General features: G+C 42.0%; 1 protein-coding gene across 2 annotated transcripts; it reads right to left on the bottom strand.

The window, feature by feature from the left end:
• Positions 1–19,223: 19,223 nt before the first annotated feature.
• On the bottom strand, positions 19,224–132,878 carry CPXM2 (carboxypeptidase X, M14 family member 2). Of its 2 annotated transcripts, none has more exons than XM_007053058.4 (14): positions 132,328–132,878; positions 123,023–123,124; positions 101,086–101,195; positions 91,983–92,122; positions 69,061–69,145; positions 68,250–68,400; positions 50,941–51,029; positions 43,328–43,451; positions 41,327–41,523; positions 39,431–39,610; positions 37,547–37,844; positions 32,676–32,815; positions 31,295–31,394; positions 19,224–22,343 (listed from the first exon to the last, which is right to left on the bottom strand). In XM_007053058.4, exons 1-14 carry the CDS (start codon positions 132,653–132,655, stop codon positions 22,090–22,092), a joined length of 2,298 nt encoding a protein of 765 aa, XP_007053120.2. In that variant the 5' UTR covers positions 132,656–132,878; the 3' UTR covers positions 19,224–22,089. The 2 variants fall into 2 exon arrangements, with proteins under 2 accessions (XP_007053120.2, XP_043407663.1); XM_043551728.1 differs by lacking the exon at positions 132,328–132,878 and adding an exon at positions 131,977–132,040.
• Between the last annotated feature and the right edge of the window lie 5,887 nt (positions 132,879–138,765).

Genomic DNA, 138,765 nt, shown 5'->3' with positions numbered 1-138,765 from the left:
CTCACAATCTTTAGATATAGAACATGATCACACTCGCAGATCAGGAATAAGGAACTATTAACCACTGGTAAGTCTGCCACCTCTGTCTTTGTGAGTAAGAGGAGTTGAGATGGGGAATTGTCTTTGGCTAATTTGTGCTAAAAGAAGTGGGTTTCATGTGGTTCTAGTACATGGACAGTTCTCATTTCCTCCCCAAAGCCTCCTCTCTTTCTGAATAGCCCTCCAATAGAAACAAGGCCAATACAAAAATATATTTCAAGACAGCAGGTTGGACGCACAAAACAAGAGCTTTCCACATGTTGGATTTTTCCAGTAGTTTTGGGTTGTTTTAAAACCATTGTTTCACATTCCCAGCCATGTGTTAGGAAGCAGCCTAGTCTCAATGGAATAAATTAAAAGACAAATAGCCAGGAATACTACAGACTCCTACACTGTGCTCTGATTGTCACTCTAACAAGTCTACATTTGTAGAGTTTTGGGTTTCTTTAATGTCAAACAATTGGCAGCGATACAATGTTGATGCTCCTTGAGGGCTACGTGTCCACAATTGCTTCCGTCTCTCAAAAGAAAACACATGAAGTGTATACAACATGCCCAAACAGCCACACTACTGTCTTACTCCATATCTTGACATGCTGGGTTCTATAGTGCTCTTCCTTCTTTATTCTTGATCTTTTTTTCAGGATCTCTTTTCTTAAACCACTAACGTGGCATAAGAGATTTTTTTTTTTAAGAGATGAATTCTGGCATGGGGCCCAAGTAAGCATAAACTGCTTTGCACCAGTATCTGTATGGAGGGCTTGTCACTCATTGACACAACACCTTCCAGTCCAGCCATCCCCTGGGGAGTGGTAATTTACTGCTGGAATTATATGCAGTATTGGTTTAACTACTCTGGCCAGCAAGTGGGAGAACAGATCCACTGCTTTGCTCATGTCACTCCCCTTTCTATTCACCCCCATCCTCTTGCTCTGGAAAAGGAATAAGCAGGCAGGTAGCCCTGCTAACTTCTATACACCTGAACATGAGGTATGAGATCCAGAACTCCCATTGACTTGAATAGGGTCAGCATTTCATTCACTGGGTAGCCTTAGTAGAGGTGTAAAAGAGGTTCTTAATTGCTCTCTCTTACCAGTATGTAATCCAAGTCACAATCTAGTCCCATGTTGGCTCAGAGAAAGCAAAGAGATTAATCAAAAACTTTCACACCTAACACTGAAGAAAAGCAAATGTATGCTCATGCACTGGAGATGATGTCAAAGAAGAGTTCACATTCTGAAGCCATGTGAAGAGGTGCTGTTATTTTAGAAAAGGAAAGGGGAGACTGGATTATCTATGCTATGACTAGAGAAACCTGCTTTTCAAACGGGTTTAAAGTTTACACGTAAAACAATCTAATTTAAGTTTTGCTGTTGTAAAGTCTTACTGAACATGTCTGGGCTAGATGCTCTGCTTTCCTAGACTTTTTTGCCTTTTTTGTATGTATGTATCTTAAATTCTGTGATCCTGGATCTTGAATCAGAGACAAAGGAGGATAGTACAGATGTGCCCAGAGCCTGAGATGAAAAATTCATATTAGCATCCAGGTTGTGAGTGCTCACCAAAATTCACAGATGCACCAACATGGTGTTCAGCATGTGTAAGAGCAAAACGGCTAATAATGAAACTCAGACGAAGATCTGAAACCTAACCTTACCAAAGAGTGTTCAGTGGTTTTAGTTTAAGCTAGTTTCTTACAAACGTATATAAATGTAGGTGGGATGGCAGTGAACCGTCCTTTTTCAAATCTAATTTGCAGTAAAATTGAGCTTAAATGGGGCCACAGTTGGTCAGAACATGTGGGTTGTTTTGTGAGTCAACAGATATCCTGTGCACAACGATGTCCAGCAGTTTTAACAAGTTGGTAATAGGTGCAGCCTACCTGCAGTTAAAGCTGTAGAATAAAACTTACCTTCTCTCTCTCTCTCTGTCGTTTGGAGACTTTTGTCATTTGAAAATATCTTCCGCTGCTATGGCAAGGAATAGACAGCAAATAGTCGTCATGCACAGGGCACAAGAGACCTCACTTCACTCTAATGAAGAAAAGTGAGTCTGTCTGCTCCAATGCCCTACATTAAAGAACCCACCACATCTTTTAAAGGACTAGAACAGATTTATTAATATTTTAGAATGTGTGTTTCTGTTACAGAGACCTCAGGTGTAGCAAGTGTGTTATCTTAAACCCACTCAATAAACTGAGACACTGAGCTGTCCTTTTCTAAAGAAACAAACATTGACTTCTTAAAAAAAATACATCTCACACTAGTCTTGTCTGAATTCAATTTTTCAGAAAACATGACCATCCAAAGAACAATCTTAGTTAATGGATGTAACTGAGGGATCTTGGCCTTGTAGCATCCACTGGCAGCCTTCCACAGAACTGTGCTGGTCCTCACCTCAGTTTCCCTTAGCTCATTCAGGGATGGAACCTATATCCAGTCTTCATCTGTAATTCCAGCCCTGTGGCTGGATTACTTGTGTCTCTTCCCTTTTGGGACTGAAAGGGCTCTGGCCCCAACAAAAGTTCTACTAGGCCCTTTAGTGAAACTTCGATCAATAGTCCCAGGATTTAGGGCATTCATCTCTGTCCCTTTCCTAACCTCTTTTCCTGTTCTTTCCCCTTAACAGGTTCTTCCCTTCTTTTTTTAAGAGGGCAGAAATGGATTCAAATGCCAGAGGGCACCCTCTGTAATAAAGTAGGTTAAAGCACGAACACAAAGGTGAAGTCCAATATTCCTGTTATTGTTGCCACCCCTACTTAGTGGTCTTGGCAGTCTCCATCCCCATCCATGCAAGAGTGGGAAGGGGACCCAAACCCACCCTCTTATCTGGTCCTAGCCCAGGGAGACTTGTTTGTTTCAAACTTCTACTGTTTCCATGGATGGCTTCCTACCCTCAGGGCCTTACAGGAACCTCCTTCCTGGAATTTTATCTGATGCCTACTGGCAGAGAACTGGTTTCTCTGGGCACCTTCCTCTGGCCTGACCACATGGAGCCCCTGCACTGTAGCTCTAGGTCTCACCAGCAGCCATACTATTCTGGCTGGATTTATTCTGCAGCCTTTTATCTATGCTGTTGTGGCCTGCCGATAAATTACAGCTGAGGAGGTGATTGCTCCTTCTTTTAACCCTTTAGTATCCATTCCTTATATAGTCTATACACCCCAACACAACCGGCCTTTTAGATTCATCTACTACCAAAGGAATCTCATGATCTTATTGCTATTACCATGTCTTTCTGCCCAGTGTTTGCAGTCATCACTTGATAAGTAATATCTTAATGTAAGGCTAGATTATGCATGTAGCAGAAAATCCATAGTAAGGGCACGGCTCCGGGGAAGCACTGGAAGCCATTGGTCCAAGATGGAGTAATGAACTATAGCATTTTAAGGGGGTGAAGTATACTCCTTTCCATGTGACCAGACTTCACACCTTCTCTACTATCATGCCTGCAGTGTGTATGAAAGGTATGCCAGAAGATGAAAACGTGGAACAACTGTATAATTCACAGTGTACTTGTCAGATTTCAGTGGTTTTAAGGATAAGATCTTTATTCAAGAGATTTTCACATTGCACAAATGTGAAAGGGTTGACTCACCACTAGGCTGCTCCTTATGGCTGGGTCCGGTGTAGCAATTCTCCCCCCAGCAGTACTTCCTGTCAATGGTCATTCCCGGCTTGTGGTGATCTGCCTCTTCCTGTGACTTAGCCCTCCAATCAGGTCACTTTGAAGTGAATTTAAAGAAAAGGAAAAAAAAATCATATAAAGCTGTAAAGACCCTTCAGAGGTCCTTGAACCCTTGCCTTTCCCTGCCAGGGCACTAATCCTCATCACTGGAGCTAATGGAATAAAGCTGTGCTTTAACCATATAACGCTATAAAAATGCTGATGACACTAAATAATCAGATCCCAGGTGTCTCTCAAGTTGACCATCCAAAATTAGTTGACACTTGAAAATTCTGGCCTTAATCTCTCTTTGCCTCGGTTCCCAGCTGTAGAATGGGGACAATAATACCACCTAATCTTCAAGGCATATTTTAAAGATAAATTCAGCAGTATTTATCAAATACTCACATACTATGGTGAAAGAGCCATAGAAACAGTCATGAAGAGATACAAAGAGATATTGAGTAAGCACTGATTTGATGAATGAAGCAGGGGTCCTGTTAAAAATAGTATGTGATCATATAACTAAAGATTGTGTCATCATGTATACGCACAAGAGGACTAAAATAAGGTTGCACATAATTCTGGCATTGGTTACATTTTGAGTGCTTTAACTTTCAACCTCAATATTCTAGAAATATAGGTGGGGTTTTTTGTATGTAATAAAGAATACTGTTACAGAGAGCCCCCATGTTTGAAAGGAGTGGTGCCCAAATCTTTCAAAGTGCACCTGCAATTTATCTAAAATGTATTGCATTCGGAAGGCCAGAATTATTTTTTTTTAAAAGATCATAATTAAAATTATAAAAATCCATCTAAATGTAATCAGAAAGTTGTTTTGAGGCTTTCTGAGATGTTCGTATTTTGGCCAGTTCCTAGACTAATTATTGTTATGGTACCATGCTCACTTACCAACACTATCTATCTGGCAATCCCACGTCTAGAAATTCTGTTAACTACCTAATTCCATCAAGAAAATGATCATTATCATCATTCTCCAGACATTTCAAGAGCTTTCAGCACCAACCAAATGATTGCTTTAATGGTTGGGTCTGCTTACTCTGAGAAAAAAATACAGTGGCTTAATTCCAAGATAATTCTACAAAGATATGTATATCTAAACCTTGTTTGAGGCTTTTCAAGTATGCTTGGGTTTCAGCGTGTGTGTGTGTGAGAGAAAGAGCGAGAACGAGCGTGTGCATATGGGCGTATGCATGTATGAGCATCTCTACTACTTGTTTTTGGTCAGCTCTCAAAATACCAAAATAAGACCATGGGTTTTATGACTTGGCTGAAAGCAACTACAGAATGCTACTTGTCAATATGATATTGCTTCCATCACATCTGATGTAGAATAGTTTTTAGAGTAACAGCCGTGTTAGTCTGTATTCGTAAAAAGAAAAGGAGTACTTGTGGCACCTTAGAGACTAACCAGTTTATTTGAGCATGAGCTTTCGTGAGCTACAGCTCACTTCATCGGATGCATAGCATATCGTGGAAACTGCAGAAGACATTATATACACACAGAGACCATGAAACAAAACTTCCTCCCACCCCACTCCCCCGCTGGCAACAGCTTATCTAAAGTGATCATCAAGTAGAGCCATTTCCAGCACAAATCCAGGTTTTCTCACCCTTTCTCCCCCCCCCCCACACACATACAAACTCACTCTCCTGCTGGCAACAGCCCATAAACCCCTCTTTATAATGCGCATGATAATCAAGGTGGGTCACCTCCAGCACTAATCCAGGTTTTCTCACCCCCCCCACACACACAGCCCCCCCTCCAAAAACCACACACACAAACTCATTCTCCTGCTGGCAACAGCTCATCTTACAATGTGCACAGCAATAATCCAAGTTTAACCAGAACGTCTTGGGGGGGGGTTTTGCAGGAAAAAAACAAGGGGAGACAGGCTACCTTGCATAATGACTTAGCCACTCCCAGTCTCTATTCAAGCCCAAATTAATAGTATCCAATTTGCAAATGAATTCCAATTCAGCAGTTTCTCGCTGGACTCTGGATTTGAAGTTTTTTTGCTTTAAGATAGCGACCCTCATGTCTGTGATTGCGTGACCAGAGAGATTGAAGTGTTCTCCGACTGGTTTATGAATGTTATAATTCTTGACATCTGATTTGTGTCCATTTATTCTTTTACGTAGAGACTGTCCAGTTTGACCAATGTACATGGCAGAGGGGCATTGCTGGCACATGATGGCATATATCACATTGGTGGATGTGCAGGTGAACGAGCCTCTGATAGTGTGGCTGATGTTGTTAGGCCCTGTGATGGTGTCCCCTGAATAGATATGTGGGCACAGTTGGCAACGGGCTTTGTTGCAAGGATAGGTTCCTGGGCTAGTGGTTCTGTTGTGTGGTATGTGGTTGTTGGTGAGTATTCACTTCAGGTTGGGGGGCTGTCTGTAGGCAAGGACTGGCCTTTCTCCCAAGATTTGTGAGAGTGTTGGGTCATCCTTCAGGATATGGGGGGGGGTGAGAAAACCTGGATTAGTGCTGGAGGTGACCCACCTTGATTATCATGCGCATTATAAAGAGGGGTTTATGGGCTGTTGCCAGCAGGAGAGTGAGTTTGTATGTGTGTGTGTGGGGGGGGGGAAAGGGTGAGAAAGCCTGGATTTGTGCTGGAAATGGCTCTACTTGATGATCACTTTAGATAAGCTGTTGCCAGCGGGGGAGTGGGGTGGGAGGAAGTTTTGTTTCATGGTCTCTGTGTGTATATAATGTCTTCTGCAGTTTCCACGATATGCTATGCATCCGATGAAGTGAGCTGTAGCTCACGAAAGCTCATGCTCAAATAAACTGGTTAGTCTCTAAGGTGCCACAAGTACTCCTTTTCTTTTTAAGAATAGTTTTTGGTACCCTTTTCCAAATTTTGTAGACGTTTTCCTATCCATTGGGGCTTTTGTGAACATTGATTTCTTATACACTTCAGCAACCCAAGGAGATAACATAACTTGACAGGAGCATGTAGGATGTCTGCATCTCATCCAGATATAGAAGAAATATTCTCGTTTGGGTTGTTTGGTTTTTTGCTACAATCGGCTAAATACCCTAGTGAGCAATTACCCAGGAAGCACATTTCATGGACTTAATTCTGATTTCACTAGCACTAGTGTAAATTAGGAGTAACTCAATGGAGCTATACAAGTGAGACTCTTTGCTGAGTGAGATCAGAATCATACCCTACGCATTTCTTACATATTCTTCTCTATTAGGCTACAGGAAAGTGCAGAATGTTTCTACCACTCACCGTTTCAAAGGGAATGAGTCAAGTTCCTCTTTTTTTCAGCTGCAGCTCATTTAAACCTTTTCTGGAGAATGCTACCTACTGCACCTATTTTAAGCTTTGTAAACTGACTGGACAGTGCTCGCTTAGTGAGCAACAATTCAATACTTTGTTTTCTCCTCCAATATTTTGTTCATTGTGTGACCTCAAGCCTTATTAACTGCACACTATTCAAACCCTGTTCGTGACTACAGTATCCGAGTGCTTCACAAACATTAGTACATTTATTTTCACAACATCCATGGGAGTTGAGGAGGTGCTATTATCCCCATTTTACAGATGGAAGTGAGGCACAGAGAGATTAAGGTAAAAAATATCCACTAACTTTTGTTGCCTAATTTGAGATGCCTAGGACCTGGTTTTTTTAAAGAGTGCTTAGCATTATGTGGCACTTAATATATTCAAAGCCCAGCTCCCGCTGACTTCAGTTGTAGCTGCGGGTGCTCAGCACTTCTGCAAAGCAGATCCCAGGGTTTCAAGATGGGCACCCAGAAAACAAGGAACACGCAGTTAGTGATGCTCTGTGACAAGTTTAGTTTAAGTGACTTGCCTGGCAGCACACAAGAACACTGTGGCAGGGACAGAAACCAGTTCTCCAGAACAGCATTCGGCTGTCTTAACAATCAGACCCTGCTTTGAGACTCAGTTGAGGATAGTGAAATTACTTCTGATTTACACCTTTGTTAGTGCTTTTACAGATTGCCTCTCTATACTGCATGTAGGAAGAAACACTCATAAAGAATGAGTTCTCTTTAACCGAGCTGTTGCTTCAGAGGAGTCATTTGCTGTGATTGTTTGCATTCATTGATTCACTGTACACAATGTCTAGGTAACCCCATTATTAGCTTTTTACATGTGAAATTATGGCAATGACATGCACAAATGCAGGTGCCCAACTGACTGTGCATTTTTGCACATGAAAATAGGCTTCCACTTTTTTAAATTAGTCCCAGAATATCAAGAAACATTTGACCTGGCCTGGAGGTTGGTCATTTTACTGATGCCAAGTGACAGGAAATACTTTAAATCCCAATGTGAAGTCTAGGATTGTGTTTTGTTTGCCTGATACTCAAATCCAACAGCGACAGAATCCCTTGGTATACATTGCTAAAATATCACTTTGTAGGCGTCTCTCCTTTAGGGGAAGGCTTTATTTCCACCAAGGAAAGAAAATGACACAAATCAACAGCTGATCCAAGATGTAACTTGAGTTGCCAGGATTATCCCTGCCCACACCCCCCCAAAAAATTTGACTGTGCTACTTTACAACCCCAAAATGTAATAACTATTGGTCAATTTTTATTAGGAATTCATTCTAGCTCTGAAGAAATGTAACTTGTAAATGCATTTTTAAGTCTTTTGAGATATGAATCCATGAGGTGTATTCAAATGTGTTCTCTTTGGTCAATCATCTTTGATAAGTTTCATCTAAGAAATATAGTCTGGTAGAGCAACTTTCCCTATAAATGAAGGAAGAATATTGCATCCTGCTTAAAAATCCTGGTTGAATCCTCACATCCCACTCCAGTTCCTTTATATTGGCTAAAAGAGCTGAAGCGGTGTAAAGTAGTTCTAAAAGCTTTGGATCCTTCCAGGAGAGGGTTCCTCAAGCACAGGACCTACAGAAGACAGCAGTAAGGCTGCCTTCCAAAGTCCCTCTTGCAAGCTGCAATGTGGGAGGTGTGCCAGGGGCTGAGGGCAGCAATGCATAGTGCTGCAGAGATTCTGGCAGCACTGTGGCCCACAGGGTTAGGCTGCCATAAAGCAGACAGCAGCCCAGGACCAGGAAAGGTGTGTTAAAGACAGCATAGCTCCTCCTCCCCCTGGGCAGCAAGCTCTGTGCTGTGCCTCTGAGAGACAGAATCTTACCCATTAGGAAGCTTACAGTACTTCCAGTGCCAACAGAGTCAACAACTCTTTGTAGCAAAACTAATGCTTGTCTGAACAGCATTAAAAGAACATTAATTATTTATCCCAGAGGAAAGCTCAATTAATCAAGACCCAACAAGCTACAGTTATGACAGTAGGTTAAACTCTCCATCAATCAATCATGCACATCGGCAGCAAAATTAGTGATGTCTGGTATAATGAAATACACAAGAAACAGTTTAAAAGGGTAAAGCCATTCAGTCCTTGTTTTTTGGCCAGTCAAGCTAGCATCTAAATGTTTCATGAATCTCCCCATGCTCTTGGCTCTATAGGCTAGGGCACACCTTTGATACCATTCCCCTTTCTGAATGGAAAAGTGATTCCTAGTCACTCTGTTCAGTTAGCTTTTGTTTATGTCACACTTCTGTCCTCTACCTTGCTCGTATCTATATTGTGGTGAGTGAATATAGAATTGGGAGCTCCTTGGGGTAGGGACCGTCTTGTTATTCCATGTTTGTACAGCACGTAGCCCAATGGGGTCCTGGCCCACAACTGGAGCTCCTAAGTGCTACAATAATAAATGAGATATCTTTTGTCCATCGACTTCCAGCATCTTCTCAGAGGGACCTATTGTACTATGCTCAGTGCAGGATGGCTATTCATGAAGGTGGAATATGGGAATTTATTATATCTCCTGGATATAATACAGCCAGTGCAGAAAAAGCCTCTTTGTTCCATAAAGTGTACTAAATGTTATTAATATTTTGCATTCATATAATGCTTAAAATTTTGCAATTAGTTAGTTGCAAAACTAACTAATCCTCAAAATACCCCTGTGAGTGAGATAGATAAATAACACCCCCATTTATGGTTATTGACTAACTTCCCGAAGACTCCACATCAAATCACTGGTAGAGTTGGATTTAGAATTCAGGTGGTCCAGGTCCTGTGCTCACTACCCTACACCATCATTTTCACTCCATGTATCTGAAAAAGTGGGGTTCTTACCACGGAAGCTTATGCTCAAATAAATCTGTTAGTCTTTAAGGTGCCACCGGACTCCTCGTTGTTTTTGTGGATACAGACTAACACGGCTACCCCCTGCTACTTGACACCACACAGTCTCTCACGTATTTCTTGATCTGACCCGTGGCCCCACTTGTAAAGTGATTATAGCCATTATGTAGATGCTTAATTTACCTCATTTTCTGAATCCAGGCTCTGTTTGTACTATACAAATAAAAAAAAAATCTGCTTTCCTTTGCCCTAGAGTATTTTCACCGATCCTTCTGCTTTCCTGCCCTCTTTCTCCATTCTGTATATTTGTCCTGTGATTTCCACCCACAAAGATTGAGTGAATTTCCTGTACCTACTCTTGTGTTCCTGGTCTTTAAGGGACAAACTGGAAATCAGCTCCAGAATAAAGACAGCAATGAGGATCAAGCACAAGAGCGATCACAATGTATACTTTATATATAATACATGTACACATGCATATGTCAATAAAAACAAATACCTCCTAGCTTTCCTGTCATCCATTGTTTGTAAAGCACTTCACAAAGGAGGTCAGAATCATTATTCCTCTTCTACAGATGTGGAATCTAAAGCACTGAGAGGTAAATGACTTACCCAGCAGGCCAGAGTCAGGAATAGAGCCCTAGGTGCCATATTTGACCCACCAATTTTGATCATAAGAGACTCTTTATATTTTTCCTTTCTTTCTTAATACTTTAAATTGTTTCTCATAATTTCCCCCCCATCACCACAATGGTCTGAGATGGTCCCAAGTGACAGCAAATCAATATAGATTTCCAACACCCCACAATTGGTGTTGTCCAAATGTAGGTGTTTGGTTCAGCCAACTGAAAAGATATTGTTTGCAAAATTCTGATCCATAGGTGTGTTTGGATTTCCAACAAACTTCCACACCCTTTCCTACCTGACCAGAAACACAAAAGTTCAAGATTGTTTGGATAGCACACGGATCTTGCACCCAGCTCTAACCATAGACTGTGCAATCCTTACTCATGGTGGCAAGCACTGAAGCATGCAAATAGTCCCACTTGTGTCAACACTGGTGGGATAGCTAAGTGACTGAGGATGTCATAACTTTTCTCCAAAATTAAACAGAACTTTTTGGGGGGGGGGGGTAATTGTAATGTTTTCGTTAACATTTGGGAAGAGGTGCCACATTGTGTGTGCTTCTTCACTTCCTGGTTTGGTTCAGAATCTACAAACCTGAAATGCCCCTAGAAATACTGCTCTTGTGATACTTGTTAACTGGATGAAAGGGTCAAAAGCAGAGAGTCTTTGAAAACTCATGAGCAAGTGTGTTCTGGAGACACTGCAGCACAAAATGGTGTGTATAAGCTTTTGATTAGAATCCACATTACCATGCTTCAGTTTTTCTCTCTTTCAAAGCATTTCTTGTCTTCCTGCACTCATCTGCCTCACAGCACAAGCACTGAACCTGAGAAAACTGACAGTTTCCTTTCAGAAAATGGGAGGTCCAGCTTTTAACCTGGTCACACCGATTTATATCACCGATATATATTTATATCAGAGGATTTGGCCCATAATATTTTTCTCAAACAGCAGCTAGTGGAGTGCATCAAGTAAATGAAGTAATAATCCCAGCACCTGCTGCTTCGATATGTGATAGCCTGCTTTTAACTAGGTATCCCAGGCTGTAGAGCTAATAGCCACCAAGCAATTGGGCCAGCTGAAAGTCAGTACATTTCCAAGTGCCTATTAAGTTTGATTTGCAATATGTTAATAGAGAATCATCCCATAGCCAAATGATTCATAATACGCCTGAGACATAGACGTGTGAAATGTACTCTCTGGAGTGTCTCATTGCTTTAAGGAATGGTAGATTGCTCTTGAAGCCAAAATAGGAATTCATCATTTAATTTGTAAGAATGCTTTTCATTACTCAGAAACTGACTTTATTATGCTGGATTTGCTCTAAACTGTGTGTGTTCTGCACTTCACTTAAAGCTGATAGTGCTGGGGTTATTGAGGTTGAAATGGAGAGTGATTTGCACTCATTAAACTACTTGTGGACACGTTTAGCAGGGTACAAGATATTAACCAGTATTGTGTAATGAAATCCTACTGCAAAATTTCAAAGTCAAGCCTGGAGCCTAAATAACTTCTCAAGGCAATTTTTCACTAAGCAAAGTAGTTCAGCATTTCACAACAACAAAGCAAAAAAGATTTGCTATTAGACTAAGAGCTAGGTGGGTTTTACAACTACAGTCAAATTATCAAAAGTGGCCACCGACTTCAGATGCCTCCATTTTTGGATGTCAGACTTGAGATGATGAAATTTCTCTTGGCATTAGTGTGGCTACTTTATGAGATGTGGCTGTGGATTTGAATTAGCTGTATAGATGGGAAAATTAAGTTGAGAATTTTGGGACTTTTATTAGTCACGTATATGTCTGAAGTCTATCTACAGCAGAGAATGAGATTTACAGTGAAACCATTAAGTGTTATCTTAACATAATTCTTTTTACACAATGGGATTTTTTTATATCAAGAGCCAATAGTACATGGTTAATGCATGGTTCATGATAGATCTCACTTGAAATTTTGTGTGACATGGGAACAGTTAATGCAGATGTCCATGGTACAATCCACAAAATGCCCATTGAAATGGTGGTCTTTCCATTAGAAAGACAGATTTGATAAAGTTCATGGCATTTGCCAGTTCATTGAGCTAATTTTCTGGATTCTTACCAAAATTGTTCTAAAAATCACTACTACCAAATTATTTGGAGAAATGGAGCCCTTTACCTGTAGGTTAGCTGCTCACAGCCGGCCAAAGTTGATAGTGACTGGAAGACATTGCCATCTGAAGGTTGTTTGGTCCCCTATTTAAACAGAGTCCATAGTCTCAATCTTAATGTACAAATTTTACATCAGAACAAACAATAGAGCCAGGGACTAAATCGTCATAGAGCCCCAACCTTCCCTCCAGAATGTGACTTAGGCAAATTGGTGGGGCAGCATGGTGAAGCTTACACTGACAATGCACATACCGTTCCTGCTCTGTAGGGAGACCGGGTTTTTCACTTTCCAAGTCTCCCACTCTGGCATGACTATACATTCACTTGCACTTCTGTTTTTTATAGATGTGTAAGATGCATGTGGTACCCACATGCCTGCATTGCAGCATATAGTGCTGTAAATAAGGGAAGAGACAGTGAGGAGGGCTCATAGTTCCTTGTTTTGGTACTGGGGGACTCTGTGTCTGCAGACTTGCCAGAGCCAGGCAGGATGGGTTTGAATCAGCCAGAAAATAGGTGTGCTGGTCAGTAGGCTTGCTCACTGCTTGTTTAAAGCTATGTAGGTGACTTCCACTGTAGCCACGCTGCCTGGTAGAACACACCCAGAGTTGCTCTCGGACAGTGGAAACAATGGGAACTCAAGGGTTTATAAATAGGAAGGGTGGGAGCCAGACTGCAGGATTCAGCGCTGGCACAACATGAGGACCAGAAGGGTCTGCTGTAGAGACCGTGTTCCAGGGACTTGCCTGGTTTTGTTGGATTTAGAGTGTAGGATCCTTCACCTCATCGGAGAAGAGGACTAGAATTTGCTGTAGGCTATGAAAAATGAACAGTTGTTGCACAATCTCAAGAGGAGTTTGAAGAAGATTGTGGGATTATCACTTGTCTCCCAATTTTAAGGTGTCCTAAAGAGGGTCTACACACCATTCCACTGACAGTGACGGTAATCCAGCCAAGGAAGAGCCCTAGGAGGATGTACGTATGTGAGCACACATAATATATTTTGCATTTGAATTTGTGATTTTAAAAAGTACTGAAACCTGAAGACCCCTCCCTTCCCCAAAAGTCTAGTTGGTAAGCAAGAATTTTGATTGACAATATTCACAATTGTTTCAAAGGTTATAAGTAACCTGTTATGTATACAAGTGGATACATTTAGTAAATGTTTATTTGGTAGAAGAGTGACACAATCTCTGAGAGGTTTAACTCTGATTAATATGCACAGACAATATATACATCACAATCCTGAAAAATCTAAATGGTGGTCTGTGCCACAGTAGAGAGGTAAGATGAGATATGGAAAAGGGGAAAGAAAAGGTATACCTAATATTAGCATAGTGTTTTCCTCAAGCCTATTAAACATAGATTCTTATTTTTAAGGGATCATTCTGATCATCTAGTCTGACCCTGCACCTTTAACTGCAACTTCATCTCCTGCTGAACATTAGTGGTGGGTTCAAAGTCCATCGGTTATCTTTTGTATGTCCTCTCTCCCTTTCCCTTTCTTCTCCCCCCGCACTGCTGGAACATAGCAATTCGACTGCTGTTTGGCTTATGCCCATCTGCACAGAGAAGCTGTGGGGAGAGGAAGGATCTCTTATAGTAAAATACCAGGGATGGACAAAGTAATTTTAATAAAATAAGAAGCAAACTGGTCATAGAAACACAAACAAAAAACCTTTCTCAGGTTCCCCAAAAAACTTGACTAACTTCTCTCGCTTTCTGACCTTGTATTTATTTATTTCATTTTTGAGTATATCTGCACATCCTGGTTCTAGCTTGAAAGGAAAGAGGAAAGGAAGAAACGCTTTCAGAAAGTCTTGTGAAACTTTCAGCTCAATTTTGGAACAACCAAGAGCGTCAAATAGTCAATAGAAATGGCAGAATTTAGCATTGCTGATGATCCTTTCTAAATGATAAGCAGCTTCAGATAAAAATAGATGGGTTCTTAAAATTAGTGTCCACAAGAATAATATTCAAGTTTTCCCATCCAATTGATCATACTGGAAGTATCTTCAATTTACAAGTTTTGCTTGCACTGCACAAAATGTTTTTGGGGCCTGATCCAACTTTCATTGTAGTCAGTAGAACAACTTTCATTGACGTCACTGAGAGGTGGATCAGGTCCCTGAAGGATGAACAAAATGTTATTTTCATTCTCCAGTGAGTTAAAGGTCTCCCCATCCTGCTAAACAAGAATGTAATTATTTAAACACATGATATGTAATAAAAACTAAATCTATGTGATCTGATCCAGATCTCCTGAGGTAAGGAACAGATCTTGAATTTAAAACTCTATGGTCTATTCAAGTGAGATTATGACTGTCATTGATCCTCATTAGCTGAGCTATTGAAATTCTCTCACATCTAGGGTATGAAAATTTAATTCCATTTTTCATATTCATACTCACTAACAATAAGGTTGACTCACTTTTGTAAGATCCTTAAATGATGGTTTGCACTGAATACTAAAATACTGTATTCTGTTGATACTAGGATAATATTGAGTTGATAAGAATGAATTTGATGTTGACATAATTGGCACATTGAGTTTTACAAAACAGCTGCTGTAAAGCCAGTGAGATTAAAAAATAATAACTTCTTAAAATACCCAGTGCCTGACATTACAGCATATTAAAAAAGAGGCAAATGTCATCCAACTGCTTTCTCTGAACAACAGCATTACTACTTGGGAAAATAAAATATACATTTGAAAAAGAAAAGGAATTTTAAGAGGAAGGGGCAGTTTTTAAGAACAAGAGCTCTGTTAATGATCAATTTATATTCCACATAAGGTCATTTTGCATGGGCTCTCAGTGGGAGTTAGCTGCCTAGGCATTTTTGAAAAGCTCACTAGGTGCCTATCTGCATTTTTTGGTGCCTAAACATCTTGAAAAATCTGGCCCTTAGGTTCCTAAGTCTGATTGAAAGGCAATAGGACTTAGGCTCCTAAGTGCCTGAGTCCCTTTTGAAAACGAGATTCAGGCTCCTGAATCAGATACTTTGATAATTTTACCGCAAAACATTTATAGTAGCTTAAAAAAACACTGATTTTTTCCCCCTGTTTAATTTTCATCATCATTCTCCATTAGGCTTTATGCATTGCTTCAGTGCTTATGAAGTATAAATTAGAAGGATAAAAGTTATAAGTATAAATACTATACATTAAAAGACTTAGGAGTGAAAAATATGGCCATTTGCAATTGCATTGGGTTGAAATGTGATGCCAAACAATACTCAAGCCAATACTGAGTCTCTCTAGACTTTATGGAAGAAGGAGAAAAGCTCCTATCAGTGCCTAGTGGATAGAAACTATATGAACAGCCAGGACAAACTGGCTTACCGTTTCTGAGTCTCATCTGCACAGGCAAAAGATTTCATTAAATGTGATGGCTTCACTGCCTTCAGGCACAATTTCACCGCTCAGAAACCGTGTTACAATGTCAAAGTGAAATAAAACAATGTCATTTCCAGTTAAATGGCCTTTTAAAAGGAAATTAAATAGAGAAAGTACATTAGAATACGGATATGGCTGTGACTTAAACACACAAAACTGGGAAGATCCTAGGATAAAGATTCCACAGCATCTTTAACTTAATTTTCTGAGAACTAAGAACTATAAAACACCACATTTTATTAGGGTCTGAGGCAGCTCCCATTTAAGCCAATAGGAGTCTTTGAACTGACTTTATTTAGAGATGGAGAAATCCATTAGTATAAGTGAGCACATAATTTATATTCCTTGGCTTCATTTTAAAATTGATTTTACACACCCACTGCCCAACCTTCTAATAGATTAGATATTAAAATACTGATATCTCACCCTTCTGCTGCCAACTGATTGATACCAGACTAAGGATGAACAACTCTGCTTCTGTAAAGATTGATATAGAAGAACCAGTTCCTCAACTGGTGTAAACAGACACAGCTCTGTTGGCTTCAGATGAGCCAGGCGGCTCCACACAAGCTGAGATCTGTCTGTACAATTTCATATAACAAAGACCATTACAGTAATGCACTTAGAAATGTGAATTGTTACTAACTTGGATTGAATTAGGTAAAGTGAAACAAATATGCACATACACTTAGGGTGACAATGATTCTGATATGTAAGGAGGCTAAGAATGCAAGAATGGATGTGAGTGCTTTTGTAACTGACATTAGTACATGGAAATCCAAGGGAAAGATGGCGCATTCCTATTTTATTTTATACCTGCCAGGATTTGGAGAAAGAGGAGATGGCTGAAGGCTGGTGTTCCTTGTTTTAACCTTTTGCTTCGGTTAGGCAGCTGAATTTGCTATTATTTGGAATGGACTGGTTTTTTTAAAAAAATGTCAAATAGAGCTTGAGCAAAGTCCTTCTTATTTGTGTAAATGTTGAAAAGGATACGTAATAATAAAAAGGAATCATACATACTATGGAGTTTTATTTCTACCAACAGAAAAAACTGTAGGGTTGTGTCCACCCTAATGCAGTGCAGATAGCATTCGTTGGGTTGATAGAAAGAGTAGAATGCAATGTTCAAGGAGAGAGAATATCTATTATAAGGATATAGATTAAATGGAAAACATGATGGTGATGTCTGGTTTTATCAGCACAAGCTTGTGGTTTGGGCCTATCTCTAGTTCTGATAGTAACACCTGCTACTTCAAAATGTGTCTCTGAACTTGAACAATAATTATATCTCCTAGTCACTACAGAAACAAAGAGTTGATATCATAGTTCAGTATTATTGTATAGCATGCATAAGTTGTTACAGTCCTGGGCTGAAATCCTAGAGTCATTGAATTCAATGGCAAAACTCCCTTGGCCTTTAATAGGGCCAGGACTTTACCCCTGGAGCTTTAAACTTCCACCTGCACTGTAGGGGATTTTCTGCCCTACAGGGTGCCTTACTCTGCAAATAGTCCCATGGGCACAAATGGAATACTTGCAGAGTATGAGAAGGGATATTGTTATCTAGCCTTTGGGAGATGGAAAGATCCACCAGATGGGGCCCCAGATGTGGATCAGGAGATCTGGTTTCTTTACCCAGCTCTACCACTGGCACATTGCATGAACTATGAGCAAGTCACTTTCTGTGTCTAGGATTCTACATCTGTCAAATGGAAATAATAGTGTTTACCCACCTTTGGAAAGCATTCTGAATTTCACAGATAACTGAGAAAGGGGTGCACATTCTGCTCCTAAGTATCTGTATTAATAACTACTATTAGTTAGCAGATTTTGCCACCTTCCATACACTTACTAAGTACAAATTTTTCAATGAAGGAGACATGACTTCTCATGGAGTAAAATACTACTTAATTTGAACAAATGGAGGCAAAGTCTGGCTTCCAATAAATAGGGATGTGATGCATATTTGTTCTCAGACATGAATGTCTGTGATAAGTTTTGCACCTTTTTGGTAATGTAGATTCTCAAATTGACAGTGGTTCACCAATTCCAGAGGAAATACTTTGGTGGCATTGATGGCACTTCATGTGCAACTGCCTCACTTTAGTCAAAAACCTCATCTCAAAGAACACCAGTGTGTGAAGGTAAGATAATAGAAATTCGTGACATTGAACCTATCAAACACAAATACACAAGCCTGTTTGTGTCAGAAATTAAAATTTGCCAATGTGTTGTGGGGCTTTTTTTTTTTTTTTTTTTTTTTGTGGTCAGCGCATCTATAATTAATTTATCTTTTAAAATTTGAAAATGTGTTTGGTACTTAGAATAGCATGGGGTGATATAATTGAATTTTTAAATAATAATAATAACAACAATAATAAATTTAGTTCTTATTCAGCACTTCTCAATCACAGGTCTCCAAGCACTTGTAAAGGAAGGAAATATCACTATCACCATTTAGAGACAGGGAAATTGCGGCAGTGAGATGAAGTGACTGGCAGAACTGGAAATGGAACATGGATCTCCTGAGTCCCAGTGCACTGAGTAAGGTACAACTTAATTTGAATAAGGGAGTGTGGCAGGGTGCTGCTGGGGAAGCCTCAATCAGCTCCTACCATTCCAACCCCAATCAGGGAGAATGGATTGGGGCCGGGTAAAGAGCCTAGGTTTGCCTAATCACTGACTGTACTTGCCAGCCTCATTGGGCAGGAGCTATTAGGCTGTGAGGAAGTGAGTGAAAAGGAGGGTGGAGACCAGGAGGGAAGGGAGGCTCAGGGAGAGGTAGGAGCCTGCTACTCTGTTCCTGACCAGGCCTGTGTTAGGCCAAGCCATGGTAAATAGCCTGTATATCATAGGAAACTGGTGGTGGGAAACGGACACAAATAAAGAGCACAGGAGTTGCACCAGCTTGGAGTGTCCCTGAGTCTGTGAGGAGCGGGGCCAAGAGGCTGGATATGCAAGAGCAGATACAGGCACTATTAGTTATCTCCATAACTATTTTGTCCATATTGGCATCAGAGTAACAAGTCCTGCCTTATGCTTTCCAACTTCAGTTTTTGGTGACTCGCGCTCCCGTACTTGTGCATGTACCCATCTGCAGATGTATATTTGTTCTGGGCAGCACAGGAAGACAAGACAAGACACCAGGAATATAGTTTAAATAGGCTGCAGCTTTATTAAGAAACACATCTGCAAATTATCCAGAAATAACCCATCCAGTGCAAGTTATCCCTCCTTCCATAATTTCTATCTCCTGGGGGAGGACTGCTAACAGCCCCCCCACCTCTTAAACCATTCCCAGCACTGTTGCTGGAACCCCATCAGCCTCCCCTCACCTGAGGGTTAAGGGAGCAGGGACAGGGGTTGTCTTCTCATTGTACCAGACATTAGAAGTTCCAACTCCATTCTCCACCTTTTTTAGAAGATGTCTTCTCCTAATCCACCTCCGGTTCTGGTTTACCAGGGAACCAGACCCCATATTTCAGAGTAGCAGCCATGTTAGTCTGTATTCGCAAAAAGAAAAGGAGTACTTGTGGCACCTTAGAGACTAACAAATTTATTTGAGCATAAGCTTTCGTGAGCTACAGCTCACTTCATCGGACCCCATATTGAACAAGTATGTACACTAGGCACCTACCAAATTGTGACAAAATGAATTTTACAACCTAACCTACCCATTGGGTCTCAGGGCTGCTGAGTGGAAGTTGAGAAACCCGCACACTGGCCCCAGGCCAATCTGGCAGTGAAGGAAAAATTCCTACCCAGCACCTAAAAGTAACTAGCATGATGCTCACAGCAAGGCCCCACAACCCAGTCCTATTCTAATCCCAAGGGGAAGGGAGAGGGAGTTTTCTTCCCAGTGCAGAACGGCACCCTTTTGTAGCCAATAAGGTTGTGCTGCAACCTTCTGTCCAACCAATCAGCCACCTAGCTTCTCTCCTCTAGCCCATGGGGAAGAGAGCGGTGAGAGGGGGCAATCCTTAAAAGGGCCAAGGATTTTCTTTCCCCTGCTGGCCCAGACAAAACCTCCTCACCTCTGAGGCTGGTCGGAGGGTATTTTGAGAAAAGTAAGTGCACCTTCATCTCCTGTACTACTCCCTTCCATTCGCCTGATCTTGTAACATAGAAAGCCTCCTGTAAGAAATAAATGTTTTGGTTGAAGATCCAGTATCAAAAGTCAATACCAGGATTAAATACTGGAGAAGAAAAAGTGGAAACAATAGATGCCACGGTCCTCAAGCCACATACATTCTGACATTCCACGGTTTCAGAATTTGACATGGAATCCACCCCTTGCAGCAGAATTGTGCTCCAGAACTAGGCTTTTACTTTTAAAGATGTACCTTTCTAATCTGTATGGTTTTGAAGATAACCTTCTAAAGGTGAACCCAATATAAACTCATTCAGTGTTGCTTTGAGTCTGCCAACAACCTGAAACATTAAATAGGTGTGGAGTGAACTGCCCCATTTATTTTAACTAGGGGTGCTGGCTCTGAAACCTAAACATGTCAGTTTAAATGTCAACATTACTAATTATTGCACTGCTGACCAAATTCCTCCCTATGTCTCTCCAGGCACACAAATCTCCTACTCAGCTGCAAAAATCTCCAGGTCTTCCTTGGCAACTTTGCTGATGCAATTAGGTGTTGGCACTACAAAAATTTGTGGCATATTGAACACTAAAAGGATGAGGACAGGGTGAAATAAATAAAATTTAACATCAAAATAAATAACATGGGGGCTAAATTATTCATTTTACATATTCATAGATTGTAAGGCCAGAAGGGACCATTGTGATCATCTAGTCTAACCTCATATTCAATTCATTGAAAGCCTTTGCTTTTTTAAATTTAAATGAAAGTGCACCAAGATTTGCACCAGAAGACTGAAATATCCAGGGACTTTACCACCCAATTTAAATGCACCCTGGAGTGGAATTTAAGAAGGCTTGACCCTGGATACTTCAGTAATATTAAAGAGAGAGACTCGTGCTCTTAATAAATAATGCAGCCATCTCAATAATACAGAATTTAATGAGAGTCCTGCTATTTCCTTGGGTCCCAGCTGTGGCAGCATTGTTGCTTAATGGTATTTACAGAACAAGTATGTGCTGGAATAGCTTCCATAGGATGGACTAAAACTAGTTATTATGCAAGGGTTGATGATTGCTTTTAGTGTATATTATTGATTCTGCAACCATTTATCTCTCTTTTCTTCATGTACAAGATTAGTTGTTGACAAGAAGAAATAAATTAAATATAGCAGACATGTATTTTCACCAAAGATTTTCTATTTGAAGTTTATTTTCTTCAATTCCGAATGATACTTTGGTGATCATCTTTTTCCAGGAATCATAAGAACGTATTGAGTAAGGCAAAGCTCTAACAGCAATAATGATGGTTTTAGCAGAATTGTACTTGAAAGTGCCCATTGCATTCTTGCTACCAAGCATACAAGGGATATTATGTTTATTCTTAGAATTTTGACAGGAAACTAAAAATGTAGGGCCAGGCCCTCCTCTAGTGTAAATCAATGTAGCAACTTTGGAGCTGATTTACACCAACTGAGGGGCTGGCCTGTATTTCTCTAGTCTGTTCTCCCCCAAATTGATGTGGATTATTCTTGAAAATCCATCCTACCTTCCTGTGCAGTTTTGTTACTTAAAAGTCAATAAGGCGCAAATCCGGTGCCCACAGCATAGCAACACCTGAAAAACAGTGACACTGTGATGTTGGCACAGCAGAGAGAGGAGGAATCCATTCCACTACCCTGCAGAGGTCCCCCACCCAATGTGCATTTAGCTAGACTGTATACAGGGAACAAAAACTGTATCCCTAAAACCTCAGAGGAGAAAAGGTTTTGGAAGCTCAAGAGATTCTTCAATACAAATATACTAATTAGAACTCCTCGAATAGACAAAAACGTATTAATGTTGGCTATGTATCTTTTACTACTATAATTGGTTTTGATTGAAGCAGAGCTTGTAAACGCCATGTGTTACAACAGAGAAAGTAGTCTATCTTTGCTGGCGTCTCTGCCTAGCCCTTTGCCTGAGCCGTCGGATTGACAGACTAATGGGCTGCTTTCCAAATTTCTCCATGATTTCTTTGATTCGTGCGAGGTTGGTTTTGCTGATTGTGAAGTCACACTGAGTGGCTCCCATGTCATAACCTACTGCACAGTTCTTGGTGGAAGAGGTATAGCCCTCCGCTTTTGCAGTGACCACATATTCTCCTGGGTTCAGGAGACGCCAGTAATCCCCATCACTTGCTGTTAAAGAAATCAGAAAAGAAGATTTTCAGACTATTGCTCTTTTGACAGATATGTCAACACTTATTCACTATAAAGGTCTATGTTAGGTCTGTGGCCTGAAGTTATACATGTAGGACTTGAGCCTCAGTCCAGTTAACCTCCCCTTGGCTGTGGTTGGTACCAGACCCAGAAAGAAGTGAGGCATCAAAGGTGGCTGTGTTCCTTCTTTACAACCTTCTTTTCCACCAATTTTGGGATCACCTGAGTGGCAATTTGGCTCCTGGCACAAGCTGAAACAGCTTTGGGGGCTCATCCACACTCAAGAATTGCTGGAGTGTAGTGGAGCTCTGGCCATGTCCCGTGCCCAGCCACATCCCAACATGGGAGGCCATAAGAGGAGCTGTATAGGGCTAGCTACACTGGCTCTATTTCACCCAAAGATTCCCCTACACCAAGCAGGTGGCCCAGTCTGCTAGCTGTCTTGGGCCACCATAGCAACACAAAGCAACAGGACAGGCCCCAGGTATCTGACCCATGGCATATGTAGCATTTGCTTGACAATGCCCTGCTTCTCAATAACAGAATGTTTTAAGCAAAACACTGCTCTTTCGTTGGAGCCTTTTTAATGACCTTTAAATGGGGGGGGGGGGGGGGAGAAGACGTGCTTGATTCCAAGTGAAGTCACAATTTGGAAAAGTAGCCTAGGCCTGGCTGCTCCCATGTGTGACTATGTAGCCCTCACCATGGAAACATAAAGGAAGCTGGCAATGAAAACAAAATGCCACCATGAAAATCCGTTACAGTTTTCATTTCCCATCCTAATTTTCTGTAACTGTACATAAAAAATAGTACTGATTTCCCAAACAGAATTCTCTGGTCAGGTGAGATATACACAGGGCTGAGAGAAGGGTTAAAAATAACCTGTTTCCCAGCACCATCAGCCAAATTAAGTTTGATCTTAGCAGTTTGATATTTTGTTGAATTAAAATACACCCACAATAATTCCTTGATATGCCACCTTTGCCACTTGGGGGCCCTTTCACTGCTGCCCTTAGCATATAGCAATCATGTTTTTGCTTTATAATATCAATTCGTCGACAGAAAGCAATTTCATATGTAACTTAGGCCATGATTTTCAGCATAGTACTTAACCACATTCCTAACTTTAAAGACATGAGTAGTCCCATTGTAATCCATTGAACTACTTGCGTGGATAAAGCAAAGCACATGTTTCCGTACCTCATTGAATCAGGGCCTTAATGATTTTCCTTACAGAAGATATCCATGGCTTAACGTTTTCCCAATAATTTGGACATTCTTTGGTCTTCTAGTGATGTTATTTTAAGCAGCAAATATGTTTCATAATGGATTGAAAGAGGGAATGAAACTTAGCTTCTTACTGTAAAATTGTATTTGTTTTACAATTTTCCCTAGTAAAGCCTCCTGAGTTGTAGCCGTGCATTTTCAAGGTTTCCTAGGATGTAATACTATATATAAAGAAATGTGACATCTCCCACAGGAAGAGTTATTGTAATATTCATGTGAAATGACATTACTATTATTGGCCCTGCCCCTGGGTGACTTACAATACAATGTTGCTAAAATGAAAGACAATCAAGATGAAAAGATTGTATGCTGGGAAGAAGAAGACAGACTGTGCTAGAGCTGGGCTATATATTTTATATCTTGCATCTGTGTAAAGATCTAAAATTGTATATTGGGGCTGGATAAGCTAGGCATCATGGTTTGACATAGCAGGAATCAGCAAAAGAACAAAACCAAAAAACAGTGCTAATCATCTCCTGGCATTATTGTGAAAGAGGACGTAACTGACACACCTGGTCAAGTTACTTCTCGTAGAGTAAAGTGGGCTCATATTTTTCTACCAACCAGTTTGAGAGTGTTTTAAAAGAGGAGATAGGCCATATTCTCTGCTGATATCTGGCTACTGTGCATTTCTTGGGAGTAGGGGGCAAGTCAGGTGGGGAGGGATTATGATGGAGCTCTGCTTCGCTGTGCCTGTCCTGTACTGGTGTAGTGTCCACCACAGGAACTTAGAGCTGGTTTGGGGTTGGCCCTGAGAATCCACTTTGGTTCCAAGTGCACATGAGTAAATGGGCGTATTTTCTCCCAGACCAAGTGGGTGGGCAACAGTGTAGCCTGACTCTGCCCCATTATGCTGGCCAGCACCGCTATGCTGGTGCAGAAGGGTGTCGTACTTTGCAGTGGCGGATTAGACGCTGGGTCAATGGAGCCCGTGCCAGGGGCCCTGGCCAATTGGGGGGCCCTGGAAAAATGGGACGGGGTGGGGAGCCGCCCCCATGTGCTCTGGCCCAAGGCCCCACATAACTGTAATCCGCCTCTGGTACTTTGGTGCTATATAGGCTAGCAGCAAATTACTTACTTCTCTGGAGCAAGAGGAAACAAAGGAAATTTTGTCTCAGAGAGATGTCTCTTAACCACAGTGCCTTGTAGGATATTGCATTGGTGGTGCAGTTTATGCATCACACTTTGGACAAGGTTGTGCCTAACGACACAATTAGCCTTTGGTGCATCCACACATATCTGACAAGCATTTGTCATGTATTTTAGCATAGCTTGAGAAATACTATAAAAGAAGCTACACATTCAACCACCACCAGGAAATAATTATAGAGCTAAATACAAACTACTGGCAGGATTTACTTATTTAGCTCTTTTCTGTTTTAAAACAAGTAGAGTTCATTCCAAGAGTTTGCTCCTGTTACCCATCATTTAATCTCAGGGTATGAAGAGATTTCATTCTCTGGGCTAAATGAACTACATCAAAAATTCCTGTACAGATGGTAGAGACATGTGATCAAAAATATGGGGGGTTTAGAGAATATTAAGAGGTACTTTGGTAAACATAAAGAGACAGTGTACTCAGTTAAAATGACAACACATACTACGAAAGATATCAAATGAATATATGTAAATAGACTCCAGAAGGCACCTTGATCTTGTTAACAATGTGACAGATAATAAAATAAAAATTAGGAGGAATAAATTATAATGGGCCAGATCTTCAGCTGGTGTAGCTCCATTAAGTCAGTGGAATTATTCCAATTTACATCAACTGAGGATCTATCTGAATGCTTTATTACCAACAAAGGGCCCTACTATGAAGTTAATTTGCCTGCCCAAGGAATGATGGTGTACACCCATAAATAGTTGAGTACTAGGCAGCAGCCAGCAGTGCTTCAAGATAATGTATTGTTATTAGTCAACCCACTAAAATAATAAAATCTGCTGAACAATTAGAGAGAAATGTTAGATGCAAAATCTTTGTTTTGGATGTTGTAACAAACCCTGAAATTCTTATCAGATTCTCTGAAATAAAGCTTTCTACAAGAGTTTCAGGCAAACTTGAGTTAATTTATGGTTTGCTTTGAAAACCATGCAAAAGCTAGGCACTGTGGTAATAGGTGCTCGAGAAATGCTGAGAGAGAGAACGAAATACTGCAATTTTGACCAAGTTTCACTTTGACATTTGGTGTTCAAAAGATGGGTGTGAAACTATATGAAACAAAACCAGAAAATGTGGCTCACCATAAACCAAAAGCTTTGAGATTAGTAAAACACTAATTGTTTGCTTCATGTGTGGCAGGTTGCCACAGGCAAAATGGTCTTTTTACTTGGGAAATATTCCACTTCCATTTTAATTTCAAAGAAATCACCAACCCTTCCAGAACTGATAGCAGTGTAGGTTATGTTCTTGACATTGAGTCCCTGTAATGGGCTAGGATCCTATATACACCAGAGGCTCTAAAAACAGCAATCTCTGGACACAGCTCGCCCATGGAGCTTTTAGGGGGTCTGCTGAAAGGTAGCTGGACATCCAGTGCTGACTTTTCTTCCTTATTTCCTGCTGCTAAATATTTTTAATAGACAGCTAAAAATCCATCAGATGCTTTCCTAAAGTTACTTTTCATGACAGCAATGGGTGGAGTTGCCACAGGGATGTTCTTTGATTGTTTAAGGAGAGAGGGTGTGGGGTCGTGAATGAGAAGAGAGGTGTCCACAATCCTTTAAAATATACCCCTGCCATCCTTACACCTCTATATGAGCTACGCAGACCTTGTATCTAGGTATACAGAGGTAAGTGGGCATAGTGCACTCACCTACTCCCTCCCCTGCGCTAGAGCAGGGAATGGACAGGGTCTCAGCTCCTCCCACCCCCGCAATAGACTAGTCAACACAGCTGAGCTGGCACAAGTGGTGTTGCATTTTGCTGCTGGTAAAGGCCGGGAACACAGGAGATGCAGAGAGGGAACAGTACCTCAGAAAGGTGTCTCTGACACGTTATGCCTCCCAAGGCTATTTTTGGGCTGGTTCAGCTTTTCCGCAGGACTGTGCCCCTAATGCTAGGGGCTAGAATGCACAGCCCTGGGTAATGGAGATGTGTGAACCCCATCACCTCAAGGAGCCAATGGAATAACAAGAGGAGCAAGGTGCTACTTGACATTAATAAGGTCATTGGAATCAGGCCCTAAATATAAATAAAATATATTTAGAATAACTGTTTAATTTTATATCTCAATAAGAGATATCCAATGACCTCTGCTAGCTGGTCTTTGAAAAATGCGGAGGTAAAAAGTGTCCAAACAGGTTTGTTGATCCAACTAATGAACTTATTTCCCAGGGTCATCTGACAGAGCACAGTTCACATGTAACCATAAAACCATATCATCACCTCTGCCCAATCAATAGCTGTATGTACAGCAAGAAAAAAAGGGAACAATGTGTTCAAGCTCCTGGTCTCACAAAATCAATAATTTCAATTAACCTATTAATATTATCAGCACAGTGTCACCCCTTCCTACTCCCATCAGATACATTGTACCGCTAAGTGAAAGTAACAGAAGGTTCTTTCTGCACTAGAGAAGGAAGAGGAGAAATGTCCTGGAACAAATGTATGTTAATAGAAAGCTTATTGTAGACACAATTCTCACCTGCTTAATAAGGTAGTTGACTCCATTTACATGTCAGAAAATAGCAGGTATTTTAAAAACTTAATACCTGTAATCCATTTTAAAGCAAAACTTAGAAAGGTAAAGAAAGTTGCCCAGATTCTCCTCTTGTTTAAACCAATTTTGACCCAGTGCAACTCCGTTGCTTCAATGGGAATAGTCCCAATTTAAACAGGTATAAAAGAGAGAAGAATGAGATCCCACAGAGATAATTTATTTTTTTCGCTGCAGGTCTATATATCATTTTAGCTTAGTGGCTATCCCATAAAATTTCTAGTTTCAAAGACTAATGACAGCCCGTCCCCTTTATTTATTTAATGTAAGGCAAGATAGAAGTTCCATGTTTCCATCTATAAATACGAGTATCAATTTTTTACACTTCCCAGATTATGGAAAAGAACAACAATTATACTTTCTCTTTTTTATTATTAATAGTTAGCAGTGAACCTTAACCAGACAATTCTGATTCAGACCTGCACCTAAACTTCCTCAAAGTCCATGAGTGTTTACAGAGCAGATTGTGGGGTCTTCCATAATTCTGTTGTTATACATTCATGTGGGATTCTTCTCCATATGCACTCAGATTTGCATTTTCTCTAAATCATCCACTATTCTCCAGTGTGGTATCTAATGTAACCCAGTATATTGAGGGATTGGAATAATCATCCATTGCATTTATTCAGTTCCCAGTAAACATTTACCAGAGTAATATAACCTACAGTTTATGACAGCCTTCTAAGTTAGTGGAAAAACAACTGATTATTTTCATTCCCTTTTGTTTTCCGGTTGCCCCATTTTGAAATATATAAAGAAGATGTAATTGCCTTACTAAATATCTGCAATTCAATGTTTTCTCTCACAGCAGAGACATAGTAAAGTTGAAATAAAACTTATCATAACTGAGCTAAATTTGCTGATATTATTGAGTCAGCTAACCTAAAATAGTAGATATCTGAGACTCAGAACTTGCTTACCTAAAACTGCTGGAGTTCCTGGTATTCCATAGCCCCCCATTGGTTAATTATGTCATACAACTGTATAAGCAGATCTTAAATTCAGTGATGGATAGATAATGAAATACCCAGTATATCACATTGCTAATTGCTTTCCCTCATTCTAATACCAAACCAACCCTTGAGTATATGGCCATCATATCCTTACATTTGTTTACAAAATTACCACCTCTGCATATGGTATTTCTGAGATTGATAGAACTGGTATTGGTTTAGGGGTGCTCTTTGCAAGAATTATATTTTTCAGCATCAGAGCTAATGCTATTCCCTGTCATCTCAATGCAAACAACTCACAGATCTACCTCTCCACTCTGGTCCTGTCTCTTTCTGTCCAAATTAAAATCTCAGCCTGTTTTATGTCTCTTTGTGGATGTCCAGCCATCAGACTAAGCTCAACGTGTCCAAAACAGAGCTCTTAACTTTCACACCAGACTCCCTTCCCTTTTTCAGTAATTGAGGACCATCTTCCTTCCTATCTCTCTGGGGTGTAACCTGAATATTATCTTCTTTTCAGCACTCTGTCTAGATACTTATATCAAAGACATCAAAATTTTTCTATATCTTCCTGCATAACATCTCTGAGATCTGGCCTTTCCTCTACAGCCACACAGCTAAAACTCTTATCTAGTCACCATCATCTGACTTCTCGACTACTGCAACATCCTCTTCCCTGGCCTTGATAAATGCAATCTTGCCCTCACTTCAATCCATTCAAAATGCTGCTGCACAGATCCTTTTCCTGGCTTGTTTCTTTGATCGTATCACCTCTCCTTTTCCATCCCATCACTGACTCTCCACTCCCTACCAGATCAAACTACTCACCTTCACTTACAAGGTTCTTCAGAGACTAGCCCCACCCTACCTACCACCTCTCATATGCTATCAAAAATCAGCTCTCACCTTTGCTCTGCCAATAATGCCAGTCTTCCTCACCCACTTGTTAAATTTTCAAACACACACTTCTATGCCATCTCTCATGCTGTACCTCACTCTTGGGCAAAGCTCCCCCATAAACATCTGCAAAGCCACCTCATTGTCCTCTTTCAAATTCCTCAGTAAAACGGTCTTCTGTTGTGATGCCTACAAAAATCCTGGCAACTATTAAGCAGTTACTGTGCTGGGACAGTCTATTATGCTAATCATTACTGTGGTATCATTTCCTGGTGTTCCTTCATCTGTTGTCGCTCATCATAGACTGTGAGCTCCTCAAGGGAGAGACCACCTGTTGCATCTGTATTAGCACAGCACCTAGCCCAAAAGGACACTTGTCTATGACTGGGTGCCCTAGGCATGACTGCAGTACAAATAAATAATAATAATAATAATAAACTAGTTCAAAAGTACTTTGGAAAAGTCCAGATGTTTGATCTAACTCCCTCTGAATAGCCCTGGGTGCATTCTGAATTTGCTGGCTCACATTTGCTTAATTAATACTGTGAAAATACTGAATGCACACATTTATTAACTTTCTTTTTTTAATAGAAATCTGGATCAGCAATGCTCTATGAGTGCAATTCACCCTGCGTGAAGGAACCCTTCCACCGGGCCCCACTGAACGCTGTGGAGATTCCACCAAGCGTGCACAGTGGAACTGCAAACTTCTGAAGAGCATGAGGTTCCTCCCTTCCTACAGCAGCTGCTTCACCTTTTCATGCTCATCCAAACTAGACCTCTAAATCTTTCATGTTCCCTTAATGATTAATAACCACAGAAGCACCCTTTGCTATTGTTAATGGTGCTCTAATTAATTTTGGCTAGACAGTCACCGCCCTCACTTGGCCACACATGGGAGTAAGGCCTCCCTTGTTCAGACTGTGATTTCAACTGTGTTGGAGAGAGCAGGGGCTACTTACCCAATACCCACCACTACAAGCAAGTAGGCAGGGAGGGGGAGGAGAAGAACAAGAAGTGGGAGGAGCCCTGGCTCCCCTCCCTACCTTCTGGTCAGAGTAGCCGCTCCATGAAAAGGAGCGAAGTTACTTATGCCTCCTCCAGACCAGGGGAATTGAGTGACAATTCATTCTCTGGTGTGCTTCTAGGGCACTGGAGCTATGTGCAGTCCCTTCCTCGGGGAAGACTGTAAAGTTACAATGCAGCCCTATATTTGTTTGCAATAAATCTACTGATTTGTGTACATGGATGTGATGCTGATGGAAAAGAAGGAAGCACTTGGAGGAAATAGCAGGAAATATGACCTCACCTTCTACTGAGGTGTATGTCATAGATTCATAGATATTAAGGTCAGAAGGGACCATTAGGATCATCTGGTCTGACCTCCTGCACAAGGCAGGCCACAGAATCTCACCCATCCACCTGCGAAAAACCTCTCACCTATGTCTGAGCTACTGAAGTCCTCAAATCATGGTTTAAAGACTTCAAGGAGCAGAGAATCCTCCAGCAAGTGACCCGTGCCCCATGCTACAGAGGAAGGTGAAAAACCTCCAGGGCCTCTTCTAATCTGCCCTGGAGGAAGATTCCTTCCCGACCCCAAATATGGCAATCAGCTAAACCCTGAGCATATGGGCAAGATTCACCAGCCAGATACTCAGGAAAGAATTAGAGGGATGGTCGTTTGATATAAGTAGTAACTCAGATCCCACCCCATCAAGCATCCCATCACAGGCCATTGGGCCTATTTACCATGAATAGTTAAAGATCAATTAATTGCCAAAATCATGTTATCCCATCATACCATCTCCTCCATAAACGTATCGAGTCTAATCTTCAGTTGTCCAGGAGATGCTAAACTTTTATGGGCTCTTAAAAGCTAATAGACTCTTAAACTAAGCCTAGCTGCCCATATAGTAGCAATTCCCAGAAACGTCAACTTTCACTATGTTCTTCCCTTCTGATGTCCCAAACAGAGCATTCCAAGCCTTTGTCTCCTCACTGCAACACACCATATCCTAGCTTAACCGAGAAGGTCAGATGGTTCAGATGGTTCAGAATGCAGCATTTTTTTTACCTGTGCGAATGTCGTGGTTAACACCCTCTACTGAAATAATGGCATTTGGAATTCCCTTTCCAGATAAATCCCTTACCATGCCTTTGATGCCCCGGTGGACCTAGTAGTGGAACAAATAAATGGATACCTATTACACAACAGTGAAAACCAAATATGATAGAATCATCAAACAGTCACATCTGCATGAGAAAGCAAATCATTAACTTGATAATGACTATGTTCTCTTCCGCCAGAAATCCTGGATGAAAGATATAATTAATCTAGCCCCAAATTTAAAAAGAACATTTTTTTCTCAAATGTAAAATCTGAGCCTTCTCCCCATGTCTGCATATTGCAGTAGGTAAAATGGTATGCATTCTCAACGCATATAAAATATATGTATGTCAACAGGATCGGTTAGTTTTTTTATCTTCTTTGCAAATAATATAGTTTTGAAATATCACTATCAACATAAAATTCACTTTCTAGGCATCAGCCACTTTTGACTTCACTTTTTTTTTAGAGCTTCTGCAGTTATGAACATAAGAGAGAGCCAGATAAAACAACTAAAAGTAGCAAGTCAAAGGGATTTTCATGCGATTGTTTTTAATCAAGCACTGCATTCTGGTAAAATTTTAACATGCTTCATTATTTTGTCCACTTAAACTAAAATAGTCTGATGTTTGAAAAATTCTGCCAGTAATTTTGAAGGGTAAGGTTTCTATGATAAATGCCAAAAATGTTCATAATTCAAAACACAGATCATAAGTGAAACCTTTAGTGAAAGAATTAGCTACCACATAGGGTTTTACTAAACTGAAATAAAACGTATTAGCCCTGTGAGATCACCAGGGGTATATGGAGGACTGGAAAACTTTGGATAAGAAAGTATATTAAGATTTTTCTAGTGTTTTAAATGATGGCTAGTTGTATAGGTATTTGTACAAAGTTTCTCAGTTTCTTTTTAGCAGGAGCACTCTGGATTTTAAAGGTCAAATCTGGACTCTACCCGTAATGCAATGTAAACGCTGTGGCTGAGATTTCCAAAGCAGCATGAGAACCAATGGAAGATAAATAATTAAGCTAATGGAAGATATGTGTCTGAATCCCATTGGCTGATTTGAAAAGCTGTGGAGGGCAACCCACTGAGAGCTCCTATAGGAATCAGCACAGTTCTGAACTCTTTAGCATCTGTCTCTGCAGGATCAGGTAGAAGGTAATTTGTGAACAACCTGGGGGAATAGCAAGGTTATAGTAAGTACCTCTGAAAACTGTATGGGTCCATTGGACTGGAAACTTACCTACCAGAAAACACAGCAGGCTACAGTAACTTCAAATTAAGACTTTCACTTAGGCCCCTTCCAAAGTGAATTCTAATTGGGAAAGGTATTCTCTTTCATACCTGTTCCATAAAAACAATCAGGGATTCACGGTTGTTTTCCCATTCTTCAGGTAACTCGCTCTCATGAGGATATTTGTCACAGCCCACATAGATGGATAGCTCAAAGCAGTTTGTGTGCAGGTAACTAAAGTCATTTATACCTGTTGACGTAATAAAATAAGAAAAGCTTTAGAACCATAAAATGCTGCTCTTGTTTATTTTGGGCACTAGACCTGATTATTTTAATCAAAGAGCAGAATATCTGAATAGCACAAAGTAGACGGCAGTTCTGGCAGGAAAATGCTGTTTTAAAAATGCCATGAATATATTAAATTGATTCTCGTAACATTGTGCCAATAGAAACAAAATCTAAATTGCAATTCTAAAGAAGTAAAGCCATAATAGCTCCATGAAACTTGATGCAAACTTTTTAAATTTTCCTATAGACACGAAGGTCCATTTTCATTTTATCCCATTTAAAACAAGGAACTGAGTAGCACAGAGCATGATAAACCAAGATGAAAAGAGAGAGAGAGCGAGATAGAGGTAGAGGTAGCTACTGTACTCATCCTCAGTATAAGCCTTGTTGAAAGCCCCTTGAAGACTATGGGAGTCTTGGTCGCAGTGTTCTGCAGGGTTCAGTCTTATCACTTCTCTTATTCAGCATATATGTGAGACTGCCGAGTGAGAGCGTGTGAAAGTATGGACTATTTTGTCATCAATGCACTAATGACACACAGCATGAATCTCAGTCCCCTTTAGTGCTGAAAGTGGGGTCACCTTCTTGCTGTCCCAGGGTCTAACAAAATTTGGGATCTAAATGAAAAATAGTTGGGTTAAGCTTATTCCAGATAAGATGGATGTGATGCTGATGAAAAAGAAGGAAGCACTTGGAGGAAATAGCAGGAAATATGACCTCTCCTTTTACTGAGGTGTATGTTCTTCAGTTGTCCAGGAGGTGCTAAACTTTATGGGCTCTTAAATGGATTCTTAAACTAAGCCTAGATGCCCTATAGTAGCAATTCCCAGAAATGTCAGATTTCACTATGTTCTTCCCTTCTGATGCCCCAATTACAGTATTCCAAGCTTTTGTCTCCTCCAGGGAGGATCATTGCAACACAACATATCTTGGCCTAACCCACAAGATGGGATCACAAACTATAGATGGTACAGCATGCAGCATCCTGTCTGCTAAGTGGAAGGTACTGCCAAGAGCAAAAAATACCAATTCTTCACACTTTACATAGGCTGCCAATCCAATCCCAAGTACAGTTCAAGGTCCAATTCTACTTTCATTGAAACTGGAAGTCTGAGTAACTCCACTGACTTAGTCTACATCAGTAAAACTGAGAGCTGAATTCTTCTCATGGTCCTCACCATCAAAGCGCTAAATGGGGGAAGGACTTAGCTATCTCAAAGGCCACCTTTTTCCTGTAATTTTCCACAGAAACACAATTGCTGATAATAGTGCAGGTTTTAACGCAGAGGGGTCAGCAGCAGAGTATTTTCCCTGGAGCTATGAAAACTCTTGTAGACCATTCAGTAGCTACACTGTGCTGAAGAGGGATGGTCGTTTGATACCAGTGAGCACTGGCATGGGGGCAATAAGCTCACTTATACCATTCTTAAATGCCCATATGCAGAGTGAGCGTGGTTTTGGTTTTCAGTTATTAACAATAAACAGGATTGTGGATAGTACAAATATTTTCCTACAGAAGTAGTACGTATGAGTTCGTCATATATAACTGATAAGGGAATAGAGAAGAGTAAAGGTCGTACAGGATATGTTTGGTGTCCTTTCACCTGTAAGTACTGGGTGACCTATTCCATGTATAGAGCCTGGCTCTGTCAGAGAACTATGGACTGCATTCTTGTTTCCTCTACAGGGTCCTGCAAAAGATCAGAATTAGTATCGTTGTCTCCTAATAAAGATGTTCATTCGCGATGTGTCCTAACCAACCATCCCTGAACTTTGATGAAGCTCCAATCTGTGTCCACACTTCACAACTACCTCCAATCTCTATAATGGGCCAAACGCTAAACCCCCAGATGCCCCTGAGCACTGGGGAAGTCTGTATGTAGATGCAGACCTCCAATCCACTTCCATTTTTCCCATTTCTCTGCTGATTCCCAGAAGAATCTCCCTTTGGGGAATTTCATTTATTAACATTCTCCAAACTAACACAGATAACACAATTCAATGACCAGGCTGAGTGCAGGGGGAAGGAAGGAATGAAGATTAATTTCTCATTATCCAAACAAACTGATAATAAAAAAAAAAATTAAGGCTAAGAAGAAAATTGCTCATTAATGATCATAAACTGATTTCTTTCCTAATGGCAAAGATTAGCAGGAAATACATTCACCAAGTATATCTGATTGAAGAGAATTAAAAAAAGAAGAAGATCCAATCAATCCAATTATTATGCAGCAGCAGTCAAGTATTTAATGAGCCCTCAGTGCCTTCTGGATGCAGAGTAGGAGGATTATATAACACAGATGTTAAATTTTTATATGTTTGTTGATGGGGAAAGACTAAAATTTCAGACGCTGGCATATGCTGCTCTGCAGAAGCCTGTTTCCTTTCCATTTGAGAAATGCTCACAAACGTTTTCTCTTCACATATCGTATTTCATCCTGGATAATCTATGGTGAAATGTTTTGTGTTACACAGTAATTGCTCTGTTTTCACACGTCTCCTTCAAATAATGGCTCAGTGTTGCCAAGAGGAACTCTCCATATATTGTTTGAATGCCCAAATCCAGCATTGGAAATCAAAGATAAGATTTATATGTTGCGTAGTGTACTAGGGGCTTATCCAGTGCTTAGATGTTATTTTTAGACTGATTGACGAGATCATTTACATGGAAGCCCATGATATGCAACAGGGAATAATGTAGTTAAATACCCAAGAAATGCTGAGGCATTTGATATCTGCAGAAGCTGTTTGCAGCCAGCTTACTACACCTCCAGGGTCATTTGGTGGTATAAAGGGGCTAGAGAGCTTCTGGGCAACTCTCTCAGTGCAGGGTTTATGTACACCAGCTCCTTCACAATACCCAGTGTAGGGGCATATCAAGGGCATGGCTGGGGGCTGGGAGGGTGCTGAACAGCTTTGAATTCAGCTATTTTGGGCTGAGGAGAAGCCCACTGAACGACATGAGAGTAAGTTAGAGCAGACCCTGGGCTATTTTCAGGAATGTCACTTTGGGAACAGAGTTTACATGAACAGCTGTTTAAGAAAGAATAAGTATTGCAACTGTGTGGCTTAAAAGAGGAATAATTGAGAAAACAGTCCATGTGGAAATCTGTGACTAGGTAGAAAAATGTCGACATAGCAGACAGGCAACTCCTCACCCTCAAATCTAAGGCACTTTTGTTCTGGGTTTGGAGCTGAATGTAGCAACTCAGGTCATGTCTCTGGTTAATGAGGCTTTTGGTATTAATTGTTAAAAATAATTCAGATTTTTTGGTTTATGATTCACTTAAACCATTTTCACTAGTCTCCTAAGTAATTATTGTCAGCTTATTCCTAAATACCTAACTCCACTTTGCAAAGGAGGCATCCTTATTCCCATTTTACAGATGGGGAAACTGAGGCAATGACTTGCCCAAAGTCACGAAGCAGGAAAGTGACACCGCTTTGAATAGAACCTAGGTTTCCTGAATCCCAGTCCAGTGCTCTGGGTATAATAAGAAACAAGAAAAATAGAAAAAAATATTCTAGTAATCTCCCCACAAAACAAACCCAGAGACTTCATTATAACACCAGAAAACAGAATATTAAAAATAATGTGAAGCATCATATAGGAACAAAACAAATTCAATGAACCAAATTCAACATAAAATTGTTACTAAGAAATCATATATTACTCAGCGTCTATGCTGTAGCCAGTTACTTACTGCTATAGCTGTTAGTGATACTGCCAGCCTTATCTTTGTTGTATCGATTCATAATCAGGTTTATACAGCATTTAAGAAAATTAAAGTCAAGTTCAATAATTAGGCAGTCAACTTTCCAAGTTTTCAGAATTTGCATAATGCATGGACTCTTATCTGCAGGAACTGTTTTTGTAATGTGGACAGTTCACCATCTCTTCCCCTGAATTTGTTCAGTTGTTTTTAACATAGTGAAACATATTTTAAAGCGCAATAAGCTTGGCTTCAGGGCCAGCCAAAATTAACTTTGCCTGATCCAATAAAAGGAGCACTGTTTATACAGTGAGGATGGTGCTAAATAACAAGCAAGGCCAAAAGCTCTAATAAAGAAAATGGCATGTAAAACCACAAACTTGTATCTATTTACATTAAATATGACAATAACAACTGTAAATAGATACAAGTACGTGGTTCTATATGCCATTTTCTTTATTAGAGCTCTTGGTCTTGCTTGTTATTTATCATTTTGGGGGTACTCCTTTGATTATGGCATTTGCTACTCCTCTTTTCCTCCATCCTTTGTAAGGCAATGGTACATTTTGTTGGTGGAGTGACATGCTTAAGGTTGGCATGTTGCTTCCTCTCAGTGGTCTTGGGCTGGTTGATTCTTTTGGATCAATTTTAATTTTGGAATGGACCGTATGGCACTTGATGTGGCTGACTGGTGACAAGCAACTTTTAAATGTGTTTAATAAATACGGTATGACATGCACACCTTTGGAAAACATCAGCAGTAAATGAGGTATTTGCAAGGAAATTTTGACAGCTCTCTGTCAATCCATGGACATCTTATGAAACGCAAAAGGGCAGATTTCATTAAAGTCTATTATTCTCTCAGTGGAGGTGTTTACCTGCCATGAATTGTGTGACAAGTACCATAAAATTACAGTGTTATAGCTTTTACAAGGCTTGTTCTACAATGAATCCTAGGCAAAGTTTCTTCAGACACTTACTTCCAGCAACTGTATGCCATGAGGCCCCATTAACAGTCCCATCTTCCTTCTGAAAATCCTCTGTATGGCATACTCTCCTTCTGGCATCTGTCATTAGTCGGTGAGTGGAGGCATATGAATATGCCAACCACCGAAATACATGGTCATCAGGGGTAGGTGTGTGCTCCTGAGTTTTCCATGTAGATCGAACCATATCATACGGGTATGCAACAACCAGTTCTCCTCCTTGTAAATTGCCACCCAGTACAAATGGAATTTTTTCCATCCATGCTATCACTGCTCGAGTCTCAACTGCCACCTGGATGGAAAAGAAACAACAGCTTCGATGGGAGGTGTGAAATTCAGTAGTCCTCACTTTTTTGGACAGTGACCAAAGAGATGGTATTCAATTATGCATTAGGTTTAACATATGGTCTGAAGCCAAATCAGAACTAGGGTTTGGGTTCACATTTGAATTCAATAGATCTGAAATCCCATGAGTAGTATTCATACAATTTTGGAGCAAAATGCTGAAAATCTTGAAAAGTTCCACTTCTCTTGTGAAATTTACCATCTCAGGCTAAATGCTTGGAAGAATCACTTATTTTTCATGAAAAGTTGTCTGCTTCTGCACCAGAATTTGGAAAACAGGGCCATTTGAACTATAGAAGGTAGAATGAGAGCCAGGGATTTGAACCCAAACTCTCAGGAATTCAAAGTTCAGAGTCAAGTTTTTGATTTTGTTCCTTCTTTAATTCTGTTCATATTCTATTGTGAGATATTAAAACAAAAGCAATATATGAAGATTTAGCTGCAAAGCTCCTATCACTTAGAAACTATGACCTCAATCTTCAGAGGCACATTGGTCACTTAATGCTAAGCCACTGGTGCAAAGGGACCCTAAAGCCAGCATACCTGAATACAAGGGGATCCTCTGTTAGCACAGAGCCTTGCAATTCCTGTGTCACCCTCTTCCCTGTAGCCAGCAGAAAGTGAATGAGAAAGGGAAAGGGGGATGTATTCAGCACTTCCCTGCATCCTTGTGGCCACTGGCTGTATATCTTGAGGCAGCTAGCAACCAGTATAAAATACAGCCTTCATATTGCTCAACCTTATGCTGGGGTGCCAAACTGGTAAACAGCCAGTTCAGAAGTGAGAGTGCATGCACTCTGTAGCAGCAGCCAAGGCCCTGCCTTTGCTCCCATTCGTGTCAATGGAAATGAAAGAATTTGCAAACTGAAGAGGCTTAAGTATGAAAATATTTCTAAATCACACAGAGTTCACAAGGGTTAAGTGCCTTCCCCTCATTTCATCTCAAGATGGCTATATTCAGCCATTCGAAATATTGGCCACTGTTAAAGTAAGACATGCAGAAATGACTTAATGTCTTTGCATTATTATCCAATATGTGCAATTAACACAGGTCACTGAGATGGTTTTGCATATAAGATGGAGTCTGATCTGTTAAGAGATATTATTTATTTATTTTAAAGAAAATTCAGTAGGAAACCTAGGGGAAATTTGCCTGATGTCTAGTCTTGTCCTTTCTAAAGAGCTCTCCGATCTCGCAAACCGATGGAGATGTCTCATTAAAATGATGGAAAACTCAGTCTCTCCAAAATAATTTTAAAAAAGAGGCCCAGAGTTATAAACAAATACCTTACAAAATTAATATAATTACAATAATTCTCACTATTTAAAACAAATGAAGTTAATGAAATTCAGAGGGGAGAATTTAAGTTTCAATATGCACTGCTATGTGTACTAACTCTCTTCCTGATTTAAGTTTCTGAATAACAAATAGGCTCTTAAAAGCTTTTATACAAATATCTCATAAGGTTTCATCCCTAGTTCACCCCACCTTCTTTTCTCTCTCCCTTTCTCTCGTGAGCTACTTGTACTTACTGTAGTATTTTCAGAACGGTACCATTCTGGAATTGGAATATGATGATTTGGGACCTTTCTCTGAAACTTCTTCCTATCTTCAGCTTCCCAAAGCATGGTATTTAAATCAGGGAAATTATTGTTGATGTCAATGCCATCCTGAGTCCATCTTCCTAAAGACCAGCCTCCTAATTCCGAACCCTGTGACAAAATTTTCAAATCGTTCACTGTGTTGTCGCCAATCAAGCTTGTGTTACACTGAACAGCTGCATGCATCTTTCCGTAGAAACATAAATTCAAGGTCTTAAATGTTTGTAGCTATGTAGGATCCTAATGAACTCTTTTCTAGGAGTATGGGTGCCTGCTATCTTGGTCTAATTCTAGCATTGGGAATTACATTCTGTCGGCCTAATCTTTCTGCTGAAGTTCCAACTGGATAAACTACTCTATTCTTCAGTCTCTGGCTGGTAGTGCTATGGAGTGTTACTGTCTGTGTTGAATTTTATCCCGAGCGACTGTACTTCTCTAGCAGGCGAATGCATTCTAATTGTAGTGAACTATGGACCGCTCTAAATTACAGCACCTGGAAGCTGCACAGGGATGACTTGATTGGATGAGGCTGTGTGCTCCATCCTAGTCCCATCCTGTCCCTGACATGTTCCCTCCATGCTAGAGAAAGAGGTATAAAGTTGACTATTTTGGGGAAATCTTCAGTAGCCCTTTTATGGCCAGTTTAAGATTTCTTTGTGTCACTTCAAGAGCACAAAGCAACCTTAGCAGAGGTCAAGGATCTGACCCAATGTGTTAAAGTTACACACACACACAATTATCCACAAGTCTATATAGAGGCAGTAAAGGGTATAAAGCATTTTGGGATCCTTTGAAATGAAAGATGCTATATTAAAATAGATCATTGTCATTTATTAACTATTAGCTATACACTCCTCCCCAAGGTGAATGAAATTAAATTCTTGAGATAGATGGTGCCAGTTAAATATTACAGAATTTCATTTTACTAGTTTCACTCATATCATTTCATCTTAATTACTCAAAATTTCATAAACATATTTTTGGCTTTCATGAATTGTCATGGGTTTCGACCGTGATGTTTGTCATATAAGTTCAGAACCGGAAGAAGAAAAGTTGTAATCATCTAGTATCCATTCAAATTAAAAATATAAAAAGAACAGTTATTTAGAACAAGACAAAGAGTGTGCGTGGAGAAAAATTTCCAGATGATATGGTAGAGGTGACAGATACTCCCTTTATGGAGGGCGAACATTTATATGTCGAGACTGAGATTTACAAACTCTGGGTCCTTTTGGATTCTTGGCATCTACGGAGTAACCCTGATAGCTTTTTCCATCTGTACCTGATCAGGGGGCATGCAATTTTTCCACTTGGATGTGGATCCACAATTCTCCAAGCCTTTGTTCCTTCCACACTGAAGGATTGCAATGCAGTCTCCACTGGGCCGCGCTTACAGAGCAGTCTGAAATTTCAGCTGGTGTAGATTGCAACTGCTTGTTTGCTTAGCTGTGCTTCTCAGGTGGTACACATCACACATGCGAACTATAGACAGCACTGACTACCATTAGGTTTCCAAATTCAATTGAAGATGCTCATATTGAACTATGCTACCCTATATGGTGTGTGTCCTGGCAATCCTACAGGCAGCCTCTTTCCCTAGGTGCCCTCACAGCAACTGAGATCATCTGGAACACCGTTCACTCCAGTTTTTACGAATAAGGTATCTCAGTGGGTTCTGCTTTTCCTTTTGGAGTGTTGCTTTATTGGCTTTGTTTATTTGGATTACATCCAAATTTCATCATTTTTTTTAAATCATGATAATGGGAGCATATTTTACCAATCTACTATGAATAAGATAATTGCTAGTAATGCTGACAGTCACATTACCACTTCATATGCCATCTCGTATCCATCTGGGTTGATTGAAGGAAGGAGATGAATTCTGGTGTCCTCAATAAGGCGTGCAATGCGTGGGTTCCCAGCCAGATATTCCTGGCACATAAATTGCATTAACAAAAGCATTAGCTCACGTCCAAGCACCTCGTTCCCATGAGCCCCCGCAATGTAGCGAAATTCTGGCTCACCTGTTGAAAACAAACAGGACAGGAATGTAGTTAGTGGAGCAAACCAAAGATCCAACCCAACACCTATTGGAGTCAATGGGATTCTTTCCACTGGCTTCATAGGGGATTGGGTCAGCCCCCAAAATAAACACATCTCAGCTGAAAAAAATGTCTCTTTTCTAACTTACCTATACCACTTAATTTCTCTTTCCCATTGCTCCTATCCATAACTTAATTATGTATTGATAATATCTACAGCAACCATGTAAAGCATTTGGGGTACATTTTCCATTGAAAAACATACTGCAAAATTAAATTATATTTTTTTCTATTTTCCAATTACAGGAAAACACTGATATAGAACACCATTTTAAAAGATCTATGATTTTAAACGATAACATGACAAATCTCTCCATAAATAAAGGATAGATACATAATACAGAGTCTCTTGCTGACTGTAGAACACGTCTCTGACCTCAAGCTCTCTTTTTCATTCATTAATCTAAAACAATGATTCATACTTATTTGGCAAGGTTTTATTAAATGCCACAATATTTGTTGTCCTTTACTGCATAGTTCTTACAGGATGTATTCAACTCCCCTTTAACCATATATACCACTAACAAACAATAGGTACTGTAGACTATTATACCTAGTGACCAAATTCTTCCTTCACAGGCACGTGATGGGAGAAGGAGGTTTTATTTGCATCTCACTGGTAGTGTTTGGAATAATTATATCCTTCAGAATGTCACTAGACTAGGAAATATGGAACTAACTGCCACCTAATGCATTAAGAAGGAGTGCACATACTGCATATGAAGACCATTGACTAGATTTTTCAAGTGGCCTCCACAAATATGCTTGAAATATTTGCGTTTGCAACCATTTGTGTGTAGTAATTTCCCATCTAAATGTTAGATTCTGCCCGGGGAAACAGACATACTCATAATTATTACATGGGCATTTGTGGGACACTGGTTGTGAATGCAATCCATGAAGGCTAAATGGACTGAATGGGTAAGTAGTTCTATACTATGCTATGGAACCCTTCGCCTTGGTTTAAGTTCAGCCAAAGTGACTGGTCAGTGATAGCTGATATTCATTAAAATGTTAAAGCCTTCAGTGGCTTATGTGACATGACTTGGTGGTCTCAGTCCAGATCACAGAGTTAGATCACGCCACATGGGTACAGCTAAACCTTGACTCTAAATGGCCGCGTGCAGTTTCTTCACCTAAGGCGCAGCACTGCAATGCACACAGCATGTGATGGACAGTTCCCCATCATGCGCATTGCTACACACCTTTGTGTCAGCTGAATCTTCCTCCCTTCTGCATACCAATCCCACCATCATATCAGCATCCTTGGTGGTATTCTCAATTGAGAGACTGAATGTAGATTGAACTACAGTCTCACCACCAGACACTATGCCCAGAACATTCAGGGGGCAATGGAGGGAAATTTGAGCTACCTGTGCTTGTGGTACACATATTCTATAGATAAACATGAAACTTCAGTCTTGAGGGCTGTAAGCCAATCACATTCCACTGCACTAAAATCCACTCTATATTTTTTTTAAAAATTTGTAAAGATAATAACCCATTAGCATTAATTAATTGGATCCCACTCCCATAATGTCTTCTATTTATGTTCAATCTTTTCTTCTCCTATTAGAAATATAACGCTGAAGTTCCTCCCACACACGTTCAAAATCATTGCTGCAGTGAACCTAAGTTTCTTCAGTGATAATTGCTGCAGATGTGTGGAATTAAAAAATAAAATAAAACCACCCTGAAATAGATTTAATCAGAATATAATCCTAACCAACTTCGTGTTCTCCCGGGTTGTCTGAGATCTCGACAGCATACAGCTTTAGACCTTGGTGGCTTTTTCCAATGTTGTAAATTCTCGTGATATTCGGACACATTTCATTCACAACTTTCATCAACTGTCAAAGAAAAAATGATGCACTTATGTATATTTTATATATATGTACTAAATATATATATACACACAATATTGATTATAATTCATTCAAGGTTTAGATGAGTCTATGATCCAAAACCGGATGTAGGGGAAAGATACTATATTCATTTTACTTTTTCTGAGATGTTGAAACGAAAAATTGAAGCTGAAAACAAAATTGTTGAAAAATCAATTTTGGAGACTGTTATAGGTCTGCTGGCTCAGAACCAAACTTTCATTCAGCTAGAACAAGTATAACAGTCTGCTAGAACAGCACTGTGTGGGTGAAGTTCAAAATCCTTCTTACATCTGACATTATTTAAATTAAGGATCTGAGAGGAGGAACAGTCATAATAAAAATAAATAAAAATAATAATACTTTGCACTCCTGGATATAGCACTTGACATTTTCAAAGCACTAACAATAATTACGTAAATAATCCTCTCAACACTCCTGTGAGATAGGTAAATATAATAATTACTTCCTTTTTTTACAATGGGCTCTGAGACACAGTGAGTTAGTGGTGAGTTGTGACTGGAATGTAGGGGTTCCAGGCCCCTAGTCAAATATTCAGTCCAGTAGAGGATACCTCTAGAAGCATTGTACCCCGACCTCATACTGGGGTTCTGGTTATGTAAGAGGGAAGAACATCACCTGTTGAATCATTTTAAAACATCTTTGCAGCATTTTGATTATATCTGGAGGCCTCCACCTGAGTACAGACCACGTCCAACTCTGCTCAGATTACAGTATGAAATCTGTGGTAGGATCGCAGCATGAATTGATATCGATGTGGAAAGAATGGCAAGATAAGCCTCATCTGAAAGGGGGAGAGCATGCTACATAACCTGAATTGTCCCCACTGTGTGCAGACATACAGGAAAGAATGGGAAATTTCTCATCTTTCATCAATATGTCATTGAACCTTAAAACTTTTCAGAGGTTTGGGTTAAGTATCTATAGCAAGGCCAGTCAACATGCTACTACATGTGACATTGCCTGGCTCAAGGTAGCATCAGATATGTGCCTGGCTTGTGAGATTAACATAGTTTTTATATGGGGTAATATTTCTCTGGCTTGGTGGTGGTTTTTTTCATGCACATCTGTAAATTCAAAGATTTATAGGTGAGTATGCAGTTAATGTACATGACATTCAAATCTGCTGAACTGATAGGTACTGCAATGTCTGTCTTGTTGCAAATTAACTGTATGTCAGCGTTATACACCAAATACTGCTTGACCATTAGTGACAACTGAGTTCAATTTTTGTACCCCCGCATAAGTATCAGTTGGATTAAAAGAAACAAATGTGCGAGTTCAAAACACGAGGTCCTAATAAGAAATAATAGAAAACAGTTTTGAATTATAAGAAGGGCCTTGACTTTGTTGCATTGATTTTGTTCTCTGGAAAGGATTATTTAAAGAAATAAAGATTTTACTGTAAATTGGAATCCGAGGGAATAAGAATTAGACAATCATTTCTTTACTAGATTTTACATACCCTACTGAGCAAGTATTGTAGCATAACATAACTTTGTTCGCACAGCATTAATTTAGAAACAATACTGGATGACAACAGGGCTGACGATTTTAGGAACGCAATAATTAGATATGTCCAATACCCAGGCTCCAATTTAGCAAATCTAAGGGGAAAACACAATTCACATTGGTGAAAACATCACCAAAATTCCACCCACAAAAGAGTGCAGTTCTATTTATAATCACATTGCAAATAGACTAAACGATGTGATATTTTTGTACGTTCGCTAAACATACAGACCAATTTTACAAATAAAAGAACAACTTTCTTCAGCAATATAAAGTCCATCCTCATCTGGAAATTGCAATGCAGAATGACACTCCCACCACCTTAATTTAAGACAAATTCCTTTATTACTATCATCATCATCATCACCACCACCACCACCGTCAATGTTTTGATATCACAGTAGCTTCTAAATGCCTCAGCTAGGTCAGGACCCCATCATTGTAGGTGCTGTATAAACAATTAGCAAAACACAAGACTGTCACTGCCTCAGAGGGCTTATCATCTGAAAGATATAGAGGGTGGATGAAACAATGATAGCAGGGGAGGAAGGGAGGATGAGTTACCGGTAATAAGAGCATGTGAATCCATAGGCTAGCTGTGTGCACAACTTGTAGGTGTAATAAGCTGATTAGTAACACTAATATTGGCTCACCTACCTATCTTGGCACATACATCAATTTTTCTTTGTTTGAGGATATCCGGTCAGCAGTTTTTGGGGACCCTATTATGCAAGTTCCTTTTTAAGTATGAGTTTACATTTGAAGGGTCACTTTTTGATAATTAAAGTGAAAAATAATTATAAGGAACTTCCCTTACCCATAATGAATGGAATAAAACTAGAACCATTTTTTGATTAATCATGACCTCCCTATCACTTTTCTCTCCCCTACCCCATCCTCCTCCTTTTCCCACTCCTCTATTTTTTTCATTTATTCTTTAATTTGGTCTTACTTTGTATATTGGTAACTCATTATCCTCTGTTCTTATCATTTAGAATATATCACCTGAATATGTTTGTTATTCCAACTAAAAATGCATATTTAAAATTAGAATAATTTTTAAAACTTTCCAATATTTTGGTTAAGTGACTGTTCTTCTGATGGTAGTCTCAAAATTCATGGTCAAAAGGACACTGGACCAGAAACATGTATTTACTGCACAAAGCAAATCATTTTTATCTTGAATTATCTACCATACAAAGCCAAATGAGTAAAATGTATAGCCATTGTGAAACATGAAAGGAGCTCTATTATAGCAGGATGGAATTCCCTTTCTCTAATTTTTAGATAATGAAATGAAAAAATGTATTTGACTCATAGCTATCCATATCAGTTCTTACTTAGGCTTTGATTCTGCAAAAAACTCCACATGGGCAGAGCCTTGCACCATTTTCCATTTCCATATAAGAACAGGCCTCTGAGCAATGCAGAGCCCCTTGAAGGACTAGGGGAAGAGAGCTGAAGCATCTCAAACATGCCTATCACTATAGTATCTTGGGCTCCAAATCAGGAAAGCACTTAAGAACTTAAGTTTATTCTTATTCAGGAGAGCACCGTAAGCCTGATCCAGACCTATTGGAGTCAATGGGAATATTTCTACTAACTTCAGTATGCCTTGGGATCAGGCCCTTGAACTGGGGACTGAAATCAGCGGGAATATTTCCATTACTTTAATGAACAACATGCTTAATTTTTGAATTGGGGCCTAGGTGTATCATGCATTACATTTTTCATTATCTCTTAGTATCTAACAGAGCCCAGCAGTGCAGGTATAATGAAGATAGTTCATGTTTCCATATAAACTCAAATGTTAAGGAGTTTATAAACTGGGAATAAAAATTCAGTCTATATTTAAACGTGGAGCACATGACACTAATTGTGGAGTGACTTTTATAATTTTTTACTCTTAAAACTGAGTCAGCCCCTCACCTTGGAATTTTATAAAGAATAAACAGTGTTCCAAAATAATCCTCACAATCGAAGTATTCTGTGTTACTCTCTCTCCTTAACAATTGCCATTGGATCTTTGGCACTGCAAGGTCTTCCACGGATGGGGTAATGGTACTCAATAAGGGATATGAATGAACATGTTTTCATACTCATTTTTCTTTCCTATCTACAATATAAATTGCACAATAGGCCATCTGAAAGCTCAGACAGCTTTTTCCTTCTGCCTGCACAAACTGTCAAAGACAATCTATGGTAATATGCAGTCTGAGTGTTATTAACAACCAGCAGGGTTATAAAGCATTTCCAGGAGCAATTTTGCTAATTGACAATTATTATTTGTTTGTAATCAGCAATTATTTACTCTATTAACACACTGGGAAAACTGCATAAATTCTGCCCATTGGACTGGGCTCTGAGGATGTGATTCTCCCCTTCTCACACAAAGGGAATGTGTTTTGAGTCCAGAACTAACTGGCCACCCAATCTTTGGGGAAGGAGTAGGACTGCAACACAGCTCAGCTGAAAATGCTCTTCTGGCCTATGGACTTGAATAGTGACCACTGCCATTTCATGCACTCTATGAAGGGGTTTTGGACCACTGGATCCACTGAGGGACCAGTCCTTTGGTTCCTTCCCAGGCCTAACTACAGAGCACCTTCATTCACTGGACTTTTGGGGGCTAATGCAGAAACCACCTCAGTTGTATCTGAGGGCTACAAGACTCTCGGAAGAGCAGGACTGACCCTTTCCACACAGCCCTAAGGTGGGGCTAAGGGAGTGTGGTGGACCTTGCTCTGAGCCTCCAGACCTGGTTGTATTTCACCCTCCAGTGGAGCTGTTCTATTGGTAACATACACAGTCCTGCTGAATTCAGAGGAATTTTCAATATCATCATCATACCACCTCCATAATTAAAGATGGGCCTGAGCTGAAACACTGGATCAACTTTCTCAAAGTTCAGGGCTGCTCGGGGCCTGATTCTCTCTCCCAGAGGATACAAGTAACTCCCACTGAAATCAGGTAATATTTTCCAGACAAAAATGAGGCTCTGAGCATTTGTTTTAGTCCATTATAGAGACAGGGCCCAGATTTGGGATCTGAACTTTTCTGAAGTTTAGGGATGTTTGGATTCCTGGTTTTGGTTCAGGACCCTCTCTCTTCACAATGCACAAAATGCTGTGAAAAATATTTGCTGGAAATAAAAAGTATCTACTCCCAAATCATCTGAAGTTTCATCTGCCTTGAGTGTAGTTAGGGGTTTGGTTTAGCAGAAGAGTTTTGCCTTAATGATCCTATTTGCAGGCACCCATGTGTGATCAAATGCCCACTCCCTAAATTATCCTGGGGAGTGCATTCTTTTTCAAATCATTCTAACATGCTCATGTACAAACATGAATGTAACATGAACATACTTTTTAGACTGTAGGCTAAACCCCGCTCTCAGATGCATGGAGAATGTTCACACTGATTTCACAGAGAGCTTTGAATGCATTTGGGGTAAAATTCCCTGCCTTTTGTAAATAGCTTATGGATTGAAGCCTAAGATAGTGGTTCCCAAAATGTGGTCCATGAAGTACTTTCTGCCGGTCCCTCTCCAGTGTCTATGATAAACAACCAGAGTGGAAAACACATTCGTTATTTATCTCTTCTAACATGGTCAGAAGTGAAGTGACAAAGCTGTCATTAATAAATTGCACAGTGAACACATGGGGAAACCTACATGTCTCTTAAAGCTGTTGTGCCAGGCTGTCTGTTTAAAGACTCAAAGATAATGATTAAATTCTCTAGTGTCACCAAAGATATGTTGCAGTGATATTAGATCTCCTCCAGTCATACCCTGAACCATCTGCCCAATGACAAGAGTGCTAGAAAACGAGCTACTACTACACAGAAGCACACAACTTGAGAAAGCACGGCAAAGGACACAGTTCACAGCTGTCCAGTTCACAGCCCTTACAATTGTTTAATCGCATCTTGATTTTCTCCTTATAGAAGAACTAGGGAAATAATTATTTTTAAGCTGTTTTTCAAAGATATTTCAAACCTGACCAACCTGTCTTTGTGCAATTAGTATCTAAAATGCATTTACATTTATTGTTCTTGACACTAATTATGCCAATTAAGTTTCTACTTGTCTAATCTTTGTGCTAGAAATATAGGCCATGAAATCTCTAGTGAACTAAACGTGTGACTCAGTACACAATTGCTCAATAAAAATGAATGATGACTCATGCAGTATAAATACACTAAAGATTCAGCACTCAGATAATGATTCACATACTTCAAGTCCAAGCATATTATTTTTATATTTGAAGAGCAAGACAGGAAGAAATATTTTTTTAGCACATCCCAGACCTATATCTGGGGTGATATAAATCTAGATTCCCCCCCCCCACACACACACTTGAATTAAAGGAGATAATTAAGGATGGTGAGTCTAAAATTAGACTGACAGTATTAGCTTTCTTTTGGTTCATGGTCATTTACATGGTATGAGCCTGCTGGTATCTATCGTGATATCCCTCATCCCGGAGTCAATTTTTATTTGCATCTACAGCGGTATTAATCCCAAATAACTCCTTTGATTTCAGCTGAGTTACTGTAGATTTGCACTGGGGTAACCAAGTAAGGAATCTGACCCTGCCTCTCTATTTTATTCATATGATCGCACAATACATTAAAATATGCCACAATTCTGTTACTCAAGAACTCTTGGTGCGCTATCAAGGAACGAGCATATTGCAATGTTCAGCACTCCAGATATTCACAAGAGCAGACTGTTGGAACAACATGCATGGGTACATGCCGCCACCACCACCGTGGAGAAACCTGTTAGGATTGGCTGGAAGGTTGACAAAGAAAGAAACTGAAACTTTTAGCCATATATTACAGCATTTGTTTTTGTGACCAGATAGATTTTTTTCATCAAGAGACAAGTTTAAAAACACATTGACATTTCAAAGTCCTGTACATTAAATGCCAATTTTAAAGCTGCAAATGTCACATAAATGTTAAATGTAAAGTTTCAAAAGCCATTTTGATGTAATAAAGTCACGACAGCAATAGAAAGAAAAATCATATCTTCTTTAGCATGCGGTGTTCATACTGATGTGAACTTACAAAAATTTTAGAGTATAGCGCACCAATGCACAAATCCAGGTAAGACAGTATGTTCACAGCTGAAACTGTAACATGATAAAGCTCTGATTTGTAAATAATCTTTCCAGATTTATAATATTTTATTTTGTATATCTCTCCATAAAATACCTCCTTCAATGCACACAATTTTGCTAGTGACAAAGTATAAATATCCTTCTCTTGCACCTTCCACTCATTACTCTTTGTTAATGTTTTTCCTGTGGCATTTGAGAGGAAAATGCTCAGCTTAAATAACTCCAAAATATTAGTACAAGTCCTTAAATATATATTTGTATAACAGATGTATAAACATGACACTGGATGGAAATATTAGCAGGCTGATCCACTGTCTATTGAAATCAATGAAAAGGCTCCTACTGACCTCAGAGAGCTCTGGATCTACCATATGGCCAAAACATGCATTGTTAGGAAAAATCCATGTGCCTTTTAAAGTAGGTTACCATAAAAAAATAAACTTGCTTTCTGAGGTCTAGAATTTATTTCCTGTAATGGTTTATAACACACCCCAACATTCTGCCCAAAAGTAATAAATGAAAAATATCAAGTTCTGTTGATGGACATTGAATTTCCTTTGTAAGCCCTCACAGAATAACTTGGCAGAGGCATTTTTGGAAAAGACTTATCTGCAGTTAGGATAGATTTGGAAAATGCACAGTTCTCAACTGCCCATAAGTTCACCTTTCCCCTAGTATACTTTACAAAATCTAGGGGCCGACAGAACTCAACTACCTGAAATAAGGACCCCAACACCCATGCCAACACCCACCCCACATATACACATGCCAGAACTGAAATTGCATTCTCTGTGGCCTACCTGTCTCATTTCTTTGTAGTTGTGGTGTTTAAAATCAAGATCATCTGTGGTTGTCATTTCATTTCTTCTGTGATAATAATTATTTGGGTCTGAGAAAAGAAATTTTAAAAATTGCACATATTTATTAACCGTTCCCAAAGGGAAAGATGCCGAGCATGGAGAGAAAGCGTTTTACTCTGAATGCCACTCTCCTACTCACGTTTAATGAAGACTCTTTTAAGTAGCTGAAGTAAACAAACAGCAGCTTTGAAATATTACTAATTACCATACAAATCAACTCATTAAACCAAATAGGACCAAGTAGGCAGCAAGCTTACGGTAACTGAGACATTTGCGCTGCATTAACAACTAAACTGTAATAGGAAAAGCAAAAAACACATTCTAGTGCTTTGTAAAAAGACAAAAGACACTAGAAAATGATCAAGGCATCAGTCTGATGGATTTAAGAAAGAATGGAAACACCAGTTCAGAGGGAAAAACGGCCCCAGCAAATGCTATGTTTCTACTAGAATAATTAGTTACTGTAGAGAACCAGTAGCTATTTGTTGTTATTGATGAGCATTTTCAGAGATTATGCACTGCCTGCAAAATATTGGGCCAAACAAATAATGGACCCACTTTTGGTAGTAAGAATTATTTCTAGTTAAGTATTTTCTTAAACTCACTGCATAATTTTTTGGGCTTTTTAATTTAAAATTAACAGACTATTTACTTTACCATGTGGATATAATTTATTCTGTGTGAGGTGTTCCATGAAAACATTTCTCAGCAGAAGGCAGGCCATCACATATCTAATTAAACCAACAAGATGACAATTAATAATTAGTGTCAAGTGAGAAGATGGAGGTGGAACAAAAACCTGTGCTTTCTTGCCTTTCCAGGAGAGTGCACTGGCAATTCAGCTAAAGAAAATGGTTGGATGAGCAAACCAGTTAGGAAAAAAATCAGAAACACTCCCAACTCCAGCTTTTGCTCATTCCAAGCAGTGAACCTGAACCACCATTTCTGGACCTTTCTGAAATGTTAACTGAGTTTTTCACCCACACCAGGGATTATTTTTCATTCTTATTCTGTTCTGCACTTTCATGTGCTAGTCTACACCAGCAGTGCTGAGATACTTTAAGAATTTGCTCCAGTGCTGTTGTTAGAACATAACTATGAAAGCTTCAGGAAAGCTTCCAAACCAAAAAGAGGCAATAAATGGGACCTCCCACTTCCATTGAAATCCCTGAAAATGAAAACACTCCTACAAAGGGAGTATTGGACCTCTGGCTCTACTTCTAAAATGTGCACAATCTAAGATCTCTTGTGAACAAACATTAACTCTATTGTCAGTCTGTTTTGACCATTGATGTTGCTGTTGCAGCAGGAATATAGATTAGGAAATTATAGAGCAAAATGCAGAAGACAAAAAACAAAACAACAAAAAAAAACCCCAACCAACCAAAAACTCACTCTCATCTGCTGTACATTAAGTCCATCTTGGCAACAACTGTTTACCATCATGCAAACAGAAAATAAGACCCCATGCAGCTAAAACCACTGGAGCATTTCAATTGTGATTTACGTATTCATTCCTGGCATCATTTCAAACAATCCCCCCCCCCCCCCCTTGCAGGAAAAAGACACCCTGAAAGTCTGTATGATTATGATAAATTCAAAAGAATGTATTGATTTTTTTCCACTGTCAACTTCCATTTAAGCCAGCACCACAGCTAATTTATAAACTGGCTGGCAAAGGTACTTTGAAAGAATAGTTTCTGACATCCTCCTACCTCTACCCCTCCCAAAGTGAAACTAGATCAGGTAAAATACAGAAATCAATTGCACTGGCAGGGGGATGGACACATTACCTTTTCCATCTCCAATTCTATAAAAGTATGTGTATGAGACAGAGAGAGAAAGAAATCATCTCCGCAATATCTAATTTCTTCTCAGCACAAGAACATTGAGGGGTTTCCATAAATCTAAACTACTTTTATAACACAAATACTTGTAACTTTCTGCTCAGCTCTGGCATCCTCCCACTCTGCCCCACCCTATTTGTTAGATTTGTCTCCTATTGTATCCTGTCATGAAGACTGTAGGTCTCTGGGGCAGACTGTCTCTTTGTTACATGTCTGTATCACACTTAGCACAATGGGGCCATGAACCTTGAATGGGGTTCCTAGGTGCTACCATAGTATAAATAATAATAATGATAAGCAGAGAGCAGTAATATTTTTTTTAACATTTCTAGTGTTCTCTAGGGTTTGATATAAAATGCTGTGTATGAAGAGAGTATCACAAAGATGGGAGGGTGAAATCATCACTCTCAAAGAAACTAACAAGACCAAATGATAAGGATTCTCTTTTTTTAATTCACAGAATTTGCACTCATCCTAATATCGCATTGTCTCAACTTCATCGTGACTTCTACAAAGTTGAACTTCTCATGGAGTTTGCTGTTCGAAACCTGTACTCACACTATAGTGCCAAAGAGCTTCTGCAGCTTGCTTTTTGCTTGTCCTATTAGAAAAGTTGTCCTTTATAGAGTGCTATGGCTGAGATGTTCAATGCAGTATAAAAGATTTAGACATACCTCCTATTAAAATTAAAAGAAGATAGTGCCTAAATCCCTTAGACAGCTTTGAAAATCTCAGAATTACTGATTGGGGATGTGCACCCTGTTCCCAATGAATATGCTCAAGTTTGACCTCTCTCCAGCGAATTAAACATATAATGGAGATTAAACACATCTTGAAGAAATGTACAGACAGCCACTAGAATAAATCATGTTTCTTTTCACATGTTCTATTTCATTACATTTCTGAATGTTACCATGACATTTTAAATCAACAGGGAAATCACACTCTTTAGATATATTGTGCAGATTCTTCTCTCATTTCCACCACTATAAGTCAGGAGTAACTCCAGTTAATTCAATTGAATGACAATGGTGTAAAACCAGCATACACCAGAGAAGAATCAATAGGGTGACCATATTTCTCAAAGTAAAAATGGGACACCATGTGGGGCTGGCCCAAGCTGCTCACTCGAGCCCCCATACAGGTCTGTCCCAAGCCCCCCTCCCTGCAATCCCTGCACGGGGCTGACTCAAGCTGCCTGGTGTTGCCACTCGCCCGAGCTCCGCTGTGCGTGGCTAGCGTTGCCGCTCTCCCTCCCCGCCCCCCCAAAACATTCATCCATATCCCATTAGAGGAGTATGCCCCACCTTTTTGGCAGAATTGGGCATTTGTCCTGTTTGCTCTTGCCAACTGGTCATCAACTGGCAAAAGCAAACGGGACAAATGCCTAGTTTTGCCAAAAAAGTCAGGACGTCCGGGACAGGGGTTAAAAAGGGGACTGTCCCAGCCAAAATGAGATGTATAGTCACCCTAAGAATTGAGGCACCACTCCACAGCCATCATCTTTCAAAAGTTTTCTTTTAACTGTTAATAATAAGCACGTTTAAAGTTTATTCTGGTTCTAGAAATTTTACGGTTTCTAGCAGCTTTCCCCATTCTAAGAATAGGGAGTACTTGCTCATAACAATATTTTATGTAACAATGAAAAGGTGGAAGGAACCATTCTGAGGGTAACTATTATAATAGTCTGTGCTGATATACATCTCCCTTGGTGAATATATAGGGATATACTACATAGACTACACCCAAGTCCTATTGAATTTAGACTTATTTTGATGCAGCCCTTACGTAGGCAAAAATTTCCAGGAAAGCTCATTTGAATTTGCCTAAGTAAAGACTTCAGGCTTTGGCTCCACAAGGATAAAATTAAAACACAAAGGGCCAGATTGTGACCCCACAGTGAGCAGTTACTCTCATAAGTAATCCCACTGAAGTCATTGGAACTGCTTGTGTAGATGACTGCTCATCAGTAGGGTATGGGTTTGAGTTATAATATGGCACATAGTGAATCCACTGGTAGACTTAAGAAACAAACAATCGAGCAAGAAATGTTCTGTAACTGTTTCAAGCTACTGAATGAAGCAACCACTGCAAAAGAGAGCATGCCATCAAACAGGTTATACACTTGTACTTATGGTAGTTTAAGTTATTTTTACCTCTTGGATCAACTTGCAAGAATTCTGAAAATTATATCATGTAATGAATTTATTCTATTAAAAGAATCATCTATTGGGGTGATCATTCTCTGACATAGTAAATAGACGAAAACCTCAATTTAATTTTTGTCTCCTCCAATATTTGGGTATTTTTGATCAGATCCAGCTTCCTTCTGCTTTATTACAGAGCCAGAAGGGTACCCAGAAGTCACCTACTACAAGACAGGCCCAACAAAGAAAATCACAGAACGCCACTAGCTGTCACCTACAGCCCCCAACTAAAACCTCTCCAGCGCATCATCAAGGATCTGCAACCTATCCTGAAGGACAATCCCTCACTCTCACAGACCCTGGGAGACAGGCCAGTCCTTGCTTACAGACAACCCCTGAAACCTGAAGCAAATACTCACCAGCAACTACACACCACCCAACAAAACCACTAACCTAGGAACCAATCCCTGCAACAAACCCCGTTGCCAACTCTGTCCACATATCTATTCAAGAGACACCATCATAGGACCTAATCACATCAGCCACACCATCAGGGGCTCGTTCACCTGCACATCTACCAATGTGATATATGCCATCATGTGCCAGCAATGCCCCTCTGCCATGCACATTGGCCAAACCAGACAGTCTCTATGCAAAAGAATAAATGGACACAAATCAGACATCAAGAATTGTAACATTCAAAAACCAGTAGGAGAACACTTTAATCTCCCTGGACACTCAATAATAAATGTGGCAATTCTTCAACAAAAAACCTTCAGAAACAGACTCCAACGAGAAACTGCAGAACTGGAATTAATTTGCAAACTGGACACCATCAAATTAGGCCTGAATAAAAACTGGGAGTGGATGGGTCACTACAAAAAGAAATTTTCCCTCTGCTGATACTCACACCTTCTTGTCAACTGCTGGAAATGGGCCACCTTGATTGCATTGGCCTCGTTAGCACTACAAAAATAATTTTCCCTCCCTTGGCATTCACCAACTTCTTGTCAGCTGTTGATAGAGTGACCAGATGTCCTGTTTTTGGGGACTTTTTCTTATATAGGCACCAATTAACCCCCACACTGCCTGTCCTGGTTTTTCACAGTTGCTATCTGGTAACCCTAACTGTTGAGAATAGGCCAATTCCACCTTAATTGAATTGGTTCGTTAGCACTAACCCCCACTTGGTAAGGCAACTCTCATCTTTTCATGTGCTATAATATATATTCTTCTTACTGTATTTTTCACTCCATGCATCTGATGAAGTGGGTTTTAGCCCACAAAAGCTTATGCCCAAATAAATTTGTTAGTCTCTAAGGTGCCACAAGGACTCCTCGTTATTTTTGCTGATAGACTAACACGGCTACCACTCTGAAACCTTTTTGCTTTATGTTACCTTTGAGAAAAGACTGAAAAGAAAAGCACATCTATCCCTCTGAGGCAACTGCAAAAGACTGTATGTGTCAGTCTGTATCTGTCTAAGTAGCAACATTTTTGGAAACCAGGGAGGAAATTAAATAACCAGTGCCGCCTTCATCACCTTTCTCTTCTGCTAGTGACTGTTGTACCATCCTCCTGCTGCAGGAAAGATTTTTTGCATCTTTCCATCTACACATAAACATGCCTTGTCCTCAGTGAAACAGGAAATCACTTGATATGTCTGCTGAGCCAGCACCTCCATGGGTGTGGAATATGTTTGTAGAGTTTTCAGTAGGGATAATGGATAGTTTAATCCTCCCTCTAGCAAGAGGGGCTGATCAAAAGTATCCTACACAAAAATACACAATACACAAAAATGCATATTATGAGTATTACATGAATATTTTTATGATAAATATGAGAGCAATCTTAAAAGATTCAGTTCAGATAATCATTCCCCACTTTGGTCATAAATCAGACTACAGATCTTATAAGGAAAGATTTTCTCATGAGTTTTCCAGTGCTATATACTGTAGTTTCCAGTCCTGGCTATTTCCAGGAAATGCATAAAAAGGTAAACATATTTTCAAGGTAGCTAAACTTTTTAGCATCTCCTGAATGTTTGGTTTGAGCTTTGAATGAAGATATGTGTTGGTTCTTATTTTGTCTAAATTGGCCCCACAGCCCTAGAGGTAAAAATCTTTCTTCCAGTGATTATCCTTCCTCTGTAAATTAGTGCTCATCACATTTGAAAATCAAGTTACTTATTAGGAACTCAAAGAAGTACTTAAAAGGATAAATTCAAGCTCTTATTATTCAAATTCTTGGCCTTAGGCACCTAAATAAGTTTCTTGATTTCAACCCCCAATTGCCGTAAGCACGAATAAACTTTTTTTATGGAATATAATGGGAGGCATGAGGATATTCAACACTTTTAGAAATCAAGAAACATAATTAGGTGCTTAGGTAAGGATTTAAAGGTAGGATTTTCAAATGCACCGAGGACTACCGCTGCTTCCAGTGAAGCCAGTTCAGAGTTACACCTCTTGTAATCTTTAGCCTAGTGGTTATGGCATTCACATGGGATTCTGAAAATGTTCAGATGTTGTTCCACCCAGTCCAATTGCCTACTGTATAAATCCCCATCAAAATCCTAAGCCTTTTCAAACATTCAAAAAATAAACAACCCTCCATATTTAATGTGTATTTTTCACCGGCTATGATACTGCCTGCCTTAATGCCAAAGACAGACAAAAACAGCCACTGCATAGAATGGCTCCCATGAACAACTAACATGCAGAAACATGGATATAAGTAAGGACCTGAAACTGCTTCCATTCTAATCCAAGGTGAAAAGGAAATCAGAACTTGGTCACTTCAACCCAAGTGAAGGTGAGCTTGTGGTTACAATGGGTCATATTCTGATCTCAGTTACATCATTATCAATTATTGTAACCCACTGAAGTCAAATGAGTTACTGTGAACTGTCTCATGATGGGAGAGCAGAATTTGACCTGTCAATTGTAGTTTTTCCAGTATTTATAACATAGTTATTATATTACTAAAAACATTTACTTTCCAAAGAACCACATTTTGCCTCTTTTCTTCTTTGGCTTGAATAAAGCAAATGCAGTTTTACAGAATTGAAAATAAACGGTGGTAAGAACTTTCCACCTTTCCTGTAGCACATGTTGCTCTCCAGCATGGTGTCAGTGTCCTCCTCATTATCCCATGGTCAACACTATGCTTGTCCCTCCTGTGCAGTTGCTACTGGTTCCATGGTAATAATAAGAGCTTCTCATTTACTTCTGTCTGACCTCCAGTATTGTAAAGAATGTGCCTATAGACACGCTAACCAAAGCCACATGGAATATACTTCAAATGGAAATCTGAGGTGCTCATTACTCTCTGCTAGTCACCGGGTTCTTTCTGCTGTACTTTCGATCAGTGGGATGACCCTACATCAACAGTGAAAGTGGAGACAGCAAGTCTCAGAACAGGAGCAGTTAAAGTAGTATTGATAAGCTCTGGAAAGGCAGTTCTCTTTATGTTTCTAGTATTTCTGAAAATACTATTCATAGCCCCCCCCCCAGCCCCCGTAAAAAAAAAAAAAAAAAAAAAGGAAGAGCTATCCCCAAAATACCAGAATTTAAGTTCAAAGAAAAAAGCAGATGAAAGATTTAAAATGAGCAGTTGAAACCTGTAGAAAAGACTGGAACAAACAGATCTACATATATATATACCCACATACAAGTATCTGTATATAAGCCTGATACTAGGCTACGTTATGATAACCCATAACTGAGATGTAAGCTTGAGGCATTGTGAAATTTTGAACGTCCTTTTTCTGGAATGGCTTTGACTTAGTTTCCACCTTGTATGTGGTACCTAGTGAGGCACTAGATATTTTTTGCATGAGTATGATTAATGAAATATCTAACATTTAAAAGATCTTTTGTTGGCTTTCGGGATGTGTGACTTCCACAGTCTTAAAGGAAAATGAAATCATTTGCCAACATTTAAAATTTACCAAGAGTTGGTAAATTTTAAATCCAGGTTGGGTTTTTCCCCCTAAAAGATATGCTCTAGTCCAAGCATAGCTATCAGACCTGAAGCAGGAATTTATTCAGGGAAGTCCTTCAGTCTATCTTATGCAGGAAGTCAGACTAGATGATCACAGTGGTCCATTCTGGCCTTAAAATCTGTGACTCTAGGCAATTCACAAGTGAGCCTTTCAATGCATCATTCTATTAACACTGGTACATGTGCACTCAATAAGGTTTATGAATCTGCACCTCAGCTTGAACATAAGAGAAATCCCTCATTAGATCAGATGTGTAATTTTGGTTTATTAATAATGTCCATGTGACAAGATCAGGCCAGATGGCTACAGGAGAATGATAGAAGGCAGATCTATTAGCCCCAGATTAAGTAGTTCCCTTTTCCCTGCGTAAGGTAACAGGGAAGGTTTTTTTTTTTTTTTTTTTGAAACAGAAAAGAAGTTTATTTGTAACAGTTACAGAAATTACAAAAAGATAAAGAAAAACTTAGCAACAAAACAACGCAATCAGAAGGTATAACACAACAGCTTTCAGGAGGGAGAGGTGTTCAGGTTAGCCCAGGCCCAGAGCGGGGGGGCTTCCTCGACACTCGTGGTCTTCCACCCTCCTGAGTTACCTGGTGGCCTAGAGCGGGGGGGCTTCCTCGACACTCGTGGTCTTCCACCCCCTCGAGTTACCTAGTGCCGCGCCCAGGGTCACCGACCCTCCCTCTCCTGAGAGTGCCCGACAAGATGGGCACGGCTGTGGGGTGGGTGGTTGGGAGGGAGGGGGGTACACCCATGTATTATAAGACCCCTCCTAGATGACAATAATGATGGTATTCACAGCAGCTAACGGCTGTGGCTGGCGTCCCTCGCTCCATCCCTCAATCAGAGGGTCAGGCGGAGGGAACCGGACGGGGTCACCGAGCAGAGAACCCCGGACAGCGCCCACCGCTCCTCAAAGGTGTCAAGGGAGTCGGTGGACGCCGCCCAGAGGAACTCCGCCCGGATGCGTGAATGTACTGAGGATCGGAAAACGGCCCTACAATCGCAGGACGCCTCATGAGCCAACCTCCGCTCTCTGGTCTTATAAATGGCTGTTTTAGCCAAAGCTAGGAGGAGGTTAACCAGGAGATCCCGCGACTTGGTGGGGCCACGGATGGGGAGTGTGTAGATGAAGAGGTGGGGAGAAAAGTGAAGCCAGAAGCGCAATAGAAGATTTGTGAGGAGCCGAAAAAGGGGCTGCAATCTGGCACACTCTAAATAGACATGCGCCAGGGTTTCCCTCACATTACAAAAAGGACAAGTATCCGGGATGGAAGTAAACCGTGTCAAAAACACGCCCGTGCTCACAGCCCCGTGAAGGAGCCGCCAACTGATGTCCCCGACGGGCCTCGGGACCAAGGTGGAGTACAGGCTGGCCCACCGAGGTTGCTCACCCTCCAAAGGTGGTAGGAGATCTCGCCACTTTGTATCGGGGCGGGACACCAGGGTGCGGGCGTGAAGGGTATGAAGCGTGAGTGTATATAAATATTGCCGTGGTGCAACTTGAAAACCGACCGGTTGCAGTTCATGCAGCCGGCTTGCAGTGAAAGGATGAGGGGTGTGTTGGGATCGGCAGGGTAGGGGCCCGATGGAAAGGTCCGGCGGGCCTGGGGTAGAGGATGGGCGGGGTGCGCCCTCGCGCAAGGCTCGGCTAACATAAGCCCGAGCGGCGGGGGTCAAAGCGGCCTCCACCTCCTGAAGCACGCGCCGGGGGGTGCGAAGGCTGGAGAGCCCCATGCGTCGAGCGAGCGTCGGGGGATCCAGCCAGTCTCCCCGGTCGTAGTCCAGGAGGTCCCCGACCCTCGTAACTCCCGCCAGGACCAACCTCTGGCGCACCGTGCGGGACTCCGCCGCCTGCACACGAAGTTGGGGGTTGTGTAGCAGGGGCTCCGTGAGGAGATCTGCCCCCACGATGGCCGCCACGGACCTGGTGGTTGAAAACAGTTTCCAGGTCCGGAGGAGGTCCTGGTAGAAATCCGGCAGCCCGGAGAGGTCTCGCGGAAAACCTCTCGGACAAAGATAAAAGAGCTGCCGGTCATATCGGAGCCCATGGAAGCGGCGTAGGAAGGCATGCGCCAATATGCTCCACGTCGAACTACCTGCACTATAAAGGAGCCTCTGCAGGGCCTGGAGGCGGAAAACGCGGACCTGAGTGTACAGACACTTCAGGCCCTGCCCTCCTTCCTTCAGGGGCAAATGAAGAACTCCAACAGGGGCCCAGTGCAATCCTGACCAGAAGAACTCCAGAATCAATCTCCGGAGGTGGGACAGGAAACCCGGGGCCGGGGCTAGGGTGTTGAGCCGGTACCAGAGCGTGGACAGGACTAGTTGGTTAAGCACCAGTGCTCTCCCCCGAAGGGAGAGACATCGGAGTAGTCTCGTCCATTTCCTGATCCGCTCAATCACGCCGCCTTCCAAATTTTGCCAGTTCTCCGGCGGAGAAGGGTGCGTGGCAGAAAGGTAAACGCCGAGATAGAGCAGAGGGCCGGCACTCCACCGGATGGTCTGAAGCGCGGGTGGGAGGGAGCTTACCTGCCGCCAGCCCCCCACCGCCAAGCCAGAGCTCTTGACCCAGTTGACTCGGGCGGAGGAGGCTGCTGAATAGATGGCTTGGCATGCCTCCACTCGCGCCAAGTCGCCTGGGTCCTGGACCACGAGGAGGACGTCATCGGCGTACGCCGACAGGACCAGCCGCAGCTCCGGCTCCCGCAGCACCAACCCCGTCAACCTCCTGCGGAGGAGACAGAGGAAAGGCTCGATCGCCAGAGCGTACAGCTGGCCTGAGAGGGGGCACCCCTGCCGCACCCCTCGCCCGAAGCTGACCGGTTCGGTCAGGGTCCAGTTGAGCCTAACCAAACACTCCGCGGAGGCGTACAGCACCCGGAGAAAACTCACAAACTGAGGTCCGAATCCAAACGCCCGCAGGGTGCTCAGGAGGTACCCATGATCTACTCTATCGAAAGCCTTCTCCTGATCGAGAGACAGGAGGGCGAACGACAGACCGTCTCTCCGCCCGAGTTCCAAAAGGTCTCGGACTAGAAAGAGGTTGTCAAAAATGCTGCGACCCGGGACAGTATAGGTCTGGTCTGGGTGAATCACGTCCGCCATCACGGACCCTAGCCGCAGCGAAATTGCTTTCGCTACGATTTTGTAATCCGTGCTAAGGAGTGAGAGGGGACGCCAGTTTCGTAAGTCGCGGAGGTCCCCCTTCTTCGGCAGCAAGGCGAGCACCGCTCGTCTGCACGAGAGAGGGAGGACCCCGCTCTGCAGGGACTCAGCCCAGACAGTGACTAGGTCTGGGCCAAGGATGTCCCAGAACGCACGGTAAAACTCCACGGTCAGCCCGTCCATGCCCGGAGATTTATTGGTGGGCATGCGACGGAGGGCTTCCGAGAACTCGGCCAGGGTGAGAGGCAGCTCTAGCCGGTCTCGGTCGCCCACGCTGACCGTGGGGAGTTCCTCCCAGAGCACCCCGCAAGCGCCAGGATCGGTCGGATCCGGGGAGAAAAGGTTTGCGTAGAAGTCACGGGCCCTCCCACACATCTCCTCCGGATCCGTGAGGGGGGTGCCGTCTTCCGCTAGAAGGCAGGTGACGTGTTTTTTGGCCCCCCTCGTTTTCTCCAGGGCGTAGAAGAAGCGGGAGCCGCGATCCATCTCCCGAAGGAGGCGGATGCGGGACCGGACAAAGGCACCCCGGGCCCGGTGGTCCTCGAGGGCTCGAAGTTCCTCCCGCTTCTCCCGGCACGCTCCGCAGAGGGACGGGTCCCCGGGGCTGGCGGCCAAGCGCCTCTCCAGCTCTAAGACCTCCCGTTCCAACTGCTCTATCGCCGCATTTCTCCGTCGGCTGGTGCCCCGAGTGTAGTTGCGGCAGAAGAGCTTGGCGCGGACCTTCCCTAAATCCCACCAGCGCCGCACCGAGGGAAAGGCACGCCACTGCTCCCGCCAGGCCAGCCAAAACTCCCGGAAGGACATCACAAAGCTCTCGTCCTCCAACAGGCTGTTGTTAAAATGCCAGTAAGCCGGCCCCGGTCCCTCTGCACGGAGGGAGACCGTGACGGTAACCAAATGATGGTCGGAAAAAGGGGCCGGCCGAATGGTGGAGGAGTGGGCCTGTGAAAGATGGAGACGGGATAGGTAAATACGGTCTAACCGAGAGCGGTGTGACCGATGGGCCTCCACCCGAACAAAGGTAAACGTGGAAGTATCATCTGGGTGATGGTCACGCCAGACGTCCACTAGGGAGTGATAGTCGACTATGTCTCGGAGAATGGTCGCGGCGGCCGGGCTCGGCTCGGCCCCCGAGCGGTCCCGTTCCTCGAGGGTGGTGTTAAAGTCCCCTCCCAGGATCAGGCACTCGTGTGAATCTAGGGTGTCGAGAAATTCGGACACCTGCTGGTAGAATTGTGGCCGCTGTGAACTCACTTGCGGGGCATAGATATTAACAAGATTGACCACGAGCCCCTCCAGACGAACTCGGAGGTGCAACAAGTGGCCCGGCACGGCCTCAGTGACCCCTAGCACCTCGGGCCGCAGGGTGGGGGAGAACAGGGTCGCCACTCCAGCTTGCCAAGTCGTGCAGTGGCTGAAGTATACCCCGTCCCCCCACTCCAGCCGCCACCTATCCTCGGCGGTTGGGTCCGTGTGGGTCTCCTGCAGGAAAACCACAGAGTACCCCCCCTCCCGAAGGTAGGAGAGCACCTGGGACCTGCGGAGAGCCATCCTACAGCCCCTGGTGTTCAGGGTTACAATAAGGAGAGGTGTCATGCGGAGGGCTGGGGGGGTGGGGAGTTCTCATTGGTGGGGGTGCTCAAGGCCCCCGGCGGGTCGCGTAGCAACCCGTGTCCCATCCCGTAAGTAAGTAAATCTCTCCGGAAGCTGCGGGCCCGCTCGTAGGCCGCGGCACCGCCCTTCCCTTGCCCTCTGCCCTCCCTCATAAGGGCTCTCGCGGCCCGAAGGAGTCGATCAAAGTCCCCCCATTGCTGGAGAGCCAGCTGTGCCCTACCGCGGGCACCACGGCATCGTTCTAAGAACTCCCGTAGTGCATGCTGCAGCTCATGGGGGGGTGGGGTTACAATTCCCAGAGCAGTCCCTGGTGGGGCTCTTGATACAGCCTCGTGGTCCGCTAAGGCGGGTAGGCAGGGTGCGGACCGCCGACGGGGTGTCTGACAGGCTGGGGTTATTAACTCCATCTCATGCCTTGGGGTGGACGGGGATGGCAGGGGGAAAGGTGCAACTCCTGAGGAGTCGCAACTAGAAAACGTAAAGACTGCTCCCTGGGGGGAATCTGCAAAGGGCGGAAAAGAAATAACCCCAGGGGCGGCGGTAGCCTTGCAGGAGGAGGGAAACTGAACCGGAATAGGGGTGGGGCCAGGGGCAGAGGTAAGGCCCTGGGCTTCAGGAGGCGAGCAGCGGAAAGAAGGTGCCTCCCGAGCAGGGTCGGGGGTTAAGGGGCAAGGGAGGGGGCTCCGAGGAATGCTGGGTACTGGCTCCGGGGTGGTCGTGGCAGCCATGGCATCAGGTGGTAAACCACTTTCCGTGGGGTGCTCACCCGGAAAGGCAGTCAGGGGGAAAGAACATGGGGAAAGGGGGCCTGGGGTGAGATTGCCCAAATCGAGGCCGGCCGGCAGTAAATCATCCCCTCCCTGGGTGACCGGGGTCAAATCTAGGGCTTCAATCTCTGCATACACAGAGGAGAGGCCAACTCCCACCACCCCAGGGGCCTCTCCGCTAGGGCCCGCCTCAACGGTCACGTCGGGGTTCGTAGGGAGTTCAGGTGGTATCCGGTTAGAAGGGGCTTCCTCCGGGGCTTCGGAGGGGAGGGTCCCCCGCGGAGGGGGGATTCCACCCTCCAATGCTGGTCTATCTTCACCTCCCGACACCAGCGAATGGATCTCACTCGTGGCCGAGGCGGGAGGTTCAAGGTCGGTACCTCCCTTCCTGGTCTTCCGGGGGGCTTCCGCGTCGGATGAATGCAGCGGAGCTCGAGCCCTCCGCTTGCCTCGCTTCCCCTGGACTACAGTCCAGCCCTCCATGGCGTCGTCCGGGGGTTGAGTAGCAGGGGACGGAGCGGGGCGCGGAGGCAGAGGTTCAGGGGTTCGGGGGGGTAGCGGTAAGGCAGCATTAGGGGCGGGGGGTTCTCCTTGGGGCGAGCCCTCTCCTGCACCCGGTAAAAGCTCTGCCACACCCCCCTCCATAGGCTCTGCCGAGGTGGTTACAGCAAGGGTGGGACTCCCGTGGTCGCCCGGGCGTTGTTGGAGAGGTGCCTCTTGGGCCCGGACGGGGGCAGCGGTGGATCGGGTGGGAGGAGGGGTGGTTTCAGGTGCCGGGTGGCCAGGGGTGTCGGCAACGACGGGGCCGGTATCCCGCCGGGTCTCGGGGGTCTCAGGTGCCCCTCTCCCCCGGGCCAAAGGGCAGTCCCTGCGGACATGCCCTGCCGAGCGGCAAAGGTAGCACCGGGCCTCTCCGGTGGAATAAAAGACCCTATAGCGGGCTCCCTGGTAGGGAACTAGGAAGGACCCCTCGAGCGCCTCTCCGTCACGCACCCCCGCCGGCAGTGAAATCTGCACTTGCCGGCGGAACGAAAGGACGTGACGGAGGGCGGGGTCCTTGCAGCCTAACGGGAGAGGGCTGATAGCAGAAACAAGCTTCCCCAGGGCAGAAAGAGCAGGTAACAGGGCAACGTTAGGTAAAAAGGGAGGAACGGAGGTGAGGACGAAGCGAACGCCCAGATCTTCTAGCGGTTCTAGGGGGAGAAACACCCCCCCCACCACTAGGCCCTTCTCCACCGCCTCCTGGGCGGCAGTCTCCGAAGCCAGAAAGAAAACGACCTTCCCATACATCTTGGAGGCCGCCACAATGGCCATGGGTCCTACCACTTTCGCCAACGCCTGCACGTATGCCTCCACGTGGGGCGAGGCGGGCACTAGGAGGCAACGGACACCGTGCTTCCTGGTCAGGGCGGGAAGAGGGCCCCGGTTGCTAGTGGTGGCAGCGGAGGCAGTGGGTGGGCGAGATGAGGAGGCGGCAGGTGAGGGGGGGCCTGTCGCCACCCGGGCATACGTCCTGGGGGCCGGGGGAGGGACGGTCGCAGAACTGGTGGAGGGAACAGCTGGGAGGGGTGCCACGACCGATGACGAGGCCACAGCGGTGGGGGCGGCCTCAGCCATGGAGGGCCCAGCGGCATTAGCGGGGCCCTTCCCTTTTGGCCCGCTTCGATTTTTCCGTCTAACTGGGGGGGGGTTCCTAGAATCTAGTGGGGCAAGAACCAGAGTAGCAGTAGTAATTGCCCCGGTGCCTCCCACTGCCGATGCCCCAGCAGGGGCGGTGGCAGGGGTTCCAACAATGGAGGCGGTGGGGAGATCTTGAGGGGTGGGCAGGGGGGTAGATGGGGGAGGGACAACCAATTTCATTGGAGGGGCCTTGCGTCCCTCCTTCTCTGCCATTGTAAGCAGGGAGAGACAGGGAGACACTGGAAGGAGGGGGGGGGGCAAAAATCGGGGTCCGGTAGTAGGGGTAGGCTATGGGATAAACAATCCGGGGGGGAGGGGTGGAGGGAGGACGACCCACCACAATTGTCCAAAGAGTCTCGTTTGGTTGGTTGTTATGCCCGGTCCGAAAGGCAAAGTCCAAAGCAAACAGCTGGATCCGAAGGCAGATGGCAGATTGCCAGCAGGGACGAAGCGGCGGGGGCCGTGATAGTTGTAGTAGTGGTGGGGGGGGGGTTGGGGGCACCGATGGATCTGGGGGTAGCTCCCTGCTACACCCCTGTGCCGCCACCGACGCAGCTGAAACGCAGTCAACTCCCCCCCCTCCGAGGGTATAATTCAAAAGAAATCCTCAGTCTTACGGCTTCTCTCCACGATGATTCATAGCTGCCCGGGCGAGTTCTCCGGCCTCTGGCGTCTGCTGCAGCTGTTGGCTCTGTCCCAAGGCTCTCGGCAGCTAGGAATGTTGTAATGATAAGAAAAAAGTCCAGGCAAAAAACAAGACAGCTGGGTCTGGGGGCGTCCACTCCCCTCTCCGGACAGCGGGTCGGCAGTCCTCCCCCCCTCCTCTGGGGGTTTCAATTAAGCAAAAAGCAAAGTCCAGGAGCAGGCAGTGGGGGGGGTGCTGGCGGCCGGCCAGCCCACTGACGCAGCTCAGAAAAACGGGAAAAAACAAAACCAAAAAAACAAAGCGTCCGGCCCAAATGCGGGGGGGGAAACTAAGCGAAAGGAAAAGTGTGAAAAATCCGGGCCGGGGGGCTTTAGGAAAGAAAGGAAAGCAGATAGCTCAGGAGCGAGTAAGGAAACGATTCCGTCACCGTAACAGGGAAGGTTCCAGAACAATCAGGAACTTTCTGGAAACAATTAAGGCAGACAGGCTGATTAGAACACCTGCAGCCAATCAAGAAGCTGCTAGAATCAATTAAGACAGGCAGGCTAATCAGGGCACCTGGGTATTAAAAGGAGCTCACCTTAGTTTGTGAGGTGTGTGCGAGGAACTGGGAGCAAGAGGCGCAAGAAGCTGAGAGTGAGAAGGCATACTACTGGAAGACTGAGAAGTACAAGCATAATCAGACATCAGGAGGAAGGTACTGTGGTGAGAATAAAGAAGGTGTTGGGAGGAGGCCATGGGGAAGTAGCCCAGGGAGTTGTAGCTGTCACGCAGCTGTTACAGGAGCCACTGTAGACAGCTCCAATCCACAGGGCCCTTGGCTGGAACCCGGAGTAGAGGGCGGGACCGGGTTTCCCCCATCCCCCCCAAATCCCTACTTGATACTGGAGGAGTTGACCTGGACTGTGGGTTCCACCAGAGGGGAAGGTCTCTGGCCTGTTCCCTGATCCACTAGGTGGATCAGCAGAGACTGCGGGGATTGTTCTTCTTCCTTTTCCCCATGCTGCCCAGTGATGAGGCTAACTGAGTGAATGGCAGATTTGAGCCACGAAAGTGGCCAAACTGAGGGCTGCCATGAACCTCTGAGGCGAGCAACTCCGCCAATAAGCACAGGACCCACCAAGGCAGAGGAGGAACTTTGTCACAGTCCGTTATAAATATCTTTTTGTTGCAATTGAATGGAATTACACTGACACTATCACTGTAGCTGGGTAGAATGTATTTCTGTTACCTTTTTCACAACTTTGATTGCCCATTCAAGAGAGAGCTATTAATGCCAGGATAGCTTTAGGACTCCTTCCGAGCTGAGTAATGTGGTCCTGGCAAAGTTTGTGGGCAATCCTGCCAATTGTTACGGAGAACTGTGCTTACCTGGCAGGGGGCAGCCTAAGATTTCCAGTCTCATACAGACGCTCCCTTCTTCGTACCATGACCGAGGGTTTATACGGATATAACGTGCAACAATTGGTACTGGCAGTTCATTGAGTACCGGGATCTCTTTCTCGCTGTTTCCTTCAAAAATCTATTCAGATTCAAACATACAAAAACGTCAAGTTCAGTTCACAGGACTCTTCAAAACTTTGGTAAAACATCTGTAACTAGATCCAACTTAAAGGTGGAATGAGATTGTGCCCTGATAGGTAGCTGAGGGGAACCCAGAGATAATTGCTTTTCAGGGAGAATACGCTCTCAGCTCAATTATTAGTGGGCCAGAGGAAAAGGGGAGTGTCACAGCCCCATCTTCTCCACAGCCTCTCTCAAATAATGTGCACTCTGCAGGCATCCTCATCTGCTGTAAATCAGTGTAGTTCAACTTACATCAACGGATTTACACCAGCTAAGGATCTGGCTCATGGAGGGAACACTGTATCTGATCTATCCCCTTCTGTGTGCAAGGAGTGGGAGGGGGCCAGTTCTTCAAAATAATAGATGGTACCCTGCAGATCTGATACCCTGCTGATCTACACTGCAGAGTGGGTCAGGGATGGTAGAGCTGGGGCAGGAGCACTCAGACAATGAGAAGGACTAGGGGGATACATACATCATTCCCCTTTCAGCCTCACAGAGCCTCTCAAGAAGATATATTACTACGTGGCACATCAAAAGTCAATATGATTCTTTTTTTTCCCTAAGTAATGCTTTCGCACTATTCCTTGTGGCTCTCCTGTTCTGTGGTACTCACCATATCTCCAGATCCATTTTTGACAGTGATCCATGCGTGACTGTCATTGCTCACCATTACTTTATAAGATGTCACCCAGTCACTCCTAGACAGAAGGTAAAGGGTTTTGTTGTTTGTTGTGGTATATTTTTTTTTTGTAAATTGATGCAAGTGTGTTTAATATAGCAACACTCCATAAACCTGCTAATTATGGAAATCCCAATTGGCAAAGTAATGTCAGCACTTGGCTGGTGAACTGAAATGCAGAGCTGGTTTTGGCAGACGATTTAAAAACCTAAGAAGATGGAAATGAACAGCACAACCAAGATAATGTTCTGGGTTTCCAGGAAGAGGATCAGCCTTCTCCTTCCCCCAGTGTCTAAACACATTCTAGCACATTTGATGGTTAATCCAGACCATATGCATCAACTCCAGAGAATTTGCATTATCCAAGAATGTTGCCCACCCTAGCCACAAAACATTTATAATTCCTATCATTACTGTCAGTGAGGATGAAAAAAGTATATAAAGACTCTAGGAGTAAAATCCCCTGAATTTTAAGCAACAGCATTTCCATTCAGTGGCTCATCCTACTTCTAATTATAGGCTGTTTCCATTTCTAGGTGCAAAAATTAGAGGTACATGAATCCTGAAAAGTTTGGTGTTTTAAGAAGGGGCATTTGAACTGAACCCTGAAGTTGGGTTCATAGCAGATGGAAAGGAACCAAACTCTCCAGTTCACAAAAAAGTATCTTACTGAATACCCAGCAGGATGGGGACCTAGCCAAGTGGGGATTTTGGGCACTACTGCAATATGAATAAAAAACAGGAATAATATGGTCCAAACTCCATAGACTTGAACTTTTAAGGAGCCCTCTCCTCCACATCAGCTGCAGCCAGACTCTCTCTACTTCTAATAGCCAGCCCCAGGCCAGGACCTCCCATTCTTACCTTATGGCCCTTGTCTGACTCAGCTAATCAGGGGTTTACAGAGGAGTAAGAAGCCACCGCCTCTACACTCAAGTGAATCAGACCTATCCAGATCCTGTGGTCAATCTGATATGGAGCACAGCCCCTGTTCTCTGGTACTCCCTACTGTGAGTGGAGTGGAGATAGTAGAGGGGGGTAGGGAAAGGGTGAAGTATTGGCTCCAACCCCCCTACTCATGGGCCAGAGGGGCTAGTCAGGAAGGAAGGAAGCAAGCTACACCCTTTGAAGGACAGCAGCCACTTATTTCCTTCCCAACGCCTCCTTCCTGGGTTCAAGAGCCAGCGTGGATCAGGGAAGGAACCGTCTCCCAGAGACGTATGTCTGAGTCACAGTGCCTGGCTGGGGTTATGCCTGGGATGATATAGCTCATGCAGCTGCTTTACCTGGGGCTAAAGTCATAATTTAGCCCCTAGCTAATTCTAGGAAGTACTATGGTTTGTTGGTGGGTAGTAAGGGAAGCAGAGTGGCATGAGGGAGCTTCACCAGATTTCTAGCCTTCTGAACAATCTCATCCCATGTTCACCAAACTTCTGCAAGACTGGAGACTGATGTTTTCCTCCCTCTTCCATCATGAGGTGACCTCCCAAATCATGATTTAACCAACCCCTGCTAGCAAAAATATAATGACTTGTGGGGCCTTACCCGCTACTGAGTTTATCTTACTAGTAGGAGTATTCTCATTAAAGTAAATAAGATTGAGGATGGTACTAAGCACTTAGGGCCAGACTTACAAATATACTTACGCACCTACAGATGCATATAGGTACCTAGAGGGATTTTCAAAAGTGCTTAGGCAGGTTAGGTGCCTGGCTTCCACTGAAAATCAATAAGAATTAGGCTCTCAGCAGGACTTTTTAAAAGATCTCTGTAAATTAGGTACCTATGTGCATCTTTAAGCACCTTTGTAAATCTGTCTCCCATGAGCATTTTCCAGACCAGTTAATTGATTTGCATTTTGAATTAATATTCAGCCTTTTAAAAGATCTGAACTTTACCATTTCTACTAGTTTAAATGGCAAAATCTTGAATATTATCAGAGACTGGACTTTTTGCCTTTGTACTTAAAAGCTGAAAAAGCACCCACAGTATACATGCTACCACAGTATTTTTTAAATAATTGTTAAAATCTAGGCGCCCTACCCAGAACACTGTATTAATTTTCTGTATCTCAATATGGGATCTCTAGAGACAGGGGATTTACTAGGATATAAGTTCTGAGAAGTGCCATGCTGGCATCTCAAGTCTTTCTGGCTGTAAAATGTTACAAAACAATATAACAACTTCAGAGCTCTGTATACATTCAGTTCACTTATAGTAGCATCTTTCCTTCCCTGATCTTGTGAAATAATGTGGTGGTTGCCCTAGGAAAGCCACTGTGATCATAAATTCTACAGATTTACAGAGGCAGATTTACATCGAGCGGAGATGGAAATGAGGAATTTAGGAGACAACCCCTGTCAAAACACAAGAAAAATAAATTTCACTGTCAAAAAGTGAAAAAAAAAGCTCAAGAGCAAAGTCCACACTTTGAAATGTGTTCACACACACACGTGCACATGTGTACACACACACAAAGGTATTTATTTTTATTTTTTTGCTATTCTCCATGGCCACTTGTCAAGGACAGGATCCATAACCAAAAGGTCAGGATTTATTTGCAAGGTTTTATTGCAAATCCAAAGGCATCATTCCCTTTCCTGCCACCTACTGGAATCTACCACAGAATATTTTTATTTGATTTTTATTTTTCATTCTCATTTTATTTACACAATCCAGTCCTTATTCCTTGGTTTCCTTAAGAAACTGATTTTGAATGTATTGGAAAAATAAATCAAACATTGAGTTTCTTTATGTCAAGATTCCAGATCACCGCTGAAATTCCATATAACTGAGAATGTTATAATAATACTGCAGCACAGATGTAGAATGTAAAAACCACCAGCCTATGACAGCATTAAACATCTCTTTTTTTGATATCGTGGCAAATGTTCTGGTCCTTAACATTTTCTTTTAAAGGAACTAGCTCATTTTGCTGACACAAGAAAGCATGTGGAGGCTAAAATTATATTCTTGACTTAGGAAGTGTTTTTTATGTTACCATCTCCATTTTGATTTTTCTCACTTCACACACTTGTAAATGTTCACATTTCTACAAAAGGAAAATGGGCACTGATCAGACTTGAACCTGTAACTTCTTGGGAGTGATAACAAGTAACATGCTTCTCAGATGAAGCCTGTCAATTAAAATACAAATGTGGCTAGATCTTACCCCCAGATACATGTGCAGCTTGAAAGCATTGCACTGGGTTGGTGGTAGAAGATAAGCCAGGCTAATGTGGCAGCCCAGACATCTGGCCCTCATTTAGCTGTGGTCTGTGGGTTAGGAGGTATCTGATAAACTGCAACAAATAAGCACACCTTTCCTCTTGCTCAGAGCAAGAAAGTGACCCCCTCTCCGCCACAATGTGGATTGATCTGGCTCCCACTGACACTGTTTGCAAAACTCCCTTTGAATAAAATAATGCAGGAGCAGATGTATAGTGCATTGTTCTCTACTTTCTCTGAGAAATCCTGCCACAACCAGCAGGAGTCTCTTTGTAGAGGAAACACTGGGCAACATCTCTGTTTCACCTTGCTGAACTGACTACTTCAAGATTTAGTGCATGCACTAGACTAGACATTAGCATTGAGATTTGAAGACAATAACAATTTCAATAGCACTTCATATCAAAACTTCTCAAGGCTCTTTATAAAGATGTATAAATATTTAACAACAGAACTTTCCCATTAAAGGGAATATAGGAATACTTTTCAGTATTTTTGGCATCTATAGCTCTTTTATAGAGAACATGCTGAGAAGCTGTGTTGAATTAATTCTACAAATATCTGGATCTACAATAGTCCTGTAGTATACTAAATCAGAGATACCTATCTGCCTTGTGAATACATGAAAACCAAATACATGAAAATTCCCTATAACAGTATCATGAAAATACTGAATTCCCTATCAAGCTATTTTTTGTGCACAGGACAGACAGTATAAACCTTGTTGGTAGACAGTCTTCCATTAAAGGGCGTAGATGTTGTTTTGTTGTGCCTACTCCACAATGCTCTAGTATAGATATACATTTAAATGCCGCTTGCATGACCCTCCCACAAACCAAAAGGCATGAAGGAAAAAGACCTACAGATGACAAGAAAGATGGTTCTATTAGAATTCAGCTTGATTCACGTTTCCTACGAAAAACATTTCTTCTTTTAAGTCGTTTCTGCCAGACTGTTCTGTCTCCATAATAACAATGTATCTACAAAAGACAAAAATGTTCTGCCTTTGTTGTGAAGATTTTATTATCTCTGCGAAGATTTTATTAATCTTACAGAAGCCAGACACAAAAATCAAAACACAATTGAAATGTACTGGGCATGGTGGATCTCTTTATTGTTGTTGTTATTTAATGTTTCTATATGGTATGCAATTTATCCATCTATGGTACTTTGGTGCTCCCATTACTCTTGTATGTAAACACCTCCCAACTTCTCTGTGACATAGGAAAGTGCTATTATCCCCATTTTACAATGGGAAATTGAGGCAGAGAGGCTAATTGACTTGCCCTGGGTCACACAGGAAGTCTGTGGCAGAGCAGGTAGCAAAACCCAAGTTTCCCATAGTGCTGGCTAGCACTCTGACCACTGGACTCATCTTCCTTTCTTTAAATAGGAAACATTCTATCATTCACACCATAAACCTACTGACCACATCTTAAAGTACTTTGATGCCACAAGAACAATAAGGTATCCTCTCCCTCTATGCCCCACTCCATTATAATGTACCTACTTCTAATACATTATAAATTCCATTCCCTTTCCTTCCTCTCGTTAATTTCCCAGCCTCGCACCCCATCTTTCCTTTCTCTCATCTTCTGGCCCTTACTTCCTTACTCGTCCTTTTCATCGTCCCTTCTCTCTGATAGACATAGCACAACCCAATATAACTAATGTAACACCAGGTGGTGTTGTCAGCAACAAAAGCCAGGTTCAATATCTAGGAGTTCCTCTCAGCATTACACAACAGAACCAGTTCAAGTCCCGCCCCACTTGCAGTTTGTTGTCTGTGTCCAGGGGTGCATTCAGGTGGGTCCCCCTCCCGCCCCTGGGCGTGAACGGGTGGTGGAACGATGCTGCCACCTGTCGCTGCTTGCCAGCATTGCAGTTGCCACCACTAGCTAAGATGCCATGTTCTGAGGTTCCACCTCTTAGCCCAGCTCAGTGGGTAACAGGGAAGCTCACTGCTGCTCCATTTGCTGCATCCTCTGTGTTGCCTTTCCCCGCAACATCATCCCCACACCAGGTGTAAGGCTCAACCCCCAGACCAGCTTATCATTGATTTCAGCTCGAGTGATCACTAAGAGCTGATCAGACTCCTGGTTTCTGTCTTTAAATGCTGGTCAAATGGTATGTAGGACTCCACAAACAGAGTGCCCAACCTACCCCTGTCCCTATCCCCTTACACTGAGCTTTGGCATCAATACTCCATGCTTAGTGAGTGAGCTTCGAGTGAGGGTGATCTCCCCTCAAATAAGTTCCTACTTAGTACAGTTCAGCTGTACATAGTCATACACTAAGGATAATATTACCCCTGCATCTAAGACTTAAGTGAATTTTAAAACAGCTATATTTGATCATTCTGGTAAAGCAGGTCTGTCTGCTGATCTCCTAAGCCCAGCAGGTATGTCTATGCAAATATGGTCTACTCCTGGAGTCTTTCTCCCAAGTTCATCAACAGATGGCAGGAGAGAGCTCATTTCAACCCTGGTTTACACCAATACAGTCAATGCCAGGTGCAGAAATGGCAAAGAGACAGAAAGCAAATTGTTATCTGCCTGCTTTCTCGCCAGTACATAGATCCAGAATTGTAATTGTTTGGGGTTTTTATTTAAACATGGGCTTAAGCGCATAAAAATGTAATGTAAATCTCTATAACGATGAAGAGCTAACTAAGCAACAATAAAAAGTCTCGTGGTCTCATCCCAATCCCTAGTGGATGCTTGTCCACCTCACTGAGCTACCACACAGTTTAACACAATTCAGTATTACTGGCAGTGGCTCAGGACTGAAATAGCGGTGATGTTGGAGATTAGACTACAGTACAAAGGGAGACTTAATGCTGTCTACAATGGACTTGGCTCCAGCTGATCAAATTATTCTTTTGCTGTCATCATAATCCAATTTAACTGCTTTACAAACACCAAAAATGAATGGAAAATAAAAATGGGAAAAGAACAGGTTTGCATCCTCTGTTCGAGCATGCATTTTCAACCAGAGATCTCTGAAACAAAAAAAACATGGCAAGACAAAACAGATTTTTAGGCCAGGCTGAAATTTTCCAACACCTTCTTATTAATGCCATTTTATCGAGAGAGAGACACGGTGGGTCTTCCTCGGGCCTGAAGAGGAGCTCTGTGTAAGCTCAAAGCTTGTCTCTCTCACCAACATAAGTTGATCCAGTAAAAGATATTACCTCACCTACCTTATATCTCTAATAATTTGAGACCAACACTGCTACAACACCACTGCATATATATATAGATAGATAGATAGATATGGATGACAAAAACAGCATGTTGGAATTTAAGTGAACTTCTGCGTCAGAAGGGAATTTGTAGTCAGAAGCAATTAAATATAAAAAGTGTTAATATTAAAACGCCCACTATCCAACTGCTTCTCCCTATAGGCAACATTCAAAAGCTCTTAGGCTAACCACATGTGGGCCAATACGTAACCAAAATTAATTAAAATAAATATATTGAGTTTAAATCATGCAGTTTGTCAAGCAATGGGGTATTTTTTTTAATAACTGAAATTTTAAAATGTTTAACTTTTAAAATAATAATAATAAATAATAATTGAGCTTTTGTGACCAAAAGCTTTATACGGAGTTTGGGTGAAATTCAACTTTTCAGAGAGCTTGTGCACTCACAGAGTTAGATTTTCAGAAGAGCTTAGGGCCAGATTTTCAAGTGCTCATTGCCCCCTATTGAGGCCAGATTTTTAAAAGAGCTCAGTACCCATGTAGGATCCGAATAAGAATCAGATCTGCAAAAAAACTCAGGACCTAGTAGCTGTCACAGTGACACTTAAGGCCAGGTTTTAAAAAGAACCTAATCTCCACCAATGTACTGAGCTCTTCTGAAAATCTGGTGCTGGGTGCTGAATTCTTTTGAAAATTTCATACTTAGGGCTTAAGTGGGATTTAATTTCATTATTTCTGTGTTCACCCAGTTGCCCAAATTCTCTGATGCCCAAATATATCTGACACTCTTGTTAGTGCTGTAATTAATTATGAGTAATTGTGTTCCGGTAGTGCCTAGAGACAGCACTGATCTAGCGGTCAGAGCCTAAAGTAGAGCTGGGCTTACAGTTAAGAGTCACACCAAGGGTGGCAGCCAGAGTCAGATTTAGAAGCCATGCCAAGGGTTAAAGTGGAGTTAGAGTAAGAGTCATGCAACACTTAACCAGGTGTAAGGCTCAACCCGCAGACCAGCTTATCATTGATTTCAGCTCTAGTGATCACTAAGAGTTGATCAGACTCCTGGTTTCTGTCTTTAAATGCTGCAGGATGAAGGTCAATAACTAGAGTTAGGGCAAGGGAGCAGAATGTGGTAACAGGTATGAAGTGGGAACCAGGCAAGGAAGCAGAGACTTTGTCTCTGGGGTTGGTCAGCATCGGGCTTGGCAACTAGTTGCTCAGACAAAGGTTGTGGCAGCAACAGGAAGCTTTATACTAAGAGGTGTCCAATCAGCAGCCTGCTGCCAGTGAACTGATCCTGCTGAGTCAGCATGTGTAGCCCTTGTTTGCTGGGTATCAGCTGCAGTTTCCTTGTGTCCCATTTTGCTAGGTGCTGCACAAGTATATAACAAAGAGACAGTGACTGGCTCTAAGAGTTTACAATCTAATTGAGAATATTTATCATTTACAACTTGATCTGCACAAAAAAAGTTCACCTGGAAATTGCTTTGTTCTGAAATACGTCCCTCACCACATTGCCCCTGGTGAATCTTCCTGGACAATAAATACAAAAGTTTGGTTCACCTTCACTTTAAACTTTGTTGTTGGTTTTTTTGGTGACATTTGCTACTCTTAATTGTGTCTCTTGCCTATGTCTAGCATTTTGTGTGGCTGCTAAATGCTCAGTTGAGTAAATTTTCTTGGCCTCCTCATGTATCCACATGAAATACAGAACTTCGAATAGTCTCAGACCTGGGGTGGGGGGGTGAGGGGCAAGTTTTAGAAAATGCCCCTGAAAAACCCACTGAGGAGGGATGCAAATGAAATGCATTTGTGTGCACAGGTGTTCGGTTATTTGAAGTGCATGTGCAGGCGTTAACATGCATGCAGGTGTTAGCACCAAGAAGATGCAGGTGCAAGTTTGATCGAGCTATTTGGCACATGCAAAGTGGAGGCTGGCCTTTGAAAACTTTGGTCCGGTCTGTGAATATAAGTATCAGTAACAAGTGTCTGTCTTGTTCATCAGGTATCACATGTCGTAATATCCTTTTTGCTCCAGCAAGTCAGAACTACTGATGGAGAGTAGAGTGCACATTTTTAAACCAAGCCTTGATGATCAATGATATACACAGTAAGAGCAGCATAGATGTAGATTCATAGATTCATAGATATTAAGGTCAGAAGGGACCATCATGATCATCTAGTCCGACCTCCTGCACAACGCAGGCCACAGAATCTCACCCACCCACTCCTGCGATAAACCTCTCACCTATGGCTGAGCTATTGAAGTCCACAAATCATGGTTTAAAGACTTCAAGGTGCAGAGAATCCTCCAGCAAGTGACCTGTGCCCTATGCTACAGAGGAAGGCGAAAAACCCTCAGAGCCTCTTCCAGTCTGCCCTGGAGGAAAATTCCTTCCCGACCCCAAATATGGCGATCAGCTGAACCCTGAGCATATGGGCAAGATTCACCAGCCAGATACCCAGGAAAGAATTCTCTGTAGTAACTCAGATCCCACCCCATCTAGCATCCCATCACAGGCCATTGGGTCTATTTACCATGAATAGTTAAAGATCAGTTAATTGCCAAAATCATGTTATCCCATCATACCATCTCCTCCATAAACTTATCGAGTCTAATCTTGAAGCCAGATAGGTCTTTTGCCCCCACTGCTTCCCTTGGAAGGCTATTCCAGAACTTCACTCCTCTGACGGTTAGAAACCTTCGTCTAATTTCAAGTCTAAACTTCCCGATGGCCAGTTTATATCCATTTGTTCTTGTATCCACATTGGTACTGAGCTTAAATAATTCCTCTCCCTCTCTAGTATTTATTCCTCTGATATATTTATAGAAAGCAATCATATCTCCCCTCAACCTTCTTTTAGTTAGGCTAAACAAGCCAAGCTCCTTGAGTCTCCTTTCATAAGACAGGTTTTCCATTCCTCGGATCATCCTAGTAGCCCTTCTCTGTACCTGTTCCAGTTTGAATTCATCCTTCTTAAACATGGGAGACCAGAACTGTACACAGTGATCCAGGTGAGGTCTCACCAGTGCCTTGTATAATGGTACTAAAACCTCCTTATCTCTACTGGAAATACCTCACCTGATGCATCCCAAGACTGCATTAGCTTTTTTCACGGCCATATCACATTGGCAGCTCATAGTCATCCTCTGGTCAACCAATACTCCAAGGTCCTTCTCCTCTTCCGTTATTTCTAATTGATGAGCCCCCAGCTTATAACTAAAATTCTTATTATTAATCCCTAAATGCATGACCTTACACTTCTCACTATTAAATTTCATCCTATTACTCCAGTTTACAAGGTCATCCAGATCCTCCTGTATGATATCCCGGTCTCTCTCCAAATTGGCAATACCTCCCAGCTTTGTATCATCCGCAAACTTTATTAGCACACTCCCACTCTTTGTGCCAAGGTCAGTAATAAAAAGATTAAATAAGACTGGTCCCAAAACCGATCCCTGAGGAACTCCACTGGTAACCTCCCTCCAGCCTGACAGTTCACCTTTCAGTAGGACCCGCTGTAGTCTCCCTTTTAACCAATTCCTTATCCACCTTTCAATTTTCATATTGATCCCCATCTTTTCCAATTTAACTAATAATTCCCCATGTGGCACCGTATCGAACGCCTTACTGAAATCTAGGTAAATTAGATCCACTGTGTTTCCTTTGTCTAAAAATCTGTTACTTTCTCAAAGAAAGAGATCAGGTTGGTTTGGCACAATCTACCTTTTGTAAAGCCATGTTGTATTTTGTCCCATTTACCTCAATGTCCTTAACTACTTTCTCCTTCAAACTTTTTCCAAGACCTTGCATACTACAGATGTCAAACTAACAGGCCTGTAGTTACCTGGATCGCTTTTTTTACCCTTCTTAAAAACAGGAACTATGTACCAGTCATATGGTACAACCCCTGAGTTTACAGATTCATTAAAAATTCTTGCTAATGGGCTTGCAATTTCATGTGCCAATTCCTTTAATATTCTTGGGTGAAGATTATCTGGGCCGCCCGATTTAGTCCCACTAAGCTGTTTGAGTTTTGCTTCTATCTCAGATATGGTAATGTAAGCAGAGTCAGAATGAGCTCTACCCTGACATCTGGTGGTGAGCTGTGGAAAAGGACTTCAGGGACTGATCTCATTTGCATGGGCACACCCACCCTGCCTAGCATGATGGACTGCTTGCCCAAATGGTCACTTTGGCTGCTGTGGGATCCCCAGTCTCTTTGTTATTGGGGCAGGAGTAATAAAGTGTTGTTATCCTGGTTAAGTGAATCAAGGACAGTAGAACTGTACTTGGTATTTTATGATGAAGGGACTCACCCTCAACTAAGTAGCAGTCACTAGGCAAGGGACATGGATTCCAAAGCCCAGTGAATTGAGAGAGGCTGGGGACAGGTATGTGTACCTGGTAGTGTGGGCCCAAAACACCACTTTGACCCCCTCCCCTCCCCACTGTGTAATAACAGAGCTAATTTTGACTCAGTTAGGAACCTTGTTAGGTGCTGCAGAGCTGAAATCACTGATTCCTAGGTCTAAGCATTAGACCTACTTTGGGCTAGTGGTTCTGAGTGTGCTAGCACTGAGGACCCCTCCCCCCTTACTAACAGCTGAAATCACTAAAGAGCTGAACTCACTGAGAGCTGTGTTAAGACGGGGAGGGCTAGCAGGATGGCTAGCAGCGTGGATAGTGGAGAGGCGCAGCTGGCGGTGAAGACTGCAGCAGAACCCCATGGAGAGGCCTGGTAATCAGAAGTCAACCCAACCAGTGGAGCATGTAAGATGTCCTCCATACCTTCGCCCTACTTCCACCCAGGCTGGAGGTAAACTCTGCAGATGAACTTCTGAACTCTGGGGGCTGCACTGACCAAGGACAGAAACTGTGGGTGGGGTGTCTGTTGGATTGCTGGATTTAAGACCCGGAGGGGAAAAGGACACTGCCAAACTTACTTTTGCTCATGGTTTTTGGTATGGATCCTGTTTGTGGTGTTTCCCCAACATAATGCCACATTGTTTCCCTCCTTTATTAAAAAGGCTTTTGCTACACTCAGACTCTGTGCTTGCGAGAGGGGAAGTATTGCCTCTTAGAGGCGGCCAGTGGGGTGGTATGTAATTGTCCCAGGTCACTGGGTGGGGGCTCAAGCTGGTTTCACATTGTGTTATTGAAACGGAACCCCTAGATACTGAACCTGGCCCTTGGTGCTGCCAACTCTGATGGGCAGAAGGGTTACATATTGCTGTCTGATCTCAGACCAGGAAGTGGAATGACCTTCCTCGTAGTATTTGTATATGTTTTATGTATACCTGTTTCAAAATGTTTCCATGTCATCTTTTAATTAAAAAATTCAAACAAATTTCAGTCAGAGGTCATCATCTTACTCCTCTCTACTGTGGCTATATGTCAGCACTGACAGAACTCTACCCTGTGCAAGAGTTTTACCTGTTGCTGTTCTAGTACCTCTCATCAGCCTCACTGCCTAAAGAAAGTTCTGTCCATGTCAGACTATGCTCCCCACCTACATGCTGCATGCTAGCTTAAATGTTCAAGAACACTCATCTTGGGACTGACAACTGCTTATTCTCTGACCACTGTCAGCTAGCGATTCAGTGAGCACCCTGAAAAATATTCTCAACATATGTTACAAAGCCATAACAAAAAATATTTACAAACACAATATGATGCTGTCTCCATCAATGGAACCTGATGCCCTATAAATAAAATTCAGAATAGGTAGACAGGACCACCTACCCTAGACCACCAGCTAAGTATCCTGAAGAGAACAGTGATTAAAGCATTAATTAAAATGGCCTCCAAGCTGTGTTGTGTGCCAAAGCTCCTCCCAGGATACAAGAACCAGGAAGTGACATTAATATAGGTACAAAATTTAAGTTAAATAAATAAATCAAGGGCATTCCACATTTAAGCTGGTGAAGGCTTGCTGTCTTTGGTCCAGATCTTTAGAGGTACTTGGGTACTGCTGCACTCAGCATTGCAACACTTAACTGATTTAGGAGCGTAAACCTCATTTTCAAAAGGGATTTAGGCATTTAGACACCTAAAGCTCACCAATTTTCCTAAGTGCCTAAATTCCTTTTGAAAATGAGGTTTACGCTCCTAAATCAGTTACTTGTTACAACACTAAGAGTACAAATGCCTAAATACCTTTAAAAATCTGGACTTTGTTCCTCCATTTAAAAATAAAACCAATTCAAACCATTATATGGGGTTCCATTAAGACAGTATCATAGAAGATGCAATATCAGTGCTAGTTAATGCAAAACATCCTTTATTAAGAATAGAATGCACTGCCATAAATATATAATTAATCTGTAATTATGTCAACACTGGATTATTGATTAGGTTTATTTCTATGCATTGAATTTAGTCATTTCCAGTGAAATTCTATTAGGCATGAAGGATCCACAACATGATTTCAATGATAGCTAGGACAATTCTTGCAGTGAGAGCTTATCAACTTCAAGAAAGCTGTCACAATTTCCATAGTCATGGCACTGAGTGGGAGTCAGGATAAATAATAGTTTGTAATGGTATGATACATCATAAAAGCTCTTTGCATGTCAGTGCATAGGAGCTACTGATTTTACTATACTATTTGGATAAAACATTGAGACATTTCCATTGAATTTGTTAAAGTTTTATTGAAACATGTTTGCAGTCCCTGTATAAGATGTAACTATTGTTCTTGTGATGTAGCCAGTATTTGTAGCACTAACAACTCATCCTACATTGAAACCAACATTATGCTATAATGTAGCTATTATTTTTTTAAGTATATTACAGAACTGTGGTGTCCTGGAGATGTGTAGTAAGTTGGGGTAACCGTTGATTGTGGAATGGTAACCACTGCACCATATCTGGATGCTGATACAGTTAGACTGACAGACTCGGTATTATAATCAAGTAAAACATACTCACTATGCTTTACATCCCAAGTACTGGAGGATAACGTGGTTGGTAATTAAGACAAGGTCCTGGCCCTGCCTGATATGGCTGCACAGTGGGAGCAGGGAGCCTGCACCTTTCACAAAAAGACTGCAACATCTGTGCTCAAGGAATTGCACTGGCTGCTGGTAGACCTGCTATCCCCTGGGTGCAGCTTGCTAAAAAGACTATGAGGAGAAGTGAGGAATAGGTGGACATATGGTACATACCACAGAGCTGTCTGGTGAATGAGGGGTGTGTGCTCTATCTTTTTAAAGGGAACATCACAAATTACTCTTACTCATGATGTAAATGGGAAGCTCTGAGGGTCACTATGATCCTCCAAGGCAGAATGTCTCTTTATTCCCCCTCCCCCCCCCCCCCCGGCATGGTACAATGGTACTTGCGATGGGCAGTGTCTTAGAGGCACAATGTAGCCCTAAACATTTTTATTGCATTGACGACTATTGATTACTCACCAACATTATTAAATTGTTATGATCCCATTAACAAAATTCGCCAGCAGACTGAAAATTTCAGTGTGCAACAATTTAAAATGGCTGAATTATCAAACCCCCATGAAAAACAGCCTTTACAATGGAAATAACTCATCTTTAAGTATTATATTCTGAATCTGTGTTGCACTATTGAATCCACAGTAGGTTAGCTCTTATTTTGAAAGGTAGGTCATCTGCTGTCAGTGCTGCATGCACACATTTAGAAGAGATCATATTTTTCACAACTTTCCATAAAAGAAAAGAGACATCAAAAAGTACTGCTTCACTTTATAAATTAGCTGTTACTACTCAAGAAAGAGATCTTGGAGTCACCATGGATATTTTCTGAACACTTCAGCTCAGTGTGCAATGGAGGTCAAAAGGCTAACAGAATGTTAGGAACTATTAGAAAAGGGACAGAAAATATCGTAATGCTACTATATAAATCCATGGCATGCCTACACCTTGAACACTGTGTCCACTTCTGGTAACCTCATCTAAAAAATGATATAGTGGAACTACAAAAGACTCAGAGAAGATCTACAGAGATGATCAAGGGGATGGAATGACTTCCACAGGAGAAGAGACTAAAATGATTAGGACTGTTCATCTTAGAAAAGAGACAGTTAAGGGGGTACATGATTGAGGTCTATATAATCAAGCATTGTTGGAAAAAGTGAAGTGTTATTTACTGTCTCTCACAAACACAAAAACCTGGGGTCAACCAATGAAATTAAGAGGCAGCAGGTTTAATCCAAATAAGAGGAAGTAGTTTTTTCACACAAAGAACAGTTAACCTATTGAACTCAGTACCATGGGATGTTATGATGGGTCAAAAGTATAACTGGGTTCAAAGAAAAACTAGATAAGTTCATGGAGGACAGCTCCATCAATGGCTATTAGCCAAGATGGTCAGGGATGCAACCCTATGATTGCGGCAACCCTAAAACTCTGGCTGCAAGAAGCTGGGAAGGAAAGACAGGGTTGATCATTCCAACTGCCCTATTCTGTACACTCCTCCTGAAGCTCTGGTATTGGCCCCTGTTAGGCCAGGATACTGAGCTAGATGTACCATTGGTTTGACCTAGTATGGTAGGTCTTATGTTTCCCTTGTTCTTAGCACCATAGGAAGCCAGAGTAAGTGACAGATCCAAAGCATTCTGAGGAATCCTTTCAGTACTTTGGGCTCCTGCATAGGGTACATTCCATGACCTAGGATGGCAATAGCTTTAGGTAGACCCAGCTTTGTTACAAAAGTATACCAGTTACTTTCTACTGCAGTAACTTTTAATTCTGATTTGAATGTTGGTTTGAAACTCTTTATCAAACTCTACCCTCTTTGCTGAAAAGAAAGATTATGATTTTTTTTTAAATTGTCAGGATGAATTCTTTCCTCTGATACATGTGCAAAGAATTCTATTGATGTCAGTGATGTTACATGGATGTAGCAGAGGGGACATTTGGGCCAATGACGTTTACAGCTGTACTTCAGATTTTTATATTCAACTATTACATATATTTTTAGGTAAAACATTTTCTTGTGCTGTGAAAAACAAGTGAAACAATCTAGTTGTAATCAGGGGGAAAAACATGTTTTGAAACTGCTAATGAAAGCTATTCATGCTCACTGAGGGGAGAGCATATCCCATTGTACAAATGTTATTTTTAAAAATATCCCTAAAGGTCAATCCTGCTCCCATTTTAGCCAGCAGAAATTTTACCATTGACTTAGATGGCACAATACCAGGCCCTAAAGTGTTAAATGACCTTATTTAGTTTTAAAATACCATGAAGTTATGAACAACTGTGTCAAAGATCCCCTTAAATCACTGTCCGTGACTTTACCATAGCAGATGGAGCTATGAGTTACCAGGGAAGCAGACACAAAGACAACAGACCAGATATTGAAAATGATGCCAGTTTTTCATTCATTGCTTTGATTCATCATTGAAGACACTACAAGAAGTGGAAAATAACTGGTCAGCAATTCACCAAATCACAAATAATTATGTCAGGTCTTGAAACACGCACTGAATCAACACAGATGTTTTCATTTGCACCTGTATATAAGTATAAGCCTGCTCATGAACCACTGCAGCCAGTGACAACGCACCCACTGATTTCAGTGGGAGCAGAATCAGACCCAAAGTCAGTTCTGTTGAATATTTATCATTGCTACCGGCCCTGTTGATGAGCATGGTTACAGTCAGAGAAGCTACTCAGTAGGAATGGTAAAGTGGGTTCCGTGTTTACTTTCTCTTGTTTATATCTTCCAGTTCAAGAGGATAGTTGCAGCTTTTAGACACTCTTCCCATTGGAGGAGGCTGGGAGCCGCATCAACTCATGAGGGATTCTTCTTCAGTTAGGCACAATTCTACCCAGAGCTCCAGGGTGAGCAGGGGAGTGAAAACATTGTCACACCCGCTACTGGGCTGCGGTATGCTCTCCTCACAGCCAGTGAACTCCAATGCCCAATGTAAAAGTGGGGCAGGGTTATAGTCCCACTTTCTCCCCACCCCATTTTGGCTGATTTGTGCCTCAGGGAGTGCTAGAAAGGAGCAGTCTCTGGTCTTGGAGGAACACAGGGACTATGCTTTTGCACTGGGGACTGAGCCCATGGCAAGGAGATAGGGACCATATTTAAGAGTGGGTTCCTGCTCTGTGCTGGCCTCTGCCACACAAAGGAAGGACTTCCAAGAGAGAGAGGAGGCGCAGAAGAGACTCTGTCCAGCCTGAAATGCTGATGAACCCTAGACTCACAAAAACACGTAAGCTCAGTCTAGGGGAAGGTGCATCTCAGAACTATGTAATTTTCAAAGATCTCTAAACTCTCACCTGCTTTAAGAGAAAAGTCAGTTCCTTCTGTAAGCCTATTTACTTGCTGTCCTGCCACATTGTCCTTCAAAGGATTACACTGAGAAGCCCAGAGAGTGTAGATGGAACTTTGAGGGGGTATTTGTAAGTGACTGGGTGGCCTGGAAGGTCTGACACACTGGTTTCAGAGTCTAGGTAGCATTCCATATCCCACAGAAGGGGGTCAGGTGAGAGGTCTGAGCCTGGGAGTATACCTAAGCATTTCAGAGCAAGAATCAGTAACTAGACTCTACCCTGATCCTGTTGGCTTGTACACATGTGGGACCCAGTGATTGGGTCCACTCATACCAGACCAGTGACCGTACAGTCAGTTACTGAGCCAGTTTGTAAGAGGTAACACTTGCCTCTGACACATTATCAATCCCCCTGCTATGACAGGGATAAGGCACGGGGGCGATAGAGCCATTCCACCATCCCTACACCAGCTGCAGAATCTCACTAAGATATGGAAGACTGTCTATGCCTCCCTTATGGCTCCTTTACACTGGCAGAGTGGTGTTAAGAGGCAATATCAGCAGACAGAATAGGGGCCCTATGGCCTGGCCTCAAATATGTTCAGTTTACAACCCAGAAGAAGCTTTTTTCTGACTGCCAGCCTGTCAAGCTCATCATGGGGTTAGCAAAACAAAGCAAAAAGGATCCTCAAATACATCATAATCTGTATATACAGTATAAGGGGCTATATATTATTACAGAGCTAAAATTCACAGTCCCTACCCAGTCACAACAAGTTGAAAATACAGTAAAATACCAGATTAAAAAAATAAAATAAAAACCAAAACCTCAGCACAAAAGCACCTGAAAAATAAATTAGTCTTTAAGGCTTTTCTGAGCTGGTAATTTTTGAAGTATGTTGTTTCCTTTTTTAATCAGTAGGCCTTTAATATGACATGAAAGGAATTATTTTGGCAATACCTTATGTTTAAAAGGAATGATGTTCACAGGTTCAATCCTGCTCCCACTGAAGAGAACGGAAGTTTTGCCATTAGCTCCAGCAGATTCAAGCAGTCCTCAGACTGCACACTTCTATTTAGACATGTTTTTCTATTCCTAGTACAAAAGATGTGCTAAGTTACCCACAGATTGTTTGGGCAATGAGAGACAGACCTCCCTAAGGCTTTTAGATAGTAACTTGGAAACTAGCAGCAATTCACATTTACCTCTCTTCTGCCAGAAAAGTGCATGTTTTAAATATCCTCATGTAATTTCTTCAAAAACATTCTGCACATTTTCAAAAGAATGCTTATGGTGTCCCACTCAGAATAGGGTTGAACAGTTGTGTAAAATGTGTGGTTCATAAAACACAAAGATACCTTGGCAGCAATGACTCTTTACACATTACACACTCTTCCAAGAATACTCAGCCACAACCCCCCTGTATCCCAAATAAAGCCCGTCAACTAATATCATCCATTTCTCAGGAGAGGACTTCACATCCCTTTCTAAAAGGTTGCGTCACCCTGGCAACTTTCTTTTGTCTGAGAAGGCAGGCAAAATGGCTTTTCAAAGAGCCCTCGTTAATGCCTCTCTCTTACTCAGCTGATATTCATGCTGAAACAATGAAGCTGCTCCTCAAATTCATTACTCCCTTGGACATAGTCATACTCAACAACCCAGAAAGGGCTGGCATTCTATCCACTACCATATTGGTGCTTTGCATAGATCTCAACCCACATTTGTTACACTTTTGGGTTTCACACCACTTCAGGATAAAATCAGAAACCAGCCAGTTTCACTTGCAACTGGACCCAGCTTTGCTTGGGAGGTTGGCAAACTTTTGCAAAAGTTTTGACAAACCTCAGTAGTTTTTAGAGTTGATGATGATGAATTAAACCAGGCAATTTTCATATGGCTTCAGACTACCTAACAATGCCTGCAGCATCTAAACAACTCTGTTCACTGAGTCCAAGTGTTTATTTAATCACTGAAGGAAGAGGACTCATCAACATCGATGAAATCTCCTCTAGGGGTCCAGTTTTGCCTTTCTCTGCTCAGAAACAAGTGTTCTCCTGCTGCTGGGAAGAATGAGCAAGTCCCACAGTCAGGGATGGAGGGGAGGCATGAACAAGGTAACAGATTGCGTGGGAATAACTGAGGTGGAGCAATTCACGGCAATTACTTTAGGGGCAAGGGAGGGAGCATGGTGAGAGCTGGTGATTTTGATACCTGCTTCTGGCAGCCTCTGTTCTCCTCTCCTCTCTGTTGCCTCTTCTCTTCTCCCACTCCCCATCTAATCTGTGTCCTTTGCTTCTCTCCATATGTCCTTTCATTCATTTCCCTTTCCTCCTTTTCTTTTGCCCCATTCCAACTTCAGTTTATCCCAATCTCACATGGCATTCCTTTCTGTATTTCTCATTCTCTCCACTCCTTCCCTCTTTTCTGTACCTTTTGTCACCCTTTTTTAGAGTGAGTTGTTCCTTAGTGTTCTATTTCTCTAATTTTTACTTCCTTGCACTTTTACTTCCATGCTCATTCCTCCTCTCCTGCTTTCCTTTGATTTTTCTCTTCCTCCCCTTCTTCCCATCCCTTCATTCTTTCTCTTTTGTTATTTGGATTTTGTAAGTTCCTCTTCAGTTTTGCCTCACCGGTTGCTGCCACTGGTCTGTCACTTCAGACAAGGCATTACAGGGAGTAGGGCCTCCAGGTGGGTCACTGCATGCAAGGAACTTGCAGCAGAATGGGACTCACAAGAGAGGTACATTGAATGGTGATCCAATTCCCAGACATTTTGTGGTTCAAATAACAATGCTGATGTCGATAGGAATAGAATGGATTGGATTGTGATGAGGCAATAAATGGGACAAGGCAATGCTTTTCATACTCCACCCAGTAAGTGTCCAAGCATGCTCTTCACTTCATCCATTGTTTTTTTCCCCTGGAGGAGAATGAACTTGAATGCTCTCCATGATATGCCCTTTAGGCCAAAACCTGTTTCCATGAACAAAACTGTTTCCATAAATGAACTAGAAGGGCTTTATCCCTAGGAACTGTTTGTATGGACTTGATCACCAGTGAATCCAGGCTTCAGCTGCCACTACTGGGTATAAAGGACAAGCAGCTGCTTCCATTAATTACACAAGCTTTGGAGTCACTGCATGCATGCTATAAATAGGCTCACTGGCCATGCTCCCATCCTTCCCCGTCCCCACGAATATTCCTGCTCTTCAGTGAGTGGCAAAGACCTTTGTGCTGCCACACGCCATGGGGTGTGGAGATCAGGGCCGGCTCTAGGCACCAGTGAACCAAGCAGGTGCCTGGGGCGGCAAATGTAAAGGGGCGGCAGGATGTCGGGGTCTGGGGCGGCAATCCGCCCGCGGTGGTGGCGGGAATTTGGAGGTTGTTCTGTCACCGCGCGTTTCGCGCTCGGGGGCAATTCCGCGGAGGGGACGTGACTCTTCTTCAGTCGCTGGCAGCAATTCGGCGGCCGCACCATCACTCCACCTCCATGTTCGGTGGGCAGGATTCCGCCTCCCTGTTCGGCTGCAAGGTTTTTTTTTTGCCGCTTGGGGCAGCAAAAACGCTGGAGCCAGCCCTGGTGGAGATGGCCCTCTGCACATGCCCTCTGCTTTTGAGGATAAGTTAGGGTGACCAGATGTCCTGATTTTATAGGGACAGTCCCAATATTTGGGGCTTTATATTATATAGCTGCTTATTACCCCCAACCCCTGATTTTTCACACTTGTTGTCTGGTCACCCTAGGATACGTGTACTGTTTCTTTAAATCTATAACAGGTTCTAACCTAGGCAGAAGCTTTGCAGTGAAGCACAGAGAATAGTTTTGGAGTTAATTTTTTTTCTTGCTGTAGTAAAGTTCCATGTTCAGTGTTAAGAGAAAATGACTTCTTCTGTAATTCTTTATTACTGTAACATGACAGCCCACTCCCTCGAAACATAGCATTTCTAGAGAGATTCCAGACTTGTATTCCTGTGTAAACGGGGTGGGGGAAGAGTCCAGCATTTGAATTTTATTTCCAACAACACAGAGCACTAACTGAACTTGATCTGATCAGTTCCTTGACCCAGTGATAACCTGTCTGATTGCAAGGAGCTAGTATATTTTGGTGCCTTGAGGTTTTTTTCTCACTGGTAAACTCTCCAAGGTTTGAATCAAGTCTCCCACTGGCTAGCAAGTTTGGCTATCTTTTCCTTTAACAGAGCATAACTCAGCAAATGGGTATTCCCTGGCTCTCTTTGCCAACATGTGTTCTCATTTGAATAAGGAATATTCCTTGTGTCTTTTTTTTAAATTAAAAATGGGACAGTACCTCAGGTGATACAACAGCATCTTCTTACATAGATCTTTGGGCAATAAATAGCCACTTTGGCTGCCCTCCCAGTCAACAGCAGCAAGGAACCAGGGAAGAGAGTCAAGTCTACGAATCCCCTTCCCACCTACCTACATCAGACCAGTGAGCAGCCACTCTGGGACAACAGGCCACACAGCCCACCCAAACCACGATGAGGCCCATCACCCTGCCAGAAGTGGCTACTAGGGTAGACTGTAAAAGGCCATTAAATCGCCTGAAGTTCTACAGCCATTAATGCAGGCAGCAGAAAAAAGAGAACTTTCACCTTCTGATATCGCCAAATGTTCCCAGTACTAGACTTTCTCCTTTTGGACTCTAACATCTACTTCTATCACTTCCCCTGCTGATGTACCTCACTCCCCTACCCATCATCCATCATATGCTTCTCCCTCACCATCTCTATTTTTATCCTCCCTTTTCTATCACGCTCTAGCCACCTTCTCTTTCCCCCATTAACTCATCATTAGCACCCCCATTTCCCTATTCCCTTTTTACCACTCTTACTTGCTAGAACAAACAAGGAGGAAGGAAGGAAAGTAGACACACATTAAAGGGTACAGTCATTTAGAAAGAATAAAAATATTTAAAAACAAAACTTAACAATCTGACATCACCGTGGGCCAGATTTTCACAAGAGAGTTCAGCATCCAGAAGTTCAGATGGTGACATCTACAGTCAGATTAAGAGAGCACTGAATGTAACATGCTGAAGTGTTCTCAAAATCTGGACACCTACTTTGGTGCCTACATGAGTGTGTTTGAAAATTCAAGACCTATGTGTTCAGAACTAGCCAAAGCAATCCCATAATATTAGTCACTTTTATCCTTCCTCTCCTTAAATCCCACTTGTCAGTCATCCCTCCTAGTCAGTCATCTATTCTGAAGCTAAGCCCTTCAGAGCTAGTACCGCCCCTCACACTTGCTCTCTGTGGTGCCACACACATCTGTGATGAATAAATGATAGCTAGCAACAACATAATATTTTCTTCCTGATGCAACAAATAAAACCAAGAAAAAAATATATACTGAGAACCCTGTACTAGTTCAGCTTTCAGATAAACTTGCATGACATAGCAGATGCACATTCATCTGGACAAAGATTTACACCATCTCTTTTAGATCATTTAAAATGTATTCGCAAAAAGAAAAGGAGTACTTGTGGCACCTTAGAGATTAACAAATTTATTTGAGCATAAGCTTTCATGAGCTACTGCTCACTTCATCGGATGCATTCCATGGAAAAACCACTGAATGCATCCGATGAAGTGAGCTGTAGCTCACGAAAGCTTATGCTCAAATAAATTGGTTAGTCTTTAAGGTGCCACAAGTACTCCTTTTCTTTTTGCGAATACAGACTAACATGGCTGCTACTCTGAAACCTATTAAAATTGTATTGCGTTTTTCCGAAAACCATAAAAGCATGCGTATATAATGGATAATTATTAAATATTGGAAAACAGACAGGAAACTTAATATCAGCAAATTGCACACTGGTTTAGATAATTGTACTTGGGTACACAGGGTTACTCATCACTTAAGTGGTAATGATGAGGGTTATCAAAGTGTGTTGTCCTGCTTATTGACATGTGTAGTTTAAGGGTGTGGTAATTTGCTACCTTCAGATTTGTTTTCCATATACACAATACTGTATAAACAGCATGCATTTTATCTTTTTTCTGTTTAATTGCTTGCTCTAACTATTATCATGTCTCATCATCTCTTCTTTTTCCCTTTCTTTCTTGAGAAAAAATGAACAAATTTAAATCCAAACTTTAGAATCATAGACAGCAAAATAAGCATGTACTTACAACCAGAGAGAGTTTCTTCCTTGTGTGATAATGCCAGTGAACTTTGTTAGCCTTCGAGCATCTAGTTCAATCCACTGGTATGGGTCATTTCGTCCTGCACACCAAGCACCATCATAAAAATCATTTTCATTAACACCTGCCTGAAAAGAAGGCAAAGCTGTCTTCATAAATCATCACTGACAACTCAAAAGCCTTTCATGGAAAAAATAAGAGAACATGAAATCATCATTCATTCCATTCCTTCCTGTGGTTACACAGATGTTCTAAGACTCTGATGGAGTGCCCCTTCTCAGGACCTATATACATTGGGAAAGAAAACATCATGGCCAAAGTGGAAAAAATATTCTAAAATCATTTAAAAAGCCAAGATCCTGAAATATAAATTTAATTTAGGATTGACTGGCCTGATTTTGAACAGGGCTTCAACCCAACCTACCTTTCTGTGCCAGCAGTCTCAGAAAGTCTCTGTCCAGCACAAATTACCCATGAAGTCTTCTGAGCTGTGCAAATGTCTCTGTGATAGACTGACTCATTTAGAGGAAAGACTCCCCTGCTGTGGAACCCTTGCCTTCTCCTCCTAAAGTAGTTTTGGAGAACAGAGAGTTCATGCAAATGGGATCAACACATTCCACTACTTCTGATTCGCAGGGACATTCATCTCCATCACTGGGGACATCCAGGCCTCACCACTAGTCAGGGTCAGAGATTATATCAGAATTTAGGAATACCTGATGCCTCATCCTGCACGTAAACCACTAACCGTAAATGTCTCACACTTACTGTATTTTGCCAATAAATAACAAACATACAGTTTCCCAACTTTTTCAAATAAGGAGGAATGACTCAGAACTGGCCATATAAAATCCAGATGAATGCAACTGAATCTGAAGAAATTGCAATTAAGCAATAACTACCTGATCACAAAAAGAAAAGGAGGACTTGTGGCACCTTAGAGACTAACAAATTTATTTGAGCATAAGCTTTCGTGAGCTACAGCTCACTTCATCGGATGCATTCAGTGGAAAATACAGTGGGGAGATTTATATACACAGAGAACATGAAACAATGGGTGTTACCACACACACTGTAACAAGAGCGATCAAATAAGGTGAGCTATTACCAGCAAGGGGTGGGGGGAACCTTTTGTAGTGATAATCAAGGTGGGCCATTTCCAGCAGTTGACAAGAACGTGTGAGGAACAGCGGGTGGGGGGAATAAACATGGGGAAATAGTTTTACTTTGTGTAATGACCCATCCACTCCCAGTCTTTATTCAAGCCTAAGTTAATTGTATCCAGTTTGCAAATTAATTCCAATTCGGCAGTCTCTCGTTGGAGTCTGTTTTTGGAGTTTTTTTGTTGAAGAACTGCCACTTTTAGATCTGTAACCGAGTGACCAAAGAGATTGAAGTGTTCTCTGACTGGTTTTTGAATGTTATAATTCTTGACGTCTGATTTGTGTCCATTTATTCTTTTATGTAGAGACTGTCCAGTTTGGCCAATGTACATGGCAGAGGGGCTATGTACTAACACGGCTGCTACTCTGAAACCTACCTGATCACAGGCCATTTCCTGGGACGTTATGACTAGCTGCAATGTAATGATGTGTGGAGGCACTCCGAGGGCTGTTAGCTTCGTCTGGTTAGTAAGCCCCTGTAAATACCCTGCACCCAGGTGGTTATTACTATTATAAAGGACAGAGGCTCTTTGCTTTGTTCATAGCCACTACACACAGGCTTTTTAATACTTTTATACCTCCTCCTTAGTCTGTTTTACAGAAGTTATAAAGTGAACTTCTTTGTGGTCATGGCAATTCCAAGAATGGCTCACGAACAGTTTGTAATGCTTGGTATCTCCCAAATAACTCCCAAGAGCTAGCCAGGGAGACTTTATAAATATGTATTAAAGATAAACAGGATAAAACATAAACAATGAGGAGTCCTTGTATCACCTTAGAGACTAACAAATTTATCTGGGCATAAACTTTTGTGCGCTAAAACCCACTTCATCAGATACATGGAGTGGAAAATACAGTAGCAGGTAGGTATACACAGTACATGAAAAGATGGGAGTTGCCTTACTAAGTGGGGGGGTCAGTGCTAAAGAGACAATTCAATTAACAGTAGAATACCAAGGGAGGAAAAACCACTTTTGTAATGGTAATGAGGGTGGCCCATTCCAAACTGTTGACAAGAAGGTGTGAGTAACAGTAGGGAGAAATTAGTATGGGGAAATGTACTATGCATATATGTGTGTAGCATGGGGAAACGTACTGTGCATACATATACACACACTCCCATGTAAAATATTTACATCAATTTAAACTTCCATGTATTTAATTAAGGGAGTTAAGGGATTAGAATTATGATTTAAGCATGGCCAAAAGTGTAATTTTTCAAGAGTTCATTTTTAAGCACTGATTCAGTAAATTTATAACTAGGAGGATGAAGGGATTAGTGGAAGCAGGGGAGAAGATGGGCTAAAAATCAACCAAAGTATTAAATCAGGCGATTTTAGTCTTTTAATTTGCATGTTAAATAACTACTTTAATTTTAGAGATTTCAAATTCTGAATCCAGGTCCAAGTCAGTTAGGATCTTTATTACAGACAGTTCCAAATCCCCAAATCTAAATATTCTTGAACTTGGAATTTAAACTTTTCCAAAATTCCAGGTGTTCAGGGTTGGTGTGCTGATGCAGGCCACTACAGAGGTAGATTTCAAAGCTGCAAACTGAGATCTAAGCCTAGATCTGGATCTGAAATTTGTTTATGGAGTTTTGGTTATGGCTTATCTCTGAAATATATTGTTATTTATGAACCCAGCGCTGGCACGTGGAATTAAATGGCAGCACTCTCAATGACTTCAGTGGGAGCAAGGACAGGCTTTATTACCGTACAATACGTGCCAAAGCAAATTCTTTGTTGCTGTGCAGCCTAGTAGAGTCAATGAGTTAGCACAAGGTGTATGTCAGTGCAGGTTGTGACTAACTTTTTAGTTCCCTGATTTTGGTATGATATATTGTATTATTCAATGTCTCAATCCAATGGCTGAAAGTTGAATCTAGATGAATTCAGACTGGAAATGAGGTGTAAATTTTTAACAGTGAAGGTAATTTTTTCTTTTTTACCAGATATGTTCTAGCAATTATTTGTGGGAAAGTTCTATGGCCTATATGTTGTGCAATGGTATCTTCTGGTCTTGGACTCTGTACATCTATTCATATAACGTGGTATTAAAGTTCAACACAGGACCAAATTGTGCCTGCAGATATGTATCTCCCATTAATTAAAGCACTTCTGTTGAACTATATCAGCACATTTTTTGAGGCAGTGGCCAAGTTCATAGGATTTTGGACAGTCCGGTGTCATGGGTTCTACTTCCAATTGTGCCATTGACTCATTGTGGGCTCTTAGAGAAAAGTCATTTAACTTCTGACTCAATTTCCCCAGCTGTAAAATTGGAATAGAAACGCTTGCTTACCACTGTTCAGCAGTTTGAGCTCTATCGATCCAAACATTTTATATAAGTGCTAAGTATTATTTTATATCATATATTGAATGTTATGGGCTAATTTTTTTTAAATGCCCTCTAAAATTGCATCTGCAATGATTCATAAAAAATAATTTGTGAGCACAACTAACTAGGAATTCAGCATATCATTGCTTGCATATCAAGTGCCTGTAAATTCAGCTGTTAGATGCTGAAATTCAAGCAAAATTGTGGGTGCAAATGATTGTTCATAAGGTACATGAGTGTAAATTTAGAAGTAAGGCTGAAGTTTCATAGAAAGTTCATCCATCTTTTTAATATGACACCAAAGCACGTCTGATCTCAACTCATAATCATTATGGTTCTCTTCCCAAATACAAGAGAATATAAATATTGTCCCATATTATCACAATTCAAAGAGCCCACTAAGATATTAAGCCCTAAATGTACTAAAAATATAGAGGCAGAAATTTCAGTTTTCTGTGAAATCAACACCCAGTAAGTCAGCTGCAGTGCAAGCAACTATTTACACCTGTAGCAATCTATCCATGTTTAACTTGTACATAATTCCTAACGGGATAAGGACAACAGTAAGATCCTCTCAGGCAATAATTGTTTCACCACAGGGAGCCTGTAGATCTGAAATTGCTCAGGAGCTGTACTTTCCACCAGCTCATGTTCCTTTTAGAGTAGTTACTGCCAACATAAAGGAGTGGCAGTATAGAAACTAATAAATTAAGAAATATCATGGTGAATATTGCAGTACACCATCAAAAATATAACTACCATTTGCTTAAATATAACTGCAAAATGTCACTAGCGTTTCTTTAGTATGAAGTAACTTAAGTATTTGTTGTAATAGTCAAAAATGATTGTGGATTTCAGTGTTTGCTCTATCCTGTAACAGTGACACAAGAAACAAGATTACACACAAACTCATCTTCTGATACTTAAAAGAGAGTGGAATCTACTGGGTGCATACTGGGTGAAATTCAAAGTTCTGTGCACCACCTTCATCGCATTTAAATCTTCTAGCCAGAGTTTAAGTGGTTTAAGGGGCTGAAGTGCATAGATAATATGCTGATCCTCTGCCCAAGGTTGAATTTCACTCTCTGATTACATTTAAGAAGAAGTGTGTTAAATAAATAACACAACTGCATACCGTACAAACAACCAAATGCACATAGTTGCACTCCTGCCTCAAACTTTAAAGCCGGTCTTCACATGTAATTGACTTTAACCTCCACTCTCAATCATAAAGTACTTGTAAATTAATCTAAATTTCAAACTGAAACGTCAAAGACAGCATTTTTTCCCAAATTTGGTTATAAATAAAAGTCTCATTTATATATTTTCCCAATATCACCAAAATTTAGAGATCGTAATCCTGAACTGAAGTTGAACATGCAAAATTAAGTGACTGAGAGGAAATCTGGAAAAAGTGATATCACCAACTTGAATATATTGGAACCTTAGGTGTTTTAGGCCAGGCTGCATACTAGGAGTATCTGAAAAAGAAAAAAACTGCAGAATGCACTTTTACATGCACTGTCAATCACGGTAAGTGCTCCAAATGTTTGAGCTGGTTTAAGGAATTACTGACTGGTTATCTGGTCAATATAATGTAGAAAGTGTACAATTTGAAGATTACTGGAGCTGTCTATTAGAGATAAAGTTGTAGAAGAGAAATAGGTGGCACTCAAACAGGAAAAGGAAAAGAGATAAATTCCTAAGTTTCAACATTGTCATAGATTAGGTACTCTTGTGCTATTTATATACAAGCCTCCCAGAGTGACTGGATCATGAAAGTATTTATACCAGAAAATAATCAAAACAAACTTGAAAGTTCAGAAAATGAAGAGAATATGTTTGCCAGAATTTACACAATACATGGAAATGGCAATTTACACAATACATGGAAATAGATATGTGGAATAAGACATTGCATCAAACAGAGTTATGACAGGCTGAAGCATTTGTTTGTGCGGTAGGAAAATAGATCAATTTTCTAAACAAAGATCTGAAACTGGAGAATGAAGAACACAACTGAAAAAATATTTTTGAAATAAAGAAGACTGGCCTTTGGGGTTAAAGGACTCTTTGTTGGAGAGTTCACTGCAGCCCTCAGGCGACCACCTAAAGCAGGGGTGGCCAACCCATGGCTCCGGAGCCCCATGAGGCTCTTCAGAAGTTAACATGTGGCTTCTTGTATAGGCAGCGACTCCGGGGCTGGAGCTACAGGTGCCAACTTTCCAATGTGCCGGGGGGTGCTCACTGGTCTACTGTAACTGGAATGTAACTGTATAAGTAGGGGCATAGCGAGCAGATCGAGGGACGTGATCGTTCCCCTCTATTCGACATTGGTGAGGCCTCATCTGGAGTACTGTGTCCAGTTTTGGGCCCCACACTACAAGAAGGACGTGGATAAATTGGAGTCCAGCGAAGGGCAACAAAAATGATTAGGGGTCTGGAACACATGACTTATGAGGAGAGGCTGAGGGAACTGGGATTGTTTAGTCTGCGGAAGAGAAGAATGAGGGGGGATTTGATAGCTGCTTTCAACTACCTGAGAGGTGGTTCCAGAGAGGATGGTTCTAGACTATTCTCAGTGGTAGAAGAGGACAGGACAAGGAGTAATGGTCTCAAGTTGCAGTGGGGGAGGTTTAGGTTGGATATTAGGAAAAACTTTTTCACTAAGAGGGTTGTGAAACACTGGAATGCGTTACCTAGGGAGGTGGTAGAATCTCCTTCCTTGGAAGTTTTTAAGGTAGGCTTGACAAAGCCTTGGCTGGGATGATTTGATTGGGGATTGGTCCTGCTTTGAGCAGGGGGTTGGACTAGATGACCTCCTGAGGTCCCTCCAACCCTGATATTCTATGATTCTATGATTCTATGGTCAACCCCTGGCTCTGCCACAGGCCCTGCCCCCACTCCACCCCTTCCTGCCCCATCCCCGAGCCTGCTATGCCCTTGCTCCTCCCACTCTCCCTCCAAGCCTCCTGCATGCCACAAAACAGCTAATCAGGAAGTGTGGGGAGGGAGCAGGAGGCACTGATCGGTGAGGCTACCAGTGAGCAGAAGGCGCTGGGTGCGGGTGGGGAGCTCATGGAGGGCTGCTGATGTATTACTGTGGCTCTTTGGCAATGTACATTGGTAAAATCTGGCTCCTTCTCAGTCTCAGGTTGGCCACCCCTGACCTAAAGGCTGAAATGCTTCAGAGATGGAAGCATGAGTTTCACTGTGGAGAAAAATGGAGCCACTATCTAAAAATTGGTACAGATATTACAGTCCCAGCCAGTGGTGTCTGGAGAACTGCTGGGAAATAGCAAGTGGCAGCAGCTCATTTGCAGGAGGAAGAGTTGGACACTGATCAAAATGAGAGAAAGACCCAAGAAAGAAAGGAGTTCTGTGGCCCAGCAAAACCCTGTAACCTAGCAGACTGGAGACAAGAAGCCCGAACAAACAATCAAATATCGTTATGGAAACTGTTCAGCCTGAGTGTCACTTGGATGTTCTGAAAGGAATAGTTGGCTGGAGCCCCTTTTCTGTTCACATTCCAGTTACAGGGTTTTGGTCTAGTCATAAACCTGAGAGTGGACCCCTCAACTGTTTTTATACTTAAAGTACACTTTCAAGCTTTAAACAAATCCATCACCATCCTGTTTGCCCTTTGAACAATGCACTGATTCTGGTTTTGGTGAGTGCATTGGAGGGAAGAGACTGAAGGAACCATCTTGAAAGTAACTGCAGCCTGAATCAAATTACTTCATTAACTGGATTCCACTCTATTGGGCTAAAGGAAAGTGTCAAGCTGAATTCTCAAGTTTGGAAAGAATTTCACAGCAAGAAAAGGTCACTTCTAAATTAATGTTGGTAAATTCCACTCTCCTCAAAGCCATCTGATCCATGGCTCTGTTCTATCACTAATGTCTCAGCTAGGGTAAGTAGATTTCCTTTAAATATGTTCCTTGATTTGCTTAATCAGTTAATAAATATATGGAAACTGATTCACACCACATAACTCCAGTTTTATGCCGGTTTAATTCCTTTGACTTCAATGGATTTACACCAGCATACAAGTAGAGTAACTCAGGGGTGAATTAGGCATACAATATACTTGCCTTTAGTCTCAGTGTCAAGATGTTTGTGTGACTGCCCTCAATCCGCTGCCAATGCCCCCAAATCAGACATTTCACAATTAATTCACTCTCTAATTTAAAGGAACTAAATAGCTCATGGTGGCACCGGGGTAGCCAGAGATCCCAATTACATATGGAAGACAGTGCAGGCAGGTTACAATATAAAATGTAAGGCAGTATATAGCAACAAGCATCAAACAAACATCAAACAGGCTGGAATAAAAGAGATAACACCATATAAAGAGAAGGTGGCCAACACAGGAGACACAAGAACATATATAAGTGGCTTCCAAATTGCTATATTTTTGCCTGGGAAAAGCTGCCTAGTGACAAATTACTTTGCTTTAAAACAGTGGTTCCCAAACTTTAACAACCTGTGAACTCCTTTCAGTAAAATGTCAAGTCTTGTGAACCCCCTCCTAAAAATGAATATTTCCAGGGATTTTCTCCTTTACCTGAGTATAAATTACAAAAGCAGTGATCTTGGAAATATAAAATTTGTTTTTATTACATGCTTATTTACACACTATTTATTATTAATTATTATTTATCATTACAGTATTTTTATTACATTATGAAAACGGCAACACTCTTCCAAGATCTCACTTTCATAGCTTGTATCACTTTGAATAAGCCTGTTATAAGACAAGGCTCCTATGTTTCATCAAGGAGTGTCAGATGTGAAACAGCATGAAGATATTTAAGAAGCCAACTCAAAGAGTTCCTCCTACACAAACATTCAGGTCTTCAACAGGCAAACAATGCATGTTACAACAAAGCTGAAACTTGTTCTTCATAATAATTTAAAAAACAATACTAGCTGCCTATTTAATTTTAAAAACAGCAAAAAATATCCACCTCCCTTCTTTTAAGGTGTCTTGAAGTTTAAATCTCCTCAGTGTGATAGATATGCTTGCTTTGATCTGCTTAGCTCTTGGAAGTCCAGGGGCTCCAGGCTGCTGGCCCCATGCTGCCCAGGGTCCCTAGGGACAGCTCTGTCTGCCATTAGGGAATTTTTTCCCAAGAATCCCCTGTAATATTTCGTGAACCCCAGTTTAGTAACCACTGCTTTAAAATGTTTTTTCTATTCACCACGTTCATTATTTACAGGCAAATAATGAAACAAAATGTTTTTGCTTCTCATATATCCTTACCATCTCTTCTTAGTGCTCTGTTAACGCATTAGGGAAGGTTCTTTTCCCTGCTCCGCTCCACCTCATCATCTTTACTTTATGGAATTTCATTAGGATTTGAATTCTAAGCAGCATAAAATTTAGAGCTTTTTAAAGCACAGAACAAACCCCACAACTTCAGAACTCTTCATCAACCCTATCCACCAGTGTAATTCAATATTTCCCTTCATTTGAATAATGTGAGCTGACAAGGTAGTCAAAACCTATAACCATCCATTAGCACTGTCTGCAGAACACTACAACCCTAAGCCATTCTACCACTTACAAAGAAAATTGATTTTACCTGAATATTAAGCCTTCCTCTGTGGGCCCCAAGGCCATATCGCTTTACTGTAGAAGCATGGAGCTGGAAATCAGTAATTTTTAATGTCTCTAGACCAAGCGGTGGGCAACCTGTAAAACGACAAAGTTTTATTAAAAAATGAGGAAAACAAACAAATATATATTATCCAAAGCTCCTTTTGTATATGTGTGCGTGCACGTGTGTGTGTGAGAGAGACCGAAATAGGTCAGATCCTCAGCTGGTGTAAATCGGGATAGCACAATGAAACCAATGAGATGGTGGCTGCTCCACTGAAATCAATGGAGTGATGTTGATTTTCATCAGTTGAGGATCTGGACCTTTAAGTTTTCCTTAATAGTTCTTTTTCTTTGCCATACCCTTCCTTTTCCACAGATATGCACAGTATTTCCTGTCAAATGCTTGTCGGTACAAAATGCCAGCAGAGTGGCCTTTTATTTTTTTCTTTTGGCATTTACTACTGTGTCAAGTTATGTTTTCAATTAAAGCACATTCTGGAGACTTCAAACATGCACACACATTGTACACTAGCATCTCTCAGAGAGGTCTGGGAAACCACACTGTAGAGCTCTGCTGGAGCAATGAGTAATCACAAACAGGGCAAATCTGAAACAAGAGGCCACCTCTATAAGCTTCAAATGGCGCACAGTTTTGAACAAAAATAGCAGATGCCAGTACTGTATAGCAAAATCCAGCCTTGAGATCTTTCTTTGGAAGATAAGACATCAGAAAGATCCTACTGTACTTTTTTAAATCAGAAAAGTTCTAGTCGAAGGTACTTATATGACCTCCATTACCACAGTATTTGCGCGCCTCACAATCTCTAACATATTTATCCTTATATCAGCCTTTGGAGGTAGGAAAGTTCTCTTATCAACTTTTCATGGAAGGGAAATGGATGCATAGAGAGAAACAGTTCACATAGGAGTCTGAATCCAGGTCTCCCAATGCTAGTATTCTAACCATGACTAGACCATCCTCCCTTTCTGCTTTGATTTAGAGCTGTGAACACAGCCTTACATATGCCATAGCTACCAAGGAATTACCAATGCAGGGTTCAAAAAAAAAAATAGAAAAATTCATGGAGGGTAGATACATCAGAATGGGGAGGGATGGTGTCCCTAGCCTCTGTTTGCCAAAAGTTGAGAATGAGCAACAGAAACTGGATCACTTGATGATTACCTGGCCTGCTCATTCTCTCTGGGGCACCTGTCATTGGCCACAGTCAGAAGACAGGATACTGGGCTAGATGGACCTTTGGTCTGACCCAGTATGGCTGTTCTTGTGTAGGTTCAGGTCTAGATTGAAATCACTCTTCTGAAATCCAGAGATGATCCAGGCCCATCTCCAATCATTATACACAAACTGATAGAAAGGACATAGGATTTCTTGTTCTCTCCCTTAGCTCATCCATGATGTAAACTCCTCCTGGAAAAATGGAACTGGGATTATGCTGCAGAACAAACTGTGCAAGTATTGATTTGCTCACCCTTAGAAAAAAGGTTTGGACACTTCATCAGCAATAGGGCTGGTTTCTGGTCTTGCTGAAGTCAATGGCAAAACTCCTGACTACAATGGAGACAGGAGTGGGACCATTAGAATGATAAACACTTAATATTAATGTATTTTTTTAACACTAACAATAGGCTCAGTGCTGCACATGAGACAAAATGCAGACAGACCCTGCTCAGAAGAGCTTTCAATCTAATTAACAGAAACAGAGAAGAGACAGGATGCACTGGGAAAACCAGAGGAAGGAGTAGCTTAGAGGGAATTTTGTTTGTTTTAATTATATTTCGTTATATATGAGTATTTCATCTTATATGTTCCCTAAACAAGATAAGCCTCGGGTTCTGAAAGACCTCTATTGGGAGTAAGTTACACAGCTGAGAAGAACCGGTAATAATAACTCCCTGTCTCACTCCTACAAATTCAACCCTCTGGACAGATTTAGAAATCAATCTAAAGGCATAATCCTGCAAACTCCTCTGCACCTGAGTACATTCACATATGTAGTCCCAGGGAACAAAAGTACCTAAAGTTAGGCAGGCATGTAAGTGCTAGCAGGATTAGACACTAAGGTTGATGATAGAAGTGAATGCATGTGGCTTTTATCTCTGCAATGCTTGAAACTTCATAAAACCAGTGATACTAAAGTGTAGCATTTATAGTTTTAAGATCTTCAGGGCACAGACAGTATCTGCCTCTATGTTTGCACAGTACCTAGCAGCAGGGGTCCCCATTTGTGATGATTAGGGTTTCTAGATGCTACCATAATATAAAAAGGTATATATAATAATAAATTAATAATATGCCCCATTTAAAGTGCCCTTCACACTAAGGGCCATGGAAAATCTCTTACAAAGAATTCTGAGAAAAGCAGTTACTTTCATTCAAAACTTAAGATAGAATTTCAACTATAGTCTCCATAGGTAAAGGCTAATGCATACAGTCAACAAAACTCGAAGTCACCTGAAAAAATCTCTCTTTAAGAAAAATAAAATATGTTGCCCCAGCTCTGGATTGAAAATTTTGACCTTAAATAAAAACATCTCATTTCCTCCACTCACAGTGCCTCTTTCTCTGGCAGCTATGCCAAACTGGGAATGGAACAACATCACTCTTCAAAGAAGTTTTTTGGCTCTGGCTTTACATTTATCTGCTACCAACTATTAACTTGCTAATATTAGTGGTGATCTTGGTGTCATCAAGTCTGTTGTTCAGAGCAGCAAATGTGTATGGGATTCGTGATGTTTTTCACAAAAGACAATCTTTGATTTTGCTTTAAAGTTGAGGGCCTATAATAAAGGATTTCTAACTTTTTAAGAGAGTCAGTTGTTTCACTTACATGTCAATTCCATCGACAACTCAAATGGTAAGAAAAGTTTGTACCACTTACAGATTTTACCAAACAAAGGGTTTCAATCTATTAGTTGGGTGGGGGTGTGGAAACGGGAAAGTTTCCAATAGGCCCTGGTCTAATAATCTTCAAGGTTCTGAATATAAGACACAGCAATCCATCTAAATTTGCCAGTCCACTACAGGCACAGATATTAAAGGAGACTTTATAGGAGTCTCCTTTTAGGTTAGGTTTCTGCTTTGTTTCCTTGAGTTTTTAATTTATTAATTCATTTTGAGAACATGTATAAAATTAACAAATAGTTCAGAGTTTGACATTTGGCTCCTTGCCAATACTGCATTACTGACCTTGTGTGCTTACTTGCCATTGACTTGTTCTTTTTAATCAGTCTACTGTAGGTAAACAGAGGCAATCTAATTTCTTTTCAACAAATAATATCAAGCAAAGAGATCAAACTTACAGTGCCTCTCAACACTGCATGTTTTAATATCATCTTAATATTCATTTTAGTCCTGTTCATGTTACTTTGGAGAAAATCCTGTGTAAGCTGCAGAAACTGTGTAACTGTTCAGAGAGCTTCATATCATGCCAGGTTCAAAAGAAAATTATCTGATTATCTGGGCATTTCTTTAATCGGAAGAAGGAAGATTCATAATAGCAACACAAGAAATTTCAACTTTGGTTTTCAATGACATTTTTAACCTGCACATTATCTACATAATGAGTCCCCAACTAAATCTGGCAATATCCAACCATATTGATAAAGCTTTACAGAGATAATTGATTCCCTGATCTTTGACAATGGAGGAACAGAGCAGAACATAATTTACTTTCACAATAGGAAGTGAACAAATTGCAAATAATGATAAACATAAGCTTTGGTAAGCCTGGCTAAAAACAGGTCTTATGCTAAAATTTTATGCATTATTTTCAATTGGTATTACGTGCTAGATTTAGAAGGAGTATTTGGGTCCAGATTAATTAATTTTGGGTCCTGGTTAGTATAAAAGTCTGCATTTAGATTTTCACAGTATTTGTATTTTAAGAGCTGTTCTTGTGAGATTTCTGTCTCAAATGGTAGAAATCTTGTCAAATATTTGCTATTTCAGGCAGAAAAACAGATCCTTCCTACATTCAGATCTGACCCAGACCCAAAATCACATGGGTGAGGAGATGACTCTGATTCAGGGATTTCAAATTCTTCAAAACAAAACAAAAACAAATTCAAAGTGGTTTGGGTTAGAAACATAGTTTAGGGACTGAGGTGTCAGTTCAGCAAGTTTCTTATGCATTTGCCTACCTGTAAGTATTTGAACTGTCTCACTGAAGTCAATGGGACTGCTCACTTGCTTAAAATTAGGCATGCACTTAAGTACCCTGCTGACTCATGGCCTAAATGGTGTGGAAGGATCCTCAGAATTTCAGAAAATGTTTAAAAGTTCTAGGTAAAACCCATCAATATATGGCCTGGTTTATTCTAACTAGAGACGATAACTTGTCCGCTGGAAAACATATTATTTAGAGGTACAGTACCTCTTAGAAGCCATGATACAACGTCCACTCCTTCAGATAATGCCTAGTACTATTTTGGTGGATGGTGTATATCTCAGCTAAGACCAGCCAGCGTTTCTGATGCAGCAGCATCATTAGCCAAGACATTAGCCACAACTTTTCTGTATGGCAGGGATTTTGAAGACGGTTTCAAATACACACTATGTCCTGCAATCTGTACTTGCAAGACCAAAGTATTGATCAGCCCAAGTGCCGTTGCAGTGTAGAGTGCACTGAGCTGAAAGGTAGGCAACACTGGTGGAGAACCAAGGCCTCGCTCAAAGGCTCACAATTAAGTGAGCAGTTGCTCACATAAGCAGTCCCACTGATTTCTATGGGATCACATCTGGGAACAAATGCTCAGAAACATAATGGGTTCATAATTCGGTAGGCAGGATGAGCCTACGTCCCCAGTCATTGAAGTAAATATAACTAATTATGCTAAACCTGGTTCTCAAATGTTCACAATTCTTCATCAAGTTTAGGAAATATACATCCTTGGAACTACAGATCAATTTCAGCAATAGACAAATATTTATTGTGAGGACATGGAAATAATAAAAGTCAGTTAGCCTAGCTCAACTGTTAATTTCTTCTTTTTTTTTTCCGAGTCAATTTTTCAGGTAAAAGCACAGATTGCCATATATTTTGTTATATTTAATAGACACAGTTTGGAAATCTGTTCTCTTTTGTTGCTCTTTTGGGGGCAAAGCCACCAAACTGGCTATTTTATTTTTAGAAGATTTCCCATCAATTCTAGTTGTATATTCTGTTCTTCTATTGGGAAAAAAGTTTCCTTGTTATTTATTTATTCATATTTATCATTTTAAAGAGATGTCTCTATGATCGTATTGAATTCCCACAAGAAAAATCTGTGCTTGTCTAACTCTTAGCCACACAGTGATGTTCACATCTGTAAATGGAGAAATATTTTCCCTGTGCAGTCTGACGGGCTCCTCGCCATTTGGAAGCAGAATTTACTTTGACTGCTTATTTATTTTTTATGATTCTAAATGTGTTTTAGCTCCAGGAGCTTTGTCTTTTTTAAATAGATAAGAATCCCACAACACTTCAACATGTTTATTTAATTTAGAGTTTATGTTATAGACACACAGTCCAGGGGAAGATTAAAGGAGGTCAAGACACTGCCGATATTTATTTGATATAGAATCATCCATATACCAATAATGGCTTTGGCTCTGTATATTTTTCCAGAGACATCTCTAGCTAGACATTTGGGGCTTGATGTTGGGGCTTGGAAAAGACTCCCACTGATTTCAGTAGGAGTTGAATCAGGCCCTCAGCAAGCTGAGCTCAAGTAGTTCACTACAGTTTGGCTAGAACTGATTGTAGTTAAAGGTAGTGGAATTTCTGTGACTATCAACACTATGGGCTTGATTTTCAGAGATGCTGAACAGTCACAGCTCCCAACTTCAGAAGCAGTTGTGGATATTCAGCCCCTCCGAAAATCAGGCCCTATAATGCTAACTTTTTTAATACTGTATGTCAAGACACATGTGGGTCAAATCTTGGCCTCATCGCCAAAGCCCTGCCCTGTATGAACAGTGGTGATGGCTTTAGGGTGCATCCAGTAACAGACACCCTGCCATTGCATGTGGGGCCATTTTGAAGCTCTGCTGTTCCTTTTGCCAGCAGCAATGTGCCACTGTAATCGTTGCCAATATGTGCCTGCTATAGATGGCAGGAGACATGCTTACCAGATTTGGGCACACACTTCCCCTTTTCCTGAACCCCTGCTCGCTGCAAACATGATAGGCATATCTGTTAGCACAGTACAGTCTTGCTCTTCCCTTTGGCCAACCTCACTGAGTATACTGCTGTTTCTGTAGTTTGAATCCCAGACTCCCCTTTTCCTGTCCTGAACATTATGTGGAGCATAGGCAGGATTCAGGCCCTAATCAAGCAAAGCACATGGTTAACTTTACGTTAACTTGAAGGCAAAGGGCTACTTACATGCTGAAAGTTTAACACCTGGTTAATAAGTGCTTTGCTGGATCAGGACCTTAATCTTTAATATTTTACTTGCATTATTTTGAGGCAAATCCCGCAATCCTTATGCTGGACTTATACAGACGAAATAAACCTACTGGAATCAACCTAAGGACTATGGGCTTTGGCCAAAGTTAATATGAATTTTAATCTTTTGAGTTTTCCCAATGAAATGTGTGGCTGAATAACTCACCGTCCAGTATTCAGAGTAGCAGCCATGTTCGTCTGTATTCGCAAAAAGAAAAGGAGTACTTGTGGCACCTTAGAGGCTAACTAATTTATTTGAGCATAAGCTTTTGTGAGCTACAGCTCACTTCATCGGATGCATTCCAATGAAGTGAGCTGTAGCTCACGAAAGCTTATGCTCAAATAAATTTGTTAGTCTCTAAGGTGCCACAAGTACTCCTTTTCTTTTCACCTTTCAGTAATGGAACATTTTATATGGAAAGCTCTAACTAATTCTGTCCATATTCTATGCCTCTTCATATGAAATTTAGCCCATCATTTAAAATCTATTATGTCACAGGCATGCAAAGAATTCTAAACATGCAGTGCACCTGAAAGGATTTTATCTGAGCATTTTAGTTGAAAATATGTTTTGATTGCTTTGTGTCATTAAATATTGCCATGGACATCCTTTGTTGGGGCTGGATGGAATGGAACAACATGCTCCATTTAGTCTAAATAATTAGTTATATTTATAGTCTTGGACCATTTGTGGGGGGGAGAGGGAACATGTTATAGCTAAATTCTGCTGTCTTGAGGATGTGCTCACATAAGTATGAAATGTTCACAGATGTTTATGACTCACTTCATTTACTTGGTATGCTACCCTAGCTTTACTGGAGGATCCAAGTTCATGGATTTAGCTGTGCGTGGTTCTCCTCGTCTTCCTCAGTTTCTTATGCCCACTATAATTCTCTTCTGCTTTCAAGTCCAATCACCAACTCTCCTACAAAAAATAGGTGTGGCTAGGGCCTGCTCACTTTCTCAACAAGATTCCCTTTATCAGTTCAAAAAAGAACTAGATAAGCTCATGGAGGAGAAGGTCCATCCCTGGCTATTAGCCAGGATGGGCAGAAATGGCTTCCCTAGCTTCTGTTTGCCAGAACCTGGGAATGGGTGACAGGGGATGGATCACTTGATGATTACCTGTTCTGTTCATTCCCTCTGGGGCCCCTGGCATTGGCCCCTGTCTGAAGACAGGATACTGGGCTAGATGGACCTTTGGTCTGATCCAATATGGCCGTTCTTATCTTCTTATGACCCCAATGTGGGCAGTCATGTCTAGTGGCTAGAGCAGAAGTCAGGCCTGGGTGTTGGAGCAGCAGTCAGTAGTCAGGAATCGAAATCCAGGATCAGAGCCAGAGTCAGGCATCAGAGCCAAGGGTCAGAGCTGGAGTGAAAGGCCAGATGCTACAGCCAAAGTCAGGAATCAGAGAACAGAGTCAGGATGAGTTACTTGGAGTGACGCAGGGCTGGGGCCAAGCAGGCAGAGGCACCATCACAGCTGTGGGCAAACGCTTTGAGCAGCCACTGAACAGCTGCTGGGCTGGGCTTCAGAGCTGGTCTGCAGACTCTTCAATCAGGTGGTGTAGCCACCTGCTCTAATGAGTTTGCCCATAGATTGGCTCTGCTTGCTGGACCCAATTCCTGATACCAATCAGAAGCAGTGTTCAATTCCTCCACCAAAAAACTGAGTAATCATTCAATTTAAGACATCAGTAAATCTGTCCGAGCATACAAGATTTGGGGAGCTCTGTCTGGTGCTGGAGTTGATGTTACAGAGTTTGGGCACTGTGTCCATGATCGATAAGAGATGAGCCGCAACTGCAACCTTAGGTCAAGATCTAGATCCAAATTTTATCAACATTCAGGGGAGCCTGGATGCAAGGTTTTAGTTCAGGTACATCTGATCTATACCAGACCCAATCCGAAAGAGAGTCATTTATGATAAGGACAAGTTCTCTGTTCCTGTTTCTATATTTGATTTAATATAGGCTTACACTGTGTTTCCATTAACATGTCCATCAGTGAGAATTTAGGTAGGGGAGTAGTTTTGCCTAATTTTGATCCCAATCAAATATTGAAGGGTTCAGAGTTTGACCCTAATATGAGTCATTACTGGATTCATGCTTTTGCTTAGGAGAGACTGTCAGGGGTAAAAAACAAAACAGAGGAAGCATAATGAAACAATTCAGTGAAGAAAGAGTTAAAACATAGAGCAGAGAATGGACAGATTGAATACCAAATGCACAGAGATTGTAAGGATAGAGCGGGGGGACGGGGGAAAGAAGATAGTGAAAGAAGACAGTGTGATATACTTTTACCATGTATCATATATGTCTCCTTGTGCCAGCACAGCTTTTGAAGTCCCTTCTGTCCCTGCAACATAGCAGAAACATTTGAATGGAAATACTCTTAAGAGCGCCCATCTCTGATCCAGGCACCATTCCAAATCTGATAGACATGTCTGATAAACATGATCAGCAACAGCACATTTGTTACATAAAGCAAAACAGACAGCAAAATTTTATGCACGTTGATTCTAAGGGCCAAATCATGGCCTATGTTATGTGCCCCTCGAAGAGAAGTAAGGGTGTTTGATGAGAAGGGAGCTCCTGAGTGGGCTACCTGCATTGCAGATCACAATCTGTCTACCTGAACTGCTGCTCTGTGACTATAGCAACCTGCATGGAGCACAGGTTACAGGAGGCAAAAATTTGGAGGAGGCACCAGGAAGTCTGGCTGCACATAGCTTGAATGCTAGCTGCACTTGCAGCATCTCTATAAATCGTTGTCGTAATACAGTGCCATTTTAGTTTTAGAAACAATGAATCCTGTTGTGTTATTACCTAGCACATGGTACATGAAACAATGATCAATGGCACACTACGAATCATGAGTAGCTAGCAATTAAAGTGACCAATTCACCAACAGCCCATAGTCTGAAATGTGTTCCCATAAAATGTTCAATAATTGAGATTTATTAAAGTCCATTCACAGATCATTTTTAGGTAAGAAACACATTCATTGAATAAGTTATTTACCATGAATAGTTCTCCTAACTGTGTAAACAGCACAGTCTTATGCCACCTCTAGGCCTGATCCAAAGCCCATGGAAAGACTCCAGTTGACTTCTTTGAACTTTGGACCAGGTCCTCTATGCTTAACATAAAAGGAATCTCTCTCACCAGAGCTGCTTCCTGTGGTTACAACATACCTGCAGGGTATTTTTTAGGTTTCTACAGTAGTACCATAAGGGGAAGTGGATGTTATAGCACTGGGATAAACATTACCTCTTTCTTAAGTGGAAAATTCCCAATCTCTTAAACCCCATACAGTGGTTGCTGTGTTTCATTAGAAAGTTGCATGGCTCTGATGGGAGGCTAGGGTACAATTGATGCTTTCCTAGGATGGACTAGTGTTTTTAGAGTATATTTATTCCCCTACTCTATCTTTCATCTGGACCTATAAATTCAGTATTTCACTAGCATATCCGGGACTATGACTACACTTGCTTTTTCTACAGAGTTCATGAAATCTGAGCAAGCTGTGCATATTGCATTATGTCCCCATCTCTTGCTATGACAGAAGGACAATGCAGAATTTATTTTGTGGCAATGTATGTTCTTTTTGAAAAGACTGACTGTATCTTGCACCCTTTCTGTAAGATAAATGCTGTGCGCCAGATGGCAGAATTGGGCACATGATTTATTGAAAAGGTTCTTCTTCCCTAGTTGAAGTAAAACGAATGATAAGTATAAGTACTACCCCACTTCCATATTGCAAACCTGAAATGAAACCAAACATTTTTTTAGATTCAGAAAAGTCCACTTATTTATAGACTGTCATGTTTATGCACCTTAGCACTTGCAGGTTGCAGTCAGTTTTGGAAATGCCAAAATAACATTTAGCACTGGGATCTTTCGGTGTTTCTTGCAGAGCTGAAAGCAGATTTTCCCAGAAAGCCTGGTTTTAGAAGATTTTCTTTCTATGTTTTCTGACTCAGGAGCTTCAGATAATCTGCAGATAGCATACAGCTTTATAAACTGTTGCAGGCAGTGGTGTTGTAACTGTGCTGGTCCCAAGATATTAGAAAGCCAAGGTGGGTGAGGTAATATCTTTGTTTCTTGCATTTGCCCAGGAAGCAAGAAGCAATGTTGGTTCAATAAAAGATATTACCTCATCCACCTTGGCTTGCCTACATTATAAACTGGAATTTCTGAGCCCACTGCTGCTGACAGACATCTTGCCTAAGAAGTTATGTCATTTATGGCATAGACAGTATGGAAGTGCCATATGGCAGACTGTCACCAGTCAACAATCACAAAAATGCCTTTGGGTCGGATTGTGCCTGGGTAAGGCGCAAGGGTAATGGGCACAAGGAGCCTCCCTCACTTTTGCCTGCACGGATGGACCTAATTGCAGCTGTTGCATGCAGAATGCTCAAGAACTACACCTCCAGAGTGGTGCTAGTCTTCTCATGGCATGGAGAGTGTCCGTGGCTTGAACTCCATCTGCACGTATCATTAGAGCTTGCCCTCTGTGGGAGGGAATGCGCACTTCAACCTTCCACAAAAACATTGCAGTAGCTGTGTTTCCAAAGGGCTCCTGGAAACAAACTGTGCCTGTCAGAGACAAAATGTCTCCCAGAGATACTACTGTTGTGCTGTGCCATTGAGGAAAGAAAAATAATCCCCGTTTATACCCAAGCCAGATTGACTGAGGAACCCACCCCATTTTCTACAAAAGAACACTGCAGTGTATTTGGTATCTCTCTGAAATAGATCTCTTCCCTTTAACTGCTAGAGATTAAAACCATTAAAGTAATAATGATTATAATGAGTTCAAAATTAAGTGCAAGTGAGGCTGACTTGTGAGCCATTAATTCAAAACATTTTCATCCGATATTAGTTTAAGGCACAAGGATGAACAGAATGCATGATTCCAAGTAAAGCAGCCAAACTAAACACAGTAGTCAAAAACAAGAATTAGTCTTCTCTTGCAAATTCAAACAAACATACTTAGCCAAGCATTTCAGATAAAAAACAGAGGCAAACCACTCTCACAAGGGCTGGGTGTTTGACAAAAACTACCAGTGGAAAAGCATACTTCTTGAATATGCATGTGTCTAAAGTATCTTAAAAATATCAAAACCCTGAAATATAGCGCAGGGCCAAAAAGATTCCACAGAGAGGCCACAAACAGTAGTTACAACACAAAAGACATCTCAACCTTGCCCATGCAATTAAGTAAAAGAACATGAACTAAGAAGATTACTGATGCATTAGATATTACTCTGGGACAATAAGATAGTACTCTGGGCCATTAGATATTACTCTGGGCCCAAAGACAAAAGGATGAAAATGGAAAAGGACCAGGGAGCATATTGTCAAGGATACAGTTAAACGAAGACTTTCAGTCTTTTGACAGCTAACCCAAACAACAACCACTGAATGATTATAGCCTGATCTATGCTTACATATTTTACTGATATAAGTTTACCAAATAGTTATACCAGTAAAAGCATCAGTGTGTGGATGCACTTCTACCCATAAAAGGGTGACTTTATACCAATATATTTCTTCCCCTTCTCACAGGGGAATAGTTATATCAATATAGTGCAACTTTATATGGATACAACTGCATCCACACTAGGAGGGTTGTATTGCTTTAACTATACTGGTATAGTTAAAGTGGGACAACTTTCCAGTGTAGCCATGCTCCAGTGCAAGACAGCACACAATTTCCATCATTCAATCAACAACCAAGTAAGGTTTATTACATACTTCTATTGCGAAATTGCGGTCCTGACTGAAAGAACAATACTTTATCAGACTATGTGACAAATAAAAGAACAAACAAATCTGCCCATCCTGATATCATTATGAAGGCTTAAGTACAAAGTCTGTGCTGCCGCAGAAAATTGACATAGCACAAAAACTGTAAACTGTTTCTTAATTAGGTAGCCAATGTCCCAATCACTAGAAATATGGAATCATTTCCCCTTCATCCAAACTTTTTCTATGTGACTGCTGCCAAAAAGCAGCCTTAGTTTCCTTTCTTAAACTGCTCCCATTAGTCTTCACCTGTGCCAGACACAGTAAGGAGAATTTCATTTGAGAGTCCCATATTTTTGACTGAAAGAATGCTTCTTCTCCACTTGACTAAATGTGACATATATAACATCTATAAAGAGCTGTGGCCAGCTTTATGGGTTTTTGCTTAGATTCTTCCATCAAGAGCACAGCCTGAACACCAGGCTAAGCACAGAGTATCCCCATGGGGGAATCACAGGGAAGAGACCCTACCCTCCTCCATCTCAGGTTGCAGAGTGATTGGCACTGCATACGTGAGACTACAGTAACTCTCGTGGCCACATATACATGGATCAGATCTGCAAGTGGTGTAAATTATCATAGCTCTATTGATTTCGGTGATTTACACTGCTTAAGGATACAGCCCAGGATTTTGATTTTAAATAGGATCCTATTTAGTGGCAAAGAATCATTAACCTGCATAAGCATCAATACAGGCATCCTTGTTGGTGAGGAAGTATTTTCTACATCTGTCATACTTGACTGCAAAGCTGAGCCAGAACCAAAAGTGACTCCATTTTCTGATCAATGTTATTTAAAGAGATCTGCATACCACCCATATTTCAATCAATCAATCTAGGGTCTGGGCTATGGCGAATTTGAACTTCTTCGTATGAAACATATGCTGGAGAGGATACTGAAGCAGATGCACTGCCATCCTTAGAAGCAGCAGTCTGAGGTTTGAAAACCTTTGAAGAGAGCAAAATAGGTTCATGTGAGGCATTTTTGTCACATGTCCAGAATGTCTCTGCCAATTAGGATATGGCAGAACAAACGTGAGAAACAAAAATCTGACCCTGAATGGAAACTAGATGGTTCTGTTGACCGGTAATGGCATAAAGAGTCTTTTGCCTATAGGTCATTGTTTTAATTTAACATTGATTAGTAGCACCTGAAATTCGCTAGTGCACATCTGATGCCTCTGGCTGATAATATGAAATGAATCTATAGTCTCAGTTCAGTGCTTAGTACAATACAAAAACAAGCATCACAAGGTGCACTGATTGCCCCATAAGATAATCAGAATCCAAAGGCTGACTGAATATGGAACCTGAACTGTCCGATCACCTCTAACAGTATCTCCTCCAGTCAAGATTGAGGCACATTGGCAGAGGAGCATGGGGAGGTACTGAATTACCACGCCACATGGTGAACCAGTTGATGGATAGAGAATGATAGCAGTTTAAAACAACACATTGCAGCAGAAAGAAAACATTAAACTATTAAGCATGGAGCAGACACAGGAAATGATCTGTCTTAAGTTCATGCAAGGTTATAAATCTCTTTTATATCCAGAATGATGAGTTCAGGTATCTCCAGCTTAACTCAACCACATTGTCTCTCTGATATTTTTATGGCATATATTAAAGTTTGCATTTACAAAGGAAAACAGGAACAGAAAATATTTCGTATGTGCAACATGGCCAAGTCAACACTGCAAGTGCAACTTTTAACACTTCACTTTTGAGCCATCCCTCCCACTCCTTGCCACTTACAAATTCTTGCTTGCGAACATGCTGCTAACCATAAAGCCTATCAAAGTTTTCCCCACTCATAGGAAGCAGAAAGAACCTGGGGTCAGGGGGACAAACTCTAATACAGAACTGACCCAGGGCTGAGAGAATACAAATAAAACAGTCAGCCAGGGAATACAGCCCTCCACCTTGTCACAACGAGTAAGAAGGGTGAATATACCAGCCCCTTCCAGTTTCTCTCTTCCTGAATCAGCAGTAACTTCTTCTGGCCAGCAGGGGGAAGAGAGACCAACTTTAAATTCAAGGTTAGATGGGTTTATTTACATGAAGTTCTGCCCATGATTATGCATAAGCCTTAGTTCCCCTCTATTCCTCTCCTGCGCCGAGCCTGACAGTCCTCTGACAATGACTTCTAACTCTCCAGAAGACAGGTTAGCTTAAATACTTGACCTATATACAGAGCTGGTTACAGGAAATACCTAAAATCAGTCCAACTCGTCTTAAAATAGCTTTTAAAAATAAAAACTTCTTCCCTAAGTTTCAATAATATAAAGGTTAGATTTGTCTGACACTGTAATAAGTACAGATTTTAAAAATAAATCTGCTATTACTATTTCATATTGGATAATGAGAGGCCTGAATAAAAACACACACTCTTCATGTGGAGAGCTATTACCCACACAGTGCATTCAGAGAAGATTCGTATGACTGCAATTTATCTAATTCCAGACTTGTAATTTATCTAATTCCAGAAAAATGTAAAGAACGTTGAAGAAGTTAGAAGTAAGAGGAAAAGTAACAGTGCAAGAAATAATTAGAATGTTAAGAGTTTGAGGAAACCTAAGCCATAGATCAATTAAAATGAAACATGGCCCAAACCAAGAAATGAAGGCCCCAGTTTGGCTCAGCAGTATTTCTGGAAGAGTATTTCTGGAGAGGAGGAAAGTGGGAGGGAGTACTTTTGGAAACTAGTCTGCTGGCAGGGACTGGGGATTACTGCTGGAGAAATCAAAACCATGAACGGCATAGGAATTCCATTGGAAAATACACCATTGATGAAGCCATCTGAGTATGGAGCCCAGATCATTCACACCATTCATTTATGCCGTAATCCACCCCTGGAAAGGGCATGCTTTTTTTAAGAGCTAAGTAAACTTACCAGCACACTATATCCAGGCCTTCTTGTTCCCACATCTCACTAGTTTTGCTTCTCATGGCAGCCCTCGACAATCTTTCTGAGGTACTTTGGGTTTCAAACAGCTGCTCACTGTACAGATAGCACTTTGATTTCAACTGCCTCCCATGCTTAATTATTTCATCCATTACCCACTTCCCCTCCCCCTGGCTATCTGGCTTCAATCTAGAAAAGGGGGAGCCCATTCAGGTTAAATAAGAATTTTTGTTCCCAATTCAAGCTAACACCTAGGTTTCATGGTTTTAAAAGTTCACTTAATGTATTTTAAATTATTAGTCATCATTTTCACAAGCCTCTGAGCTTTCTGGTTACAGAAATGCCAAAATACTGCAAGAAAGGCAGTGCTCTCAGCAGTTCCAAGCTGATCATAAGCTTGCCACTTGATTGGTTCTTAATTGGCCTGGCCAGTTTTTGTACTGCCTTGCTGGCTTTGGGTGAAAAGATTTAGTGTGCTGGGCTTTTTTCCTACCTGGAACCAACGTTCCCTATACGCTGCATGCACATGTTGCCAGGCAGGGATCTTATAACTACTGTGCAAATAACATGGCTAGGAGTGCGGTCCTGCTTTGTGTGTCGGGCCCTCAACCTGCTGAAACTGCCGTGGCTTCTCTTGGCACTGGGGACCAGGACAGACCTGTGGCTCACTATTAAAGAGGGGTAAAAAGCTGGGTGAGGAAGGCAGTTGTGGGAGGAGACGGTAGGGGGCAGGGCTGGCTCCAGGCACCAGCGAAGGAAGCAGGTGCCTGGGGCGGCCAATAGAAAGGGGCGGCACTTCGGCGGCAGCTCAACCAGGCTTGTTTTGTTTTTATTCCCCTCCTTCGCTGCTTGGGGTGGCAAAAAAGCTGGAGCCAGCCCTGGTAGGGGGACACCTTCACATCTGTGGTGTGGGACTGGTCAGTGGTCAGCTTTTCTGCATCTCAGATGTGGCAACCCTCTATCAGAACAAAGCACTGGAAATCCTGCAAGGAAGCCTGCTCTTATATAGCTCCCAGCTCAGTTTTGCAGACCTAAAAAGTTCCAATAGTTCACACAAGGTTCAGATGAACATTTCAACGCTTAGGCACTTATCCAATCCAAATGTCTGAACAGGGAGGTTCTCCCATCTCTATTCCAGCCTCCTAATTAGGGTCAAAATCTTCTTGCTAATGACTTTAGCCTATCACAGGGCTGGTCCTCTAAGGAGAGTCAGATGCCCAGCCTACCTGTGACAGATTTTTGTTAAGGGAGTTGGTTTATCTGCACTCTGGGGTAAAAGCATTTAGGCTGCTGTATAAGTGCTCCTCTCAAAAGGCTTTATTAAAGAGAGAGATACTGCTGTAAAGTGGAGTGTTTGGCTTCTCCTTGACCAAGCTGTTACTTGGGACTTTATTGTTACCTCATCCAGGGGGAAACTAAGGCAGGCCACAGCAGAGTGGCAGAAGTGCCCATTTACATGGTCTTAATGGAGCTCCACATTTTATCCCACACAGCCTCTAAAGGGTGTGACTCCTCCAGGAGGAAAAGAACCGCTGACCCAGGAGATGAAGGGGGGCTTTCTGGCCATGGAAAAGCAAAGGTGTTTTGGGGGTTCTGCATTACTGGCCAGAGGAAGGGAGCTGCCTCTTTCCCCTCTCCCAGCAATAAACACATGTTCTGCTGTTACTGAGCTTGTGCCTGTGTCATCATTCCATCATCATACCTGCATTCCCTCCATGCAGGTAGAAACTGGAGCTGTCAGCCTCTGGCCCTCTGACTAACGCTTGTCACTTTCTACTCTCTACACCCCAAATGCCTAGTTCTGTCCTTCTAGCTCTTTTATTGCTGCCTGAAGGCCTAATCTGGCCCATTCTGTACTACACTACAAGGGCTTGTCTAACATGAACAAATACTCTCTAACTCAGATGTGGAGGGGGAAGAAATCTGACTCCGAATCAGGGAATAAAAGTGAGCAATGAGCACACGGAGGATGGGTATTGTGCTATTTTATCTCTGCATTTTTAAGGGGCTGGGTGGTGTTATAACCGCAAAACTACCCTTCAGTTTAGTGAGGACTCTGCTGCTAACATTTTTGCTGTGCTTTGAAAAAGTTTGTGTTGTTCTCTTTGAAAGAGCCGCGTAGCTTCCTTCTTCCCCAGTAAATGACTGCTTTTTGACTAGCATTCAGAAAGTTACATGGAAGACTGCTACAGCTTATTTGGCAATACCAAAGAATTCAGATCCATTCGCAGAACTGTGCACAGACAATATAAAGGGTCATTACTTAGGCTGATTTGGAAAGTGGACACAAAGGACATTTAAGCATCATTTTTCCTTTTAACTGCATAATCCTAAAATACTGCTAAATGCCTAGAGCAGATTTGTGAGTATTTCTGTAAGTAAGCTTACTGAGACTACTCTGCTGTACTTTGTGGGGTTTTATTTGTTGTTCACAAACACCGACGCATAAGTGCCAATTTACTTGTGGAAAGGGTCTCAGTTGAATGAATTCCAATGCAAAAGATTATCTTGCAGAAAATTCCTACGGAAAATGTATTAGTCACAATTCACTAGTCTCCTTTTTTTGTTTTCAAGTTTCAGTCCTCCAGTCAGGAAGCAAAAAATATGCCCTTTGACTTGCCTGACCAGTTACATCCCACAAACAACACATTTTAGGGAATAAGTACACCAGAAGCAAACTTGACATAGCTGCGGCAATTTATAAGTAAAAGGGAATGTTGGAAGCTTTCAGTGCTACAATATTCCCATATTTTATGAATATGTCAACTTACCCTCAAATATTCTTGATATTCCGTTGTTGGTTTTGCTTACATGAAGAGTTACTACCATTTTTAGTAACTTTCAGAGAAGCAGGAAAGAGAAAGGAGGGGCACAAAGAGTCAGACTCTAAGGCCAGAAGGGACCACCAGATCCTCTGGTATGACCTCCTGTATATCACAGGCCACCAACACCACCCAGCACACACACACTAAACCCAACAACCAAAATTAGCCCGACGTATTACTGTCCACAGGAAACTAGACTGTTATGAGCCATAAACAGAGGTTAGGAGGGACCAAGGTGGCCCTGTGCCCAAGGTCCCCCACATTGGCAGGGAAATAATTAAGTGCAATATAGACAGAAAATCCTGGCAAGTGACCTGCATCCACACTCTGCAGAGGAAGGCAACCTCCCCCGCCCCTCAAAGTCACTGCCATTCTGACCTAGGGGAAAATTCCTTCCCAACCCCACATATGACGATCAGTTAGACACTAAGTACGGGAGCCACGCAACCAAAAGAACGTTCAGTGCCACCTCACAGCCCTGCACCCCGACCCCGTCCAAAGTCCATCTCCAGCTGTGACCACCCCTGGTGCTTCGGAGGAAGGAGACAAAAAAATCCCAGAATACATTAGGGGGGAAATTCCTTCCTGACCACTGCAGGTGTTCAGCTGAAATCCTGCGCTTTTTGGAACACAAGTGAAGCCCCAGGTCTGTTGAGTCCTAGCCCCTACCATCACAAATAACCCCATCATCTAATTGCATCCATAAATTTGTCCAGCTCTCTCTTAAAACAAACCAAGGCTTTGGTATTTCTGATTATGAACTTCCCATTAACATAGCTCATGTACTATATGGTAGGGAAGATATTTTTGCCCTTGCAATACTGGGATGCTGCTGTCTCCTCTGGTAAATTTTAATGCCCATTTCTGTCATTGCCACCACTTCTAGGAATGACATTGCAGTGCCAGAAAAGCTGACCATTTGGTGCTGCTCTCCCTGTGTGAATGGGCAGCAAAGAACTCAGGGAAAGTTCCCGGGATCAGGAAAGCACAATGGTGGTATAAAGTTGCCTTAGCCTCCCTTCACCCTGGCCTGCAAGTTTTAGGCTGCAGGGGTCTGTCAAATTCACCTTATCCTCCTTGGGCTGCCCTACAGGTCACAGTACTGCTTAGAATCCTTACAATACCATGTGCTGTGACTCTGCCCTTGACATACCCTTTTCATCTCCATCCTGCCTCTTCCTACCCCTTATGTCAGGGTTGCAGGGGGTCCTTGCAAGGCAGCCTTACAGCTGGCTTCCACAGTACCTGAGCTGTAGAAATCCTCCCACCAGGTGAAATCACGATTTTAGGGCCCTTTACACCACTCTAGTCTATCTACTCTGGAGCAGCAGTAAGAATCTCACCCTTCAAATGAGGGATGTGGAAGAGTGTGAGGCTGGAATCCTTAGAATTCCTAGGAATTCCTGGAATCCTGCTGTCAAGGAGCATACAGAGCAACTGGAGGAGAGGTGGAGGTTGTCTGCATCAGTGGCTTTAAATCATTATTCCCTAGATCTTAGGCTGACGATGCACTGGACCGGTCTCCTTGCTACCAAAAGTCCCCAGGGTCCATTAGACAGCCAGGAATCATCAGGACAGAGGGAAGCCCTGGCTACTCTCCTGTTCCCCTGGCCACTCTCCTGTTCCCCTGGCCACACCCAATTCACCAGCATCAGGGAATGTGGGTGGGATAAGAGCTGCTACTTTGGCTTTACATCTCCAGATGATTCCCTAGACTTGGGTGAACCTCCTGTGACTGGCTCCGGCAGATTGAAGGCTGCTGCACCAGTAGAGCACCGCTGGGATTGTCTGGAACGCAATTTAAGATTGAGCTTCACCATGCTGGGATGACTGACCTATGAGTTGTCTGAGTCTCTTCTGGATATTCCAACATTCAGAACAGTTTGCTTAAGTAATGTTATATTTTTGGCACAGAGAGCTTCTAAATGAAACTTTGGCTTGGAGCATAAAAAAAATGTAAAGAACACAAGAAAAGGGTTTTGCTTTTGTTTTTGTTTTTTAATTTCAAGGGCGAGCAAAGCTGAGTCTGTACTTCAGAACACAGTGCTCATGCCAGCTTGCTGAGTAGATGTCAACTATCATTCTATTTGTCCCTGGTAACATTTTACATCATCTATCAATTATGAAAAGAAAGAAAAGGCTGAGAATTCAAGCTCCATTTGCATGCTGGAGTTGTTAACTGCAGTGTCCCAGTAAATCCATTTCGATTTCCATAAGGGTAGGCTTACAATAGAGTTTACAAAGAATGATAGGCCTGAGTCAAATCTTTTGGAGGTTTCGAATCTGATCCTGGATCCAGGTTTGAGCTTTGTAGATGCCGTCCCTCACTTTTATGGGATAATCTCAATCCACCATTCAAAAGTGGGTGGGGGGAGAGAGGTTCACAATCCGGATCTGACATTTGTGGTTAAGGCACATCTACATTTTTTAGTATATTTTGAACTTTTTCCCTTAATTGACGGATGTTTTAGGAAGACACTGACAGTAAAGCAAGGCTGTAAAACTGTCAGCATAATATAGGCTCTCTCTGAAGAGGTGAACATAAATATAATTGCTGGAAAAGCATGAACTAGTTGGTTTTCAAGTGTTCACATTCCAAAGAGTGTCATTTCCCAGCACACTGTAGTGAGTCATGCACTCAGATGGTTTACAGTAAAACTCAGTGCGTTAGAGGCAGGAGATACTTGGCCTAGCCCAACACTCCCTACTCAAGCGTAATTTCCATAGAAATCAAGGGGAATGGACTCAAGGAGGAAGATTGTTTTGTTTCCTGAAGCATATGCAAGGAGGTAAAAGAAATGAGGTTGAGGAGCAAAGGACCTGTAGACTCCCTCCAGGACCCTTCTTCAGGGCCAAACGAAATATTGGAAACCTAATTTAATCAGCAACTAATTCACTAGGAATGCAATATTTTCCATCTCCATGAATGAGAAGCTACTGAATAGACGTACTGAGAGAGAAATTTAGGTTCATGCACCTACATGTGAAAATATTTTAAAAACTGAAAGAAAAAAAAAAACCCGCAACTTTTTAAAAACACCTTAGGACTCTGGGAGGCAGGAGCAGAGATCAGATGCATGTTACTCCCAGTGCTGATCTGAATCTCCATGCTAGTAATAGAAGTTCATAGTATGCCCATGCTGTAACTTCCCATAAATATAAGGAAGGCTGGATTTCTCAAGATATTATAAAGCCTTTCTCTGCTAGATCATTGATTCAATTCCACCTGAGGTCTGAAATAACTGCAAATCATGACAGCCTGCTGGAGTTTGCTAGCTTTCATGCAATCAACTGGAATATCAGTTCAGGTCACAGTGGACAAACATCCATAATACAGAAACCACACTCACAATTAGCATTTGGCTGTTCCAGTCTTACATACGTTGAGGTGAGACCTCCAGATCAGATTTAAGGCATATTGGTATGGCAGAATGGGAAATATTTCACTGTTGCTGTTCTGGAGAGACAGTTCTTAATCTAGCACCATTCTTAAAGCATCAAACTCTTAGTTTTAAATGAAAATATACCTTGTTCTTTTATAAATTATAAAAATATCTTGGGCTTCATTCTCATTTACACTAAGGTGCCATTAAACATCACTTCAAAGAGGGATACTTACTGTAAGGGCCCTTTTACTGCTGGAGTGGTGTTAAAAGAGGCCTTAATGGAAATGAGAATTAGGCTCCTTACCTTACATTGTAGCTCATTTCATCCCACACTAACACGGTGTGGTTCCTTGTCTCCATCTTTTCGCGCATGCTGTGCTAACATAGGTTATTTCAGCATGCCATTTCATAACCAGCGCAGCATCTAGACATTTCACAGCAATATCTTCAATATCGTTTGTAATTTAATTTAAACGTGACTGGAGAGAGTAGCAGCTAAACCAAGAATTCCAAAAGGTACTTTAGAAACTCTACACGTACTTTCTCTGAAGACTTCGTAGCCCCTTCGACTTTCATAGCCACCATCTGGCATCTTCTCATTTGCTTTCTTATTTTTCTCACCTTTCTTGTTGCCATTTTTAGCTGTAGGATGAAAAGAAAAACAAGTTTTACTTTTTGTCCACTGTCAAGTGTATTTAACAATGGCTAACTACACAGTGAATAAAACAGTTTAATTCTGTATGATGGCATTCGAATCCTTCCAATGCAGCAGATGTTTAGAATATCCTGTTATTCTTTTCCCAGGTATGAGAACTATAGAAATATGGGTGCAAGGAATCAGAAGTGTCCTTTTCTTTGCTGCAGTATGAAGGAACCAGATATGCATTTCTTTCTTGCACAAATGGAATTCATTTTTTAATGTCTACACATGCTGCAGTGACAGTTTATTGCTCAATCCTCCTCATCATTTGATCAAACATATAAGGGCCCCATCCAACACCTACTGAAGTGAACAGAAAGACTCCTCTGGACTTTAATGGAGTTGGATCAGACCTTGAAAGGGGTGAGTATATTTAATCTGCAGTGATCCAACATCTTCACAGACCACCACCAATATTCTAACCCAAGGCAAGAATGCTCCCAAAGCTGGTGAGCACAAAAGCAGCACTGTTCTGCACCTATATTCTGATTTGTTGCAGTATCCTCCATGCACAACCCTTCTCATTTCCATGCAGTCTATTCCTGCCAGGAGAATGAATAGTATGTTTGGTTGGATTTGCATAGAGGTAATTTGTAAATCAGGAGACAGGCTGACTATGACCATCTGCAGAGAACATTCAACAATCCCATCCCAACAGAAAAGAAGGCTGAAAACACTGTACAAATCTTTATGGCATATCCCCTCTTAATTGTTTTTAAATATACACCCACTCTGTTAGGCTTTTGATATTAGTGCAATATTCCAGATTGTCCAAGAGTGGTTCTATGGAGAGAGTGCTCCATTTCTCATCTGTGCTCTATTTAGTGCTCTATTTCTCATCTGGCTTTGTGCCACTGCAGTGATTAATTGTCTTTCTGTCCACGTGTATCTGAGCTGGCCAAATGCTCCAAAGAGCTCTCCACCTGAATTTTAAAATGAACTCATGTCAGCCACGCGTGGACTCCTTTTATGTCTACTTTCCATGAACGTCCAGAAAGTGGAATGTTACGCTCTCACATTCACATATTCATACAAGGAATTATATAGATTATATGGCAATAGATGCTGCTTCACACAACAGGGAGACACTGCTCACCAGGGCCTTTGCATGGGACATTAAAATGAGCCAGATAACTATCTGATGCATCCTTTGAGTACAGGACAGCACATGCACAAGCAGCTCCTCTGTGTGAATATGACGAGAGAAAAATCAAATTTAAACTCTGCACTAGACGACAAATCTTTCAGTAGCCTAATTATCACAAGGACGACGTGTCAGGCACCACTTGGGGTTCCAGGTGGATAGGAGGGTGAAGTCTCAAAAACTTACCTAACGTTTCCTGAGATTTTACTGAATGATATCAGCTTTGTGAACTAACTAAAACAGCAATTCTGCAGCCTATGAAGAAGCAACAAATTATATAGTCATTTTTACTTTAAATGTCTGGACTGATAAATTGTTAATCAAGGGAAATTTTTCACGATTTCATTGCGATCCAATTTTTGGTTATTTTCTCAGTATCCAGGGAGTTGGCTATGTCCATTTCACAAGCAAGAAGGAGCAAACAGTCCAATCAGCCTTCAGGAAGTGAGCGGCAAGTGGTGGAATGTATTTAAGGAGACAGAAAGAGAGGGGTGGGTCCCGCAGCTGTGTTTGCAGGATTGGAGCCATGAGATATGTGTGTGTGTGATTGGGGTGAAGGTGGTTGGGGATGACTAGAATCAGGGGCTGGCATAGAGTCTGTGGGGGACCAGGAACTGGAGTTCGGGGGGGGGGGGGTTTGGGGGAGGGGCAGAATGGGATCGGAGGGTTTGGGGGGAGGAGATCCTGGCAAATGGAGGAGATTGGGGTAGATGCCCCTGGGGGAGAGATAAAGGGCTAGAATTGGGTGGGTCAAGGGCGGGGCAGGGGGAATGGGCCTTACCAGATCTGATCCTGAGTCACAAAGATGAATTGTTGGCTGGGATTGTTGTTTTTCTGATTCATGCCCCCACGCTGCGCTAGCACCCTGTGGTGGCCAGTCTGGGCCTTTCAGTCTGGCCAGATGCCTGGGACTGAGCCAGCCTGGCGCCAAGCCGTGCCTCCTCAGATGTTGTTAGGCGACAGCAGCAGAGCCTGGGCTCTTGAGTGGGGCCTGGGCAGGATGCACAGTAAAAAAGGGTCTGGCAGTGGTAATGCCATTCCCCCCCCCCCTCCAATCCACAGAACCAGCATCCCCAGAACCAGCTCCAAGTCCTCAGCATCCCCTTTGCCCCCCCAGGCAGAATGCACAGAGACCTAGTGGCTGCACCACCCTAGCCAGCTGGCACCAGTAGCAGCCTGAGCTCCCTCCCCCACTGTTCTCCAGGGGCATGGGGAGACCACCTACCAGCTTGGCACTGCATTGCCTCGGAGGCTGCAGCAGCAGCTGAATTCCCAGCTGGAGGACAAAATTTTACCGAATGTGTTGGCAGCAAGCGGGGGCTTCATCCCGCTCTGCCCCTGACCTCCTTGTGGCACCCTTGCCTGTGTATCCCACAAAGGAAAAAGACTTCTTCACTACAGGCGCCAGCTTCCTCTGGGCCACAGGGGTGCCCTGCCCCCACCCACCCCCTTCCCCCAAGCCTTCATGCCCACCCCACCTCTTCCCGCCCCTGCTCCACTCCCACCCGTCCTCTTCCCACCCAGTTCCACCCCCTCCTCCAAGCGTGCCCCATCCCTGCTCCTTTCCCTGCCCCCCAGCACCTGCTGCATGCCACAGAACAGCTGATCTCAGCAGGCAGGATGCACTGGGAGGGAGCGGGAGGAGTTGATTGGCGGGGCTGCCGGGAAGCACTGGGAGGGGGGCGCTGGCTGCCAGTGGTGCTAAGCACCCACTAATTTTTTTATGTGGGTGTTCCAACCCTGGCAGACCCATGGAGTCAGCGCCTATGTTCTTCACTTTTTATACAAATCACCTAATGCTGCTTATATCTTGCTCCCTCACCATAAATTGCTACCTCTCTCTGAGAGAGTCAAAGCTCACATGGATTCTTGGAGTCCTCCTCCCAAACCTTAGAGTTACACTCATCCAATCAGAGAACAGAAACAATAGCATGTGATTTATCTGACCAATCACAACTAAAAAGATCAGGTTGAATTTTTAATCTGGGCTACTGGATATTGCTGCCAAACTGTTCAAATTCAATCCATCATGCATGCAAATCCTCTCTTATTTCCTTGCAAAAAGTAGTACATTGACATAATGAATAAACTGGAGCAAATCATAATCCACCTACCAGCATTCCAGAAGCAGATTCAGTCTCAGGCTTATCTCTCTCCAGTCTATTAAATGAAATCTTGATTTTTTTTTAAAAGGTCCTTTTCTCACCTCAGATCAGTTTGGATATAGAGCTGTTATCCAAGGTAATGTGCTAAAACGGGTTGAATCCTTTCTGAAGGAACACAGCCAACAGCTGGCTGAAACTGAATACAAGCAAGACAGTGGTGATGCTGGTGGGCAGAGGGAAGCATTTGGAGGAGTTTGCAGCTACAGCACATTCTTCTTTGGTTGAAAGTACTCATCCACATTTGGTCAATTCAGTTAATGATCAAGGAATACTCTTGGATTCCTCACTGATGCTAAGTTCTCACAAAGCAACATCTGTGAGTAATGCTTTCTATCATCTCTTGTTGGGTAGGAGACTGTCCCGTCCTGGCAGATGATGGCCTGACCTCAGTTATTCATGCCTTCACTTCTTGGCTGGACTACAGCACTGCAGTATACCTGGGCATGAAGCCTTCAGCACCTAGGAAACTCCAATTGGTACAGAACGCTGCAGAGCATCTCCTCAGCAACACAGGCTACCGCAAGAACTTCAGACTTGTTCTCTACTCTCTACACTGATTTCCCATATAATTTCAAATCAAGTTCAAGGTCTCAGTCCTTATACTTGTCCCAAGCCATGGAGTGCTTTGAACATATCTAAAAAACCAAATGAAACTCTGAGTTGAAGACTGTGATCAATAATTACACCCCTCTGGCACAAAGGAAGGTAAAGGAAGGTAAAGCTTGTCTGTGCAGGAGTCAACACTCTCTTCGGGGCTGATCCGAGACTTTGGAATAAATTCCCTCAGGAACTAAAGACCATCACAAACCGCATCACCTTTCTATTCAAGAGCAAAGCCATGCTTTTTTGACTTGCCTCCCCTAACACAGACATAGCAATGTGAATATTTATTTTAAAAACTACCAAAACAAGACACTCCACTACACATTTGTACCCCTGGGGAGAGGACGAGAGAAGAACAAATGAGAGTTATGTAGTCATGTTGCTTAATGCATTACTGGAAGATGCTCAGATATTACAGCCATGAATGTGGTGTAAGAACAGATATAGAATAGAATCCACTGAAGCCGATGAGACTAGTTGATTTCAGTGGGCTTTGGATCAGGTGATAAATAAGCAAGAATGGATTAGAAAATACAAATCCACTTGTGATGGGATCTGTCAATCCAACCTTTTACTTTCCAAGGATTACATGGTACAGCTGAATTTATAAGAGTCATAAGGGAGGCAAAGGGCAGGATGAGATTGATGTATTGTTATGTAACTCAAGTGCTCGCAAATACTGCTTTAATAAAAAATAAATCCACAGCATAATCCTGGGTTTGCCCACCTAAAGTCAATGGGAGACTTGCCCATTGCCTTGAATGGAAATGAATTTGTACTTATATTAATACTTCACAATGTAAACCAGCTGCATTCAAGCCATCAACAGTAATTAGCTTAAATTAATCAAGTACATGTCATATGCAATTTGCTGTAGCCTTTACACAGTTATGATTTTAGTCCAACTTTAATTCAAAGTTAGCACTGATCACTACCAGCTGCCCAGCCACAGGGCAGATCGCACGTTCCCATTCCTCTGCCTTTCTTTATTCCAGCCAAGATCCAGTCTATTGTTTGCTACACCATATAATTAATCCAACATGCCCCTGCTTCCACTAAGCTTCACAAAAAAGAAGCATTTTGTTTACTGTATGTCCATTGATTTAATCTCTATTCAATGTAAAAGTGTTTGTTCATATATGTAAATATATAAATACATACATACACACACCTCCACACCTATTTACAGTTAGATTCATAATTATTAGTTAAGCACCAATCAATCATGAGCTCAGCATGATCTGTACCTTTATAAGGCCAATTTTTCAAAATTGGGTGTGCAATTCTAGGCACCTACATTTATATTTTGGCACTTATGTAAGTGACTTGGTTTTCAGAGGTGCTGAAAACCAACAGCTTTAATTTATTTTAATGGTACTAATCCATGTAGCACTGCACTGGATGGTGTTTTAGATTTAACCTACATAATTGCTGGATCATGCTATAGTGCCTCGGATAGTTATTTTGTGTAGATTACAGACAGAGCAGCTAGTGCCATCTATCGTTAAGGTTCTACAATACTTCCCAGTATAAGATCCCTTTCTTCAGTTGCTTATAACTTTGCCAGTCCTTAGGCGTTCAGGTTGAGATTCAACATGTTGGGTGTCTGCCTTAGGCTGAATTATTTTGGGTAGTTTCAGTTGAAGTGTTTCAGACATTCCAGAGCATGAGTAAGAGGAAAATATGTTTTTTCCCCACGTTAAAAAAAAAAAAATCTTATGACAAATTTATTTAAGATGTTCTAGAGCCTCCATGCTTTGGAGCAGGGACTTGAAATTTGTCAGAGAGCCACGCGGGTGTCGGGGATGTGCCCTTTGCTGTCACCCTGAAAAAAATGCCCAAATATGGCTATGCTAGAAGTCTTTGAAAAATTTCAATTCACACATGCTCAGCAGAGACTTCTTAGAGGTTGGCAGCTCAATTTCTCTGCACTGAACATGGTCCAGTCCAGGGCTGAAAGGGCTGAGCAGGACTTTCCCTGTAATTACTTCAGGCTGCGTGGCACCAATCATCAGAACCAAGGACAAGGAAATTGTCCCTCGCGCTCTCATTGCCCAGGTAGCGAGGAGGAGGAAGCCATCTGACTGAAATGCAGAAGAAACAGGAGCTGGATATGGGAGGAAGCAGGTAGGGTTGGGACAAGGAATCTGGAGGTGGAAGACTGGGAACCAGGGAGGTAAGAATGAGAGATGGAGACTGGAAGAGGAGGCCTGGGAGGAGAGGAGATTGGGAACAACTGGGACCAGCATGGGGATACCGAGACTGGGAGCTTGTGGGGGCAGAGAGACTGGGACTTAGTCACGGAGCTGAGACTGGCTGGTCAAGGAGAGAGAAACTGGAATGAGGAGACTGAGATTGGCTAGGTAAGGGGATGGGTATTGGGAGGAGCCAGGGATGAGGGGTGGACACTAGGATGAGAAACTGGAGGGAGGAACAAGAATGGCACAAGGACAGCATGGAGGGGACAAGGGCACCAACATTTCCAATTCTCACCATTCCTCTGCTGTCAACAAATGTGTGTGGAATGTATCTCATATCCCCCTCTAGTACTGGTCCAGGTAGAAGATGACCACCTAATACTGCTGCCAGTTACTCCCTTAGTTCAAGTGGCAGAAGTCTGTGTGGTAGATCTAAAGGCTCCAGCCCACCTGATGAATCATATGGGTGTCAATGCAATGCCATAGCATGGAATTTCTGTTTTTACAATTTGCTTTTTTAAAAAACCTAGGAAATTACAAAGAAAAACTATATTAAAAGAACATTAAAGTTGGGACACCAAGTACTCAAAAGTTAGGAAAAGCACCCTTGTGGCATGAGGTCGCTCTGCAGACCCCTTTTCATCAATCTCACCCCTCTCCAGGGCTCCCCAACTAAACTCACAACAGATCACTCTTGCAGGCCCTTCTGCAGGGCTTTATTTATTTTCTAAATGAAAACATTAAGCAGTTACCCTTCTGACCTTAGTCTCTGCTCCTAAGGCTACTGCCAGGCCTCCTGTCTCTGGCAGACCCTGCCATTCCTTCCTTTCTCTGAAGTTTCTTCAGCTTCCTCAGACCCTCTGCCCCCCTTCCTTGTACTCTTTATCAGCTGATCCCCATTCAGATGTGACTCCTTAGTAACTGGGATTGGAGGGGCCCAGGCCTCTGGCCCTTAAAGGGACAAGCGACCCTGTTACAGCCATTAATTCAGTCCCCTTGTGAATATGCATTAAGAGAGTCTTTAATTACATGATCACATACTATTTGTTTTCCACAGGACCCCTACCTTATTAACCCCACAGGAGGGACCTGTCCTGGGAATGAATCAGTGTGGTGTAAAGGGGGTTGCTATCTGTAGGAGTCTGTCCTCATTTGTTGCAGAAGTTGGAAAGTGCGTGAATGAGGAAGGAGATTGCAGGAAGAGAAGAGAATCAAATTCTAACCCTGCCTCTGCCACAGAGCTCCTGAGTGATGCTGGGCTTTCTGGAGTATGTTTGCAGCTGTGCTGCTGGGAAAGTTGGGGGAAAGCCAGCAGGGAGCTTGGAGGCAGTATGGAGCTACAGAGCCTCCATGGAGATGGCTCAGGACTTGCTAGATCACCTGAGCGCTAGCTCTTGGCGAATCAACTGATTTAGTGTTATGAGCTGCCTACCACCTCCTCACCAAACTTCACCAAGGGAAGACTTTTCAGTAAATTCTACAAGTGCAAGCATGCAAAGTTTCTAGACGCCCATTTGGATCAAAGGGGATAATGTGGCTGTACATATGTGGGGCTTCTTACATACCTGCTGGAGTCCGGAGAGCTGTGAACTGAACCCTGTACACAAACAGGGGCCACTGCACCTCAGGGGGAACCCTCCTGCCTCCCGCCCCCCACAGAAAATGGGAGGAAAGACAGTGCATGCACTATCAGATAAGCTGAATCAGCACACCCCAGAGATACCTGCCAGTGCCATCTGCTTCTGAACTTTCTGTCTAGCTGCTGATCCGCAGTGGAGCACCAGGCTATAAGTTTCTTGTACCACTGCTACCCTCACCCAGGCAGACTCTATGCCACTAGGGTCCTCTGCCCTGGGCTGTTCCTGCAGCTAAGATCTGCTGGCCCTCTAACAATTTTCAACACTGCAGAAATGGTAATTTGGGGCATAACTTATAAAAAGCTGTTTTCAATTTTTTCTTGATCAGAAAGTAACTAACTGGTAAAAATCAAACTGCAACCCTTAATTTAATATCACCTATATGCAACTGGGAAGAGTTAATGCCACTCTGAAAACCTTCTCTCTCCAATTTGCTGTGATGTGGGTGTCTTTAATTTGAAAATTTTGTGCCATATCCCATAGTATTTAAGGATACAAAATTCCTACTGAAGCCAATGGGAGTTTTGCCTGAGTGAGGGCTTTGGCCCTTAATTTTATAAGACAGTTGCTTACTTCGTGAAATAATTTAGATTTCGAATTTCCTCCAAAGAAATTAAACAAGACAAATGCAATCGGAGAATGCCTGGAGAATAAATTGCCAAGCCACCTTAGTGTAACTGTGTCAAAATAGAAACCACTCTACTATGCTTACTGACCAGAGTTTTGGGAACGATAGTAATGTGTAGGTTTCCAATAGCTTGTCTTCTCTCAGCCAAAGACATTACATGTAATAACTGAAGTGATGGACGATATGGCTGCCTTTTCATTTATTTATGAAATTATGTATTAGTACCTCCTAATAATTAAAATTAATCCCCCTAGCAACTGATCTCTCTGAAGGAAAATCCCTGTTTACATTTCTTCCATGGGAGGGCTTTAAAGTGAAATCTGACAGTGATTCACCTGTTCAAAGGTGAAGAACATTTAGAGTTAAAATGACCAGGGGTACAATAAGAAATCACCATAAGACAGACAAACAGATCTTACCATGGAGTGAGTCTCTCTTCATTTGATTGCAAAAATGTAGTTTCAGCAAGCAGCCAAATGTGAAATATGATAAGAAGGGAAGTTCATGCACCAGCTGGAGTCTCATTTGATTAATGAAATGCAGTGTTTTTGAAAGCTCTTAATGTGACAGGTGAGAGGGAAAGGGTAAAAGTGCATGTGAGATTTCCAAAGAGCTGAAAAGCTTGGTGTTAGAAGTTAGTATATGTCATCATCACCAGCACATTTATTATTATTACTATCAGTATTAGAGTATTAATTTATGTTAAAAGTCAGAGTCAGTGTGAGACTCAGCAGAGCTCTTAAAGTTTGGAGGAAGAGGTGGAAAGTTACCTGGTGGAATCTCGAGAATGGATTTTTCTTTTTTGTTGCCTTTCTTCTGTTTTAACTCTTTCTTGCCCGGTCTGAACCTTGGGGATTCCTCTGCCTCTGCAACGGGGGCTGTTTCTTCCTGTCCAGGTTGCTCTGTGAAAGGGGAAAATTCCTCATCGGGACCTGGATAGGAATAATAATGATCCCTGTTTATAATCTCCTGCAGGTAATAATCCTGATCCTCCACAGGCAAAGCCTGGGATAAATCCCCAAGCAGTGCTAACCCAAAGGCACAGAGAGCAAGACAGAGCTGAGACGAACAGGAGCCTTTCTTGCTAAGGGGAATCATTTTTTTAAAGCAGCACAAAAGCTCCACTATGAGTCCCAGGTCCTTATTCAGCAGATAGGAAAAACAGCAAGCCTTGGTCACTGGTGAATTCCAGGACTTGTGGAGGGATAAAGAGTCCGGTCTGTGATAAGTGCTTCTGCTTAGACTAGTTTGCAAAAGTTGCAAATAGTGCAGTGAGAGAGAGAGGGCTGAGGAGGGAGGGAGGCAGGAGCCCGAGGTGCATGTGATCGTAGGACTCACCAGCCAGACACATATACAGACACACAGGGGGGAGAGAGAGAGAGAGAGAGCGAGCTCTGCTCTGCCAGCACTTGGCAGGTGTGACTCTCCAGAACACTCTGTCTTGCTTTCTTTCTTGCTTTCTGTTTCCCTCTCTTTCTTTCCCTTCAAAAACAAGGGTTACAAGACACAGTTTTCAGCTCAATGGCTTGGCTTGCGTAACGCTTCTGCAAGGTGGTGTTGGCAGCAATGGGGGCCAGATTCAATATCTAGGGGTTCCTCTTAACAATGAGAAACAGACCTGGTTCGAGCCCCTACCCAGTAATCTGGGAAAACTAAACACTACCCCTGGGCACATCTAAGAGGCAATACTTCCCCACTCGCACGCCCCGAGTCTGCGTATAACAAAAGAAAAGTTTTATTAAAAGGAAGAAGGAACCCAGAATTAATTTGGGAAAATACTGAAACAAATTATTCAAAAGAACGTAAAACATAAACAAACACCCTCTCCACAGTATATGGGGCAATGGCTTTTGCCTCGGTTTCCCACCTTGCAGTGTGAAAGTCTGATGGACGAATGTCCCTTTAACATGCCACTCCCCTTTCCCTCCACTGCACCCCACTCTCTGTTGTCCGAGGTCAGCCAAGTCCTGGAACTCAAGGGTGCATTCACGTCAGATCACCTCCCACCCTGAAAGGGGGAAGGGAGGAACATGGAGCAATGCCTCTGCTGCTCTCAGGAATCCCTGCCTCTACTTGCCAGCCTTCCACCGCTCACCACCGCCATTCTGCTGCCGCTCGCTGTTCCTCTGCCTCTGTTGGCCACTCTCTGCTATGTCTGCTGCTCCCGCCGTTATATCTGTCACTGCTTGCTGCCACCTCTGTAATGCCATGATCTGAGGTTCCACCACTTAGTCCAGTTCTTAATGATCTCAGCTCTGAGTGATTTCACTGGGTAGCAGGCAACCTCGCTTCTAATGCAGCCTCTGCGTTGTCTTTCACTGCAGCGCTGTCCCCACACCTGAGGCCAGGTCTAAGGCTCATCAGTGGTTTGAGCTCTAGGAATCAGTGAACAGAACCAAGGACTCTCAACTGAGTTTGATCAGTTCTGCATTTAAACATTGGAGAGGGGAGGGTCAAATGGTGTCTAGGACTTATTAAACAGAGACCTTCCCATCCCCCTCACTTTCCCTTGGATTTGGCACTGCTCCCCCCCTATTTAGCAAGTGAGGTTAATTTTACAGTGAGCCTTCAATCAGAACATGCTCAGTACAGTTCTGCTGCTCTTCACGTACACAATAAGGATAGCAACATTTAATCACCCCTGCATTCAATACTATAGTGAATTTTAACCCAAAGCAGCCAAAATTGAACACTTTGGCAAAGCAGCTCTTCCTACTACAGGTCCCGAGGAAGAGTTCTGTGTAGCTTGAAAGCCTGTCTCTCTCACCAACTTCCAATAAAAGGTATTACCTCACCCACCTTGTCTCTAATATCCTGGGTCTGACACAGCTACACCACCCCTCTATGCAAATATACACACTGCTCCTGAAGTCTCTTCCCTCAGATCATCACTAGATGGCAGGGGAGAGCTCACTCAGGCCCTGGCTTACATTTGCAAGTTGCAGTGACTTCAGTCCTCATACACACAGTTGATCCTGGACTCCATTTATTTGACAAAAAGTAAAACTGACAACAAGCATTTGCCTTCCAGTCACTGTATAAATGTATGTCTCCACCTTGAGAGAGAGACTATGTGCTATGCACCTAGATCAAAGAAAAATTACTGTTTCTGTGGTTTGATTATAAAGTACAATTAACATTGTTTTATATGAAGCAGTGGACAAAGGAAAATGTGTCTGCATGATCTCCTTTTTGTCCTAAGGCATTTTATTTGGTTGCATGGGGTGGATAAAAAACAGGTGTTGATGGCGATCTGTACTTTCCTTCCCATTTTCTTAATTTTGTGCACTTTCTCTACACTGGTGTTTTACATAGCAACACAAAGGCAAGAAAGTGAAAGATTTGCAGAAGGAGAGTTGTTGGAGATAATCTTAAGTAAGGAAAGTAAATCTATAGTCCCACTGCCCCACTTCTGCTCCTTCCCGTCCTGGCCCGGCCTTGTCCCCAGTTCTCCCATAGACCACAGCTCTCAGGGGGCCCCCATGAAGCTGGGTACCATGCAATGCAGGAAGTGTGTAACCCTTGAAAGGTCACTCAAATCTTGGTACACACTGAGGAAAAGGAATCATATTAAGCTTGGGGTTCTCTAAGCCTCACTTAGGAGTAGGACACAAGAATTGCTCCAGGACAGAAGCAACTGAAGATCAAGCAAAAATATCAAACTATCCTCCACAGATTTCAAATCCTTCATCAGGTCCTTTCACCTTTAAACTCTCCACACACGCACTCTCCACTACTATATATGAGAGAGAAAGGTTATTCATATCAAACATAATTCAATTGTAGGTCTTCTGCACAATGTTGTTGTGATTAAAGCAAAACTTCACATCTCAGCACCCATAAACATTTATAAGTTTGCTTTCCAGATCTATCCACTGACACTTAAGTGGATCCTTACACTTTTTATCCACTACTTTAAACTTAATCATCACCCTAGTTTTCTTATTCTCCTCCCTCAGCAATTTCTTGACAACAGCTGTGATCCTCACTTCTGCTGCACACAGAGTTAGAGCTGGTAGGAAATTATTTACCCCCAAAAAAGAAAAAAAAAAGTCAACAGAAATGAAACAAAAATAATTTTCATTCATTTTGAAAATAATAATTCTATTTGAAAATTTTTATGTTTTCAGAGGAAAAAAAGTCTGAAAACCAATTGTTTTCATCCAAAAAATGTGGCTTTTAGTTGCCAAAACCCAAAAGTTTTTCAGGTTTGAGTTTTCATGTGTTTAAGTGAAATATAAATTGGAAGCAATTGAAATTGCTTTATTTCACTGAAAAGGCATTGTCCATCACATAAAAGTTTTGAGGCAAAAATATTTAACCAGCTCGTCACAGGATGTATTTTTTTAACCAATCTGTTTGTTCCTAAAGCCATGATGATAAGAGGGCAGGTTGTGGGAGCTAACACCCCTGTACTTGGAGGGTTTGAAAATGGAAATTTACATAGTAATTCCTGATTATCCTTCTTAATAACACCTTTTGTATCCAAAGGATGATCAACATCTGGATATCCCTCTTACTCCTGACTGATTTCACAGATGTTCTTACCTTGTTTTCCATTTCTAGTGTATCTACTACTCTATTCCCTTGGGCCTACACATCAGTTGGTGCAGATCTTTAGTCACAGAAAATGTGCATAATTTTACCACCATGAATTTCCTAACCTTTCTTGTAGAAGTTTCAGAGGTGTCCATAAATCTAATACAGAACAGAAATAGGGACACTTTCAGTTGTTGTACAGTAGGGAAAATTTTAATTGTTTTTTCCGTGTCAGCAATAAGGACCTCATTATTTCACTAACTAAATAAGTTTGAACTGCAATTATTTAATCACTGCAGTTGACAAAAAAAAAAAAAAAAGATACTTTTACTGTATGTAAAAACTGGAGTGAATTTACACTTCCAAACATAACAAGATGGGAGTATTTTCTCAATATTTGGAGTCAAGGGTCTATTAAAGACCTGGATAATAGAATTTTTGGAATTTTACATTAGTAGCATTTAACAGCTTAAAAGGTGTACATTTCAGTACATTAGCTTCCCCCTCACATCATGGAGCACCCTTTTCTTATTTAAAAACTATTTTACTACAACATAAGTTTACTGATTTATTAATTCACCAAATATGTATTACAATGTGTAAATTTGAAAGAAGACCTGAATTTCAAAGCTGAGTGCATGTAATTGCATGTGTTCAATTGTATGCACCTAATTTGTACATGCAAATACCATGTTTGTGTATACAAATACTCAATTTGCACATACACATCTATATCTACCTACCTTACGGTTTACCACAGTGCCCTTCTGTCATAAACATACAGCTAAGAGTAGCATAGAATCCCTCCTTTACCTGTAAGGGTTAAGAAACTCAAATAACCTGGTTGGCACCTGACCAAAAGGACCAAAAAGGAAAGAAGATACTTTCAAATCTGTGGGGGGAGGTTTTGTGTGTGCTCTCTTTATTTGTTCTCTCTCTGGATGAGAGAGGGACCAGGCAGGAAAAAAACATCTCCTAAAAACCTACCTGAAATAAGCATCTAAGATTACAAAAATTGTAAGTAAAGGCAAGGAAAGGCATTAGATTATCTTTTGGTTTAGCTTGTGAATTTTCCCTATGCTAAGAGGGAGGTTTATTCCCGTTTTTGTAACTTTGAAGTTGAGCTAGAGGGGAATCCTCTGTGTTTTAAATCTTTTTATCATCCTGTAAAATTACCTACCATCCTGATTTTACAGAGGTGCTTCTTTTACTTTTTTCTTTATAATAAAGTTCTTCTTTTAAGAACCTGATTGATTTTCAGTGTCCTAAAAATAGAGAGTCTGGTCTGTACATTTATTAAAGGCAATTGGCTGGTATATTATTCTCAAGCTCCCGCAGGACAGGGGGTGAAGGGGCCTGGAGGGATATTTTGGGAAAATAGGAACTTCAAATGGTCCTTTTCCTGAATCTTTGTCTAAATCACTTGGTGATAGCAGCAATACATCCAAGGACAAGGAAAGGATTTGTGCCTTGGGGAAATTTTTAACCTACGCTAGTAGAAATAAGCTTAGGGGAGCTTTCATGCGGGTTCCCACATCTGTACTCCAGAGTTCAGAGTGGGGAGGGAACCCTGACACCTTCACAGTGGTGTGTGTGTGTGTGTATATATATATATATATATATTCATGTACTTAGCTGTCCATTAGTAAGTGCAAACATCACAGTACTTGCCTATGCAAATTAGGCAAACATAATAGTGCACCGGTAATTGTGCTTACCTGGCTTTGAAAAAGACAGACCCAGACAGTGTTTTTTCCCCCAAATTCCTCAGTTTTTTTCTTATGCCCCACTGTTTCAACTATTAATGGGATATTACAGACTCCCAAATGGTACAGGCACCATCCACATTTCCTCACAGTAACAAACAACTGTTTTCCTTTTCATGTGCACACGCCTATCTCCCACTAACATTAATCACTGGATCTTATCTGCATGGAGAGGCTCATTTACCCAAACATCTATATCTCTTGTGTATTTTTATTTACTTTTTCTCATAGTTCAAATATTTCCTGTTATTCCATATATCCCATCTGGGGAGAGAATAATCAAAAGGCGCAGTCCTAGTAATTCCATTCCTTTTAGAAATTGCTGTCACCCCCTAACTGCGTGCATACAGACATGTCAGCTCCCTTTAGACCAAATTCTGCTTCTGAATATACACATATGGTTCTCATTGCAGTCAGATGGAGCCGTGCATGCACATCTCTGGGCAGAATGTATCCCTCTAACAGTATAGGGTGGTTGCAACTTGTTTAACAGGCAGGTTTTGTTTCAAAACAGAGTCCTAGGACCACACAATTTGCAGAACTTGAGCCAAATTTTGCTCCATAAAACCAGTTTGATTCTAGTGACACCAGTGAACTCACAATAGTGTAATTAAGAATGGAATGTAGCCTAAGACAGTTTCTACCTGTTTTACTTATAAAATGCCAGGACAATTTAAAATAATTGCAATTAATAAGAAAGTAATATTTCCTTAAAGCAACTACAACTAGCATTATCTTTACTATTGGAATGGAATTACTCCTCTTAATGATCACGCTAGACTGTATTTAAATCCTGGACCCACTGAAGTCAAATGCAAAAATCAGTTGAAAAGGTGCCGGGATCTATTTGTAACAAGTACACGTTTAGAGATTATGGGCCTGCTTCTGATTTCACTAACACCA

Source organism: Chelonia mydas, chromosome 7, assembly GCF_015237465.2.
Source record: "Chelonia mydas isolate rCheMyd1 chromosome 7, rCheMyd1.pri.v2, whole genome shotgun sequence".
NCBI lineage: Eukaryota > Metazoa > Chordata > Testudines > Cheloniidae > Chelonia > Chelonia mydas.
This window is presented reverse-complemented; position numbering and strand designations above follow the sequence as displayed.

Excerpts from the sequence above, each read along its gene's own strand:
- CPXM2 (XM_007053058.4), bottom strand. The coding sequence starts at position 132,655 with ATGATTCCCCTTAGCAAGAAAGGCTCCTGTTCGTCTCAGCTCTGTCTT. Across the intron at positions 68,401-69,060 it reads AAAATGGATCTGGAGATATG|ATTTTTGAAGGAAACAGCGA; the intron begins GTGAGTACCACA and ends GAATCTGAATAG. Across the intron at positions 39,611-41,326 it reads ACGAGATGGCATATGAAGTG|GGTTCGGAATTAGGAGGCTG; the intron begins GTAATGTGACTG and ends ATTTTGTCACAG.